We start from the raw sequence: 117,545 nt of genomic DNA, 5'->3' as shown, positions 1-117,545 counted from the left end.
TGGGAGAGGCGCGAAGTCGCCCCCCCCCGTCATCCCGAAACCGGGGGGAGAGCGGCTGCACCTCAGAAATCGGTACTCGGCCGCGAACGTGAGGTGTTTGTGCGGGCAGCAGGCTGCTGGGCGGCCTGCTCTGCCCAGCGGGGAGAAATAAAAGCGAGAGGAAGAGAAACGGTGGGGAGATGGCTGCTGGCTGCGGTGGACGAGGAGGCTGGGCCTCTCCCCCCACAAAAAAACCCCAAAACCAGCCCCACGCTGTTGTTTCCTGATCAGTATAAGCAAAGGAAACGGGCTGCATCTGTGTGGAACAGCATTATGGGCACAAGCATCGTCGGGTGATTCTGGCCGTGGTGGCAGCCATTACCGGACCCAGGGCAGAACCTGTGGTCTGGTGCCAGCTCCACCATCTCCTGTCCTCCCTGGGTCTTGCTGATTGAAACTAAAGTCCAGTGGCACATTTTTTACTTTTTTTTTTTTTTAAAAGGTTATGGTCAGGTAGATCATCTGACTGTTCTCAGTTGCTTCTAGCTGATAAAGTTGCACAAAAGCCAGAATTTTGTTTATCCTGTTAGCTAAACAGCTATATCCGTCAAATGAATTATTGCTGCTATTTTGCTCGTGCAGACCAAGAATTCCTAAACATTGTTTTTTTTCCTGTGAACTCTTCTCTCCCTCCCCCCACCGCCTAGACATATTCCCCACTCACATGGGGTAGGGAGGGTATGGTTCGTGCCATTTACTTGATGAGCAAACTTAAGGAATATGTCATGAGAGAAGCTCCTGCCAGAAGGTCAGGGCCGCAGCTGGAGCAGCAGCAGGTCCAGAGGACAGAACAGCACCGAGGATGTTGCAGCTGCAAAACAGCAGCAGCACAGTGAGACGGTGACTGCCAAGTCAGCCCCAGGAGCCCTGCACCGTGCCGTCTGCAGGTCCAGGCACCCAGGAGTGCTTGCTTTGATGGCTGTTTGCCATCTCTTGCAGTCTGAGCCTTTCCTTGCAGCTCCACTATATTGCCCTCTCTCCCCCAGTTATCTCGTCTCCTCCTCTCTGCAGCCTGTCCAAATCCTTTGCGTGGCCCCATTTTGATTCAGATGGCAAATCTATTCTGAAGACCAAGGATACAAACAGTATCTGGAAAATCAGAAAGTTCTGTAGACTTATCAGACTGCTAACCCTCTTACTCCAGTCATGTCTTGGTCGTTAGCCAGTATCTGCTGTGCTGACAAGGGGCACATAATTCTCAGCAAACCAAGAAAAGATTCAGTGGCATGCCCAAAGGTTAACTGAAGTGGCAGGATTAACCAGTTCTATTTTTGGCCATGCCCTGAGCCAACAAATTACCTTGGGCAAGCTGCTTTTTGTGCTCCCAGTGTCCTTGTCTATCAAACTGAGGTTGCATCGCTACCAAGGTAGATGCCATGGTGTTTGCAAAACTCTCATCAATTCTGCACCAAAGGGGACCACGTTACTGGTGAAGGACCAGATAAGAGCAAAGATAAGTGCAGATGGTCCTCAGGCAACTCTGCCAGAGCGAGGAGAGGAACCATTCTCACTGCCTGCAGGGGATCAGCTTATACCTTGGAGTAACTACAAGAACCGTTATTATTGACCGGTGGTAGCACAGCCCTGCCCTTTCTAAACAAACATGGAGTAGTTAAGCTTAAACTAGCAAATGCACTGGAGTAGCTGCACCCTTTGTCAAGTATCGCCTTTGCTGGCTCTATATTTACTAGCAATTAACTCGAGTGGAGTCCCAGGGTTCTCATTTTCCGAGGCACCAAGAACAGGGTGGCCTGAGCAGCTCCAGGAAATATTAGCACAGTACAAAATCACTCGCCTGGGCTGAATTTTAGCAATGGCTGGCTAGGCCAGGAAAGACTGGAAAGTCTTTGCAGGTATCAGTTGTTCCAATCAATGGCTCGTGATTAATCTTATTGAATTTTCATGCCATGAAAATTGCAACCAGCATAAGTTACATAGATTGGCACGTGGGAAAAGAAAAAAGGGAAAAAAAAAAAGCCATTAAATACATGTCTTAATACTGCATTTTTTGGCTACAGGGAGGAGAGACGCAAGTGAAGAAAAGTATAATAGTATCTACTGTCTGCAGAGATATTTTCGGTCTCTGGGACTTCAAAGGGAATAAAGGCCAGTTTCTCATCTGAGGCCAATCAACACAGCTCTGCAGACGAAGCCATGCCCTGTGGTGTGCTTCCTGCCAAGACCAACATCCAAAGCAAAGCTGTGTATTTTATAGTAAAGGAGCAGATAAGCAAGCATAGTGCCTCAGTGTTCGGCTCTGTAAAGCAGACCTAACAATTGAAATGCATTGTCTGAATGGTCAGCCAGCCCACACTGGAGTGTTAATATAGATTATCCAAATAAAATAAATTGTCAAATACTAGTATAAAGTTATCATTTTAGTTTGACACAGGTTTGAGGAACTGTCGCATCTGCTGCCCTTAGAAAAGGCAGGTTGTGAAGAGTTCTTGGTTACAGAGTCTCACTGCGGACCAAGCTTGCAGAAGATACCAGGCAAATACGGAGTATTCAAGAAATGCTAAAAAACCTTCCCCTTTGAAGATGCCTTTCCATTATAGGGTCACTCTTAACAATCAAAGTTTCACATTACCTTTAAGTTGTGCATGTAAGCAAGATTGTGAGGGAGAGGGCAATGGCTGCAAGTTAAGCAGCCTCGAGCTCTGTCGATAACACAGGCTCGACCTTGAAGGGAGGACCAAAAACTCCCTAGAATCCATTTTGTTCTTGTTAGTAAATTTTATGGCGAGGATAACGAGTTGAAAATGCAGATATATGCATGATTTCGATAAAACCTCCAGTTAACAGTCTGCTTGGATCACTTGCAGTAGGACAGCAGCATCTTGGTTGTCTATGCCTGGGAGGCTACAGCTTGCTGGCTACTCCGATATAAGTCACCTTTTCCTGAGTGTAGACACACTCCTGGAGGTTTTTAAAAGACGTGTAGACGTGGCACTTGGGGACATGGTTTAATGGTGGACTCAGTAGTGTTAGGTTAATGGTTGGACTTGATGATCTTGAGGGTCTTTTCCCATCTAAATGATTCTATGATACCTTCATGTTTCTGTCTTGCCTTGACATTTGAAAGTACTTAACATGCTGCAGCAGAAGACTAAGGTGAAAGAAGATGCCATCAAGGACAGAGGCATCCCACACAAGACAAGAGCGGTAGGATAAGAGCCTTGACAAGGCCCAGGATAAATGCAGATTGGGGCCGTGGTACTTTAGGCATGTGTATGTCAAATCACCCGACTGTGGTTAGAAACTTCTTCCTGACAGGGTTTAGTTTGTTGGTGCAGCACAAGCTGGCTGCTGCCGAGACCTGCGTTCTTCTTCATCTTGGTCACAAGTTTCCTGTGACCTACAGAACATCACCCCACTTTCTGGTGAAACAGAAGAAATTCCATCTGCAGGTTCTTTCTTACCTTAAGCAAAGAATCATCTCTGCATACAGCTGTGGACACAGAGAGAAAGTGGAAATAAGTTTCTTCTTCAGCTTAATCATTGCCCATATGGAACAAGTCATATCTGCCACCTAAATGACCCAAGACAGTTTACACAACTTTTCACTTTTATCACCCTTCCCATCCAGCCTTGGCATTAGATCTGTGAGCTATTCTGGGCTAGCATTCCTCTGATAATGCTCACAAATTTCCAACTCCAGAGTCAGTGGTAGCAAGTGACTCAACCCGAGATGTAGTTGCACCTCAGGACATTGACTTGAAAGATAACGGGGGTGGGGGGGGTGGGGGGCGCAATACACTATTTCAGCAATTTCCACATGAAGCTTAACAAGAGGAGAAAGAATATGTTGATAAAATATGCTGGTAAACACATGGTCACAGGGAAGGAAGGGAGACAGAAGAGTCTGTTTATAGCATAGCCATTTCTAAACTTAAACAAGTCAAGTTATCTTTCCCACCAAGGACTTGCAACATTTTTCTGGTCATGTGAAAGGGTCTACAGCAGATAGATGTAGGTCTCTCTGGAAAAAAACTAACAAACCAAAACCCAAACACGCCCCCCACACACACACAAAAAAAGAACACACACTCTAAAATCCCCCACCAGATTAAGTTCTAGATTCATATGCAACTCTCAGCTGTCACAAATCAACATAGCTTCAACAAAGCCAAGGAGTCTTCACCTCAACATACCAGCTGATAACTGACCTTTATCTGCCTCTGTCTATAATAACATGACTCTTCTGCAATTTTGTTCTCATAAATGATACTGGAGCAAAAAGTATTTGCCCTGTCTGTCATAGGCACAAACCTAGGCACAAACCTTTTTATTTTTTTAATACTTATTAAAACCTGTGGATTTTGAAACAACACAGTATAGGCAAAAGCTGTCTGTTGTTTTACGCAACATGCAAAGTATAGTATATGGCATACGCATTTATAAACCATGAAAGGCAGTGGAGAATTAGAATTTCTAGCCTATATAATAATTTAGTTCGATGCTAGATATCACCTCTCTTTGGAGGTCTTGCCTATAATCCTCTGAACATTAAAGCTAAAACCAAATTGCAATGCTATTTATGCCCACAGGTAATTCCACTTTTGAAGAAGAATTTGATGGAAAGCCATTTGCTCCAAAATGAGCTGCATACAGAAGTTACAGGTAGAAGAGTTGTTTCCAGCAGCTCAGAAAAAAACTGAGTTGCATTTCTGGAACTTCAATAAACAAAAGAATTATATCTTTTTTTCTCACTGCTGTAGGATGAGAACAGGGGGCTTGCTTCCCAATTCCCAGGCCAAGGGACCTTCTTGCAATGGTGTCACAATATTTACCAGGCAGGTCTAGCCCAAAGCAGAACAAGGCTGTGCCCTGTCTTTCCTCCCCATTTAAACTGTGTTGTAACCAGGAAAGGGATGAATGTGTAACCAGCGTAAGAGATAGCGACATGGAAACATGCTCTATCACTTATCGAGTCCAGATGCCGTTCTGTGTGCTGTGAGACAATACAAGCAGAGGAGCTGATGATGATGGTTGACTGTAGTTGGAGTGCTGTGCAAGACCTATGTACCTGTACTTCAGTCTGAAATGTTAATAATCCACAGGGCTACTTAATATTTTTCTGTGTTTTTTAAACACAAACTCACTGTAGTAAAAAAGTTACAGAACTTTAAAATGCTCACAGTCGTGAGCATGTTGAACTTCCCTGTATGAACAAGCTGAACCTTTCTGCTTAATATTCAGGTTCCAAAATTCCGTAAGACTTCAACTTTTTGTCCCAGTTCAGGGTGGAAGAAGTGACCTGAAACATTGAAAACATTCACAAGGTAGGCAGATAGAAAGTGGTTTTCTTTCCACAGTCTGGTTTTCAGAATAATTCCGTGCCAGCTTACCTGGTCAGCATACGAGTTACATTACATTCAGCTGTGTGGTCTTTGCCCTATTGCTTGTCGTCCTGCAGGATGGCCAGCTGTGCCCATACAGCCACTGCAGCACAATTCCCAATGGTGATTTTTTTGTAGAAGAAAATTGTCCCTCCTCCAGTTGTTGTAACGCAGGAACTACTATAGCAGGAACCACCGGACCCAGTGGAGAGCAAATCTTACAAGAAGCAGCACAAGCACAGCAGCAACCCAACCCAAGCTGGCTTTGGTGCCCAATAACTCCACACAACACACCACTTCTCCTGTCCTGAATGACCACTGTAAGACATGGAGCCCAAAGTCATGGACTAAATTAACTCCATGGACATTTTGTGGACATTTTACAGCTGTGGACCGTAGACCACATGGTCTGCCATGAATGGAATGGTATGTGTGTATTATATCAAAGGATGAGAAGGGGGGTGATGGTTAATAAGGCTATATTGGATAGTGTGGGACCTGAGCATGATGTAAATGGTATGGAATAACAGGTGGTGAATGTGCTGATTTTGGCTGGAATAGAGTTAATTTTCCTTATAGAGGCTGGTATGAGGCTGTGTTTTGGATTTGTGCTGAAAACAGTGTTGATAACACAGAGATGTTTTTGTTATCGCTGAGCAGTGCTTACACAGGGTCAAGGCCTTTTCTGCTCCTCACCCCACCAGCGAGTTGGCTGGAGGGGCACAAGAAGCTGAGAGGGGACACAGCTGGGACAGCTGACCTCAACTGCCCAAAGGGATATTCCAGACCATAGGACGTCATGCTCAGCATGTAAAGCTGGGGAAAGAAGAAGGAAGGGGAGGATGGTCAGAGTTACAGCGTTTGTCTTCCCAAGTCACCATTACACGTGATGGAGCCCTGCTTTCCTGGAGATAGCTGATCATCTGCCAGCCAATGGGAAGTAGGGAATGAATTCCTTGTTTTGCTTTGCTTGCGCGCACGGCTTTTGCTTTACTTATTAAACTGTCTTTATTTCAACCCACGAGTTTTCTCACTTTTTCACTTCCGATTTGCTCCCCCATCCCACCGGAGGCAGGGAGTGAGCGAGCAGCTGCGTGGTGCTTAGTTGCTGGCTGGCGTTAAACCACAACACAATGGCTCACGGAAATCATGCTATAGCAGTTGAGGTAGTTATTGCCACTCATTGCCCCCCCCCTTTACCTTAGCTGCTGCAGTTCACAGTGTCACAGCTCATTCACTTTGCTGCTGGTCGAGGCTACAAAGCCAGGCTGTGCACAGAGGTGGCCAAAGCAAAAGCACACGTACCTTTCTCTTGGCACTGCTGGGCAGATGATGGCTTTTGGCAGAGTTAAAATGGAAAAGTGTGGACAGACATGGCAGTTCACTACAGCCTGTTCATCAAAACCTTACAGACTCAGCTACACCTCCCTTAAATACAGCTGAAGCTGTTTGCTGCGACCCTTCTTCCAGCAGGTCGCTAGTACAGAAACGCAACAGCTCTTCCCACCTGCCTAAGAGCAGAGTCAGGCATCTTCAAGAGCAAATCACACCACTGTCAGATCCAGCAGATGAGAAGTGAAGTTCTTATGCCAAGCTACTACCCATACCTGTATATTTTTATTGCAGGCAAAAGCAACTGATACGGCTTAAATCACGTAAATAAGTTGGCTAAATTGTGGTAGCTGATTTTGCCTGATACAGCAATTTCAGTGTTCATTTCTCAACTTCACTGCTGGTAACATTCACCCCCAAAACACACGAGAAGGTGGTGCACATTTAGGGCAGTAATCTTTCCACCAGTGTATCTATATCTGGGAGGCAAACAACTTTAGTGTAAGCCACAGAAAGAGGTGGTTTGAGTTAGTGACTGATTTTGTCTGGCTGCAGGCTGGGCGGTGGTCGCACATACTGCTCTGCTGGGAGAGAGGTGGGGGAAATAACCCTGCCTATTAGGAGACAACAAACTGATAAAGGTGTTAACATTTTCAGCCTGAAGTTGTCTGTTGATAATATTAACTAGAAAAAAGAACCCCAAAACAGGACTTTTTTGCCAGCATAGCTGCAGTCATGTAGTGCATTTTTGGAAGCAGTGGTAGTAACAGCTCGGAGGTAAGGGGTTTGTGTTTGGGGTTTCTTTTTCTGCACTCCCAGAGAACATTGCCGCACCCATCCCCAGGTGAGCTCCTTCCTAAAGAGCCTGTATCCCCTTTAACCCCCCTTATGCCCCTGTTGCAGCACTCATGGTCATGGGATCCATCCCACCACATCTCCATGATCCCAAGCAGATGGTAGCCCTGCAGCTGCATGCAGGTCTCCCAGTTCCTCCAGTTTATTCCCTGTGCTGCTGGCATCACTGCACAGGCACCTCAGAGAGGCATCCCAGCACGCTGACTTCCTAGAAACGGTTTTGGGAATTTCTCCATGACCGTGCCTTGCAAGCACTTCTTTGCTCACATGCAGGCTCTGAAGGTGACACCGCTTAAGCCATTTTGTTGATTTTGTGACCCCTTCCCGTCACATCACCCGAGCCCTTTGCTTGTTGGTCCATCACTCCCTCCCAAGGCTGCTGGTTACTCTGTCCCTCCCCATTGTTCTTTGTGCCTGTGGTTATTTGGGAAACAGGGGGAGACTCATTTAAACTCACTGCCCTAGAAAAGAAGTTCCGCATTGTACAGATATTCCACTGAAACCTTACGCCAGGGCTGTTCAATCATTGAGAGTTTAATTATAGAGATGTTGCCTCCATACAAAAGTTGTGTTGACATAAGCTATATTGATTTAGTTATATCAACATGACTATCTTTGATTACGTCCAAGTCATGAACACATCCTCCTCTAGCTTCTGCAAGCTGAGAAGGCTACAGCTCCCCGCAGGGCGTGGCATGTATAAACCCACATATACTAGTTTTTCCATGACCATACTCAGTGTTTTTTCCAGAATTTCCAGACAGCTACAGCCAAACCAAACAGATAACACTCCAGATAAATGCTTCGTCCTTTAATTCTGCTGAAAGGAAATTTCCAGGGTGGGGGGAAGAAAGCATTTGGGTTTCTAGCTGTGCTAAAAACTTGTTAGGGGGAAGGCACGAGGTTGAGAAGAGTAACCTCTTCAAAGTCCATGTCCTCAAAACGGCGAGCCAGGGAAGCCTTTGCCAGGGACCGTTGCAATACTGGCTGCCACCCAAGGGAGATAGAAGAAAGAGAAGGGAAGGGGTGACTGCCCTTTCTTCTTTCTCCCATCTTCAGCACTCACCTGTTTGTTTTCAGGCTGGAAGGAAAGCAGAGCTCTGGTGGGCTGTCAGGACAGGACAGAGCATCCTGTAACACTGGAGCAGCGACAGCCTGGATTTCATTTTCCTGCCGAAGAGACGCATGGGCAGAGGAGGACGTGTGCCACGATGCCATTGGGAAATTCCAGCATGGCCTTGGCACAACCACACTCAACAGATTTATCCTCTTAAGCCCAGCCAAAAGCACTGAAGTGGGTTGTTGTCTGACCAGCAGAAAGTTCAGAAATGTATGATGCAGAAGACAACACCCCTGGGGCCATGGCTGGAGCAGGCTCTCACCCAGCATTATCGATACGCTGCAGTGCTCGAGGGACGTGGCAGCTCCGTGGAGGAAAAGCCATCGCTTCGGTTTGCTGTCCATCCCTGAAAAAGTTTCCTCAGGAGTACCTGGTACGGAGATTTACTCGGGTCTCAAGTGCTTCTCTTGAGCACCTACCTGTCTACAAAACCAGAACCTATTCCAACTGCATCACAACTTGAAATGATTGTGAAGTTAAATTTTATCACTGATACATTAAAAGAAAATCCATTAACGCAGTTTAAACAATTTTCTTAGCTTGCATGGGATGGTGCTGATTATATGGTAGAGTGGACACAGAAAGCCACCAGTTCAGGCTCCTTAGATTTTGCACCACGTGCACTGGCATCACTCAGGAGTCAGATAAATACAGCACGGACGGGGGGGAGCTTGACACAGAAAGCTTTTAGGTAGGGAAGTCCTGTGTGGGTTGGTACCTCTATAAAAATAGGGATTCTCCCCATTAAAACTGGCTGAACACAAGCAAATTTTTTTTTAAAACAAAGAATCCCAAAGGCAATTTTTTTTTCTGTTTTGGTTTTAATCCTCTGGGAATGTTTTCATTTTTTCAGTAAAGCAATTCAAGGGACTAGTTTCATTTAAGGTTTCATTACCAGCAACCAAAACAACAGTATTTTTCATGGATAAACATGAAATTTCAAAGGATCCCACTACCTTTGCAGGGCATTTGCTTCCAGCAAAAGACTAGTTTTTGTCAAAATCTCCCTTTAGTGAAATCAAGGAGCGGGATTGGATTTTAGCTGAATTCCAGTTTGCTTTGAGGAACGTGCCCTCCTGTGGGTATCTGTTACAGCTGCAGCAAGCGTGCTCCTTTGCAAGCAGGCTTCGTTTCTTCTTTCTTTACCAGCAGCTTTCTTAAATAAGGCTCCTTCCCCCCGACCCACCACAATACTGCACAGGCTGAGAGGGATGAGATCTGGCTTAGGCAACAGGTGACAAGAAACAAGGAAAAAATTCATTCCACTGATCACCTTGACACAAGACATGACAGATGGGTCCCTAATTAAAAATAACAGCCCTGTGATTACTCCCTATGTTCCCAGGAGGCAACTGGCTAACTTCCAAGGTTTGGAGGACTTTATCAAAGGTTGTGTGCTGGACATTATCAAGAATTTGGGGATATTGCTGGCAGGGTACAACAAGACAGGGAACATCTGCTTTGGGTTTAATACAGTAATAGACACTTTGGAAAGAATAAGAGTACATCCGAATGTGGCTTACATTTCTTTTGCAGAGGTACAGATGCCGTGCAGTGGAGGATCGTGCCCTAAAAACTAAAGTGATAACAGACCTGCAATAACACGTTGCAGGTGATATGAAACTGGGAAGGGCCGCAGGCACTTCTGAAGGCTTTCATTAAGCTCTTAGTAAATTTGAGTGATCACTCAAAACAAACAAACATGACGCAATTCAATACGGCTGAATGCAAAGGACGGTCCTTAAGCAGGAATAAGCGACCAAGGTATTGCAGGATCACAAATAACTATTTACATAGTGCTTCTGTAGGAAAGGCCTGGATTTTTCTTGCAGGAAAGCCAGAGTGTTGTTTAATTAGAAAACAAGAGATAGAGGGAAGGAATGAGAACAATCTTCAAACACATCAGAAGGAGCTATTAAGAAAAAGATACTAACCTGGTCTCCATTTCCCATGGTAAAGGTGGATGTTTATGTGCATTAGATGACTTTAAAAAAACTATTCCATCTCTATTTTCTATTTTACGGTTTATTAAGCAATGACACCCTCACCTAAAAGTTGACCTTTTTAAATATCCTTGGCTTAAGGGCCTACAACCCATTAAGAAGGTGACTTATTTTTCTTTGGAGCTTCTCAAAATCTCACCTGGCATGTCCTCAGTGCTCAGACACGCAACTCTGTGATTTTTTCCAGTATAACTCTCCTAGTAACCTATCGAAAGCAGGTACACCAACCCCAAATCTGCGGACAGAGCAAATGCTACCCAGCCAGTCCGGTTTCTCCAATTTATTTTGCCTCATGCAGTTACTTTCTCTCCGTCTCTCCCTTTTCCAGTAACTCCTTTCCTGATATGTTAGGTAAGAAAACTAATAATCCTGCGGCGTTTGGAGCTGGCTGTGTTATTGGAGTCTCCATGGGTACAAATTCCACACACTTCCTTGGCTTAGGCTGTGACATACTTTTCAGAAAACGTTACAGAAAAATACATCATAAAAGCTTTTTATTGCATGTCAATAAGGTGATCCTTGAAATCTCGAAATGTCTGACGGGGATTTTTCAAAGCAATTGGAAGGCATACATGGGGATTCTGCTGGGTTTAACTGGGGGAAAAAAAAACCCCAAAACCTGCAAACGAAAGTATTCTGTAAAGCTTTATAAAAAATGCTGCTTTCCTTGGCAGCACCTGCCTTCGAAAACCATAGAGAAGAACTGAGACCAACCTAGAGCATGTATTGGTTTTCATTATGCAGCCCTTACTGCCAGAATTAAAATAAACAGGAGAGGGCGTGGGGAGCGGAGCACCTCCCTCTCCTGTGGCTAAAGCAAGTGTCTTAGCCACCTCAGATCCATCAGTCATTTTACACTTCAGAGAAATGCCTGGGATATAGGGCTGGGTTAACTCGACATGGGTCAGGCCAGCTCCGAAGCAGCGAAGTTGATGTGTGTTGGTGGGAGATGAAATTACCCGCAGTAAGAGGAAGGACGCATCCCCGCTTGTTTTGAAAGCTATGCCTCCATTCATAATTTCTTCTTTAGGAGCAAAACCGCATTTAACCTTAACCACAAAGCCATGACCAGGCTCATCAGCATCATAGTACTATCAAGACCCTTTGGCTGCAAAGAGAAACCTCTTAGAATTTGAACAACGGAACAATCTTAACTTTCCAATATGTTTAAATTTGTCACCTCTTACCAATGCAAGGTAAAAAAGAGAAAAATCACATTAATAACAGTGTCAGTGTTTCCTTCACCAACTCTTTCTTAAGGACAGACACAAAACTCAGCCTGCATGAAATGCCAGAAAACAAGAGGATTTGGCCGTTCTTTGCAAAAAGACTGGGATGAGACGGCTCAGCATGAGCCAGGGTTCTTGCAACTACTTAATATTGATTTCCAAGGGATTTGCTTTAACTACCTGGACAGGTTTGTACATGCTGATTTGTTTTTATAGGAATCCGTATCCAGAGGAGCATCCCAACCCTGCAGGGGCAGAATTTGTAGTGATACCCACTACAGAAAGCCTGTTTTTCCCCCCCAGATGAAGGAATAAAGGCCATCCTTAGGGATAGATTTTAGGCTGGCTGCGTTCAGGACCCCTGGCGCTGCCTTGCTGGTGAGGCCAGGCAGTCATGTCCAGACTGGAAATGTAATCTTAAGGCTACAAATCCCCTTCTTCACAGAGCACAATGTTTCGAGTCTCTCCTGGTCACTCAGGGGAAGGGATTTCAAGGAAATCCCACCTGAAATCTGCTGAGTTTCCAGCCTGAACCGCTTCCAGGAGGGCAGAGGATGTCTGTGCCGGATAACACCGATTCTCACCGCAGATGTAGCGGGGATGTTCATTCAAGGGGACAAAGTGTAGAGCTGAGGTAGCTGCTGCTTTTGCAATTCTCTGCGTCCAGAGACCACAGTTTAGGCTTCATTTTCTCCCCGCCACCAACACAAAACCATCAGTTACCTCTTCCCACCCATCAGCCGGCGCTCTGGGGGTTTTCCCCTGCACAATATCCCAAAGCCTTGTTGTTCTGCACACGTGCAAATATATGTATCTGCAAGGCGACTGGATTCTGCACATTTTCCAGCTGAGCGTGGGCATCGGGAGCCGTTCTGGAGCTGCTGGCAGATGCCTCCTCCGGACTCGCTCCGGCTCCGCACGGAGCTCCCCAGAAAACACGTTTGCTGCTGCAGCCGTTCGGGGTTCGAGACTGGCATTTTGTGGACTTAACCCATTCCTTAAACCCCATGACGGATGCTGTTAGACGGATAATTTTGCATCACGATGCTGCTTCTCTCCGCATCCATCGCATCCCCCAAATGATGGGGCGTGGGAGGATGCTGCCCAGCAATTCACTTATCTTTCTAAAATTTGCGCTAAACCAGGACCTTTGGCCCCTGTTTCCCCATCAGCTCCCATCCGTCCCTGCCGCTGCCCTTTTGTTGGCTGTGACGTCACAGCCGGTCGCTACGGAAACGGTTTGACGTCATGGGGAACTGGGAGCTCAGGTAACGGCAACTGGGAGAAAACCCCGAGCCCGCCGGTGTGCCGACCGCCTTTGTGCCGTCGCCCGGGAGTCAACGGGAACTTTCTAATATTTAATAGAGGAAAAATGAACTTTTTTCTCCCCCCTCAAGATAAAAACGCGGAGCTCGCGGGATCGCGGCTTCCCGCCCCTCCGCGCCCCGCCCCCTCGCTCCCCGCCCCGCCCCCTCGCTCCCCGCCCCGCCCCTTCGCCTCCCGCCCCGCCCCCTCGCCCCGCCCCGCCCCGCCCCGCTCCGGAGCGCCAAAGCGCGCGCCAACTCTCCGCCCCGCCCCTTCCCCACCTCCATTGGCCTACCCCCGCCGCCTCCCGCCCCTCCAATGACTGACAGCCGGCCCTCCAACCGCCGGCGGCGAGCCCAGCGGGCCACGCCCCCGCTCCCACCCCCCTCCTAGCGGGAGTGGGCGTGGCCGGGCGGTGACGTGAGGGGGAGAGGGTAGCAACAGTTGCCTCGAGACCCGGCGCCAGGCGCCATAGTGACCGTAGCCCTGGAGACTGTTACTTGCCAACGGGAGCAACGCGCGGCCCCGGCGGCCGGAGCCCAGCGCGGCCCGCGGCGCCCGGCGGGGAGGGCAGGTGAGCGGGGGCCGCGGTGACCCGCCGGGCGGGACGGGGATGGTGGACCACGGGGCGGGGGGGGGGGGGAAGCCCGGCCGCGGGGGTCCCGCCCGCTGAGGGGACCTGTGGTGAGGTGGAGGGGGGGGGGTGGTGAGGAGCTTCGCGGCCTCCGCGGAGGGCGGTAAGGGACGGCGGGGACCCCCTCCACCACCACACACACACACACACACCTCCCACCACCCCCCCCCCCCCCGGCTGCGCTTCTCCGCCCCGTCCCGGCCGCAAGGTTTCGTTTCCCCGGGGTCCGCCGCCCCTCGGTGCCGCCCGGGGCTGAGGGCGCTCCCCGCGCCGCCCCCGGGAAGTTGGGAGCGGCACCGCACCCGGGCGGAGCGGGGGGGGGAGGCGACACCCCCCCCTCTCCTCCTTCCCTCCTCCTCCTCCTCCTCCCCCCCCGCCTTCCTCCCCCGCCCTCCGGTGCCGGTCCCCGCCCGGGGAACGGGGATCCAAACCGCGTGGCGACCCGGGGCGGGGTGGGGGGGGACACGGCCACGGCACCCCTCCCGCTGTAACGAACTTGTTCCCCGGTTCGTATTTTCCTTTAACTCCGTCTTCTGAGCATCAGGTTCGGAAGAAACCTCGGTTGCTACAAACCCCGGCGGGCTCCGGGGCCGTGTCCCAACCCCGCTCCCGCCCCGGTGGGAGCTTGGAAGTGCTGGGGGGGGGGTCGGGAAAGGGGGGAGACGGGCCGGCCGGCCCCTCTGCCCTCCCGTTAGGAAGCTTGCGTACCCCTGGTGGTGTCTCCGTTTTCCCCCGGGCGTTTCTCCTAGTCTTACTGGGGGGAGTGGGGGGGTTGGTTTCAACTCCAGCTCATCCCTATAGTTTGCCAGAGCTCTGAAATCCCAGCACTTGCTTTCTTGTTGGTCTTAGAAACGAGCGAAAAATTGCAATAAGACCTATTTTTAAGCATCTGCCGTCTATTCTTGACTTGGTTTCTCCTGTTTGTTTTGAATAAAGTGTGTTGTGAAACAAGACTTGTCTCCTGTTAAAGCAGATTTTGTGTATGTGCCTATTTCAAGTGTGAGTGCCTGCAGTCTGATTAAATCTTTCCATTCTTTTTACTTAGATACTACTCTAAAGTGGGGGGGGGGGGTTGGCTTTGCTATTGAAGGAAGCAAATCTTTCTAATTAAAGAGCAAAGTGGAATAAATAATAATTTTATTAAATCTACTTTATGTTTTTGCACTTGGAATATCCTTAAACCGACCGTGCTCAGCTTCAGATTCATTTGTTAGTCAAGGCTTTTTTTGTCTGCTTCTGCCCAAACTTTTCAACTCTCTATCTCGGTTACAAATCAGTTGAGAATAGAGAGTAAATTGCCGGCTTAAAAAAAGAAAAAAAAATCAGTCTCAAAATATAAACCTTAAGCTCCCAAAGGCTGGAGTTTCTTCTTTGCCTGTGCTGTTTGACTGTTTGGTGTGAGTTTGCTTCAGTCAGTTTAAGATGAATTCAGTCTTATCTCGGGTTTTGTTTTGAAGTTACACGTCTAGTGGAAGGCAGTCTGTGGAAGGGAAGGCATCTTGGATGGTCCTCTCATGGTTACCTAATTCAAGATGGGTTGAACCAGCCTCTGAAGGTATCTTTCTCTGTTGGGGGAGTCCAGGATGAGCAAAGTTTGACTTCTAGATGGCTGAAGTCAGGTGAGGAAAAAGCACACTGTAGGAACAAACTGTGGGTGTTGGATATCTGACATCAGGACTGGGACGTGGTGGCTCTGACAGTGATGCTCGTTGTTTCATTTTGAAAATCTTACTGTGTACTTTAAAAAAACCCAGCACATCAACTGGTTCTTTACCTCTCAATATTGCTGTCCCAAGGGACATGAAATTTATTTGAATTTTGTGAGATGTTTTGCATCTGCAGAAAGGTGTGGGCATGCTCTGGGTCGGTTTTTTTTTAAGCCTTTAGAGTTCATGTTCTCAAAGCTGTTCCTGTACCAGTGAGGTTTGGAAATACTCATCTTTTTAAATGGAATCTGGGTTCTCAGGTAGCTGCGGGATCTTGGCCTTAAGGGTGAAAGTGCACACAAAAGCAAGCGAGGGGTTGACAACTGGAATTTCTTTGTCCCCACTTGCTCTCTGCAAAATGGGGAATGATCCCAGCTTGCTTTCTGCAAAACAGGGAATGATCCCAATGCATTTGTGGGTGCTGGTAAGAGCATCTGCTGCCACAGAGGAACACAAGAGCCAGGTCCATCAGACTTCACATGGGACTCCCACAGACAGTCCCTGCTTTGCATTTCCCTGCTGTGCCATTTGCATCTCATGAATTCCTCTCATAGTACCGTGTCCCTGTCCTGGGGCCCTGCGTGCCAGCTCTGTTTGCTGTGGAAGGGTCCGAGTGAGCGCGAAATCCCAACGCTGTGCTACAGCAACCGGAGAGGGTGTGAGATGTGCAGGCAACGTGCTGGGTGCCATGGCCATGGCCCAGTGCAGCAAATTCTCCTTTAGCATCAGATCTGCCCTCTCAGAGAGAGCATTTTGTCAGTTTGGCATATAAGTTTGTAGGTTTGGCAGATAAATTTGTAGATTTGGCTTATAAATTTGTAGTTTGGCATATAAATGGAGGCTGATCTTCATCAAGGGACTTGGCACCATGTGTCCCATTGAGTCCCCCCCTGCAGCAGGGGTGGGAGGGAGGGAAGGGGTTGCCCATCTCAAGACTTAAGGCTGAGTGCAGTCTTGAGAGAGTAGCTGTTAAAACGTGTGTTAGGTATGTGGAGGTACACTAAAAACATGCTTTCTGTATATTTTTGCCTGTGTAAATCTGAAATTTAAGGCTATAATTGATGAAGACATGAGCAGCCGGTGCCACTGATGTCATGTGTCCTGGCTATCTCTTGGGGTAAATTCTCCAGTGGAGAGTATTCATTGCCACTAAGTCACCTCTGTACTTGTTACCCTCTCTGTGACAACTTCTTCAGGGCTGCCATAAATGTAAAGCCTCAGTCAGTGGTTAATAACTGCAGCTTTTCCTAGCTCGATCGCAGTAAAATAGATGGCGCCAGTCATTGTCTTTAAATAGTCTCACGCTTGTAACACCTCAGAGCATTGACAGCTGTTATGTTTAATCACAACATGTTTTTGCTTTTAATACAGGCCTGTAAACATAGCTGTTTTAACATATTCTAGCATATTTTCCTTGTTCAGTTTTAGTACTCAAGAGCTAAAAGCGTCCTGCGGCATGCAGAGTCACAGCACAAGGAGGGCAGTGCTGATTCAACAGGCGTATCTTACCGCTCAGCTTCGCAGCCAAAGTTTCTGCTGGAGGCTGCCGAGTTATATTTAAACCAAGTTTTCCCCTCTTTCCCTCCCTCGAAACAAATGCCAGCGCAGTTAATGTCTGGACGCCTGCCAGCTGGAGCAAAGCGCTGCCCTGACCAGCGTGCCAGGGCTTGCCGTGGGTGCTGCAGAGAGGAGCGCCTAACCTCCCCCTGTGTCAGTGCATGCAGCTCCGTGATCCGGGATTATGTTTCTGATATTTGAAACATATGCAAGGTTTCTTTCTGTAATCTGCGCTTTGAGACTCAGTATTTTGTCTTATTTGGACTGGCAGTTCTTTATTCCTGTGTTCACGCATTCACAAATCCACCTTATTGTCTAAGAATGTGCTGGCTTTCTCATGTTAGGCTGTTTCCATCTAAGTTGCATATGAACTAATTATGCCATAAGTACATAAATAGATGACAAAACATTTCTTCAGCGCAAGCCGTGTACCCCTTAATAGACTGAACAAAGAGGAATCCTTTCATATGGAGCACTACCTACAGACAATCACTTTTCTTAACACAGAAAGCATGGAGGAAATTATTTCAGGGCACATCAGTACACAAACTGTTTCCAGTTGGTGGGGAAAGGGAAAAAAACCAAACCCACCTTCTTTTTGGGTCATCTTTTTATGGAAGATGGCTATGTCTGCATTTCACCCAGCTAAAATACAAGGACTAGAAAAGTTTAAATTTCCTTGATTTAGCTGACTTGTTAAAACAATATATAGTTACGGATAGACATGATTTCATGTCAATGAATGCAAAAATCTTCCTCTTCCGATGCTGTTCCTGCTTACTTATGACACTGGGGAGTTAGGCAGTATCTATCCAGCAAGGATTTACAAGGAGTATTTTAAATTGCAAGAGAAGCAAGAGTCCTCCCAAACACAGGTTTATAAACTGTTTTGTTTTGTTGATCTGGTATTACACCCGAGTTGAGAGCTGTAGAAGTGCCAAATGGAGCCATTTGAAAAGTAATTTAAAGGCAATTGATAAGCTTGCTTTTTTTCCTAAATTAGATTTCTATTAAGAAATTAGGAATTTCTTTTTCTGAACTTAATAAATACTGAAGAAGTCTCAGCATAGTACAAACATAGAGATAAAGCTTTGAAAGAGATTAACACTTGAACATTGCAGTTGCTTTCAAAGAAACGGGGGTCACAGAATGCTGTGCCAATGATGACTTTATATAAAGCAAATGCAAAAAAAAAAATCAGATTCTTTGTTTTCTTGTCACAAATCAATACTCTGCTGAAGGAAATCCTCAGTGTCTCTAGCAAGAAGCCAACAGGAGAAATAATTGCATTGACTGCAGCGATATTCCTCATTGCTGCATCATGTAGTTCACTGATGCATACTATGACCGTCCAGTCTCCACAAATGATTTTTTTCTGTTTGAGGTAGTTCTTCTCTGGCTTTACATGTGGGAATATCTGAATGTGGATGAGGAGAAACAACAGCAGGTACCTGCATGTAGGCTAGGATGAAGACCAGCAGTTTGAGACACGTCCCTGTCTTCTGTGGCAGAGTGACTTCATGTTCAGACTTCTTCAGGGCAGCACTAGTTTTTACAAAGTCTCTAAGCCTTACAAAGAAAATGCAGGACACAACCAGAAACAAAGCACAAGCGGGAGGCAAGAAGGCTTCTGTGGATGCCACCGTGTCCAAGATGCATGTAGCAGCGTCTGTCCATGGCGATCAGCACCTGCTCTTCAGGAGTTGTCCTGCCTCTCGGGACAGCCCAAGCTGAGCTGATAAAAGCACTTTTCTGTTGCTTGCTGCATCTATGCCGTGACTTCTGCTACCGTACATAGTGCCGAAGGGTGTGTTTCCTTTCTGCGCCCTTGCCAGCTGACGCTGTTCTGCTGGGAGAAATTCAGTGTGGGTCAAGGTTTCCAATACGTTGCCTGCTCAGCTGTCCTCATAGGAAAGGATTTGTGTTGTACTGTGGTACGTGGCAGCAAGCTCTAGGGTCTGGGGCAGGAGACGTGCCTCCAATCCTGCTGCCTCCTCTCTTAGCCACCGAGTGGCTCTTGGTGTTGTACACAGATGGAGATGTTTGCATGCGAAATTATATTTTCCCCATCCCTTCTAGAGAAGAGGTTCATGGCTGGATTTACTTTTCTCCCAAGCAGCTTTGGAGCACGCATTTTGCCTTTCCCATCGGGAACTGAACCCATGCTCGCACGCACCAGCAGACGCGTGCTGCAAACCTGCGCGCATCTCCTTTGCAGGTGTGTTATGGATGAGTGAATCCTTGTAAAGTCCACATAGCATGAGTGAATCTGGGAGTGAAGAAAGATGGTTCTGTCTCCATAGCTGAGTTTTGTAAGTGCCCAACTCATTGGGAAGCGCTAGGATGAAATCAATACCGAATGTATGCGGTGATGCACCAGTTATCTAGAAGTTTGTCTGGGATTACGTGGTTGGTGGTTCTTTGAGGTTAATGCACGGCAAAGGCCCCACTGAACTGAGCCCATAATTAAGGATGTTGCTTCTTTTGGAGATGTCACTAGCTAAGACTGACAAGAAACAGGGAAGTAGAGAGAAAGGAAGAGGTGCGGGTGGAATGATTATAAGCAAACAACCTAAGCATAATAAGCAATTTCCTTAGCTGCCACCTAGTAAGTCATTGTGAGACTATTCTTTAGTATCAGCTTAAGATCCCGTTGCCACCATGACAACCATGGAACTATTCTGGATAATTTCTGGCTTAACACACAGCTGATCAAACATTCACCTTGTTTGGGGAATTATTAGTTATTCTGTTATTCTGTTTCTTCTAATCTCTGGTGGAGGGTATCTGGGATGCTGGGAGTTCAGCAGATTTTAGAAAAAGGAACCTCATGCTGACAGGTAAAACCCATAGACAGGCCTGCCTGTGTGTAGCTGAGCAGGTAGACAGTGGGACACTTTACAAGGGCTTCTTTTTTTTTTTTTTTTTTTTTTTCCCCTGAAACAGTGCTACAGTGATTAGAGAAAACAGGGCACTGAGCATTTAATTTTTATTGTTATCCTGTATAGACATCCAGCAGACCTACAATGTGGTGCAGTGATGGCCTGAATACAACACTGCTTGAAGTTATTCTACTCACTTGATTTGGAAAGGTTATTTATGGTGGATGCATACGTCTTCTGGAGTGGCACAGTCTAGACGATCTGAGCATGTTGCATCTGATGATAGCTTTTGCATGGAGGATTGCTTGGACTAGACGCTGATGTAGTGAAGCTCTAATCGCCTCATGTGAAAAGGCCTTTTTCTTTTGCCTGGTTGCCTTTCTCCAGGATCTGATCCTGAGCTGAACCAGTGCTTGATGATGTGTGGGTTGGATTAGTGCTTCTTGTGCCTAGGATGGGTTCAGAGGGCTTTCCTTGCTGGTAATGGACAATTTCACAACTAGACAATTTCTTAAGTATCCTTTACTTGGCATATAAATGAGGCTGTGGGACTGGCTAACAAGGCATAGGGACAGTAACTCCAAATGCAAATGCCATTCCTCTGCCTGTCGCCTCATGGCTGTGGTGGGAGAGGTTTCACCAGTGTCTGAGGACAGAACTGAGTCTCCACCTGGACAAAGCAGGGCTGGAGAAGGCAGCCTGTCCTTACCAAGCAGCGTATTGCTGCCTCCCACGGGAGAGCATGCCTGTTCTTCACGGCTCGGCCAAACCTTTTCAGTCTGCTGCAACCCACGCTACCGCTGGAGAAGGGAAGCAGAAGGCATCTGGAGATGTGTGTGATTAAGTGGACAAATGGCCCATCTCCATACAGCCGGGGGATGCTTATGGGAAGCAAGGTTGATGGCCGGATTCTGCACAGGGCTGGATATTCCAGTTGGTGCAGCCAGATCTGGGGCCTTTCTGGACAGCAGGCAGTAGTCTCCTATTTTCTCTTACGCAAACTGTGTTCTTGTTTGGGCGGTAAAGAGAATTTTTTGCATAGCCTCTGATAAGACGAAGCTTGCAGAAAGCGGGGAGGAAGCAAGTTCCAAGATAAGACCAACCTCTCAGTCTGGTGTAGGTACATTGTTTATCAGTGGTGTCGCCTCGCTGGTCTGTGCAAGGATATCTTTCTCCTTCTTTCTCCTCCCCTGAGCTGTCTTGGATGGTACAGTCAAAAAAACAACTTGAAATCCACCTCTGGGCTGTGAAATGAGGGGGTAGATGTGAATAAGTGCACATGGACTAGTTCTGTCTAATTTATCTTCAGTCTCTGCATTTAAAGAAAATATTTTATATGCTGTTTAAACCCCCACCCTCTTCCCCCCAAAAGAAGATGAAATGCAGATCTTTTCAAATATTCATGACCTTAAATGACCAATCATGGGAGGAAATTTTTCTTTAATAGGTACAGATAATAAGAGAAATAATGGCTTCTGGTCACCAAGCTAATCTTCAGTGCTTCCTTCTTCCTAGCAAATATTTATTCTTCCTAATACGATAGATGTGCACCATTGTTCAGAAGACTTGCACCCACCAGGAAAGTGAAATATCCCTCACCCAGGTCCTAAAACCCTTGAAGAAACTGGGGCTTACCTGCAGGCTACCCATCCTCCACAGTTGTTTGAACTCGTAATGCAGTTTTTTCTATATTAATTACCTTCCTGCAAACTGTAAATACAAAATTCACCCTTCATGTTTTGGACAACAGCTCTGTTACATTCACCTGCGGAGGCTGGAAACCTGCAGCACTCTCACTTGAGCTGGGCATTGCAAAAGCAAAGGTTGTTCCTACTCGTGGCTTAGCCTAGGGATCTGTTGGTGTCAATGTTTTCCTTTAGGAATAGCATTTACTATGGTAGTTTCCATAAGATTGCTCCCAACACCATGATCAGATAATATTCACCAGATAGGAGCCACTGGCAGGCAGGAGGCACTTAGATGGTTAGAAATGCTGCTTGCTGTGCTAATAAATGGACTTCTTTAAATTTCAGGGTATTGTCTTGTACGCTGCAACCATTAGAGATAATTGTGTAAGGTAAGGAGTTGTAAGCCAGATAATTCATGTTTCAAATTATACTGGAGCAGCAAAAGTGCTTTTTGATTCTTATCACTGCTATTTTCCACATTTTCATTCTTCCCAATCTGGATGCTGCTCAGAATTTTAAAATCTTTAAAAAAAAAAAAGAAAAAAAGAAAAAAAAAAAAAAGAAACAAACCAAAACCAAAGGAAAAACAACAGAAAACCCCAACTTGTCTTTAGATAAAAAGTGCAGTCAACATTTCTGTAACACTTAATAAACTGTGTATTCCCAGAGGTCTACCTGGCCACTGAAATTTTGAGTCAGTTCATTATTTAGTCTTTCTTGAGGTAGAGGCACTAAGTAGAAATAGCTTCTTTTAGATTCATTAGATAATGTCAGTTAAAAACCATGATTGTTTGAGCTGTTACAGTGCCAGGAAGCCCATGTACCCCGATGACCTGTTACCCTCTCTGCCCCAACATGCTCGCAGTGGTTTCATGGGAGAGGCAGAGCAAAGATCGTCTTACGCCAAAGATGGGGGTTAATTATTTTGTGCTGGCAGCGGTGTTTTATCCCTCACAGAAACCTCCTCTGCAGTCCCCATCCAAGGCATTCCAGTGTGATGCCTCATCAGCTGCTGCTGCTGCGTCATCTCCGTACTGTTGGGAAGAGCTGTCGCCACAGCCTTGCGTTACTAGGGAAGAGCCCGATGTGCCCTCACCTAAAGGATCTTTAGGCTATTTAAGATATGTAACCCTTTTAGAGATCAACTTCACTGAGAGCAAACACCCTCCTGTGCCTTCACAGAGGAAAAGCATGACGTGCGAGCTGTCATGTTGGTGCTTAATAAACAAACTACAAACGCCTAATTATTAGAGTTGATTTTTGGGAGTCGGTATTCTGATTCTTAGCAAGGCGTGCGGACAGAACATGCACAACTGTAGGCCAGGCATTGCCTTTCTGTTTATTCCACTGTATCTATTGTCATGGTGGATTACAACTGAGCAGGGTAGAGGATTGCAGGGTAAGTCTTTCCTAAGTACAAGCTGCTGACCAGCTACTTTTCTGCATCTTTTTCATGGATACGATCACTCATAAAAACATGATCTGCCTTATTGTAATGCTGAGGAATTTTTAAGTCCCCTACTACTGCCCTGTAGGGAAATGTACTTTGTCTTTAGCTCCACAGGTACTATGCAAGCTCTGTCTTTGTATCTCATTTGTAAAAAGGACTAATCATCAAATCTTTGATGGGGACTGAAAGGAGACATTTTAATGTCAAAACATGTGAGGGTTTGTCTGTCACAATAAAAGCTCTCTGTATGTTTATGCAGGCCCTGGGGCTATATCCGTATCTGTGTATGTGGAAATGCATGTGTATTTTATTTTTTTTATATATATACACACATACATATATAAATATACCTGTATATGTACATAGAGATACATTATGATAGAGTGTAGTTCCACGAGAACGCCATGCTGAAGGATGTTTATTCCACATTTCTGATACACCTCCTTGCCTCCGGACCCAGTCCTCGCTGGGGTGTCCGTGCCACCGTAGACTGTCCTGCGGGACTGTGCTCTGAGGCATAAATTAATCTCTGATATAGCAAGTCCCATCTTTTTCTGATCCAGAATCCAAGTCTATTGGTATCTGAGTCTGTTTGGGAAACCCTGCTTTATTTGCTCTGTGCTTTCATTTCCATTTTCCATTAGGGAAAAATTCAATACCTGCCTTTTTTCCAGGAGCCAGAAAGTTGAGATGGGTAGACTTGTAAGGATTAATATTTGTAAAGTGCTTTGAAATCCTCAAGTGATTGCTGCTTTACTCGCTGATCAAAATCACATATGCATTTTTTGGATGGTGTCATTATTAAAGGTCTTTTCCAACCTAAATGATTCTATGATCATCGCTCTGCTTCATGCCCTCTCAGAATGCTTTGTGCAGAGGCACTTGCCTTTTACCCTCTGGACACAGAGAACAGGGATGCATGCTGCACGGCTCTGGCTGCTCTGTGTCCTCTTATGAGAAGCATAAGATGCAACTTCGATGCAGTTGCTGGCTTCTGTTTGCTCCCCTGGATGTGCATGGGAATGGTCTTCCAGGAGAAGCACCTACCTGGTGGATTTTCCTCCCCCAGTTTGCTCTCCCTTCTGCAGGGCGCTGGCTGGTGGAGATGCAGAAACCATGCTGAGAGCCATGTTTTGGTCCTGATATACTGAGAGAGGGAAAACAACTAACCAACCCCTGGAAAAATTATTTAATTGAAGAAATGTTTTTTTGGGGGGAAAAGGGGGATTGGGGGGTTTCTTGCTGAAGTGACTCCACTATCATTCTTCAGTCTGTTTTACAATCCAAGTGAACACACATGTAGAGTGCTGTCAAAAAGTGAATTTTGGAACAAAATATTTGAGAAGATGAAGAGCTAAACTCTGTTGTTCCATGTTGCTCTGTTTGCAGTACCCAATGAGAAACACAGAATAGTTTCAGTGACACTCCCTCTCTTTGCACATTTCAAGAGACAATTTATGTCGTGGATTGAATTTTTCCAGCTGTATTCTAACCTCAGGTCCCTAAAACTCAAGCTTTTTTTCTTAAATGCCACCAAATAACTAAATTAATACATCATACATTGCAATCCTTATTCATGTTCCCTGAAGAATTACTTAATACTTTGGTGATGAGTCTCTTCTTAGTCTATCATTAAGGAATTTTTGTGATAGCTTTCATTTTGGCAGCTACTTGGTTGAATTTATATTGTGATGTTGGACAACAAAAAGTTCCACGGTGAACATTTTGAATGCATCTCCTGATTTCTAACTGCTTTCTTCATATATGAGGATTGAATTACATGATTAGCCACAACATTATGCAGTATTTCTGCTGGAGAAAAGTAAATTGTCTATGGATTAATTTCTACTTTACACTTCTGGCTTATAGCCATCCTAGACTAACAGTGAATTGAAAGTTGGTAAGAACTGATAGCCTGTAGCCTCTCTGCAATAATTTTTATACCTTCTTCTCTATCAGGTTTATAAAAATTTTACTAATTTTCTTGCATCAGAAAGGTAATGGTTGAGCTACTGCCTATTCCCTGGAAGCATAAATTTCCCCCAAATCAGCAGTAGCATATGCTGATCAGTTAAAGAAGGTATGCAATAATATGGTCCAATAATGTAATAACATAGGATTTTAATTTTAAAAGCCTGCCCCCCTCTTCGCCCCCCAGAAATCTTACTCAGCGGGGTACAGCGAGTTGAGTGTCTTATTCCTTTGAGACAATAGTGTGTTGAAAACCTATTTTGGAAGGTAATCTAATCTCTGTACTGATACTGTTGTACGAGTTTATAACAACAGTCAGTGTTTTCCCACTGCAGAAGCACAAACAACGTTCTTCCTTGGACACGTGTGCATACACTCGCAGAAGTTCAAGGCTGCAAACAATTTTGTTTTAATTTTTTTTTTCTCTTTGCAACTGGCTTCTGGCATTGTTGCTGTAACTGCCTCTTTCCTAGAGACAACAATGTCTCTTGTGAACTTAATATAAGCTGCTTGTAGTACTTCTTTGAGTCCGTTTCTTGACTTGTATCTTTGAAAGATCCCTCTGTAGTTTCATATCAGTGTTGGAGGGTGAGCTAGCTGACTTTTTTGGCATATAGCGATTGTGGGAGAAAAAAAAAAATCTGATGTGAATGCTCAGCTGAACAATGTGCATTATTTCTACTGGAGTGCTTTTTGCCTGAGCAACATAAGTGCAGATATAGAGAAGATGATGGTGTTTTCTTTTTCCCCTCCATCTGCAGAAAGTAGAACTTTACCACTAAGAAAATTGTCATACTTGATTTTTAAAAACTGGTGTTAATGTGTTGATTGTATGTACTACTCTGACCTATACCACTGAACTAAACCCATGCACTTCTGATTTACAACTTGCTGAACAAGAACAGAAGCTGACCATTCTGTCCTGGAAGATTGAACTGAAAATTCAGGATTAACAAAATCTACTTTTTGCCTTTGAAACAGGCAGATGGGATCATTTAACATATCACTTCCTAAAGTTTATTTTGACTTTGCTGAAGTTTATTTTGACTGAAATCTGATGTCAAGTAGCATCCCAAGCAAATATTTAAGAATAAAATACCATATTGCTGACTTACAACTCTGTTGCTGTTGGTTTAAACTAACTATGGTTATAAAATCACTGGTATTGGCAAAGATTCTGTTAGCAGAACAGTAATTGTTTGTATATAGTATTTTAAACCAGTTGTGTTTTGTGCTATTACGTTAATGGAAAGCATGTTTTGACATCTTCCCCTTAGCTCCCTGACTAAACTGTCTGGATTTGGAATTCCATCTGGCTGCACTGAAGAAACTCTTCCCTCTATTCCCCATCCGAATCTTTTCTCGGTAAATAAAGGAGCCCCTGAAAAGGTTAACTGTTTTTTAAGAGAACAAATCATTCTGCTTTTAAAATTGGCAGTGCAATGGTCTTTACTGGCTACCTGCTGATCTGAGGCTCTCCAGAGGTATTGGAAGCTTTTTCTAAAATGCTTTGAGTTGTTCGAAGCACGTTTGGCTCATAAATACCTACAGATCATAGCCCATGAGAGAGCTATGAGTCAGGGAGTAGGAAAGGGCCGAGTATGGATGTTTTAGAAACCCCAGTCCCAATACTTCAAGTAACAGAATAAACTGATGTTTCATTTGACAGTGCCAAAACTCATCCATAGTTAATGCTCCTTGATCTGTCCTCTCTCCGCTTCATAAATGTCTTTTTTTTCTTCTTTGTCTCTTTGGGGAAGCATGCTGCAAACAGTGGATTAGACCTATGGAATGGTGAGATTAGTGTTAGCTTGTATCTTAATAGAATCATCGAATGGTTTGGGTCCGTGGGCGGGGACACCTTCCACTAGACCAGGTTGCTCAAAGCCCCATCCAACCTGGCCTTGAACTCTTCCAGGGACGGGGCATCCACAACTTCTCTGGGCAACCTGTTCCAGTGTCTTACCACCCTCATAGTGAAGAATTTCTTCCTTATCACTAATCTAAATTTACCCTCTTTCAGTTTAAAGCCATTACCCCTTGTTCTGTCACTACATGCCCACATAAAAAGTCTCTCTCTGGCTTTCTTGTAGGCCCCTTTAGGTACTGGAAGGCTGCTAGAAGGTCTCCCTGGAGCCTTTTCTTCTCCAGGCTGAACAACCCCAATTCTCTCAGCCTGTCTTCACAGGAGAGGTACTCCAGCCTTCTGATCGTCTTGGTGGCCCTCTTCTGGACCCGCTCCAACAGGTCCATGTCCCTCTTATGTTGGGGACCCCAGAGCTGGACGCAGTACTGCAGGTGGGGTCTTAGGAGAGCGGAGTAGAGGGGGAGAATGCCCTCCCTTGACCTGCTGGCCACGCTGCTTTTGGTGCAGCCCAGGATACGGTTGGCTTTCTGGTCCGTGAGCGCATGTTGCTGGGTCATGTTGAGCTTCTCATCAACCAACACCCCCAAGTCCTTCTCCTCAGGGCTGCTCTCCATCCCTTCATCCCCCAGCCTGTATTTGTGCTTCAGATTGCCCCGACCCACGTGCAGGACCTCGCACTTGGCTTTGTTGAACTTCATGAGGTTTGCACGGGCCGACCTCTCCAGCCTGTCCAGGTCTCCCTGGATGGCATCCCTTCCCCCCAGCACATCGACCGCACCACGCAGCTTGGTGTCATCGGCAAACTTGCTGAGGGTGCACTCAATCCCATCTTCTGGCTTTCTTTTTAAAGACAGGTTTATGCAATTCAGTCAATGAAAGGAAAATTAAGAGAGAGCGGTAATGGGTCGATAGCTAAACAATTCATAATTTAAGAAGTGAATCCCCAATACCACTGGAAGGTATGAATGCTGACTGATTCCTCTGATGCTTTTGAAGCTGTGCAGCTCAGACAGGCGAATCAGTTTGAGGTGATTTAGTCAAGCCACCTGTGCAATCTCTCTTACAGAAAAATCCATTGAAAGCTTCACAGCCCACACAGAAGAGCAGGCTCTTGGCTCTTAGTGTCTCAGACTGATCTCCCTCTACTTCATGTAATGACAAATCTTCATTGTTCTTTGCAGCAGAATAAGGGAGAAAAGTTGCTGGTGATGGTTCAGAGCAATTCCATGTTTCTTGCACTGTGCTTTTTGCAAAAAAACAGAATGGGTTGATGCTTCAGGCGGTTCTGGAGGGTGCTCAAAACCGCAGTGTTCAACGGGTGCTCCTGGAGGCACAGGTGTCCAGGTGCTACAGCTCGGACACATCCTCTCACCTCCTTAGTTGTTCCAGAAGGAAAATAGCTGCTCCTGGCTTTTGCAGCTTTGATACAAAAGTCGGCTGTGGTGTCAATGTGAGGGAGGTTGACCTTGCTTATAACAATAACAAGTTTTGTTAATCCTTGCACTGTTAATTAGGCTCTTTGTGTGAATTTGCAAACATCTGGGCAGCCAAGAGAGTTCCACCGTCCTTCAGGAACCTGGCAGAAGAGCCCTGATTCGTCCTCTATAACTATCATCTCATTCATATGATTTAAGAATTAAAATCTGTGCAATTCTTACAGGCGAGGGACCGAGACCATGCAGGTTATCATGGTGAGATGAACACAAGAGCACAGCGTATGCTGTTTCGGTGATGGAGTGGCAGAGGGGAGACCCTCTGTCCTGTTTGGAGGGGACCTCTTGCCATTTAAACTCTGCCTGACTGAACGAGTGTGGCAGGCTGTTGCCATGTGAAAAATCTATGAAAAAAAGAATAAGCAGGTGTCCCAAGCGCTGAGCCTCACGGTCACTCACTTTGTCAGGTCGATTCACTGTCCCATGCAATCACTCAGGAGAAAATAAATGGTGATGCTTAGGATATTGCTTCTCACTCTGCCTTTTCTGCTCCTTTGTAAAATACTGTATCATGTAAAACTTGCTCTGTTACAGAACACTTTTTGACTGCAAGAGTGTTCCTAGAAAACTTTTCTCTTTGCTAATGGTGCTGCACTTTTCTACTAGTATTTGCTTTGCTGATTATTTGGCCTTAGGAGAATAGTTACTTTGTTCCCAGCAGCTGATGGCTTTCCTTTCTAGAGGACATGGATTTGTTTTTTCCAGCCCTGAATAATTTAGGTACTATTGATGGCTTAAAAATATTATTTTGCAGAGTAACTAGGTACTTGCGTTAGACTGCAAATGAGTACTTTTTTGTAATTCCACCTGCAAATTACAGAACTGTTACATGAAATTTACTGTTACAAAGCTTTAGGGACTCCAATTTAGTTTTCAATTAATCAATTGATTTTGCGGGGGGGAGATTATATCAAATCTGGCAGTCCTTTTAATAGGTGTGTTTCAGAAATGAAATTATGTCTGATTCTGGTTCCAAATGTGCTGTGATATCAGTGTTAAAAAAAAACAAAACAAACCCACCAAAAAACACAATTATTGCTTCTCTTAATTGTGAAATGGGCAGAGCCATTGTGTATGAAGAGATTCATTTTAATTTGAAAAGGTTTTGTCATCCTCAGCTGTAGCCCACTATCCTTACTTAGGAGTGCAGCCCCAACCCAGGAAATAGCTCCTAGTTTGAAAACGAAACATTTTCTGGCTGGCCTGTCTTGGAGGAAACATTTAGCCTGAAAACTTGAATTAAGATGGTGACATAAATCAGTAGGATACTCTCAGTTGAGGCAAATACTAATTTCTTTGTGTGCAACATGGCGATGCGAGGTGTGATACAGAGCGGTACCCTTCTAGTCCCTGATCCGATGCACGTGTAGAGGAGGAGTGTGTAACTTTGTAAAGCAAAGCATGCCTGACCTTCTCATTGCTTGCTAGCTGGTGGCTTGGCTGAACATTGTCATTGCTTGGCAGCTTGTGTTTTGACTGCAGTGGAGCCTTCTGCATCTGAAGAGGGGCTCTAATGCCAGGACCTTCTGATACCAGGACATGTTCTCTATCTGGACTCCTTCCCAGGCTCTAAAGGTGTGTGGATGGTCCTTTCTGTTCCAGCTCCTGGTCTTCCTGCTGTTGCTTAGTTTGCAAGCGGAGGCATTCTTAGCATTCCTTCCAGTCTGCATCGTAGCTACAAAACATCTAATTACACTTCTCCACAACAAGTAGCCAGCAAATTAACATTATAATGGATCTTAAGGTTTTGTAATTACTCAAAAATGTCACTGAGCTGGAAGAGTGCTGGGCTCTGCCTGTCAGCAGCCTTTCCTTCCAGGGCTTCCAGCGGTGTGCTGCCACTTCCTTCTCCTGCCTTTGGAGTCTTCCTGCAGGTGAAAAATATGTTGTTCTGAGGCCTTGGTGTCCTTAGCAGCACCTTCCTCCTCTAGTGTAAAGGGTCGTTCTGGTAACTACTTTCGATACAGGAGGGTCACCAAAGTTTGGGACCAGGCTCTCAAGGGGAGCCGAGTATGTCGCTGAATTTCTTTGCTGAACTGAAGTATCCCGGCCATTTCTAAACACTGGCAGCTGCTGCTTTCTTTTGTCCTGTCCCAGTTTTGATTTTTTGTTTCTTCAGGCAAAACGTCTACTGAAATTGCTGGAAGAGTTGCCTTTGGCAAAGATGGAGATGCTACTTGCAGAACTGGTTGACAGGAGGGAGGGGAGCAGAAAGCCGTGCACACTGTGTAGTTTCTCAAATTCCACCTTAGCTTCCCAGGCAGGGCAAGGGCATCCCTTGTGCTGTCCATCTCCCCTGCTTTACACCTTTGTGACTCCTCCTGCCAAAATCAGGGCTTTATTATGGCAGGGGATATCACAGATTACCACCTCCAGAGGGAACGCCTCTCACCATTTGAGGGCTGGATGCAGCAGGAGCAGTGGGGATGTTTGCGTTGCTTCACTCTGGGCACTAAGCTTAAATCAGGATTTTAGACTCTCAGTGCAGGGAGCGCAGAGGCAGTTACCTCCAGAGGTTGGCTCAGAGCAGCTGCATCTCCTGGTACACCAACAATGAGTTCTTTAGTCCCTAACGAGGGCACTTAGGGTAGGTGGCTAATGCTGGGTGCTGGAAATTCTATGCACCCCATAGCACCTACATCGAGAGCATCCTATAGCTAAAGTGGGTATATTCAACCCTTACATGGCTCTAACTCTGTTTCCAGCTTAGTTTAGCCAGCATTAGCTTTTGGGAAAAGAACAGTCTGCTATGAATTGAGGTTGCTGCCTTTTTGTAAATACGGGGGAAGGAATGAAATAATAGTTAATACCTAATGCATATGAGCAGCAATGCTCCTCAGGTTGCCTAGCAGCCGGTTAGACAAGCAAGAGAATAAAAAGGGCTGTCTGAGTGAATGTGGTTGGAGCTGGTTTCTTGGTTTGCGGGTGGAATCTGACCCATGCAGTCCGTTTTTCTGGGAGGGGGAGGAGATGGTGGAATTTACCACTAATGGATATTTTAGCTCTGTCGGATCATCTTTATCCACTCCCCCACCCCCATCTGTTTTTCCTTTTCAGTTTTTCAAATGTAACTTGGAAAGCTGTAGCCAAAGGGAGGTGTTAAAGTTTTGTATGGTTTCTGGAGATGGAATGGGCAAAAAATCTCTCAAAAGAGACTTTTTCCTTCTATTTAGGACTGTATCTCTAGCAGCCTGGAGATCATTAGCATTTCACGGCCTCTACAATATACTGCTCAGCACATACAGTAAATGCTGTATAGACTGGAAATAGCTCCTGCAGTCACACTTAACGCTTCTAACATTGCTCTCATGCTTGCAAGAAGTGGATGTACATTTCATTTTCTGGAAAGCAAAAGTAGAAAGATACTTGGGGAAAGAAAAGGGGGGGGTGAGCTGCTATATGATTGCAAATAGACTGCTCCCTCCCCCATGAGGCCAGAAATTCCCAAAAGTATAAGGTTGGATTAAAAACCACTAGGAGATAAAAATAAGGAAGACTGGCTGTTTAAATAGTGACTTTCTGAAATTGGGTGGTGGTTCTTACTTTGTCAGTAAAAGTTGGAAAGCTAGAAACCCTTTTTCTTGCCAGGCATAGCTCTGTGGGAGTAACAGGACTCTAGCAGCTGAAACCCTAAAACCCCCCACTAGCATCCTAACTTGAGATGAGAGGTGTCAGGTCTCAATTTCAATGTGTTTTCCTCATCCCAGCAGTAACTTTTTAGCATATTAAAGCAGGAACGAGAGCACTTAGCAGAAAGGAATGGAATGAGAAGAATCTTGGACTTAATTTGCCCATCTTAAGGAATAAGAATAGTGGCTCTTTCAAGGCAGTTAACCTCTTTTACACTCTGAAATGAGTTGATAGGTCTTGGATCGATGCCAGCAAAGATATCGCTTTAGTAATTTTGGTGGAAGGACCAAGGAGCAAGAGGGTCTAGAAAGTGAGTTTTGGCTTGCTTCACAGGCTGGCATTTGAGTGAGACCAGAGTTATCAAGAAGTTGGTCACATTCATCTATGCTGCTTCTGCTGTCATGGCAGAGATGTTCCTCTTAGCCAGAATTATCTATTAAAGTCCTTCACTTGGCCAAATGTTGCAATGTTAAAGCATCTTTTAACCATGTTTCACAGAGCTTGGAGACTTCAATGCTGAAGTCTACTGTAAGGCAGTAGGCAGGATGGGCAAGGATACCTTTAAGTAAAGGAGCTTGTTTTGAGTTTACTTTTTTGTGTAATGAGTGCAAATGCTACCAGATCACCTCAAATAGCTGCAAATGGTGCGTATTTTACCCCTTTGCTGGGCAGATTCTTCAAGTTATGACATTTCTTAATTTTCAGTTGTCATTTTTAAGTTACCAAGCTATGCCGAGCTCTTGGCTGTCTTGCACGAGTGTCTGCTCTCAGTTGAATGCTGCTCTGAACATCACAAGAAAAGCTGCCTCCCTCAAAGTGTTCCTGGGTCTACTGTTCTCATGCAAGAGGCATGCAAGTTCCCCTGAGAAGGAGATAAATGCAATCAAATGCTAGAAGACCAAGGAGTAGTTTGGGGGCTGAGAACAGAATTTTTGAAAGACCTTATTTTAAAAGTGGCCCAGTACTATGACTTTTTATTTTTTATCCGGCAGATGAGTGATTTCTGTTTTTCATGACATCTGCCTCAGAGAAGTGAATGCCTTGCTGCAATTCTGTGGCAGTGCCCACACTTGGAAATCAGCAGCTTCAGTGATAAGCTTTATTGTTAATCACTGTGAAGGTGAACTGATGTGATGCCAATGCCTAAGCTTAGATTTGAAAGTTAGAGGGACAATTTCTGCCCAAATTCTGCTCCTATTGAATCTGGGAACCTGTGACAGCAGCATGTGGCCTTAATGATGATTAGCAAGCACAGCAGAACTTTTATGTTTTAGATCATACCACTGCACCCAGGACAATGATCTGTTCCCAGCAGCCCAACAAAAGCCTATCTCTAGTCTTTATTTCCACAGAGAGCAAGGTCTCCCTTAAAATCCTCCGAGCGTTTATAAGTTTTTGCTTAGGATTAGTTGCCTCAAATTTTAATGTAAAAAAATTACAAATTCGAGAATTTAAATTAGTTCTTCTAGTTCCATTAACATGGGAAAAACATCTTTCTGGTGAGTTTCTCCTCTTCATCAAATTAGAGGACACTCAAAAACCACACAAGCCCTCTCCTGAAAACTGATTTCCCAGCCAGACCACCTTTCCCCGTGCTCAGAGATACCACCAAGAAAAACAAACCTGTTCTAAGTAAGCTAAATCCTGCTTTAGAGGGATCTAAATTCTGCTGGGAAACTTCTAGGAATCTACAAATAGGTGGGGAAAAAAAGAAAAAAGACGAAGTTGAAAGAGTACTTGCTCAGGGACTTGGGTTTTTGCGGGTAGCTCTGGCCGTGCGATGCTGGTGCCTGTGCGGTGCTTCCCAGGGCAGCAAACTGGGGACACGGGGCTTTGCATAATGACTAGTTCCTACCGTCTCCAAAAGAGGTTAACTCCTTAATAATAATTTTAAAAACAGAACAAGAAAAAAAAAAAAGGTTTTTTCCTGCACATCTGCTTTGAAGAACACCGTCCAGCCTGTTAATCCATTTATTCAAAAATCACAATTAAAAAAAAACCAACAAAACCAAACCCCGCAGTCCTCCCCCCTTCCTCCCCTCTCCCTCCCGGTTACTATAGCAAAGAAATTATTTGTCAGTCCTCCCGGGCTTCTGAAAATACCCGCTGACATATTTAGTGTGCCTCGGCGGCGGCGGCGGCGGGGGGGGGCGATGTTTGGTTTGGGCAGCGCTCCCCCCGTTGCTTAGCAACGCGCCCTGGACACGCCAGCGGACCGCGTTGCCCATGGCAACCGCTGTTGCTCCCCAAACAGCCCCGGCTCCGCATCCCCCCCCCCCCCCCCGCCGGCACCAGCATCCTCCTCTTCCTCCTCCCGCACCGCGCTTCTCATGGATCTGCGGGGTGCGGGGGGTCCCCCCTGCCCCCGGAACCCCCCCGAGGACTAAAGACAACTCCCCCCCCCTCCGAGTTACTTTATGATTCAAAAGAACTTAAATCTTCCCACTCGATAAGAGTTTAAGCCCGATCCTGGTCCGTCAGCCCAGCGCTGGAGGATGACGGGTTTTTAGAACGGCAGGTTTTGCCTTGCCCGCTTCAGCGGATGGATAAATGTAAGTGCGTTTTGGGGGGGTTCTCTGAACCCCGCTCCGGCCGGACTACGTACAGAAGGTTTAGTGGGCTGAGAGGGCTGTCGGAAAGCCACCCACTCGTGTCTCCAGGCCAAAAACACTGCCCACAGGAATTTATTGCCTGGATAACAAGATAGAACTCTGTTAATTCTAGTGCGCTAACAGTCAATTCTCTTTCTTTGGGAGAGTGTGAGCTGTTAGAGCCGTGTACAGCTGTTGCAAGACTCTTTTCCCCCATTCATCTAGAATATGGTCTGTCCTGTTACTGTCCTCACCAAAAATACAACAGTGCCTTTCTCCGAGTGCAGAATATTCAAATACATATTCCCAAACTGCGTTTCTAGGGCATCTAAAACAGGCTTCTCATTTCTTTGCCTTTCCAGGAAGAATTACATGTCTCTAGGTAGTTTGTGTCTTCTCTTTGGGGTCTTGTTTAGTCCTGGAGTCTGCAGTACTGCTCACCAATACGTGTATGAACCTTAAATTTCCACAGGAAAAAAAAACAAGCTCATTCCCCTTCTTCACTGGTAGCAGTACACTGGTCTGGAAAGCAATTGCTTCTGTCCCATTACTTGCTGAAACAAGCACTGAAGACTGTGATGGAACAGTTGAATAACAACTGTGAGTTTAGTTTTGAGGACCCCCCCCCCCCATGCCAGCCTGTGGCTCCGTTGAGCACACTTGCAAATGCACATAGGCAATGCAGATTTTGAACTTGGGGAGCAGAAGCAGAATCATCAACAAGCAAATCCCAAACTCAGGTGAGAAAAGTTTGCATGTCCCCATGAGGGTGTTTTGGTGTGGCACTGATTTACTTAAGAAATGATGTACTTAAGAAATGATGTACTTCAGCCACCTTAAAAAGGCCACAAAGGTCTTGTGAAACAAGATTCCCTCTGTATAACCAATGCATGCCCTGCTAGCCACTGTGCCCCTGAAGAAGAACTAAAAGACTGATAAGAAGGGAACATTCTGCCTCAGGAGGCGCCGAAAACTTGAGTAATTGCTAATAGGCAGGAAGTCAGCCAAAATCTTCAATAACTGGAGGAAAGGTAAAGGTGGCAGGAGGAGATCATGATCACCGACTCAACTCCAGACCAAAAAGACTTACCCCCCCCTCCTTGAGCGTGTGCTGTAGAATAAAAGAACACCAGACCTTTAATTCGAAGCAGGGAAAACTTCAGCCCAGTAGAAACTGTGCTAGATAAGTAACTACCAATAATAGTTTGGGGGAAGAACTTTGGAAATTAAATATGTATAACTGAGCAGTATAAATTGCTTGCCCATTTAGGCATGAGGGGTGCTAGCTTTGTAGATTACCACCAAGCCCCTATATTTGTGCAAACATGAATTGGGATAAAATACATCCGCTCTGTGTGTATTGGCGTTTTGCACACCGGATAAACGGCCCCACTTGTGGGACGACAGCACCATCACACAAAGGGTGAGACTCCATTTTCTGTGGTGTGCAGGAGCAGAGCCCAGACCTGTGTGGTGGTTCTTTCCCCAGTAACACCAGTCCCTGCTCAGGACAATGCTCCCTGGGAGCGTGCAGAGTTAGCACAGCCTGGAAGAGCATCTCGTGTGCAGGCAGAAGGACAGTGGGGTCGGAGCTCACACAGATGTTTGAGAGAGACAAAGAAACTTGCCCTTAGTATCAGGAGAAGGCAAAGCCTTCTTCTTCCTCCTCCTCCTCCTCCTGCCTGCCCAGGCACTATCTGCCTTTCAGAGGGGAAAAGGGACAACTTCTTGTTTCTCTTCTTGCTCCAGCTCTCCTTTCTAGCTTCTCAAACTCTCCAGTACAAACCCACAGCAACAGTAACACTCGTGCCCACTTGTTTATCCCCTCATGCCATGTTTCAGTCCACCCCATGGTGGAATCTCTTCCGGAGACCTCCGGAGCACGGACTCAGCTGATGCTGTAAAATCTGGGACAAAGTCGTCTCTTCTCTGAACAGCCACCATTTATGTTTGTGGCTTGTTCTGCTTAACTTTGTTAAGCACCACAATGCTTGTGAATGGTGCTATGTAAATAAATAACAATATACTGGGCTGTGTTGGCAGTGGTTGTTTCTGCTGTTCACTGGATAGACGTGATGGAAACGGCTGCTGCTGCTGCCCCACATCAAAATGAAATACTGCAGCAAATCTCCTGCTTCACACTTACATTGTCAAAAGGCTGGCTAACCTTAAGACCATTTAAAGGATTGTCTAGTCTAAAAAGTAAAAAGTGAGGGTTGATGAACGTACATGTTTAAATTAAGATGATCTCTTGGAATTAATTTAAAATAAGTGACATATTCCATAGTTTTCTGCCATAGGACAAGCTATAAAAGTGGGTCTTGCAGAAATGTGGTTGAGTACCAAGGTTTGCAGTTCCTTGTTCCAAAATGAGCCCAATTCAGTTGGGGAAGGATTAGCTGTACCCGGTACCTGGGATCATCCTGGGAGCATGCAGATAGCAGAGCTACGGACCACAGGGGTCGAGTAACCAGATGTTCTGGTTTGGCTGACAATTGAAACTTTAAGATTTGTCCTGGAAAGGAACCTTTGAAATGCTTTTGTGCCAGATTTTTGCTTGACATGTTGTATTTCCCCTGTTGAATCACAGCCCTGGGAAACCTGTACAGTGCACATACTAAAAATATGGGAAAATTATTAATTTGAGCCTGGAACTTGTATTTGCTTTCACCAGCTAGCACCAATGCATATGTTGCAGCCGGTATCTGAAGGGCCTGGACATGGACTACAGTGTAGTGTATGACTTTTAATTCTTCTTTCCAGATGTGAAAGCTTCCTTACTGTTCAGCAAATACCAAGATGTCGTTTCTTGGGTAGCATTATTTGCCATCATTGTAGCAAAACTTTTCTGAAGTCAAGATTTAGCTAGTATAGAAACAAGGAGTTTCAAGCACTTGTTGACAGGGTTGTGCTAAGCTAAAAATCTGGAACTTTTTCTTAAGAACAAACAGCTGGGACTTGTGCAGGTAAGTCTGTTGGGAGACTGAGGGTGAAATGCAGCACGGCAGTAAATGGGCTGTATGTTGGCCCCTGCATTTCTGAGCACCAGAAGGGATGCATTCGGATCTGAAGGAATCCTGTCCTGGCTTTTGACACATGAAGAGTATTTGTATTATTAACCCAGAAAGAAAATAGCACAGGTTTTTGTATGGGAGGGACGGTCGCAACATTACTTTGCCCGTGTTCAGGTCTGAGATCCATGCACGTGGGATTTGTGCACAGGCTCCTGCCAGCAACATTAAACCATCACGGCTTCTGCTATTCAGTCTCAGCTGACTCTTAAGGAAACTCCAAATTATACAGCCAGCACAGATACATTCCTCCCTCTCTTCTGCCTGTCTGAAAGTTACTTTTAAAGGAACAGCAAAGATCAGTGAACTGCTGTTACGCAACAATTACGTGTGTGTGCGTGTGTGTGTGTGTGTGTGTATTACTTGACTTGATTCCATGAAATCTAATTAAAGACTGAGTGTATATTTGTATTTCGGTATATTATTAACTTGCTAATAAAAGCCATTTCCAAATTTGTATTTTTCCATGAGGACCAGGTTTCTGAAAAAAACCCCAGCTATACTGCCTGCTGCCCTTGAAACGCATGTTTTGGGTTTATCTGTGTTTCCAGGTAACTAGAGCTCTTAGACAAGCCGTGTTTGCTTCTGTTTTAAATTAATTTAACCTAATCAGTGGAAGGCTCTGGTGCCTTCTTTGTTTATAACATTTTGAAGCAATGTAATAAGCAGCCTCTCCAGAATCAGCTTATTATCAAGTTCCTTGTCATGTTTGCTTCCCCCTTCCATCCCCTCCACTTGCCACTGCTTATTAAAAGGCTAAAGGTTACGACATGCAGTTCAGGACACTCTTTAGTGCCAGCTCCTGTTTGTCTGCAAGAGCTCGCTTTCAGCTGCGATGGGGATGAGGGCATGTTCGCACTGCTCCGAGTATAGAGATGGCCCAAACCTCTCCCCCATCCTCTGCTGGAAGGGGATGCTGGTTTAGGAGGGGCTGGTGGTGAAAGGCAAATGCTGCTCCAGCCCTCGGGATGCGAATGGGACACAAGTGCTTATTGCTGCTAGTGGGGATGCTGGGCACCATCCCACAGTATCCCAGGCTCTGTGTCGCGTGGCTGCAGGCGTTACGGACTGTCCTCGGCGTGGAATGAGGGGTTTTGGTGCGGACGCCAAGGTTTTGATGAGCCAAGACTCCGTCCAGTCCTAACCTGCTCCTGTGATTTCTGGCTCCCTCTGAAAGCCAGAATAGCAGGCTCTTCTTCCAAGGCTTTTAGAGCAGTTAAAAACCCAGGAAATAATGTAGCTCTCCTCAGTCAAGCTGGTATCATGATTGCCGGTTGTACAACATTTTAGACAGGGATTAAGTTCAGGTGCTAAGCAGCCAGACTTCCAGATGCTTTGAGCTGCACCCATTGCTAACAGCCATGTTAGGAGCTTTGTTCTCCGAGCATCCCTTGTACAGTCTGAAGGAAAAGAGAACTCCTAAATGGGGATGCTGGTAGAGCAGGTTCTCTTTGGCTCAGAGCAGGTTCTCTTTGGCTCAGCCATCCAAAAGCAAAGAGTTTCTTTTGGTTTCACAGATGGGTGAGCTGGAATCATGTTTTTCCAAAGAGGGTGCAAAGATGGGTGCATACTTGGCCCTTGGTCTCAGTTCAGAGCCATGTGCTGGCAGGCTGCAAGTGCCTGCTCATGTGCTCCTCTGGCTTCTGAGTTTTTTGGGCAATAGAAAAAAAAATATTAATATTTTCCTGATTGGAATTTCAGGGGAACGCCTGTTATTTCTTGCAGAGATCATGCTTTGGAGAATGCACAGCGGGGATAAAGGATGCATGTGGAGGCAGGAGGCAAGCTGGGTTTGATACAAGTATTTCCCTTAGTCCTGCTCTAAGGTGGTGTAATTCACTCAGTCGCATTTTCATTCACATCAGATAAAAAAGTTTCTTCTTCCAAAGAACCAAACACTTCCTTTCTGTGCTCTGGTTAAAACACAGCTAATGCCTTTTCAGGGCAAATTATTAAATACAGATGAAGCCAAAAATGTTGAATGAAATGGAAAATATTTAGAGAAGGTTTTCTTTAGTAAAATAAATGTGGCATAGAGTGTGGTGGATAAAGTTGATGGATAGTGTGCATCTGCTAGAAAAGAAAGTCAAAAGCTGCTATTCCCTGTATTCCTTTTATTATTTTCAGTCACTTTTGAGAGCATTGAGGATTCTCAGTACTGAATCTATTAAATGTAAAAACCATAGTTCCTTCTTCTGTAGTCAGGGGAGAAAATGCCACTTAGAGCCCATATGGAATGTGATGCTTATATGGCATTTTTATTTCTTCTGAATTCAGTTATTGCTGTTCTGGTTTTCCTATTTATCTAAGCTCCAAGCCAACTAAACCTGAATAAAAGTTCCAGAAACCAAATAACTATTTTTATATGTAAGCCTTCCTTTCAAAGTATGCAAAAAATGCACAAAGCCAAACAAAAAACGGCAAAAACTTGGGTTTGAATTTTGATCCTAGCAGGTCAATGTTATGGATGAGAAATAGTTCATTTTCTTAATTAAACTACAACCTTCCCATTATTCTCAGTAAAATACCAGGTATCAGGAGATTTGTATAAAAAATTCATAGTTGTATCATGAACTTGTATATGGAAATGTGACCGTATGTGATTCCCTGGTTATTTTACCCCCTGGTCAGCCCAAGATCCGTTGAACAGAAAGAAAACTTGGACCACGAACTGTGCACAGCTGAGCATCCTGGCTGTTGGATATACTAAATCTCATTAATAAAAAAGGCAAGCATAATTATAGCAGGTTCACCTGGAAGAATAAACTTTTTCTGCCTTTATATCTTAATTTGAAATGAAAGTAATGAAGTACATCCTTCAGTCATCAAAAATCTGATTTACCATTGATTGCTGTACTTCAAGGCAGTCATTTTCCTGGTGGATTTTTATGCCCCACATTTAAATCCTCTTTGAGAAGAAGTTTTTACAAATGGCAAACAGAGGGAATTACTTACTCAATAGCGGTAATAACACCCACCAAGGTTTACTGGGAAGCTTAGATATAAGTAGCTCTGAGAAACTTTGTCGCAAAGGTAAAATAATTGACTGTTCACCATAAAAAACAGCAACCAAAAACTCATCAAAGACATTTTCCTTTCCCTCATTTTTGTCCCAGTATTATATTCTATTTCAAAAGGTCTGCCAGAAAAAAAAAAGATGTAATAAAGGAATTTAGAAAGTTTAAATAAGATTAAAGGATGACGAGGTAATCTTTGAAAAGCAAATTAAATAAAATAGTTAATGATATGTTTTGTCTTCAAATGAGCAAGTGATTCACTGAAACAGTAACAATTTTAGTATTTTGTAAGCAACACTAGTATGATTGTATGATTATTCTGGATTTAAAAAAGGCATTCACTGCTTGTTGGTGTAGTGTAGCTAATCTCTTTTACATTTTCACCTTCAAAAAATAAAGAAATGGAAATACATGACCTAAATACCCCACGAGAGCCAAGGCTGTGCCAGTCCTACCCCAGATTTATGTAAGGCGGCTCTTAAAAAATAAAAATGGGGAGGGGGCGAAGTTACATTCACTTCAAATGGTAGCATTTTCTTCTAGTATAAAAACACCCACAATTACAACCAAAGCGACCACGGGCCTGAGGAAGGCAGGGACTTAAATCCTCTTTTATTCGAAGTCTTGGAGCCCTTGGGATGGCTGCTGGTGCTCAGCTAGCTCTGTGCCTCCATGTCCTGCTAAGTGAGGACCAGAGCACCAAAGAAAAATAAACCAAATATTTCCCTGGGGCGGACTCCCTGCTCTGGCTCTGATCAGCGCAGTTATTAGACGTTTGAGGTCTCGGCATTTAGCTCTGAAACGTTTTTGTTTGAGTGTTCAGGAGCTGATCGTTTATATTAAAACATTCTGTGGAAAAATACTTGCTGTTCCTCCTTATCTCCTGGATGGCAGAGCTCGTGGGCTGCAGCACAGACCGAGCACCCAGGAGCACCCTTCTCATTACAGGGGGCTCTTGCATCAGCCCCCCTCCTTTCCCAAGCTCTTTTTGGGAGCTTGGGGACTGGTGCAGAGGATGCTGCTGCTTTCCCTTCTTGGCACTCGAAGGCGACTCGCAGGAGAAAGCTGTGTGATATTCTTCTCCTGCCCCCTCCTTTTCTCGCCCGTCTCGCTGCAAATTTGAATGTGGAAAATATTTTGAAATGCTTCTCTTATCTCTGTTTTCCCAGCATTTTGGAGCGGGTTTACGCAGGAGAGATTAACAAAGGCAAGGCTATTTACACGAAGGTAACGTGGCTTATGAATGAAACGGTGACAACTGGAGTTTTTATCAGCCCTCAAGGCTTGCAATATTACTACTTGTCTTTCTCAAATGCATTCAGACTTTGACAGCCCTCTGAGACCAGTGCTCAAAAAATACCTTACCTAGGGGAGTATTGTGGCTTTTTTAGGAGTGGGAAAATTGAAGCGCGGGGAAGGGGAAGCATCCTGTTCAAGGTCACAGAGCAAGCTGGTGGCAGAACCAGAAATAGCACCCAGAAGTTATTAGTTTTTTCTGTATTTCCTTTCCTGTCACCGCTGTTTGCTTGGATACCGAGATAGCTGTGTGTAAACAGACGGTTTCCAGAGGCAGCAGCCTTGTTATCTGCCTGATTCATTCAGTGATGATGCAACCTGGAATCCAGATTTCTGCAATGCTTTCCACAATCCTGATGCTGCATGTGACATCACCGGCCACGTTGAGCAACCAGACTTTTAAACTTGCCTCTACCTGAAATGCCAATGTCTTAAGTAAGGACCTTCTCATGGCGATTTTATTCCTTATGCAAGGTCAGGTCCCATCTGCTCATTCCCCTGGCATAATAACTGACTTGTCTTTTTGCTCTTAACCCGGTAAGGAGCCCTGGAGCTGAGAAAGTCAACTGTGGCTGCTCATCCTTTCTGTGACCCACCAGCAGCTTTGTTGACTACTAATTAGCTTCTCAGTGTGTGCAAACTCCCCGGTACCAGGGGGTCTGCCAAGCTGTCAGGCTGTCAGAAGCCACGAGACACCTTTTAATAGCTTCTGTGGGTCACTTCTGCTGTGAGAGAGCTACAGCGTTCTCCCCCAGCCAGGAGTGGGAAGCAAGCACGGCTGGGATGAACCTCTCTTTCTTAGACCAGATCTAACCAGATCTTAGATCTTTAGGAAACAGGAGGGTTCGCTTTTGAGCCACTGAGTCTCTGTTAGGAGAGGATGATCAAGAACACTGTAAAACCTCCGTCCCCTGTGGGAGGTGAAAAATGAGATCGAAGGAGAGCAGCGAGTCCTTTCATGGGCATTTGCTTTGGGGACGTGGCATAACTGCCCAAGAGCTGTGCAAGTGGATGGCCGAGCTCCAGCAGCTGATGTTCATTGAGGAGCTACAAGGGTGTTCCTTACTTTGCACACACAACTCCCAAGAAGAGGGAAGAGGAAGACTTTGGCTGCCACGTTTCCTTTCCTCCTTGAAAGCTGATGCTTTATCCATCCTCTGGAGCCCTGGCTCGGATGCCGGATCACTTGGTAGCTGTGCTCCCAGGTCGTCACCAAAGCTTTGTAGCACCTTGCAATGGTTTCTCAGAGTGTAGGAATTCTGTTTACGTTGTCAGCTTTTCTTCAGCGCAAATTGATATTAGCAGATGGTGCACATGTCTCTGTCTCTCCAATTCTCAGGAAGCACAGGATGGCTTTAATGGGAAATTCTTCTTTATCCAGGATGTTTCACTGATAAACAAAACAATAAGAAGTCTTGTATGTGTGCCTTGGCCGTCCAGTACTTCTGTGTCTGTCTACCTTGTCTGGAAGTACCAGCTGCAGATTTCATCGGAGTCTTTGTGTCTGGCTTGGTTGTCATCATTAACAGAGCCTGCATTTTGTAACAAATCGGAAAATAATGTTGATAATTTATTTTGGCAGCAGACAATTCATCTTCTACCCTGCCTGCCTCTCTCTGCTCTGTTTTGGTCACTGAGGGAAACCAAAAGACAAAATTTATCAGCAGAGATGAGTAGGTGGTAATTTTTCTGAGTGTCCTTTTCTGATTGTAACTACACTTGAAAAGAGACCTGAAATGCCAAGATCTGACCCTGCCAGAATCATTCTGATATAGATCATTAAAATATATTTGGCAACTTAGCTGCCTTTCTTCTGCAACCTCACCATGCTATATTTTTCCACTCACAAAACCCTAGAAAGCCAGGAACTGGAGCCCTGGGCACAAACGATAGACAATAAAACACTCTTGCAAAAGTTAGGAGAATATGTATGCTAAAAGTGACCCCTCTCTTCTGCCTGAGCATCTTCACGTGAGCTTTATAAACCTGCCTCCTTTGCCAACAGTGCTGGCCAAATGTTTAGTTGCAAATAATTTGGGGCTGAAACAGGCGGGAGGCTATTTCATTAATTTACTGCAAGAATTATTCTTTTCATGATTGCACAGCGCTATTGCAACTGGTATCTTCTCACAAAGAGGTTTTGGCTAAAAACTATGCAGAGGCAGTGATGGGGAGAAGCAGGTGCTGCCTTTATATAGTGGAGCTGCAGGGAATGGGGTTGTGCACGTCTGCTGCAGGCAGACTTAAGGGCTACGAAGGGCTACGGATGGTGATAAATAGTGACTAAATTTCTTTGCCTTGTTTCTGGCCTGTTAAATTAAGCTGGTAGCTGTATTTGGAGCAGTGACTATATGGGTTCTGTATCTACTTTTTCTCCTGGGTGCGAGAAAGATGATGTGAAAGAGAAAATTGCATGCAAGCTGTGGGATTTCGGGGAAGTCAGGAGAGTAATTGTTATAATTTGCTAATGGGTAGCATGGGACTATGGCGTCAGCACTGACTGGAAAAAAGTCTTAAAAACCTGTTTTGTGAAGAATCTAAATATTTGGGGTTTTTTTTCGGTGGCTGAAGGCGAATAAACAGGTAACTTTTGTAACTTCACCTCCCCCTTGTGTTTCTTTTTACCACAAAGAGCTATCAAATGAGCAGGGTGCAGTGTCGCTCGGTTTCTCATTTTTCCTTTTGCCTCTTAAATTGCACAAAGTTGAGGAAAAAGTTTAAATATTGGATGGAGAAGGGGAATAAAACAGAAAAGATTTTATGCCGTTATTTGGAGGCTACGTTACGCTCAGCAGCAAGGCTGAGAAAGGAGAAATGACACTGCTCAAAATCTGGATGTTTCTGAATCTTTTGAAGTGACAGCAGAAAACCTCCTAAAATAGTTTTTTAAACAGGAACTTTCACAAGAAACCGAGAAGAAAAGGCTCCTCCACCCCTCCATATTACATCAAAACCCCCCAAATGATATTATTTGCTCTCAGGAAGCACCACCGCAGCAACCCTTGGTGTCCCTCAGGGAGCTGGGCTTTAACATGTCCCGTGTCCCGTGGAGGATGGACATGGGGTGCTGGGGCAGTGCCATAAGGGAACCAGGGGATCCAGGGGATGGAGAACCTGTGCTGCAGGGCAGGCGCTCAGCCCTGCTGTCGTCCCATCTCTCCATCCCCAGGACATTCCCGCGTGGCCCTTGGGATGCTTCCCAAGGTGGCTGAGCAATGCTGGGTGAGTGCCGGGACGGGGGCACCCGGGTGACTTGAAGATGCTGAGGGCATCAACTCCGTAGGGTTGCAGCGTGGGAGCAGGACCGGAGGGTGATGGCGTGTCTGTGTTTGGGGACCTTGGTGAGGCTGATGGGATTTTGGGGCAAGGGCATGGGTGGGAGGACGGAGGTGTTCTTTGTGGGGGTGGTTTGGGAGTTTTAAAATGATGGTGAATCACTGTTCTGCTATTCATGTTTGATTATCGGTTGTGATTATAAACCCGAATTGACCACCCCACTTTCCAAATGAAAGCATTACCTAAGCTCCAGGCGTGTACTTAGATTTGATTAAAATTTTTTTTTGCAGTAGTTAAACATGATAAGGCAGAGGGGGAGAAAAAATTATTTTTAAAATATGTTCTTACTCTTCCAGATCTGAAGTTATCCTCACTATGACACAATAATTTTCCAATGCTACTTTTTGGTTATATTTAGAAGTGCATTTTCTGTTCCTTCCCTCTCCTTTCTGTGGAACAATTGTGCAACTTTCTTTTTTCTTAATATAATACTGTATTAAAATTAGCTCCAAGACTAAAAAGAGTCCTCTGTGTAGGAAGGTAGCCACCTTCCTTCCTAGCACTTCCCCTGGATCTTCCACTGGGATTTTGTTCCTTTTAGGCACGGGTTCCTCAGGCGTTTGCTGCGGTGTACAGCTGTGCTTTCCCTGGCTGATCTCCTCTCTGCTCTCCCCAGCAGTGAGCATGCAGAGTTCAGAGGGTGGATCAGACTCAGCAGCTTCTGTGGCACTTCACACTTCTGCATCAGCCCAAGCTCCGGTAGTGCAGCCAGTGCCAGCGTCTCAGCAGGTAACGTATGCACAGCTGGGAATGCCGTTTCCATGGAGAAGAGAGCTGCTTTGCTGGTAGATGTATTTTAAGCCAGGGTTTTTATATGAGGGAGAGGATTATTAATCAGCTCGTTGAGCTAGTGGGGAGAACCTGTTGCTGGACTTTGTGTTGATAAAGGCCATAGATATTTCATGTGTTAGCCCTACAAATAAGCAAGCTTTAAAACATGGGATTTGGATTTTAACTTAGCTACCCAAGAAAGTCATTTCATGCCAGTTTGGTGTTTGCTTCAGTATAATATCCTGTTGTCATTATTTGGTGTGTCAATAAAAGCAAGAGAAAATGAAACAGTCCTTAAAGGCATCTCTGCAAATGAGCTACTGAGCTCAACAGAGAAGAGGTGGAGGGAGTGCTAATGCAGGGAGAGGGTGGAGGAGCCACGTGCTGGTCTCTTCCTTTGGTAGGTGGATCCTGACATTTTAAATTGGGGAAGGGGGACTCATGATTCATATACATGAATATGATGCACATGGGAGGTCTCCTGATAGGAGAAAAATAATAGCTTCAACTGATGAATGAAAACTACCTACTGCAAAACGGGAAGGGTTAAGTAAAACTGGTTCCTTTTTATGCCTTTTGGGGAACTATCAAAAGAAGTTTTTGTCGCAGGAAGCTGGAGGGAGAAGAGGATGGGTGGGTATAACTTGGCTACACCCTTCTCCAACTCCCAAGTGAGCAGAAGTAGCTGCCATTGGATGCTGATGAAAAGGAACAATTAAAAATTGTGAATTAGTAGGAGCATTCGATTCACCAGGAGACAGGGAAATTCACGTCGTGTGATTCGGTGCATGGTTGGCCAGCTCGCTGTCATCTCTCAGCCTTCCCATCTTTGATTTCTCTGGGTGACGTTTCTTGTTCGTATTGTGATGATGGGGATACCGCTGATCAATAGTGTCAAGTATCTTAGGGATTGTTGGTCATTAGTGTGAATTTGACTGTGACAACGTCTTAAAGAAGTTTAGAAAACCCATCGACTTTGGATTATGAAATTACCTGTCCAGCCTTTGCCAGTGCTTTTGTCATGACATGGAATATCGAGTGGAACTCCATGGATTAAGGAAGACCCAGAGGATGGTGAAAGATTGCTGAAGAGGAGAAGCGTCCAGAGCCTTCCTTTCTCACCAGCAAGACAAAGAAAATACTAGGAATGAACTACTGGCAGCATGACTGGTGTGAGGCTGAAGCCTTTGGTGTTGTTGATCACTGGTCTACCTTTCAGTGTGAGCGAAGGCTGTATGAACAGGATGGCCTCATCTTACAGGTTGGGGATGATTAATTTTTTTGATTGTAGGTAGGAAGGTAGAAGGAGCAACCAGACGGTGGCAAATTACAGAAGTAGCTGAGCTGGGCAGCTGCGCCAAAGGAGGAGATGTGTCGTTTGGTAGAAGCAATGACAGAGAATGGGTAAAAAGTAGGAGAAAGGAAAGGATCTTGCTGAGACTTTGGCGTAGGTGGCACTGCCAAGACATGACTTGAAAAACGGCTTATAATGTTTCCATTGTGCACTGGTTACAACCTCTTTTGGAGAGAGAATGGACAAAGTGATGGTTGGCATAAGTGTACTGGCTCAGCTGCAGGATCTCCAATGTGTCCAGACTTGCTGAAGGTCAGCCTGGGGACTGGTGATGTAGAGGCTGCCTAGAAATCTGGGCAATTATCATATTCCTATAATTCTGCTAGAATAGAATTTCTGGCTGGTTACAAAGGGCATGTTGGGAGGGTGTCAGAAGGCTAAAACCCATAAATATATACATACAAGGTAGCCAGTAATTGTCAAGGTCTCTTCTAGGATTCATGTGGGATTGTTTTGCAGCTTTTTTTTCTGTTGGCCCAATCTGCTGGGTATTTTTAAAGCCTCAAGCCACAGAGGATGACTGTCTCCTTGGAGGAGGTCCTCATCAGTTTAAAAGGCCATACTGATATTTGGCTCTGTTCCCATGGGCCTCACTGAATCATTTCTTTCCATCCACCACATTCCCATGCTTGTTTTGCTGGATCTGCAAGGTGCTGAGCACTCTACAAGATGTGTGTCCAACCTCAAACGGAATGCTGAGCATTACACAAAGAGCAGGGGGGCAGTGGAAATAACAGTGCAGAGGCAGAGGACAGAGTGACCACCATAAGGCAACACAAAGCGTTTCTGTGCCCTTGGCAGCATTGAAAGGAGATGCAGAACCATCAGAGCTTTGGTGCTGGTAGAAACCGTAAGGGCTGTGGTGCCTTGGAGAGTGTGATTTCTTGTTGCAGGAGGCAGAGTGTGGTTTGGTATAGCAGCTGTAAGAGAAGAAACTTTGCAACCGTAGGAGGAAAATGTGAATGTGTGAGGAGTGGTTCTTGTTTAGCTGCGACTGAACCTCACGTTGAGCTCCTCCCATCAGTCAACTGTTAGCTGTTATTTCCTTGTGTAGAGACTTAAAGATGATGCATGTCAGAAAATGTGAATCCAGCTTTTCCCAAGATCTGGGTACTGAGTTCAGGCTGGTGTCTGGTGCAGATTACATTGGAAGGATGGGGACCACAGGGACACTAAGTAAGGGGTACTGCTGCTGCTGGAGTAGGAGACAAGCTTTCCATGAAAGTTTGAAAGAGAATACCTAACTCATCTGTGTTACAGACTGAAATTAAGTGTATGTTACTATATCTTCTTCTTTCAGAGGGTTTTGGTCCAAGCAGCAGGCTCCACTCCCAAAGGAGCGCAGATGCAGCAAATCTCTGTTCCCAGAGTTCAGCAGGTTCCACAACAGGTAATACCTCTGGGGTGAGACACCACCCAGGGACTCCATGTCAACAGGACCCCACGTCCCACACAACATTTGAGATTGTGCCAGAGACCTGCTTAGAAAAATCCATGCTCTTAATTAAAGAGTTGTGTGCAATTAGAGAATGGGAGATCACTGTGAGAGCAGCTTTCTCCATGTGTCTCTTCTTTTCTTAGACTGATGGCAAAAGAGACTCTCAAGATATGTAAAGTTTAGAAAGAACCTTTACGGTAACAGTTGTCTTTCATATGTTTGAAGATTTGATGGATGCTTTTAATTGCCATTTAAAAACAGTCCTCCTCTGTAAAGACTTTTTTAGAGGCAAAGTGTTTGGGATTTTTTTTAATTACACAAATAAATGTACTGACTGCATGTGGCTTCATAGAAAGGTTAGGTGACAGAGCCATGCAAGCGTTTTTGTTTATCTGAACTTTGCCTTTTGCAGTCCTTGTTTCCTAAGAAACCAGGCATATGTGGTGCTGCTTCATGTGTACAGTGAGTCTGACTCTCTTGACTTTTTCCTCTAGCAATTTTTTATTTGGTTGCTCAGTTTCAGAAAAAAAACTTAACAGAGGGCAACTATGTTCCTCCCAGACCATTAAAAAAGGGGCTGGGGTGCAGATGGACACTGCCAACCTCCTCTCTGAAGGAAAGGCTGCAGCATGATCTCACCCTTATTAGTCAGCGGAGAACCAGCCCTGAGACATGTGTGCAGAGGAAACCCAGCTCCATTGTTTCCACTGCTCATGGAGCAACTAATTTATGTATTTTAATTTGACCTTTTAAAATAAATACGTCCTTTGAGATTCCTAAGCATGTCAGTTTTTTGTTTGTTTTGTTTTTCTTTTCTCTTTTAAAAAGAAAGCCTAAATGCCAAGGTGAGGTTGAAAGTTGTTTAAGGATGTAATATGCAATTTCTCCTGCTGTTCCTAGGCAATAACATATCTGTAACTCAAGTTTATCATATTTGTTTCAGGTGCAATCCGTGCAGCATGTATATCCATCCCAGGTCCAGTATGTGGAAGGAGAAGCTGTTTATACCAATGGAACCATGTAAGAGTCTGTTGTTGGCCGTAGCAGAGCCCTGTTCCCCTCCCAGTTGGGTTGAGCCCTTTGGTCCTCCCAGGCTCCTTCCACCCCAGCTCTGCTGCTGGCACTGCCCACCATTAAAAGGAGGAAGAGAAGGAACAACTGTTTCACATGTTACGTTGTGTGTGGGGACTAGTTTCAGCCAGACTCCAGCCTTGGAGGAGGTGGTGTCCTCGTGGAGGGACTGTTCTCCAGAGAATCCAGTATTTTCCTCTGCCCAGCCCGTTGTGTGGTGAGGTGGGGCAGCTTTAGAAACCAGAGCATAACTGATAGAGGAAGAAGGGGGTTTTGTAAGGTTTCTTCTTCCTCCTGTCTGCTGTGCCCCCTGCTTTGGGGCTGCTGCCCTCCGGGGTGCTCTCAGCCTTCTGCACCGAGGTTGCCTACAATGGCTGCAGAGCAACTCCTGGGCTCTGTGCTCACACTGTGGCTGTGGGCCTTTGCTCCAGGGCTGTCACAGGACTGCTTAACATTGTCAGGACTGACTTTTACAGCACAGGGTTCAATTTCAATGGAGCAAATCCCACCAAAAATAGAGTTTTTTTCAAAAGGTGGTCCAGATTTCAGAAACTGTTGTCCATGACTTTAGATCTGCAAGCCACTCTCCCCCTCCTGACCCTCTTGTTCCTTTGACAGACGAGCCGCTTACTCCTACAACACCGAAGCTCAGATTTACGCCCCCAGCAGCGCAGCATCCTATTTCGAATCGCAGGGAGGTGGAGCTCAGGTGACTACAGCGGCATCCTCTCCTACAGCCATTCCCTCTCACAACATGGTGGGCATCACCATGGACATTGGGGGAAGTCCGATCCTCTCCGGCTCGGGAGCCTATCTCATTCATGGGGGGATGGAAAACACTAGACATTCTCTGTCACATACTTCACGCTCCTCTCCAGCAACGGTATGTAGCCCTGCAGATGTTGCAGCTCGGGGGCCAGGAATTTTTCCAAGGGAACTGAAAAGCCTTCAGAAAATAAGAATTCCTATCATTATCACTGTGTATATGTCTGTATAACATGCCATGCAAATGCAAGGGAGAGAATAGACACTGGTGTACTACAGATATTTTTCAACGGGAGTTTGGAATGTCTCTTTTGCTGGTGGGCAGAGGCTTGTCAAACTTTCTAGTGCATCACTGAAATTATGCAGCATGGACATAAAAGAAATTTCTCGGGGATTTTGGTTTTTTTCCCAGAGCAAAATGTTTTGTCTTTCCAATTCAAAAGAATTGTCTGTATTTACATTTTCTAATAAGTATAATATCTGAACACAGGGTTTGGCTTACCCAAAATAAAGAAATATATAAATATATTTTTAATTATGAAGAGACCTGAAAAATCCATTACTAACACAGTGGATAATTAGCACATAAGGTATGTCAAACCGATCATACCAAATGTACAGTGATCGAAAAGTCTTTGTATGTATCTCCTACACCATTGTGTATTCTGTCCGTGCCATATGTTACAGAAAATGTATTTTAGGGACAATACTGATCAAACAGAAATGGTTTAAATCTCTAATATTTTTTTAATCATGTCCCTCCAACTGTCAATTGAGGTGCCACGTTGCTAGAAGCACAGCTGTACAGCTGTGTGGGACTCAGGGGGATACAACTATTAACCCAAAACAGCTTTTCCGCAGCTCGAAGCTACCAGGACTTTTATCTGAGAATCTACCAGCCCTTAGTAGCAGCTGCTGCCAGGAGTGGGTTGGAACTCATTTTCTGGGACACTGCTCACCTTCCTTTCCAGACTGACTTGTGTGTGTTTATACATTTGTATATGTTATGTAAACATAATTACAAATGTAGGTGTAATTCAGTATATGGGGCCAGATTTTAAGATGTGAACAGTACCACCCAGGGAAAAAAACAGGAGCTGTTTGCTACTGAGTACTCTTGAAAATCTGGCTGGTTAGGTTGTACTTTCTTTTCCCACAGAGTTTTAGAATATGGACTTAATGGTTTTTGAATCTTTGGGCCTTGAAAGGTTGTCTTTGATCCTGGAGTAAATGTGCTCTGCCTTAGGTCAAAACAGGGGAGAAGTCCTTAGATTTGGGTGGAAAAGAAAATGACAGATACATCTGGATGAGCTGGGGTTCATTTCTTGTGTGTGTTTGTATGTATTTTAACTGTTCATAGTTAAAAACTAGCATTGGACCATCTTCTGATTTTTGCTGAGGCGTATTTTGAAGGAAGTAGCTGCTGATCTTGTCACCTGCGTGGGACTGCATCTTGCAAAGCTGCACAAAATTACTCTTGGTTTTTGGTTTGGGTTTTTTTTTTTTTATTTCCATGATGATGGGCACAATATAAAAAGCCCGAGTAGAATATGTGTCAATAGAAATGTCCCATGAACAGATTTAGTTTGTAGCTGTCTATCACATGAGATAAAGCTGTTCAGCAAAAAAAGAGTTTAAAAGTGACCTTTATGAAAATGCATCTGAAATAAATTCAGTTGCATGTAGGAATGAACTTTCTGAAGATATTTTAAAACAAAATGTGTGTGGATCTTGTGGAGGGGCTCAAGAGGGTGAAATAGTGCATGGAAGACAGTATAGGGATGTGTCTGTGTGTGGCTTTCAGTTCTTTCAGCACAGACCAGAGTCAGAGGGGGATAGAGCAGAACCATGATAACTGCTTTGAATTTCACATAATAGTGGGTGGACAGATAGTGGAAGGCTTAAGGAGAGCAATGACTAAGTCACATAAATGGGTAGGAACATTATTTTTTCTTGCAATGTCTTGCTTAAACAGAGAATAGGAAAGGCTGGTGTTAAAGAGGCCAGAGAGGCTGTAGTCCTGGCAAAATGTATTTAGGGCAGGATTAAGAGCTTTGTGGAGAGAAAAAAAAAGTACAGTTCATGCTGATGTACCCAAGGAAGACGTAGTGTTTGCGTGTGGCCTTGGGGATATAGTGCAAAGAGGATGGATGTCAAAGTGGACAGCAATGTAAGGGCTTGGCAACGTGAGAGGCAGCTGCAAGGAATGGGGAAGCGAAAGGGCTTGGAGGGTGTTGAATGCTTGAGCAGAGCCGGCACCGAGACCTCGAAAGCAAGGAGAGTATCTTCAGAGGAGACTGGGAACAAGGTAGCGCTTCAGAATTAGCAATGGTGTAAGAGCTGCCTCAGGAGTTTGAGGGACGTTTGGTAAAGACTGTATGTACACTAAAATAAAATCTTCAAATATTTAAAGAAACCCATCTTCCATATCTGCTGGAATAATGACGTTCTGCTCCGTCGAATGGGCTGAACAGGACATGAAGCAGTCCCATTCAATGCCTGTGCCAATAGAGCACTATTAATCTTCATTTAAATTAGGCTATACCAAGAGAGGAGATCCTTGAGACCTCCCATAAGTGGATCCTCAGAGCTCCTCACCTTTGTGCAGAGGTGTTTAAGAGCTTTTAGCCTTTCCCCTGTAATATTTTTTTCTGCAGATGCAAGGTGTCCATTTGTATGGGATGCTTACCAAGATGCCAAAAGGACAGGCAGTGTTTCTGTGCTTGCGTAAGAGGTGTTGCTCAACTGGCACTGCGCTGCTCCTCGAACAGAGGAAGGAAATGGTGTCTCCCTCTAACATTGACTCATTTCCTGAAGGCTGCATCAGCAATCAGTCTTTGGTTCCTCATGATACATCACAGTGTGTTAGACAGTTTTCTCAAAAAAAACCACCCCACTGACTATGTGTGACTGACCTGTTTCTGAATTCAGTGATAACTTCTCAAGAAGTGCCACGGTGATGGCATTTTTGGATGGAAACCAAGGGACGTGTGCTGGAGGTGCTTGGACAGAATATCATGTTCAGACATGGATATGGCACAGACTGCGTCTTTGGTTGTTGAATGTTACTTCAGAAGTTAGATCTGATTTGTTCTGTTCTCCCACCTTCCTGACAGAGCTTGGTTTTGTAAATGGCTGTTTTCACCTCGACCTTTATCTTCACCGTGCTATGAGTCAGTGCAAATTGGAGTGCAGGAGCTAGCTAGCGTGTGAAGGAGGCCATTGGCAGATCTTCCTGCAGATACTTTGTGCTTGTGCCTACTGATGAGTGCACGACCCTGCATGTTAAATGAGGACAGATGCTAGAGACAGCTGCTGACTGGGAGTTTTACTGGCTGATATGTGCTGCCTTGTCCTGCCTGCACTAACAGGTCACAGATAACAGGGTTTTGAGAACATCTACTGGAGAGAAACAGCAGGTTCTGCTCCTGCCAGTCCCTTAATGTGGTTGGTTTGGTTGGTTTTCTTTTGTTTTGGCGTTCTTTTTTCCTTCCTCACTTGCAAAAAACTTGTGCTCAGGTGCACTAGAGCTCTGGGACCAGCAGTCATCTGCTAAGTAGTTTGCCAGAGATTGCCAAGGTAGCCCCAGCAGCAGAAAGGAGAAGACAAAGGTCCAGGAGAGGGTCCGAGCACAAGGCAGCAGCCATAGCTGGGCTGAGAGTAGAACAGGAGCTACACAGAGGGAAGCAAGGAGGCTCTTCAGGGGCCGGAATGCCTCACTGTGACTCCGCTTGCAGAAGCTCTGAAATCAATGGAAATGAGCACAAGTAGCATCAAGATGTGCCAGGCTGTCTTCGCAGGAAGAAGCTCACTTAATTGAAACCTGTCTTCTTCCTTCAGAGTCCCTTGCAGTTCTCTTCAGTAGCAAAGAGCTCTTACCCTTTCCAGCTTATTCATTCTCTGTGTCAACCGTCCTTGTGCCCCTGTTTTATTTAGTTGCCGTTAGATTTTTATCAAAATGTTAAGAAGTAATAATAACTGAAGTCATTACTTCCAGTTTTCCTTGAAAGGTCTGGGTAAAATGCACCTTCTCTGGAGCAAATCTCCTTTGACCTACTGCAGCTTATCTGTCTGGTGGTGGTTTGGTCTAGGCATGGAGGGGAAAGGAGAGGGAAAACTGCTTCTCTTTTATAAAAGGGCAATGCATCTAGTGGAACATCAAAAGCCCTCCCCCAGCCTCACTCTTTCACCCTAACAGGGATTCTTGCTGTGTTGTTAGTTTGCATGCCATACAATAACGTCTCTGCAGCTTCATCCCATAAGGACTGTGCCTCATCTGTTTGCCTCTTTTTCACAAGCCTGTTGATACAAAGCATTAATCATTCAAATATTAATAAAGAAATAATAATCCTGGCTGTTGCTAACTATCTGATTTCCTTTCTTTTTCTTTTTTCCTTTTTTTTCCCTGTGCACATTTTCTTTAGCTTGAAATGGCGATTGAAAACCTACAAAAAAATGAAGGGATTACATCACACAAAAGCAGTTTGCTCAACAGCCATGTAAGTTACAATCGGAATTTACAACCTTTTTCCTGCTTTGGTAGGAGCATTATTTGTAGCCCTTTGGTGTATTCAACAGCATGAGCCACTCAAAGCAGCCTGTGATTCAGCTGTGCTGCCCAAAGCAGCCCATTCCCAAGGAACAAGAATCTGCAAAAAGTGCCATGATGTTAATGTTTGTTTATGAGATGCTCTGGATTCTGTTAACTGCCTTTAGCCTGTGTTTATTTATCTCATCTGCCTTGCAATGGAAATTGCTGGCAATTAGATAAACACATTTGAAGAAGTTCTTTTCTTTCACTGGAATTGAAAGATGGCTGGAAAATAACTTGCAATTCTACAGCAATAACTTGGCGTGAATCATGACAGATATCCCTTAGATAGCACATACCAAAAGCCTGTGAATGCCTTTATTGCCTCTTTCTGTGCCTCAGGAAGACCATTACTGTTACAATGCTATGCTAAATCCATTTGCTAGACCTCTCTCTTCTCACTATGCCAACAATTTCCCTGCTTTGTGTGAAGTTCCCACTATTCTACTGGGCCTTCTGCATCATGGTTTATGACTCCCATGCAGTAATGCTTAACAGTGAGCACATGCTTGTGTGAGGTTTGAAGGGTCTAATTCAAGTCCTGTTGAAGTCATTGGACTTGCCTTCACTTCATTGTGTTTTGGATTAGGCTGAAGCATGTTCTGCACTGATAAATCACAGTGCACAAAGTGGCACTTCTTTATTCTAACAGATTTCCTTTTGCTTTGTATTTGGGGCCAGATCTGTTGTCATTCTTTGGTTCTGCAAAAAAATCTTTGCCCTCTTCACCCTAGAGAAATAGCCTGAGAAAATGAAAGGAACATTAAACCTAACAGTCTGATGCTCTTAAGTTGATGTCGAACTCCAAGCCAGGGCTCCCGGATGAGTTCGATCCTTATTTCAGCTTCTAGAAATTGAAGGTCCCTTGTTGTAGTTGGTGAAACACAAACCTGCAGAATCAGGCTGGTAGTTTGTGTTCTGAGCGTCTCTGTGTATCCTTCTGTCCCAGGCTGTTGCCGTGCTCACGTGCCCGTGCTGTGCCCTGAGTGCCACGCAGATTTGTCTAAGGATAATGTTGCTCTGCAGAATTTTTCTTGTCCGTCCCAGTGCAGAGCAGGATGGGGTGGGTCGTGGTGTGATATTGAAAAAAACACAGGAAAAGGGCAGAGGAAAGTAAGCGAAGGTAGAAAAGAGATTTCATCTGATTGCAGGCTGCACAGGATGGAGTTGGGGCCCAATCCAGCCTCTGATCAGATCTTCCCCACCCTTGTCTTGCAGGGTAGAAGTAAAGAACTTAATGTCTCTCTTCTCAGGTCACAGTTCATAGTTTGGCAGAAGGCTTAAGTTCTCTTACAAATTCTAAAGGAAATAAACTATTTCCTGAGCATGTGTGTACACATCAGCTCTCCGTTCCTCCCTGCTGAAGATGCGGATCCAGGCACAAGCAACATGCTGACCTGGCCAGCTCCCGGGCTGGGGTGGGTGATTGCCTGAGCCGAGGAAACATGTGGGGCCCTTGCTGCCCCGTGAACCTCCAGTGTCCTTGCTCTGCCTTTCTGGAGCACCGAGCGATGTCTGCAGACATGTGGGAATAGCAAGGAGGCGATGGTACGAGCAGTGCCTGTAGGAAACGCAGCACATTGCAGAACCGGATCAGGCGATTTCTTTCCAGAGCTAGAGGAAGGTTGGTTCTGTTGCCTGGGGAGGTTGTGCAGCCTCTGCCTGGGTTGGTTCTCAGGACTCAACTGAATAAGCCTTTCAACTGGACTGAGGGACCTGACCTCCCTTGGAATTGAGCCCTCAATTGAGTAGGAGGCTGGACTGGAATAACAGAATCATCATCAAATGGTTTGGGAAGGTGCCTTTCAAGGTCACCTAGTCCAACCCCCTGCCATGAGCAGGGACACCTTCAACTAGAGCAGGTTGCTCAGAGCCCCATCCAACCTGACCTTGAATATTTCCAGGGATGGGGCATCGATCACCTGGGGACTGGAGGCTGCCAGAGGTTGCTCCCAACCACAGTGTATGGGACAGCCTGATGAGGGTGCAGCACTGAGCCTCTCTGCACGTCTTCCCTGGCACATGCTGTGTTACAAGGGTTTCTGCTGTCCGGGATGTTTCAGGTCCCAGTCCCACCTCTTTATGTTAAAAAAACAAAACAAAAAAACAGACAGAGGATTACCTATCCCAAACGCTTGTGTGACTGACACACGATATTGTCAGGCTTGCACATGAGAACCAGAAGGTGAAGCAGCAGGTGACTGTGATTTTTCAAGGCTGAAAGCAAAATACGAGCTTGACAAAAGCTAGTAGCTGAGGAAGTTGTGAGGTAATGCTAATTGCGCTCTTAGTTGTAACTTAATTGCTTTTAGTCTTAAGGTTGCAGATTTTTTCATTAAGTGTTCTGTCCCTCATTTTAAATTTCCCATTTTGCAGATCTGTAAATTCTTAGGGTAATGGTTTATCTTGTGCCGTCAGCAGAGTTTACATGCCAGGAATCTTTGGGGTTTTTTTTTTTAAAAAAAAAAGAAAATGAAAGGTATCTCAGTCAAGAGAGTTTTTTTTTTTCATAATGCTGTTTAAACAAAGTCAATGTGAAATGGAGCCACACTTGATAACATAATTGTGCTTCAAAAACTCTCTAAGAGGTTATTTAAGTGCACTTGAAATATCAAATCTGGAAGCCTAAGCTAATGTTAATACCCCAGTGACACATGATGTTTCTAATGAAATCATGTCAATCTATTACTGTTACTGAAAAACCTCTGCTCACAAGTGTACTCCAGAGTCACTGGGTCAGAGGATTACTTCTTTGCCAATTATGAGCTGGCAGATGATGCAAAGAAATTGAGAAAAATGACTACAATTTTTGTACATGAGTGCCTAAAGCTGGCACCTAAGGAAGCAGTTGGATGCTCTAACCTGCCTGAGGCCCTGCGGCTCCTAGATATCCATAGCACTCATAGGAACAGGAGGAAAATGCATTTTTTCCTCACTGCCTGTAAAACAAAAAAACCAAAAAAAACCCCACCCCAAAATAAACACCCCCAAAAACATTGGACTTCTTCCCTGTGGGTGAATGGCTCTTAGGTTGGTGCTGATGGACTTTCTCCCCTGAGGAAAAGATCTTATGCCCAAATGGTGATTAGGTGGAAACACCTAAAATGAGACTGAACAGAGAAGTAGGAAAACTGTTAAAGGGAATAACTCTCCCTTGCCCGGGGGCAGAATGTAATGACCTAATGAAGGATTAATCTCCTGCTCGGGGGATGCTGGAGCTTGTGCTCCTGTATGTGGATAGCTGGGGGCTTAACTATGCAAGGGACCAGAGCTGACAGGCACTTGTTCTGGAAAAGAGGCTTTCCAAGACAATATACAGGTTTTGATGAAACTTTAATTGCAAAAGATTGGTGGGGTTGAGCAGGGAACTCCTGGTGCGGGGGAAGCGTTTCTCCCCATCGCTGAGCTCGGGATGCTCGGCAGGCACGCGTGGTCCATGGTCTGTCCTAACTCCGAGCTGGACTGAGCGGGGACCTAGGAACCTGCTCCTCTTAGTCTCAGATGAAACCACCTTAAATACGAACCATAAATGTGTGTCCTCAGTGGTTTCTTTTTCATAGAAGTGCCCATAAAAAAACCTTTCCAAACCTGGACCTTCAGAAAAAAAAGGTTTTTTCTTTTCTCAGACAGCCCCATGTATCACTTTTTCCATCCTTAAAGAGCCATCCTTGAATCGAACAAGGACAAGGTTTTTGCTGAAGATTATTTTTTTTTAAACCAAAACAAACAGTCAATAGAAATAAAGTTAAAGTAGAAATGAAATCGCAATGTTCCCCTGTAGTGCCTATAACAAACAAAGCAGCAGCATATGGCTGCATAGTGATTTTATTGGTACCTGATTGTAGTATAAACAGAAATGAAACTGTAGAATATCTTGTCATTGTCACAACTGAGCAAAATTCAAAAAGTAAACAGAGTAAGGGACACAAATGGAAAGAATCTTTAATGTTCTCATTTTAAGTGCCCAGTCTGTTACTACTAATGCAGGAAGAGCAAAAATCATGTTTTGAAAATTACTTACATTCTGACGTTTCTTTTTTTAAGCTCTTTTGTGCGTTTCATAATAGGTTTCTAATTCAATCGTGGGAGTTCATATTGTGAAACTCTGTAATGTGTAAAGGAGTATAAAAAGACACTCGCAGAAAAAGAAAGCTGGAAGATGAAGGGAATATTCTAGAAATATCGAGGATTAGACTAAAAATGTCTAGGATCAAATTTAAATGAGAGGGTTTTACCTATATCTGAATTTTCCATAGTAACATGCAACTTTTTTTTTTTTTTTTAAGGCTTGGAATTAGAACATGTTTAAAAAATAAATAGCTGATCCACATTCAGTATCTTCCATAGGATAAATAAAATAAATGGTAAAAAAAAAAAAAGAACCTTCTTAATCATTAATCATTTAAATACAGGGAATGGGCCAAAATTAGAATAGATGTGGACTAATTAAAAATTGAGCTCCAGCTGGTCTTTTATGTCATAAACTCTGGGGTCCACTTTTGTTAGAGATGGATTAATGGGTGGGGAAGGCTCAGGGCTACGGAACAGCTTTTTGGGGCTTCCCAGGGATGTCTCTTCTGCAGACGAGAGCATGAAGGGACGCGGATCATTAGCAAACACCACCTCTTAGGACTGTAGGGTTTGGAGGTCAGAAAGATCTTTGTCTGTGGAAGAACACATCAAAGAGTGTCTTGGGTGATGTCTAAGTGGAGGAAGGTGGGAAGGTGACAAGCAGCTCTGTGAAAAGCAGGACAGAAGGGAAAATGGCCAAGAGGTTTTTCTTCTTCCCGCTGTGGCAGCCCCTGGTCTGCTCCAAAGGCCACCAAAACTGATGGGTCAAACCCAACTAATGAATAAAATAGTTTCAACTGTACAGCTTTGGATTCAGCTTATTTGATGCAGCAGAAGTTTAAATTTGGGTATGTGAATGATAACCACCAAACATACATTCATAGGTGCTGAAAAACCTTTGTGTGAGAGCAAAGTGGGGTATGAAATACATAAACTGAAAATAACTCAATGGATTGAGGTGTCAGAGATGTCATTGCACATTTCAGGTTGTATTTTCACAGTTATGAATATAAAACTCAAGAATAGTGGTGAATTGGAACCCCAAGGTTTCAGCAAGAGAAAATGGTAGAAAAGAGCCAGATATGGGAGTATGAGTGGAGAGGACTTAAGCATGGGCCGACTTGTACATCCATGTGCATGGTTAAATCCCATTGACTTCTAGACTAAGTTTGTGCTTAATTACAATATGTGCTTGAAATATTTGTTGTAAGGAGATGACGTGGCTAATATTTTGGCATCCGTAACCTGAGTCTGTTTTGACACTGATCTGGTGCGAATGCAGCTGCTGGTGGTGGAGCTGTGCCTCCTGTGCCCGCAGGGATGGAGGTCTGGAAGGAGAGGGAAGTCTTGAAAATGTTAATCCCAAACATCCCTAACGACAATAAAAAGGCTTTTACCAAAGCTATTGATTTTAGTCCATTTGTATATCTAGTTCCTTCAAAAATTCACTTAATCTAGCACTTTCTTTTATTGAAGTTGAAGTCATTTAGCCAATTAAAGGAGATTGGGGTTTTGGGGTTTTTGCATTTTAACTCCTGTGTTGACATTGTGCTCCGGGCCTGCCCTTTCAGACCAGCTGGGTATGAATGATTTATATAAATTGCAAACTTTAATCAACAAATGTCAGAAGAAGTTCAGACAGTAAATTTTGAAAAATAGATGGACCACCTCAGATTTTTAAGGTTGCTTTGGTAGCTGTTAATTTTATTGTTAAGGGAACAGTTGCAGACATGCCAATCTTCAAATTAATAAAGACTGCAGGATATTTGGTTCCCCTAAAATTTATTCCTCTTAGGCAATATCTTAACGTTTTTATTCTTGGAAAACATGAGTTCTTACAGCTTTATTTTGGTTCTGCAGGAATTCATCCAAATCCAAGGCGGACACTGAGATGGCAGGCGGATTATGTTTTAATGTTCTTGCAAAATCTGACAGCATTTTTGTTTGGGTTATTAGCTTTGGGCTGGGGGTCCTTTTACTTTCATAAAAATGCAACTAGCATAAGTTATAAAACTTACATAAATTAACTACCCAGCATTAAGTTCTCTTGAACTCTTAATGTCAGATGGGATCTCCTGACATTTAAGCCTTGACACTGTTTGATGCAGACCATTCCAGCTCTCTTTAGACTTTCATGTCTTCTTTATTTATTTATGTTTTCCATACATAAAGCTCCAGTGGTTGTTGGACAACTACGAGACAGCGGAAGGTGTCAGCCTTCCCAGGAGCTCTCTCTATAACCATTACCTGCGGCACTGCCAGGAGCACAAACTGGATCCAGTGAACGCCGCTTCCTTTGGAAAACTGATCCGTTCGGTGTTCATGGGGCTGAGGACTCGCCGCCTGGGAACCAGGTTGGTATGAATCTACATTTAAATAAAAAACCCCAAACTCCTACAGCTTCTCGCACGCATACTGAGAACCTACTGAGCATCATTTAGCAGGCACAGGTCTTTCTTCTGAGATCTACAGAAACAACCAACCATGGTCATGTGGGAAAAAGAATTGCTATTCTGAGGCACAGAAGTAATTTCTGTGTGTTACGAGGCAAATCTGCTTTCTCACCATGAATCAGTGGTGTGAGAGGCTTGACAATATAGTTAATTTCAGACATGCTCCAGGTCGCTGGTGGCAGTGCCTTGTCCAGCCACACAGTGGAATTTGGTCTAAGTCCATTTCCTAACGAGTCTAAGAATATTTTATTTGAACTTAGGCTGCTTCTCATTCCATTACTGTCTCAAAAAGATGAAATAAGTAATTTTCACAATTGCCACTGTCAGCTGCAGACCCCAAAATTCTGGTGCAGTGAAACGGTTTCTCCCTTTGGGTCCAGTAAAGGTCCTCCATCACGGATGAGAACACAACCTGTGACCATGTCTTTGATGCAGACAAGCTGTACAGATGTGAATGGCTTATTTCTTAAATTTCCAAAGTGGCAGGCTGAATCTTGTGACAGATTTTTTTGTTTTAAAACATCAAAGATCCATAGGATGTTACAACAAAAGCATAACATAAGAAATTATACTTGCTGTAATTACATATGTGTCCTTCAAGGGAGCATCCAGAGTATCTGCACCGCTTACACAGCTGAGTTTGCATTTTATCCCAGCTTCTAATTTTAAAAAAGTAGCTAATGCACTAGAGAAACAGTGATTGTTCTGATTGTGTAAGATTTTGTAATAAAATTCAAGCTTAGATATTTAGGCTTCTAAACAAGAACAAAACCAGATGTGTCCAGGGCATTCCACAGCTGGAATGTGGAGGCAACAGTCATAGGAAGAGCTGGGGAGAGTTTGGATTTTTGTAGATTGGTCCAAGTGCAAGAGCTCTGAAATAATTTCTGTAGAGGAGAGAAATTCTTTAATCCCATCAAGGATTAAAGAAAGAACAAACAAGCAAAAAACCCACTTAAAATTGCAAATGTGCAGGCCGGGGAGGACACAGTAAACCTCAATAAATATGGAAAAAGCTGTCCACCATTATTTTCTTATTCATTCATTTAGATTATAAATGGAGCTGTTATTTAATTTGCAGGCACTTAAAATCACTTAAGACATGGCCGAAGCGTACTTCGTACCTGAGCACTCAGTGCATGTAAAACACTTTAGTACAGTGACAAAGACTGAACGATTCAAGCGTGTCCTTGAAAAAAACAAAATTTCCCCAACAAGGAAGAAAGGGTTAATTCTTTGCCAAATATTCCTCTCTCAAATTTCTCTATGTAATTTTCCAATAGGAAGCATCATTGGATTTAGGGTGCCTCCAGACACAGCAAATGAATTTTAAGCATCCCCAGTAAGGGCTCTGGAGGCTCTGCTGCTGCTCCCCTGGCTCGGTCTCCTCTCCCACTGAGGCCTCAGCTCAACCGTTGTTAGTGACAAATTGGCTAAAGCCAAGTTGGACACACTGTTGTCATGTATCCATGGCTGCGTAATTGTCCTTCTCGTTCCCAAAAGTAGACACGTGGGGACTGAAAAATTCCAGTTTGGTGGAAAAACTTTAACTGACACATCTGTCTAATGTGATGGAAAGACATTCTCCTAAGGAGCATCACAGCAGCTTTACTGACCAGCAAAGGAAAAAGAGTTACAGCCTCTTTGCTTGAAAAAAGCTTTCAGTTTTTACAAAAACTACAAAAATTAGCAACTCCAAGAACAAAACCACATCAAAGCCCGTTGCCGTTGCTGTGAAAGTGCTGGCAACAGAAAGATGTTTTCTTATCATAGTTAACTATTCAGTCAGGCTTGTTTTATCCAAGTCTAGATAAAGATGGAAGTTTGTTTTTATGGAAAAAACAAATCCTTAAACACTAATCAAATAGCAAAGCGTCCCCTGAGGTCTTTCTGTCATTCTGTTTAATAACACTTTGTATTGTAACACTTGTCTCTTCTTCTCCAGTTACCATGGGTTACTTGGAACAAACCTTGCCGGGTTTTAAATGTGGATGTCACTGAACTTTGCGACATGTGGTTTTAAATTTTATAGGGGATGATGGCATTCATTAGTTCAGCCATTCAAATAGTGCTTGGCAGCAAACCGACATGTGCTGTAAGAAGTAGGGTGTATTGTCAAAACAAGCCTAAGAATAAATCGCAGGGCTACGATGTCCCTTCCATTGACTAGCTTACACTGAGCAATTTCAACGCTGATACTTCCAGGGGAAACTCCAAATATCATTATTACGGGATCCGTCTAAAACCAGAGTCTCCGCTGAACCGCTTGCAGGAGGACACCCAGTACATGGCAATGAGACAGCAGCCCATCCACCAGAAGCAAAGGTAGGTGCTCCCAGTGTCTTGGAGCTTGCTAGCGGTGCCCCGACGCTGCCGCGGGCAAGGGTCCTTTGCCAAAGAAAGCTGCAGACCCCATCTTGGGACTCGGCTTGGCGTGCGAGCAAAGGGAGCATGTCGGGACAGTTCAAACACAAGTGTTGCTGAACTGCCAGAGCTGAGCTGTGGAAGAGGGGTCTGCAAGTCACTGGCTGCTCCGAGTAGTGGAAGGGTCCCAAACCCATTCTGGTCGATGCTCCATCCCTGGAAACATTCAAGGTCAGGTTGGACGGGGCTCAGAGCAACCTGCTCTAGTTGACGGTGTCCCTGCTTGTTGCAGGGGGGGTTGGACTAGATGACCTTGAAAGGTCCCTTCCAACCCAAACTGTTCTATGATTCTATGAAATGACGTTTATCTGCCTATTCCATTTGCCAGCGGCAGCCCGCTGCTACAGAGAATGCCACCGTATGTGCCACTTTTCACTGCCTCCCTCTGACCGAACTGTTCTAGGACCTCGGCTATGGCGTTATTTGTGCCAAATCAGTGTAAAGGACTTGGGGGCTTGTGTTGTGCTTGGGTGGGTTTGGGGTTTTGGGTTTTGTTTGAGTTTTTTTGTTGTGCAACAGTGCAAGCTAAATAGTGCTGTGGTTAGTCTTGTGTCTGAGTAATTTTGAATCTAAAAAACAATGTGCAAAGGAATCTGGAATTGTCTCCAGGAAGCATGGACACTTCTGGTTCTTGCTGGAGTGAAGAAGGAGCAGAAGAATTTATTTCTTCAGCTCCGAAACAAAAAGTAAATGCCAAAGTCAGCTCCTGAGACTGAGAGTCTGCACTCTGGCACCCACTCCAGCTCTGCTTCTCATTTTCTACTTTTTTTGGTGTCACCTTGGGCAAACATCTTAACCCCTTTAATTCTGTCTTGGGGAGTGCTTTTCAAAAGGGAGTTCCTCATTTTCACCCTCCAGTTAAGTAGGTGATATAAATGGTCAGCCCTCACAAGGCTGGCCTTGAATGTATTACATGATGAACGCAAAAGTCTGCATGACTATGTTGCAAATACCATGTACATGTTTGCTCATGCCTGTGTAAATCCCAAGCCACGTTCTAAATTTAGGTATAGACCAGCGCAGAAGATGGATGGCATGGCAGAGAGCGGGTCCAATAGTAACCCGCACACTACGCCGGAGCAATCGGTTGCTGCTCAAAGTCAACATCATCTGCAATTCATAGGTGAGGAGACTGCTTTAATGTGTTAGATATCTCATGTCTAGGCTTATAACTTTAAGAGGAAGGAAGGTCTTGTCCAGCAAGCCCTGGCTGTTCTGCATTTGTTTGCATTATACATATAAGATATATGTATTTTATATATAGTATATATTCTAATAAACTCTTGTTACATCACACTTGCTAAGTTTATTTGCTAACTCCTATACCCACAGGAAGGCTTTTTCCTTGTACCACCAGGTCTGTTGGTTCCCTCTTAGTATGTATTTAATCCATCTGGTTTCATCCAAATTGGATGGAAGGAGTGGAGGTCGCGAAGAGCCTTGCCAAGACAGGCAGCCGGAGGGAGAAGAGCAATTCTCTTCATTGCAAAGGCTGCAATATGTGTCTGACTGCAGACAATACGTACGGACCTTCTCCTTGTGAGAGAAGCTCTCTGGCTTTGCTGGTCATGGATCTATGTGTCTCCATCATTTAAGCAGATACCAAATCCCGGCCAGCTCTGAGCCTTCTTGAAATACAATTTACAATTGCTCCTGATATGTCTGCTGTTGAATTATATTTTCCATTTCTCAAAATAACAGAGAGACATTTTTCAGGCTTCAGAGAAAATCTAATGGGAAGCACAGTAGATGAGGACAATGTATTCATGTTTCTTTTATTACAGAGAGAAAGAAAACATTTTCCTTTCCACACTGAATAAAATGGGCTGCGGTTGTTCACTTTTTGCACAGTATAGCAGCATGAATTAGGAAAGAACTAGATTATTGGTCTAATTTCTCCTGTTTCATCCCAATTGAAACATGAAAGATAGCCACCAGCGACAGCAGCACCTTGCACTCATCTGTAGTCCTGTGTAATTGAGTGCTCCTAACTCTTACCATCTTTCCCAATCTTTTTTTTCCCTAGATGTAACCCATGTCTTTCCCGAGTTCCCAGACCCTCGTCTAGGTAACGTCCTCTTACAAGAAGGGGTCACCATGAATGATGTGAAAACTCTACAGCTTCTTTACAGGCGACACTGCGAGGTGATTATTTGGAATATTTTTAATTTAGTTATTAACTGATGTGGGACATAACCCATGTGCTCATCTCATATCCTGCTCTTAGGAAAAGCTAGAATATAATAGGAAATGCTTGATTTGCTGGGTATTATAACTCAAATATTGCGCTTTATGTTATTTTTTCATTGTGTGACCTGTTTTATGTTTTGTTGATTATTAAAACAATGTCCTTTCCGTTATTTTTCTTGTAAATAATTTAAATGGGAGCACATGAAATTATGCTTACACTGTGCGACAAGATGCTAGCAGAGCAGCTAATGAGTTGTGTTCTTTGTTGTTAGGCAACTTTGGATGTTGTAATGAATCTTCAATTTCATTATATTGAGAAACTGTGGCAATCCTTCTGGAGTCCTAAAACACCATCTAGTGATGGCTCTACTGCCCTGCCATCCAGGTATGCACTGCTGTGCTTTGATTATTTCTGAATGCTCCATTGTTTGGTGGTATTTTTAGTTTTAAAAATGCATGAAGTATTTTCAGCTTCACTAGGCATTTTGAGTGCTTTGTAGGACTTGAAAGTATTTACTTCCCTGCAGAATCATTACAAAGAGTGTCAGAAGTGTTTAATATCATAATGACCACACAAAGTTCAGACCTCCAAGGAAAGCATCTGCTTTGATTATGTACATCTATGCACCCTATACCTCCTGCAACCAGTGCTAATCCAGAATGCAGAGAGGAGCGAGAACGGGATGCTGCTTTCGTCATCAGGAGCAGACAGTAATGATTTTGTGCCATTAGGTATCAGTCTCCGGTGACATCTCAGACTCTGAGGTTTTGGTGACATCTAGACTGACTCACTTCTTTGGCTGGCTATCCAGATCTTTAAGTGCCTCGTGTTTTGAGGCAGATATGGCAAATGAAGCTACTCTGATCTTTGTACTCCTGCCTGGCTTGTCATTATTGCCTTTTCTTCATCCTTTATGCGTTGGGAGGCTGCTGCCAAGAGACAGGGGAATGGAAATAAGTCAAAATAGAGAAAATAGAAAAGGTGAAGGTTTCTCTTAAAATTTGCATTAAAAGTCTGTATTGTCCACTCTACTGATAATATAAGGACTTCCGATATGGATGTTTTACATTCAGAATAAAAATGGTAAAAGTTTGAGTAATAAGCAAATAGCCTGTAATAACCTGTAGAATAGCCCTGTTGTCCTCAGTAGATGTTACCCAATGGATATTTTCCTGCAAAGAATCACTGTAGCTGCGTTTGATAGTTTCAAAATCTCTTTTACTTAAGGGTATATCTCCAAGGCATATTGTAAAACCACAGAGCGAGCTGTGCTAGGTACAAACAGGCTTACTTGGATACTTGGAGGCAGTGTTTCTGCAGGGCTCTGTCTAATCTAGCGTATCTTGCTAAGGCTATGTGCTCTAGTACCTCTCCATACCAGTGTTAATAGTCAAGAGAAGTAAATAAAGCACTCCCTCCCCCTGCTTTATATATATATATACAAATATAAATCCAAAATATTATCGAAGTGGCAAACTGTTTGAAAGCATGATAAAATGCAGAATATGGTTCCACTTAACTGAAAGTTTAGGTACTTGATGGCCAGTTTTTCTATGTGAGTGTTCTAGGAGTATGCCTGTGGAGTTCATTTACTAAAACTGCTCAGGCAGAGGCTATAAGTACCTCTTTATAGTATGTCCAAGGCTTGGCTTTAATGATTTTGATGTAACGCATGGGGCAATTCCCTTCCAAATTCCCAATTCCCAGCACAGTGTCTGAGCAGCTCTGCTTTGATGCTCTGGCAGTGCATTAAGGCTTTGGTTTTCTCTGCTTGCTGTTAAACCAGATATCTTATGCCTTAATCATGCAGAAGAAGTTTCCATATATCTATAAAGCGAAAATAATGCAAGCTTGATCTCACTCAGTTAGAGACAATATGCTTTGTTCTCATCAAAACACCAAATCTTTTTCCTTCTGAAAACATTCAGCATTTGAAGGTGTTAAACACCTTGAAACCATTTGTAGTATCTATCGATACCGGCTTATCTGCTCCAACAACATTTGCTGCAAACTTTTTGTCTCCACTGCTACAGTTGAGGAGGTTTAGAGCACAGGAGAGAGGTGTGGAGGTTTTGGAAATAGCTGGGTCTGTAAGGAGGAACCAGCTAAGCCTTTGCTTGCTGAAATGGCTGTACTGAAGTACAACTCCTAGGTACACGTGAACATGAATGTGTGAAAGGAACTGAGGCTAAAGACAGAAGAAGCGAAGGCCAAGCACAGGGAGATGTGGATTTGAGGGAAAACTGTGGTCAGAGCTCTGACCCACGGACGGAGAGGAGCCTGCAGAGTCAAAGACAACTTGTACAAACGATCAGACATTTCCTTTTAAAAGAAACATAAATGGCTTTTTTCTGCTGAAAACTGGGCTTAGAAATCGAGAGGAAGGGTGAATGCACTGAATGCAAACCTGCTGCTAACGCTGCCTCCCTTCTTCATCTCCTGCAGCGAAGAAGAACACGAAGGGACCCTCCCGAAAGATAAGCTAATCACTCTGTGCAAATACGAACCCATCCTCAAATGGATGAGAAGCTGCGATCACATCTTGTACCAGGCCCTGGTGGAGATTCTCATCCCAGACGTGCTCAGACCAGTGCCCAGTGAGTATCCTGCAGCGTGGTCAGGAGGGCACGGGTGGTCCCCGCTCCTGCTCAGCTCCTGCTCCTCGCTCGGCTGAGTCATGGGATGTTGGGTCTGACAAAGAGCGATCCATGACTCACTCGGTCTGGCTACCACTAGCCCTGAAGATTTCCATTGTAGAAGCTGATTTAGAGGTTTTTGTTTTGCATACAAGCTAAAATATTATGGCAACAGCAATATTGCTCCTGCAGCATTGCTCTGCGTCGACGGTACTTTGTGGCCCCTGGAAATTCCCATGCCTTTTAAAATTTGGTTTATTGCATATCACATATCCTGACTTTGGCTAGGAGTCGGCGTAAAAGCATAGGCTTAATGCACAAGTAAGCGTGGCTAATCCTTGTGAGATGTTTCCTTGGAGATAGTATCTTTGTTTACGTAGGACCGTCATGCCCACTACTGCATCTCCTGGAAATTTGGGGTCAGCTTTCATTTGGGAGATGAGATGATGGGATATTGAGGGTTTTCTCTCTGATTTGGCTCCTCAGTGAAGTGCATGTGTCGGTCTCCCCAAGGCCTCAACTCAGCCCTAGACTGGGCTGAGCAGTACTGGAAAGCCATGTCCCTTTGAGCTCCTGTTTTCAGTCTACATGCTGTGGCACGTGTGTGTTTTTAAAGAGTTTATTTCAACATTTGGAAAATGCTCAGAAGCACCATGAATAAGAAAAGGATAAGAAAGAGTAAGAATACAAATACAAATAGGAATAGGAAGAAGAAGAAGAAGAAAAGTTTGAGTAACAACATTAGAGAATAAGAAAAATTTGAGTGCATCTCAGGACCCAGTTGATTTCCTTTATGCTAAATCGAGATCACACCTAACCAGCTCAGAAGCTGTGCTTTCCACAGCAGTCCTAAGCTAGCAAGTGGTGTCCAAAGATGATACAGAACTGCCTTTCTAACTGCAGACTTCTTTGCAGGCACGCTTACACAGGCGATTCGTAATTTTGCCAAGAGTTTGGAAGGGTGGCTGATGAACGCAATGAGTGAATTTCCCCTGCAGGTTATCCAGACCAAGGTAAGCAGAAGGAGCACGGTGCAGGTCAGGGATATGAACAGAGTGTATGTGTGCATGTTGCAGTTTTCCACAGTGACTGGAAATCACTGCTGGGGTTTGGCCACGTGTACTCCAGACTGGTGTAATGAATAATTGTGAACCAAAATCAGCAAGGAGTGGGAGGACAGGTAGGGCAATTCCTTTGTACCAGAAGCTGATGATGCTCTGTCCTATGTCCCAAAATTGCAGATATAGCTTTGTGGAAGAAAATCTCTGCACTGGAATGAGGCTGTCCTGCTAGAAAGCACAGGACACCTTATGGACTGAATGGCATTGCAGAGACCAAACCTAAGGCTCCTACTTCCCCTCTCCTAAAGCCATGGATTCTTGCAGCCTGTTATCACCTTGCTGGTCTCTGCTGGAGGCAGAATGTGAAAACCTGCTAGTTTAAAGAACAGAAATGCAGAGGCTGGTTTGCAAGATGCAATAGATGCTGCGAAAGTGCTGCTCTGGAGTGTTCGTGTATGCTTTGGACAGCAGCGTGGGTGGGACTGTGCAGGTTTCCCCAGCTGATGTGTGCTGTGTGCTTGAGCTCAGCATTGAGAAGAATTTGGCTTCCAGCTCCGTGGCTTCAGCTCCATGCTCGCAGTGCCCTGTGTGCTGTCTTGCAGGTCGGGGTAGTGAGTGCCTTTGCGCAGACGTTACGGAGGTACACGTCCCTGAACCACCTGGCTCAGGCCGCCCGTGCGGTGCTGCAGAACACTTCCCAGATAAACCAGATGCTCAGTGATCTCAATCGGGTCGACTTTGCCAATGTGCAGGTAACTTAGGGTATCTTTTTGTAGGTCATGTTGTCTAGAACTGGGACTCTATAATGAGGTTGTCTGCTGGTAACCAGCATCTTATTTCCAATACTAAAAAGCAATTAAGTAAACAGTTTAACGGTTTTGGTGTTACTTTTCCAGGTAAGTTTGCCTTCTCACTGTGAATAGTGGAGAAGGTACTAAGGAACTTCTGTAAGAAGTAGTGCTACCAACAATAATGTAGTTCTAGTAATAATATTGTACTGTGGTCTGGATGGATCGGAGAAGACGTGATTCAGAGCTGGTTCGGAGTCCTTGTCTACTAGAAACGAAGTTTAATTCCTGGGCTGGGATGCAACAACCATGCAGGCTTGGCATGAGTAACTGTCAACCCTTCTTCCCGAGCAGGAGCAAGCCTCGTGGGTGTGCCAGTGCGAGGAAGGCATGGTACAGAAGCTGGAGCAGGATTTCAAGCTCACTCTGCAGCAGCAGAGTTCTCTGGACCAGTGGGCTAGTTGGCTGGATAATGTTGTTACTCAAGTCCTGAAGCATCACGAGGGCAGTCCCAGCTTCCCCAAGGCAGCCAGGCAGTTCCTGTTAAAATGGTCTTTCTATAGGTACATTTTCTTTCTCGTTTTGGAGATGTTTCTGCATCGGGCTTAGGGCATGTAAATAGCCACTTGAAAAGCCAATGCTAAGTTCTTTACCCCCATGCAACTCTGGTTAACTGTTGCTCTGCCCTGGTACAGAAGGGAGCGTTGTGTCTCCTGTATCCTTTCAGGATGGGGATAGGATGCTCCATCAACTAATTTCTTAAAGTGCTTTGATAGTCTTGGGTTAGAGGTAGAAACAGAGCACTGTGTCCCACAGTACCTTCAGGGTCAAGAATTCACATCAGCCATGATGCAAGTGTAAAACACAACCCAAATATTTTGTTTCCCGGCCATTTTCCAGCTCCATGGTGATCCGTGACCTCACCTTGCGCAGTGCTGCCAGCTTTGGTTCCTTCCACCTGATTCGCCTGCTCTATGATGAATACATGTTTTATCTGGTAGAGCATCGTGTTGCCCAGGCAACAGGGGAGACACCAATTGCTGTAATGGGAGAGGTGAGAATTGTTTATTCCCTAGAAACAAACCCAAACTAAGCAGCGCATAAAGAGCACAAACCGTGCTGTGTCCTGAACATGCTTTCATAACCATCTTTGCCGAAGGATTTACTGAATTGTTTTGGATGCCTGGCACAAGGATCCAGCTCCTTGAGCATCTTCCATCCTGGCTCGTTAATACCTGAGCTGGTGCGTTTTGGGGCTGTTGAGCATCAGCGGGGCTTTGGAGGCCTGGAGAAGGGAGGAAAATGATCTCTCCATAACCTGTGGGTACCAACCTGACTTTGAGGTTCCTGCCAGAGCAAAGTCCCATCAAACACAAAAACTAAACCAAGAAAAAAAGGTCCAAAAGCTACTTTCCCTGCAACTTTCAGCGGTACTGTTCACTGAACTTCTTCAGGCCTCTGCAGGCTCTAGAGTTACATGCGCAGTCAGCCACTCTCTCCATTTTTGACTTGAAGAAGAGAAATGATGGGTTGTTTGCTTTGTTTGGGGGTGGGGGGGTTGACAAATCAGACAGTAAATCTGGTGCCTGGCTTGCAGGCAGGTCCTGTCTTGCCTAGCTGAAGCCACTGCATCTGATTTTTCACTCTGAAATGCACATATTTAAAAGCCCCTGACCAATCTGTGACAGCAATATAGAAACTACTCTTAGATTAAAACTGATTCTCATTTGCTCCTTGAAGCTCATGCTGGTTTTTTTCTTCCACAAAGCTCATGTAGGGGAGCCAGACAAATCAACTGCATGCCTTTTGCTTTTGCTTTCCCTTCCCATCCAGTTAGACCCATGCTGTTGCACATAGCAGTGCTGTGACTTCCCACTATTCCCTGCAAAACCTCTGTCTTTGTTGATATTAAAGGAACACGAAAGGCAGAGAGTGGCTTCCAGCAAAACTTAGCTGTGGGAGGCTTTCAACCTTCAGGTTTTGCCTTTCCTTCATTAAACTCTTGCAATATTTCTGTTCTCCAGGAGGAGGCTGATTCTTCCCAGCAAAAGAGGATGAATCGTGTCCTTCCACTTCTATTGCTCACTTTGTAACTCCTGCTCTCCTCAGTTCCTCCTGCTGCCTAACTTTGCATGACTTTCCAGCATTATTTTTATAGCAATTTAGTGTTTCAGACCTCATCACAGAGGGAGACAACACATCTCCAGAAGCAAATATATCCCCAGCTCTCTGGTTACACTTGGCACCATGGCCTTGCAAGCCAAAGCATTCTCCTGATGTGAATGCAAAGGCTTTGCAGAGAGTTGCAGAGAGGTGGAGTGACGGTAGAGTCCCAGTAGAGGTGAATAGCTGGCATGTCTGAGCAGTTGCTGGACAGATGGAGAGGGCTGGAGAAAAGGTACCACCCTTTGGTCTGTGGCAGCACTTGGTTGTGACTTGGGAGATGGAAAAATTTCTCCCTTTGTTCCAGAGCTCAATCCTGCCCTAGATTGTTGCGTGTGGTGTTTGCCCAGAGGTTTGAATGGCAAAGACAGACTTTTCCCCAAAACATGTGGTTGGTTTTGCTTTCTGCTCTTCACCACCAGCACTGCTGATGCTTGTGGTTTCTCCTGAGCACTTAAGCTGCTCGTTAGAATTGCTTGGAAATAGATGCCAACTTGCAGGTCTGGCACCTTGGGTCTCCAATAAGCCTCACTTACCTTGTAACTCCTTTTTCTTTCAGTTTGGTGACCTCACATCCCTGTCCCCAACACTGCTGGACAAAGGTACCTCCTCTCCCTCAAGGGAAGTCCTGCTGGGTCAGGGTTGAATCGCTGTGGGAGGGGGAACCTCGTGCTTGGCTCTTCCACCCTGCTCTGTTGGGAAAAAAGAACCTCTTCCCCTCCAGTCGCCACGCTCATGCTGAGACCTGTCCTTTGCAGATGACATTAGTGACCTGGGCAGCAAGGTGGACACCAGCTCCCAGTGCGTGGGGGAGCCACTGGTGAAACGGGAACGCAGTGACCCCGGCCACTCGCTGCAGGAGATCTGAAATGGGGATTCGGCTTTTCGCCAGCTGGACGAAGACATCCGGAGCCAGGTTTGACGGTCGCAAGCCTGAGTCTCCCCATATCTGCATTATTAGTGCCTCTTAGTTTCTCTTTATGTTTACTTGTGTTTGAGGATGGGCTCCGGGGTTGAGCCCGGGTGGGTGGTGGGACGGGGCTGGTTTGGCCGCCTGCTTTTCCTCCAGCATGACTGCTGGCCGGAGGGCGAAGGTCCAAAGTCTGCTACCGAGCAATGGAAGCCTCCGCTGTCAGCAGCGGATCGGATGTGCCTAGCTAGGAGAGGCTCTCCTCTCCAACCTGAGCGAGGTGGGCAAACAAGGCTTTCTCTTTCAGGGAAGGTGGTTTGGGTTTCTTCCCCACTTCTCAGACTTCACTGTGATACAAACTTGAACCAATCAGTGCCCAAGAAGAAGGAAAAATACCTGACCCTTCTCCTCCAGCCTTTCAAGACAAGCTGTCCTGGCTCTGACTTTGCCAAATCATTCGTTCGGGGAGCACAGGACAGTACGTCTCTCTTGTACCCGCCTGGGGAGAGGGCTCCAGGCTGCACATCCATATCGTCCCGGCAGAGCAATGCACATGCATGCTCTGGGACTGACACGTATGTGCTCTGGGACTGACACATACATGTTCTGGGACTATGGGACAAGCATTCCCACCTGCTCCCGTGTCTCCCCAGCTTGGCGTTCCATCGCTGATCCGCAAATGCTCCTGGGACACTGTCAGGCCAACTCAAGATACCAAAGGACTCTGAGGAAGTGGCAGCTGGTCGCAAAGTGTGTTCATTGCCCCCTACGCTCTGAAGCCCACGGGCAATCCCCATCCTCGCCAGGGTACCTGGGCAGAGGGGAACTCCTCCCACGTCCCGGGTTTTGTAAAATTCTCTCTTGATGTCCTGCTAAAACGTTGAAAGTAGGGTGCAGCTGCCTGCGGGGCTGCATCCAGAGCATGGGAGAGGGTGTGTGATTGCAGTGCCTTAGGGTGGGCCAGCGTGCCTGCTTCCCCCTCCCCGCTCTGGGCGAGCCGGCGCAGCTCAGACCCTGATAAAAACAACCCATCCCATGTAGCAGCGAGGGGCTGTCACGGGCCCCGGGTTTGCTCAACTCTACGGTGGCATTTTCCCTTGCTGTATCGCTTTGCCTTTTCCTGCGGCATCCTTGTGGCTGTGGCTCCCCTGGGGCTGAGCTGGGAGAGTTTCTGCCCCAGTGGGGTTTTATTCTCTCTTTCCGTGTCCTGTGGGGTCTGGGCTGACATGGACTGCAGGGCAGAGGAGGGAGGGTGGAATCTGTCATCAAGCCAAACTGCAAAAACAAAGCCCCGGGGCAAATCTTTGTGTGAATAAAGGCCGTGTCATAAATAGCTTTTACTATTATTATTTCTAATGATACAGTATTTGATGTGAGCTTTTCCAGGGGTCTCGTGTACATTTACATATCAGAGTATATTCTATCCAAATATATCATTTACTCATTCCAAATGGTACTAAGGTAGCTGTGACACTTTAAAAAATATTGCTAATGGAAAGTAAAAAGAAAGTGTGTATAGTGGCACATCTTTCCCTCTTACTGTCCCGTACTGTTGTCTGTCAGGATGATGTTTGTCTGTAAATGTCTCATATCGAAGTAGCAGGAGACAAGTGAGAAAGCTGGATTTATGTGTAAATAACAACAATGAATACTCCCTGAGCCAGAGTCTGCACTTCAGATCCTGCTGATGAGATAAGATGGTCTAAAAAAACAACTGAGCAACCAAGTCTTAAACTCCCCTACTCCCATTGAGTGTGATATTAACTTCAGCTGGTACATTGGCTCTTCTTTGCAGCCGCTACCGACCGAACCCAGCCACCTTCTGCTTACCACGGACGTGCAAACGAGATGCTCTGGAGCTCTGCAGCACTGTGCAAGGAGTCTGGATAACCACCTAAACCCGATATGCACAAAATTCCCAGCTAAACCTGAATAGCAATAAATATATATCAAATGCTCAGGCCTGTACAATAATTGTTGTGGTCCCATTTCTTCTTTAATCACTGAAAGGAGATGTCAGGCAGATGCTGCAGCCTTGCAGTGTCAGGGGGAGATGCAGGATCTGCCCACTGCAGTCTAATTAAAGCGATTTTGGCCAGGGATCCGGTGTCTGTGGGAAGGCACATTCACCACACAACAGCGGCCAGTTTTTTGGGGTAATACTCCCATTACACCAGAGTTCACAGAGGGGAGAAGAGGCTGAAAGATCAGGCTGCTGCTAAGCACAGAGCCATAAGAAGCATTTTCTAATTACACTTCCAGACCAATTGTGGAGGATGGAAGCAGTGAGACAGGGATGTGACGAGTGACAGATCATTCCTGCTCTGACCCCTCGGGAAGGGGAAGTTTTAGCCTCAGCCTCTCTCTCTCTGCGTCCTTGCTTCCTTCACTCTCCCTCTGGATTATGCCCTGTCTTGTGGGGATGGCTGGACCAGCCTGAGCCTCTCTCTTCGGATACTGAGTCTGAGGGCTGGAACAAGGGAGTTATTTCCCCCTGAGGAGGTGAGCAGCTCCTCCTGACCCTGAGCTTACCCAGCTGCAAGTGGAAAGCAAAGCACAGCTCACGTTAAAACACACGCTCCCAGCTTCGGTTTGCCTCTGGCTCCATCGCCTCTCCTAGATGGGCAAATCCCTGCAGAGATTTTGGCGCGGGGCTGGCCTGGCAGGCTGGGGAGCTGCCGGGCTCAGGCGATGGGAGCCCAGTGAACGACGCCCCGTGGTGTCCTGACTGGCAGTGGATCTGCCTCCCACCACAAATTCAGGTGAAGTGTGTCCTCGTTGTCACCTGCCACCAAGTGCCACCACCCTTCAGGGATCCCGGCTGTTCCCAGTTCCCCTGCTGGGTGACTCCTGGCCACTTCTCTCATCCCAGGATTTTCTCTTGCCCCCACCATCTGACCATCCCGCAGCCCCCAACCGGCAGAGAAAGCGGGGAGGTGGCAGGGGAGGTGGAGGTGGGGGGGGTGACCACCAACTGCACCAACCCCAGGGAAACCGAAGCGGTTTGGCATCGCTAGTCCCTGTGACTCGTCCCAGAAGGATGAGCTTTCAGCCGGACGCTGCGGCACAGCCCAGGGATTCATCGGCAGCGGCCCTGCGTGGCTGGGACAAGGTGGTGGGGCAGGGGAGACTGCAGTGCCGCAGCCGGGGACCGGCCTGCCCGTGTGGGAGATGCTGCCAGTCTGGTGAGAGGTTTCGAGACCCCAAGGTGGACGCGTGACGAGCCCTTGGCCGGTCCTTGTGGCCACAGGGCGCAGAGAAACATCAGCTAAACCCCATGCCTGGTCAGACAGGCTGAGGATCAGCTGGGTCAGGCTCCCAGGATCGATCCTTTTAGACAGCACCTCTGGATCACAGCACCCTCCGCGCCCCTTCCCGTGCCCTGGCATCGCCCCTCGCCCGCCAGAGCCGCCCCTGCCTGCCCTAGCCCCCCGCTGCTGCCAACACGGGGCTCGAGCAACGGGGATGAGTTTCATCCCGAATCTCCTTCCCCATCTTGTACTGAAGGTACGGGCTGACCTGCCCCGCAGCGTCACCCCCTCCTGTGCCCGTCCCTGGGCTTCACCCCCTTCTTGGGGCTCTTCTGCTGCCTCTCGTTGGGGTGGGGGGTATTTCTGCAGGAAGAAGGACCTTTGCCTGTCACTCTGGCAGCACCAGGAGCCCAAACAGTGCCCCGGACTGAAGCCTCCCTCCACCTCCACGTGAGCGTTACTGTCCCTGTGCAAGACACAGAGAAACTGAGGCACAGACCGAGATGCCTCATGGCAGAAGTTCACTGGCCCACTGGGTACCCCAGGGTACGGGTACGGGTACGGGTACGGGTACGGGTACGGGTACGGGTACGGGTACCAGTACTGCTGGCTCTGCTCCTCCTCTGCCCACCTGAGCAGTCGGGGCAGGAGGAGCCCGGCTGCTCCCAGGGCTCAGCTGGGACCATTTAACCTGCAGACAGGTTTCACCTGGAGCCTGCTGGGTCTTGGAGGGGGCAGGTCCATAACCACCCACTGGGGCTCATTTTAGGTGCCTGCTCTTATAAACCAGCAGCCTACTCACGTTAAGGGCTTTTTCTTCCTTTCTTTTCTTTTCTTTTTTTTTTTTTTAAATTTTTCTTTGCCTTTTAGGAGCCCTAGTTTGGAGGCTGGGGAGGGTTGGGACCTGCTGCCTGCAGGTCTCCAGGAGGTAGTGCTGGGATTTTCTACCTTTTCCAACACTGCCAAGCAGGTAAGGGCACAGCAATGAGTTGCCTCCGCTCCCCCATCCCTGGGCTGGGCTTGGGGGCTACAGCCCAGAGCCGGGCTCTGCCCTGGGGCTGGCTGCAATCAGGAGGTGTCCCAGCGCTGTCCTTTTCCTATGTAACGTCCCAGATGAAGGACCATGTCATCACGTAGCTCTGGGGTGGCCCTGGGGCTCGGTTCCCAGCCTGGCTGCAGCACACCTCTGCCTGTGCAAAAAAATTCCTTCCCGGCACTGCAACTCCTTTCACCACCAAGCCGCTCGTTTGCCCTGCTCAGCCAGGAGGACTTCAAGAGCTTCAGTGGGTACGTGGCTGCTGGGATGTGTGGGGGGGGGGGTGAGCCCTGGCCTTCCCTCATGTTTGTCCCCAAGGGAATACATCTTTTAGGATGGGTTTAGCTTCATGGTCTAGCACACCTGTGTCCCCACTGCTTTGCCAGGACCTTCTGCGCCACGAACGATGTTTTGGGGGCCGGTCTCTTGGACCGCGACTACTCCATCCCCGACCCGCAGCTGGTCAGGAGGATTGTGTCCCAGGTGGAATACTACCTCTCCGATGAGAATCTGGCCAAGGATGCTTTCCTCCTGAAACACGTCCAGAAGAACAAGATGGGTTTCGTCAGCATCAAACTGCTGACGTCCTTCAAGAAGGTAGGAACCTCGTTGTGTTGGCCAACTGGGGTGGGAAGTGGCCTTCACGTGGAGGGTGCCTGGGTGTCTGGGTGTGCTCTGGCTGTCTGCGGTGACGTGGACGGGGAGGTCCAGGCTCTGCTCAGGCTGTCTGTGTCCCTGCAAAGCAAAGTGCTGGTGCTGCAGAGCTGGGCCCTGCTCTCTGCCTTCCACGGGCTGCAGTGGTTCTCCAACCAGGGAGGGTGGCTGGGGAAGCGGTGATCAGTCCTCAAAGCCAGCCCAGGGCTGGGTTCACCTCTTCTGCTTGCGGTTCCCCCAGGCTGCTTTGGCAGAGATCATCCCTTAACCAAAAAACTGCAGGGAAGCACTGGTGCTGCGATGTACAGGGAAGCTGTGGCTTGTTGCCGCGGTCCAGGGGCACCTTCTCCCGCAAATCCTGGAGATGCTCATGTGAAAGAGGGATATTGCCTTGCCATGACCTCATGGGATGGGGTTGCAGGCTGCCTGGATGATGGGTTTAGGGTGGTCCCTGCCTGGGGGAGACTCTCAGTGACGTGGGTTCACCCCTCTTTCCCGCAGGTGAAATACCTGACGCGTGACTGGCGGCTGACGCTCTACGCCCTGCAGTTCTCGGAGTTGCTGGAGGTGAACGAGGAGGGCACCAAAGTGAGGCGGCGGGTCCCCGTCCCCGAATCCCTGCTGAGCATCCCCCCCAGCAAACTGCTGCTGGCCTGGGAGCTGCTGCCCCCGGAGCAGGACGTGCTGCTGCCGCTCCAGAAGAATTTCCTGGAGACCATCACGAGGATGTTCAGCCCCTTCGGAGCCATCGCCTCCATCCGCATCCTGCGGCCGGGCCGCAAGCTGCCTTCGGATGTGCGGAAATACGCGTCGCGCTTCCCGGAGCTGCTGAGCAAGTGCTGCGCGCTGGTGGAGTACGAGAGCCTGGAGAGCGCCCGCAGCGCCTTTGAGGACCTCGGCCGCCAGAGCCGCCTGGGTGGCGAGAGCATCAGGGTGGTCCGGCTCTGCGGGAAGGGCTCCAAGAAGAAACCCGGGGTCGAGAGGAAGGAGGCAGAGAAGCCGGTGGACCAGCCGGGTTGGAAAACGCAGGCGGTGGCCGCGACCCTCCCCTACGGCCTCGGGGACTCCCTGCTCTGCAGCTCCCCGGAGTCGAAAGGCGCCCGGGCGTTGTCACCCCTCCTCCTGTGCAAGGACCCCTCGGCACCCTCCTGGCCCGGCAGCGACTTCAAGCCCGGCGATTTCGGCAACGCCTTCACCGGATCGCTCCTCACCAGGAAAGTCTTCCCTCCGCTCGGGACAGGCTTGGGCACGGCCGACCGCTACGGCCTCTGCTCCAGCCCCGAGAGCACCCGGGGCTGCTGCTGGGGGAGCGGGGCGGGTGCCTGGGCGCCCTGGCCCAGCAGCCCCTCTCCAGATGCCAAACCTTTTGCCGGCAACGTCCCGGCAGCGAAACGGGTGCCTGAGCCCCTCGACCTGCGGGATGCGCTGCTTCGCCTGCCCCACGGCCCCGATGGCACCAAGGGCTTTTGCAGCAGCTTTGGGAGAGGAGAGCTCGTCCTCCGGCGCTGAGGCTCCTTGACGTTTGGGTTTGGGGCTTTTCCTTTTCTTTTCTTTCCTTTTTCCTCCTCTTCTCGAGCAGAAGGACTCTCGGTGGCCCCCGAGAGCTGCGGGCGGTGGCGGTGCAGCGGCTCCAGGGGCCAGTTTTGGGGCAAGGCCAGTGCTTGGGGCGAGTCGGCGTGCGGGGCGAGACGCTGAGCAGTGGCGGCACCGGGAGCTGCGCCGTGCTGATGCCGACGGGACTGCGCCTGCCCGGGGTCCGGAGCGGCTCACGGCACCTCTGGGACTGCCCGAAGGAAGGGGCTCAGCCCCCCCAACCCCCCGGTGCTGGGGGACCTCACCCTGCACCTTCTGCAAGGCAGACCTGGCAAGGTGAGGCTGCTTCTCGAAGGTGCCGTGAGCTGCCTTGTTCCTGGGTTGTGGAGCTGGGATGGGAAATGGGCAATAAAGAGAGATGAACTTTCCAGGCACTTGCTGGCTGGTGCTGAGATTTTAGAGATTCATTTTTTCCCCCCTTCCCCGTCTTGCGGCTGCCCAAGGTGCAGCCAGAGAAGGGGAGGAGGGCCCCTGCCTGGCCCCCAGCTCCCTCCCTCGCCATTCTTGGGGTGACTTGGGGTTATTTTGCTGTGTCGGTGAGGCAAAGCTGGGCTGCGGGGCTGAGCGTGGTGGGACCCGAGGAAGGGTGTGATTGTCTTGAGGCTTTGAAGGGCTTTGCAGCGAGCCCTGTCCCCGCTGGAGGGGATGCTGGTGGGGTTCAGGACGAAGGCCTTGCAGCCCTTGTTGTCGTGTGTGTCCGTGTCCCCCCCGGCCCCCAAGGTCTGTCCTTGTCCCAGGGACTGCGTGCTGTGTCCGTGAGTCCTGCAGGGATCTGTCTGTCCTGGCTTCCCCACCAAAGGGCTGCTTCCCCTGTGGAAGGGGACAGGGGAGTTGTTCCCGTTCCCTTTTCCCCCCACCATCGCCTGCCCTGCTGGTGGTGACTCGGGCCTGGGGGTGGCTGGGTTCCCCTCGGGGCTCGCCGGCTCGGATCTGGGGCTCGGCGGGGCTTTTGCAGCTCTTGGAGGCTGTTTCCCGGTGCCCCCCGCGCTCCCTCCCTGTCCCACATAGGCACGGAGCGGTTCTGGAGAAAAAGCTTTTAATCGAAAAAACAACAGAAAAGGTCCCAACAAAGCTGCTCTAAACCCACCCTACGCCCCACCCGCCTCCCACCCACCCCCTCAACCGCCCCCAACCAATCCACCCCCCACTCCCCCCATCTCCATCTCACCCCTGTCTGATCCCCCTCCCACCCCCCACTCCCCCCATCTCCATCTCACCCCTGTCTGATCCCCCTCCCACCCCCCACTCCCCCCATCTCCATCTCACCCCCATCTGATCCCCCCTCACACCCCCATGTCGTCTGCCAGAGCCCTGCGCTTGCTGGGTGGCATTGGCAAGGAGCTCTGCGCCTGCCTCTTCCTCGGCTGCTCTGCAGACGGGGATGGTGGCAGGTCCATCCCCGCATCCCCCCGCGGCTCCTGGGGCTCCATCCCGACGCTGTTCAATATGTCGAGGCTCAGCGCGGTGTCGCTGAGCTCGGGGATGTGGGAGTCGAGGGCGAGCAGCTCGTCCGGCAGCGACCAGGGGCTGAAGTCCCAGTCGGGGGTGGCTGCGCCGGTGCCCTCGGTGTCCCCAGGCACGGGGCTGCTGCTGGGACCGTCCCGGCTGGCCCCCACCGTGTCCAGGGAGCGCCCAAGGAGCCCGAGGGCCTCTTCAAGACGCTCCCCGTCAGGCACCGCAAGGTCACCTGCGATGTCCCCCAGGGCTTGGGTGCGAGGGGCAGCGCAGGGGCTGGGGGGGACGTCGCTGCCCAGGGGGACGTCGCTGCCCAGGGGTGCCCCCGCAGGGGTGGCCGTGCCGGAGGTGTCAATCTCTTCCAACTGCCCGTTGATGTACCGGTAGCCGGGGATGGAAGTCGGCATCACTGGGCTGTCCGGGGCCACCCCTGTCCCCTCTCTGCTGGTGCCCCCAGGGTGGCCAGGCACGGGGCTGCTGCTGGGACCATCCTGGCTGTCCCCCACCGCGTCTGTGGAGCACCCAAAGAGTCTGAGGGCCTCTTCAAGAGGCACCTCCTCGGACACGGTGAGGTCACCTGCAGTGTCCCCCAGGGCTTGACTGTGGGGGGCAGCGGAGGGGCTGGGGGGGACATCGCCGCCCGGGGGGATGTCGTCGCCGCCTGGTGGGATGTCGCTGCCCAGGGGTGCCCCCACAGGGGTGGCCGTGCTGGAGGTATTTATCTTCTCCGACTGCCCCTCGATGTGCTGGTAGCTGGGGCTGCGTGTCGGCAGCACGGGGCAGGCTGGGGCCACCCCTGTCCCCTCTCCGCTGGTGTCAGCAGGGTTCCCAGGTACGGGGCTGCTGCTGGGACCACCCTGGCTGGCCCCCACCGCGTCTGTGGAGTAGCCGAAGAGTCTGAGGGCCTCCTGCAGAAGCATCTCCTCAGTGACTTCGACGTCGCCTGCGGTGTCCCCAAGGTCTTGGTGGTGGGGGGCAGCAGAGGGGCTGGGGGGGACGTCGCTGCCTGTGGGGACGTTGCTGCCTGGGGGTGCCCCTGCAGGGGTGGCCGTGCCGGGGGTGTTGATCATCAGCAACTGCCCCTGGATGTGCTGGTAGGTGGGCACGGACATTGGCAGCGCCGTAGGGGCCGGGGCCACCGCTCTTGCCTGGTATCGGTAGGGGGCAAGGTACTGTGGCTGGCCCTGGGGGGTTCCCGGGGCTGCCCAGGCCAGCGGGGCCCCGCAGCCCCAGGGGCCCCCCAGGGCAGCCCCTGGCAGAAAAGCGGCGCCTTGGCCGAGCGTGGCGCTGGCCGGTGGAGGCAGGTTGGTGGCCGTCCACTGGATGTGGTAGAGCCGGGGGTCGAAGGGGCAGCCCCATGGAGCCATCTGCAGACCTGTGTGGGTGAGAGGGAGCCGTGCTGGGCCGGGGGAACTCTCCGGGGGCACCCGTCGAGCCATCCCCCATGGCCAACATCCCCCAGCTCTGCGCCAGGCGTGTGGGGAGCTGGTGTGCGGGGGGATCCTGACAGGGGGAGCTGCTGTGCCGGTGGGATGGGGTCGGGCGTCGGGGAGGAGACTCCCTTCTAGGAGGTGAAACGGGAGAGAAATTCCCAGAGATATTTGGGAAGTTCTCCGCAGATTGGCTTGAGTGGGCACGCGTCACCCAGGCGAGGGCAAGGGTGCTCCCGCGGGCTTGCTGAACGCCCGTGCGAAAACCGCGGGGGGGACGGGTGTGACGGGGATGGCGAAGGTGCCAGAGCAGACTGGGGTGCCATACCTGCGGGTGGTGCCTGGGGGGCCTGGGGTGCCACCGCTGGCAGGGGTGCCCGGGCTGCAGGGAAGAGCTGCTCCTGCCCGGGTAGATGATACAGGTTGGGTGAGCCTAAGAGAGAGAGAGGAGCCATGGCCGGCGGTGAGCTCCGCTCTTGCCCCCAAGAGCGTCCCCGGGCTCAGGGCCGGTCCCTACCTCGAGGGCAGAAGTTTTCGGGGAGCACAAAAGTCTGAAAAGGCTGGGGCGCCGGAGCGCCCCAGGGCCCACGCGGTGGGAGCTGCCGTGGTGGCCGCGCCATGGTCCCTTCTGGCTGTTGGCTACTAAGGACTCTTTGGCGTCTCCCAGGAAGGAATGCGGGGGCTCCCCGTGTTCCGTGCCCCCCCCCCTCCCCCCAAGAGCCTCCCCAGGTCCTCCTGGGGAGGGAAAGGGTTAAGGGAGGCTGGGGTGCCCCCAGGGCCTACAGACAGCTCTCAGGGGCTGTGAGTGCAAATACTCTTGGCTTTCAATAGTTTTTCCAGTGGGGGATAAAGAACAAGTTGATTTGGCCTAGCCGAGAGGGGACCAAGCCGTGGCCACAGCCTCCTTGTGGCAGGTGGCAAACGCCTTTGTGCGTATTGGCCGTGCTTCTGTTGGCTGCATTGGCTGGAGTGACGCAGAAATAGGAGAAAGGACTTTGAGGGCGCGAAGGAAGGTCAGGCGGTGTCGCTCGGTGGCGTGCTTTCCCCCAGCCCTGGCTCCAGCAGTGCTGCCAGGGCTTTTAGTCGCCCGGTGGGAGAAGCAGCAGCTCTGGATCCCCCTCGGAGGGGGCCGCGCTTGCCCTGGGTGCGTGACACCCAGGAGGAGACAGTACCCGCTGCCGCGTGCTCCCAGAAAAGGCCTGGATTCTGCACAACGTCCGATGAGGAGAGGCTGGGGCTGTTTGTGCTCCGCAGGGATGGATGGGGTTAGTCCATCCCCTCCTGGTACTTGGAGGATTTGGCGCTCCCAAGGACACCCTCGGCAGGAACGCAGGCCTCTCGCTCCCGCTGTGGGAACGGTGTGTGGCCTGGGGGAGTCGGGACAACCGCCGTGAACCGGAGGCCCAAGATCTCTCCCGGCCTGTATCCTGTTAATTAAAGAGATTGCTCTTTGTTCGCGAGGCACCTCTGGCTGCAAGATTGTGCAAGGCCATCTGCTGCATAACTTGTGGTAGGGACCGATGCCGGGGGCGCAAAGGCAACCGCGCTTCTAAAAACATAAAACTTTTATTTAATTTCAGAGCGCAGCTGAGCAATCCCGCTCCTCAACACACACCATCCTAATGCCTCCTCTTGACTTGATGCCATGGGAAAGGGCCTCATCAGCCCTATCTGTAGGAATTTGCCTTGTGTTTAGGCAGGAAGGTGAAGCTGGTAGGTACAGGTCCCAGAAGCAGCTCACTGGAAGAAAGAATAGAACAAAACAAAGAACAAAACCACAAAAAAAGAGGTTTGTGTTCAGTACAACAGAGCCACTGGTATCCAGCTGTTGCATGGTCCTGTGGCTCTATAGCGATTGTGACTGCAGTCAGCTGTGTCAAATAAGCCTTCACCCTCCTGAAAATTTAGGGCTGCTGCACAAAACCACCTCTGGTGCTGAGCTTTAACCGTGAACCACAGTAGTGGAGGGATGCAGCCTCCAGCTAAGGGCAATGCCCTTCTTGCTGGGGAGTCACCAAGAGTTGATGCCAAAATGGGTTCCTAAGTTTGGTGACCTGAATACCAGCTTCACTGCTGGCAATGACGTGCCTATAATCAACACGAGCATCTGAAAAGCTCCTCCCCACCTCTCGCTGTGCTGGTGCAGAGCCAAAACCGTGTTAGTGCCAAAAAATATTAAGGTCAGATCCTAAAATGATGTAAGCCAGTTCTATTGCAATCAGATTTATCCTAGCTTAAGACTTCAACTATTTCACACTTTGGAACACACGTTGTATTTTCAGTGCAGAGTAATTTTCTTTAGAGTCAAGGCGGCTTAACTTATTTCCTGGATGCTGGTTCAATACAGCATCGCTAAAACTTTCCATAAGACATGTCAGAGAGAGTATCCCAGCAGGGCATAGAATTGCATAGCAAGAGCCTGAATCTACAGCACAAAAGCAGAAATAGAGTTGTGCTCAGAGAACCCTGCTTCTGGTTAGCATCTCCTTAAAATGAGCTTTAATGAATAAACCTAAATTGCTTTAAAATTTTGAGTTCTTATGGCTATAAATGTCTATTACATAGCACTGTAAAGACCACAGGTTACAAAGCTTTGTGCAGCCTAATGGAGGCAAGTTCCACTTGAAAAACGGCATTTAAAAATTCTGATCAAAACTTGATGTACTTTTAACGTGGTTTTAGGCAGCTGTTCACAGTACTAACAAAATGGTTGAGGATTAGCAAAACCAGAGAAGGCTGTAGCCATGCTCTATTTTTGCTAATCTCTGTTTCCATGAGATGGGAAATAGCAGCTGGCTGCTCTAGCTCTCATTTTAGTTGTCTTTGAGCTTGCAAAGTCATTTCAAGCCAGTGCCTCAGGACTCATAGGTGTGGGGAAAAACAGTTTCCTGGACTTTGTTGCATGAACTCAGAACTCAGGTCATGAAAAATGGGGAAAATGCTCAGCTCTTCTAACTTGGGGATGGGGACGGCCTTCCTGCTTGGCATCTGTATGGGCCTGGCAGGGCGGGACTGTCGGGGCAGAGCACGGAGGGGTCCGATGCTGAAAGCCTCAGACGTCCCATCGTTGCACTCTCCTCTGTTGGTTCCTACAACTCTCCTGGGATGAACAGCGTGTCATGAGAGAGATCAGCTATTCTAGATTTGCAGTGGGTACTGGATGACCTGCTGAAGCAGATACAGGGATTGAGAGAGCTTTTTATGGCAACTCCAAACTCAGTTAAAACCTCAAAGTAAAGAGCTGGTTAACCCTCGCTGCTTTCTTACGACCTCTTAAACTTAGGGGAAAGAGTCACCACCACCTCTTTGGAGGATACATGCAGGCACAGTGGTTTTGTGGGGCTCTGCAACATCCCTTCCTAGCAATTTAAATGAAATTCAGTGCTTTAGTACCTTATTTTAATCCAATCGTCCACGTTTTGACTTGCCATCAGCGTCTCCAGATAGTCTCTCCCCATGTAGTAAGGCGGCCGCTCGTTAATTTTCTGAGGTAGATGTTCTAATAAGCCAACTGGAATATACCTGCAATGAAATGCAATGGCATTGTGTGCTGTTGTTCAACTGGTACAGGCTTGGTGCGTTAAAGATTCTCTCAGCTGGGGAGAATTACCTGCACAGGAATGAGAGCCATTCCAGCAGGAACTTCCTGGTCTTCTCCACTCCCTGAGTATCTGACCCCCAGTGCTCAAGGCCATAGTTGGTGAAGTCTTTGAGGATATCAAACCTCTCGCTGGAGGAGATATCCCAGTGTCTCTGTTCCTTGATTTCAGTGAAAAGCCACGGTTTGATGAGTGCCCCTCTGTAGCCAAAAAAAAATGTGCATTGTTATTCCCATGACTGATGCTTCTGAAGATGCCACCTAATCTAAGAGACTTATTTGGAGTCCTTCCAGCACTTACTTGCCAGCTAATGCTGCTTTCATTTTTTTTTTTTTTCAGTTTCAACAGGAAGCTGCTGTAAGTTCCCAGATGCAAACTGATTTTACCAATTTTTAAAGAGTAGTTTCACCAAGAGGAAAATTCTCATGTTTTGGGTTTGTTTAGGTATTTTTTAATTCATTTTTTTACTCTTGCACCAACAGAGCTCAGAAACGAAGAGGAAACACAGGCACTTGCCTTGCAATCATAATTCCCGAAACGCCCATCTGCATGGCTCGATTAGCATCTTCGTAAGACAAAATATCACCATTTCCTGTCCAGAAGGAAGGGAGAAGCCAGAGGTCAAAGTGATACATGAGGGCAAGTCAAAATGAGATAATCCAGGCATGGGATAAAATTCAAAATGGACACAGGGTCTGAGAGCCAGATTGTCCAAAGAGGCTCTGGGACTCATGTTTAGAGACTCCCAGGGAGGGATGCTTTTGATTAATATTCCCCTTAAAAGGAAAAGGAGAGCCTTCTCCTCTCTTATTCTCCACTCCCAACTCCTACCCTGAAGGTTTAGCTGGGACTGTCTGTCATGGTACCCAAGAGAGAAAGCACCTGCTAAAAACAAAGTGTTTTGTGTCCTGCCTGTTCCTTCCCCTCCTACTCTGTTCTGTGCTCATCACACCTGGCCCCAAGTGCACAGGCAGATCTTGTCTGTGCAAGAGCTGCTGGTAACTCACTCCATCGTATCAGTAGCAGCAGTAGGGATACTCCAACCTTTCCCCCCAGCTAAATGTCCTTGGGAGCCTGCTTTTTTTTCTTTTTAAAAAATATTTCAAATCAAACATGTGGCACTTTCAGTCCATGTGACAAAACAACAGAAACACCTACCAAAAAGAGGCATGGGGCTTGCTATTTTAGCACATTCTGCTATGTAGTCCCAGTCAGCACCCCTCGTGTACCGCTGTTCCCTGGATCGGCCATGAAGCTGGGGAAGAAAGTCACAGTGAGACCTCACTGAATGCCCCAGAAGAGGCAGGGCAGAACATGAGCGCTGGAGAAAGGTGCTTCAGCAAAGGCAATGATACCGGGCTGGGGTAAAGGATTCCTCTGGATCTACAGCACAGCCAGTTGCTAACAGACTGGGCTGTGGAAGTGGTTAACAGAACTGAGAAAGGGCTGGATGCTTTCTGAGTAATGTTTTGGCTATTTGCAAGCCAGAGCAAGAAGTGACCATTCACAATGAAAGGGAATATTCACTGTGGGCAGGAACTACTCATCCTCACGCAAATGAGATGGTCCTATCCTCTCCCCCGCCCTGCTGTAATGAGGTTTATTTGGCTGAAACTTCTGTTCCAGAGCACTGCAGGAACCATCTCCCTTCGTAATGAATACAAGGCTCAGGAGCACCTAGAAAAAAATGCTCTCTGCTCTGAAAAACGCTCTGAATTTTTCTGTTGTTACCAGAAAACACTAAAAGGTAGTACACAGCTGGTCAAAGGCATCTGAAAGAGCTACTCAGCTGTGGGGAAGGATAAGGTCACCCCTGCATTGTGCTCTAGGCTGACATGCAAGCAGAGTTCCCCAGACACCAGCCAAGAATCTCACGCCACAGCAAGTATCCCTGTACCGTGACCATGGATGCTCCCCACTCCCGGATCTTGGGGATTATTTTATGAGCCACATTAATCTTTTCTTGCACCCCCGTCCGTATCTTCACAGTCAGTGGGACATCCAGCACCTGCAGAAATGGGAGAGTGAGGCCAGGCTGAGGCAGAGTCGGCTCCATCAGCTCATCTCTGGCTGCCAGCAGGTGCTCTGACTCACCGAGTTCATCCCTCGGACAATCTGTTCAAACTTGTTGGATCGAGTCATCAGAGCACAGCCTCCTCCCTGGTGGACAGAAAGTGGCACAGTCAAGACTTTCTGCTTCCCTGAATAGTGAAGAGCCTCCTTGGAGCTGCTCAACAGCAGCCTTCTACTCAGGGAATGCAGGTAAGGCTTGGGGCATCTCAAGACTTGGAGAAAGGGGACTCTTCAACAAAAAAAAACCCACAGCCCTTTTCCCTCCCAACTTCTGCTTGCTGCCAGGCAGAAACAGCTAACCATTCCCTGCTCTTTGAACAGCTCATTCGCCTTCTGCCTAAAGTCTAGTGCCCATAAATGAATTGGGAGCTCTGGATCAGACTGGCAGGAGCAGATCAGGTAGCAGAGGATGAGGCAAAAGACAAGCATCTATTGAAGAAAGCAAAACATGCTGCAGAACATCTTCTTACCTTCTTGTAGACCAGGTCAATGGGACACCCGACATTGATGTCTACAAAGTCCACTTCAATTGTCTGGTTCAGGAGCTCGGCACATTTGGTCATTGTGTCTGGAAATGCTCCTTCCAGCTACCAAAGGGGGGCAGTTTGCATGAGTTCAAAAGCAGCTTTTCTCTTCAGAAGTGAGTTATCGTTTGCCTGGTTATCAAGATGATAGCACTCACCTGCACCCCAAAAATATCTTCAGTATGATGCCGTTTAAGGAGAGCCCACTCGGAGGACTGGCCCTGAAGCAGGTTTGTACACACAGCCATCTCCCCACAGGTGACATCTGCCCCGAAGCGTTTGCATATCCTTCGGAAAGGGAGGTTACCACACTGAAAGAGACAGCAGAGAGATGGTGTGTCAGGAGATCGCACTCTGTTCCAAATGTGGCAATGGCAAATTTTGACAAAAGGACAGAATTATCTACCTACCGTGGTCAGTGGAGCCAAGTAGAGCTTGCCTTGGATTTCCAGCTGGAAAACAACAAGGATGGAGAAGCATGTTAGCAGAGCTAAACCAGCAGTGGTTAAACAGGAAGATATTCCAGTTAGCAATTTTATCACTTGCTTTGGGAAAAACTCAGTGGGAAACCCAGGAAATGACCAGTTTTGTTCGAGAACCTCAACTATTCCCTGAGAATGTATTGCTTGGATAAAAGAACCAGAAACTTGAACCGCTCAATTTGTTTTCACTGCTCAGCTTGGAGAAAACTCAAAGCAGTTACAGATATAGAGGGTAGGTAGATTGGCTAATGGATGTAAGGATGGAGGTGATGAGGAAGGATGGAAGTGACGAGGAGGAAAGGAAGGAGGCAATGTTCTCACCCCAGGAGAGCCAACCAGCCCCAGCCTTGGCTTTCTTTACAGATCATTCCCACCCTCCCTGAGAGCTCAGCCCCTACCCTCCTTCACGTGCAAGGGACTGCAGCTTTTCTTGGTTCTCACCCCTCTAAGGACAACACCACAGCCCCAAGAGCTCACCTTCCTGCATCCTTCCCCTCATGACAGTAACACGGTCCCCAGGCAGCTCTGTTCTCTGCCTGCCTCTCACCCAGCTCAGAGGTCTCTTCTGTCTTCCCAAGCACAATCTTAATCACTTGACAGGTACACAAGAGACGGCAGCCCTCGACCAAACTCTCACCTTCTTCTTCTCACATGACCGCAGCTTTATAATGTCTTCATCTGTCACTGGGCCCACTGTTTTGATGGAGGAAGCCTCCTCACCACCTGTGAGGCCGGGACTCTGCAAGGCATCTGTTTTGGGATCTTCTTCCTGCTCAGGTAGGACAGGACATTCGGGGCTGTCTCCCAGACCCTCCTGGGGTGTTGTGCAGTTGGACACCTCTTGCTCCTCTTTAGAGCACCCCGTGGCTTTGCCTCCCTTCCCACCATCGCCGTGGGGCTTGGCCAGAGCACGGAGGTACTCGTCAGCCTTCTTGAAGCTAAACTTCCTCTTGCGCAGCTGGTGCTGGAGGTCCTTGGAAAGGTTGTTTCTCACCAGCGACTTCCCCTCCCACTGCTTGGCCAGGTCCGTGTTGACGATGTTCTGGTAGCCGTCCCCAAGGTGGGCCTGGGCAAAGCGGCAGGTGACGCCGTAAATGCACTTGCCGAAGGTTTCGAAGAGCACGCAGCTGCGGCCCAGGTCAGCTGGCTTTGCAGCCATGTACTCGCCGATATCGTGAAGGAAGCGGCACCGCGGGCCGAAGTAGCACTTCTCTGCACACCCCTTAAAACAATAAAGACAAGGTTAAAACCTCTGGCCTCTGCTTGCTGGCCTGGGCATGCCTGTACCTTCCAGCACAAGCAAGGGGAGCCTGGATCTGTCCCAGCCCAGAGAGGGGCCAGAACTGCTCTGAGCACCCATCGCTCCCTGGTTGACATCAGGCACCCCATGAAACGCTCCCAGGAAGCTGACTGCTGGAACGTGCCACAGAAGGGCAGTGACATACCCACTTGAGGGGACATTTTAGCACTACTGCTTCAGGGAAGCTGACACGTTACTTGTCCCACTCAGCTCATCCCACTTCACCCTCTCCCAGCCAGCCAACGGAGGCAGTTTTGCCAGCACAGCCCCCGGCTATGCCCACCCTGCTGGGAATTCGCCCTGGTGCAGCTCCACCTTCAATATGCTTTCCCAGACTTAAAAATAAATGCAGCCCTTGAGCAGGAAGGGCCCACCAGGGTCCCAAATTTCCCCTTCCAGAGCAGCGCAGAGCAGGGCCCCCACACCCTACCTGCGATACCGACGGGCACAGCCTGCTCTGCTCATAGTGGTTGGGTTTCATACACGGCCTGTTCTTGTTCTGCCCCCGGGCCCGCTTCCGCTCCGCAGGCTCCTTCTCTGCTCCAGCATCCTCTTGGCTTTCCCCATCCTGACCGAGGTCCTCCAACCTCACCCGTTTGGCGGGGGGCTCGCTCTGGCAGCTGCCGACCTCCTCCTTCTTCTCCTTGACCTCCTCCTCCTCACCCCTGCTGCCTGCCTGGCCGCCGCTGGGCTGGCCCCCAGCCCGCAGGTAGGCATGGAACTGCTCCTTGGAGGCGAGAAACCTGCGGAAACACAGCACCCGTGTGAACACAGCCCGGGGGGACGGGGGAGAGGGGGGTCTGCCTGCCTGGAAGTCGGGGGGCTGCCGGGGCCGGGCATGTACCGGGAGGTACGGAGGGTCCGAGCCCGCACCGAGGGGGCTATGGAGGGTCCGGACAATCAGCGAGGGGAGGTTATGGAGGGTCCGGGCACGCACCGGGGGGGATGCCGGGGCCGGGCACGTAGCTGGGGGGACAGCAGGCCCCGGCACATACCAGGGAGGGAGTACGGAGGGGCCGGGCACGTACCGGGGGGGGCGTTATGGAGGGACTGGGCACGAAGCGGTGGGGATGGCGTGGCCGGGCACGTCCCGGGGGTTATGGAGGGGCGGCTCGGCCTCGGGCCCGCACTCACCGGGCGCGGACCGGCGCCACCCCTGCGGCCGCGGCCGCCATGCTGCCGCACGCGGCGATGACGCGAGGGGCGGGGGCCACGTGACGCGGAGCGCGAGTCGGGCGGGGCGGCTATAAAAGGCCCGGCTGAGGGCCGGCCGCCTCACAGCGGCGGGTGGGGTGGGCTGAGGAGGGGGGGTCGTTGTCTGGGCTGGAGCCGGGTGCTCGGTTGGGCTCTGCGAGGGGTCGTAGCGCTACCGAGGGCCGCGTCTGTCCGGCTGCGGGAGGCCCTGAGTCCTCTAGGCTTGCTCGGGGTGGGGGAGACCCTGAGGAAGGGGCTGGCTGTGGGGGCAGGTAGTCCCACTGCCCTGGGGGGGTCCTTGAGGTCAGGGTCGGTTGGGGGGGCTGCCCACAGCTCCCCCCCCCCGTGTCAGGGTTGCCTGAGTGGGAAGAGGAGGCTGGTGTGTGGCCCTCACACCCGGGAGAGGTGTCATTCCTTGTTGTGGCTCTTCAGGGCTTCTCTCTGTTTTGGGGCACCTCCTGGGTGGCATCTTGTGAGGGATCTGGGATTAACAGGGATTAACACCAGCTGCTGTGCCAGGCCGTGCTCTTGAGCAGGAGCAGGGCTAGTCATGGCTTGAGGGAGAGGAGAAAAACACCGATGGGCTTTCGTCTCGTGGCTTCTGAGGGGTTCCCTGATTTTGGGGAGAGGGTCTGGCTCGTCTGCTTCTTCATAGATGTCACCTGGAGAAGATGGAGAGATTGTCATCTTTCTGCAGAGATGCAGGGTGCTTGGTGTGGGTTTTTGTATGTTTGGGGTTTTTTTTGAAGCAGTAAATGCAAGGCTGGGTTGCTAGGTGCTCAGCCTGAACTGGGGGGGATGAGCCATCTCCTGTTGCACAGAGCTGTAAATCTGCCTTAGAGCTGTCCCACGGGCAGAATTTTGTTGCGGCTGCTCCGGCAACAGGATTTTCCATGTTACCCTTTGGAAACGTTTTCAAGCTTAACCCAGCTGAGGTGTGGGAGGGCTTCGTCTTCCCACTGATGGCCCATGGGAAGAACTGGTGTCTGTGCTCCTTGCAGTGGGCTGTGTGCCATCGTGCCTTCCTCCTGCTGTGGCCGGGCTGAAGGATGGATGGTGAGGCCATCAGACAAGACCACCTTGTCTCTGGGGACTGGGGTTGTCCTCTGACATGGGCTGTAGCCGACACAAAACTGACTCCGGATCTGAGGTGCTGACATACATTCCTGATGGATGCATTAATGAGGCTGTCATGCTAATGCAGTGAGCGAGGGCTGGTGCTCATGAGACTGGCTGGAGTGTAAAGTCTGCCTTTGCATTTGGTCTGTGGGTGGAAGTTCAGGCTGAAAAACAAACTGACATGTCAAATGTGGGGTGTTTGGCGTGAGATGGCACATGCTGGCTTCTGGTCCCTCCTCTGTAGCTGCCACGTCTTCCCAATGTGTTTAGGACACTTATTACAGGCTCTCGTGGTCCATAGTCCCTGCACGCCAGAAACAGCCAAGAGCTGTGATACTCTGAGCCCATGCCTGATGTGCATGGGCCTCGAGCAAGAAAGATCTTGTAGCGAGGGGGCCTGAGGTCTCGTGGGGTGATGTGTTCAGAGCTCTCCTGGATGAGGCTTCTTTTCCAGCTTAGGCTTGCATCCCTTCCTTTGCAGTTATGCTCCGTCATCTGCACAACCTTGTTTGACTCACGCTTGGCCTGGGCTACCAAGAGGGTGAAAAATAGCTTGGGAAGTCCAAATGAAGAAAGATCCATGCTCCATCGTTTTTCCTGTCCCCTGCACTGAATCTGAGGGCCTTGCCAGGCCCTTTTAGCTGAATAAAGAAATTACCTCTTTCTTTCCATGAGCCCAGGAAAGCAGGCTGGAGTGCAGTTTCAACCCTGCATTGTAGTGCAGGTAGGTACCAACAAGAGGAGGCAGAAGGTAGCTTGTGTTTTTTGCCTTTAGGGACTGCTACAAGCTGGTGAAGAGCAGCTGTGCTTGTGATGCCGGGGAATTACCATAGTGTTGAGTTTGTTTATAGGCACCCAAGAGTTGTGTGTGCACGTGGCACAGAGGTAAGATTGCACGTGGGGCTTTAATTTTGGTGTTTTCCTGTTTTCTGTTGCCTTAACGCAGTCTTCTCCAGATGCTCCATCAGAAATGTCTTTTGGGAGGAGCTGGGAGCCTGGCAGGGTGCTTTTGCCATTGCCAAGGGTGGGCAGGTTGCATGATCAAGCCAGGCTGCTGTGAGAAGAGTTTTTTGGCTGATTGGGTGTTAATTAGTTTGGGAGTGAAATATGAGGAATGCAAAATACTATTTTAAGCTTCAGCTTGGCTGAGGGAAGGAAGGAAGGAAATGAGGCCCTGGGGATTAATGAAATGATTTCACTGATGTTTTTGTGGGGCAATAAGCCTGAAGTCAGAGTGCTTTTGACTTGCCGTACTCGGCTGAGGTCACAGACTTTCGCATCTAATCCCTTCTCAGGGCACTGGCTTGGCAGTTTTATGAGGCTGAGCCTCAGGCAAGCTTCCCAGCAGACCCTGGCGAAGGGTCTGAGAGTGGAGCATGAAGCCCCTGGGATTGCCAGCTCTGCTGCAGCCCCTTGGGCACCGAATCAGAGCCAGCTGCAGTCTGTGTGTCGTGCATCAGCACAGCTGCTCTTGCCCGATGTGACAGGGGCTTAGTTGCATGCAGCTGAGCAGCTTGGTGTTCACCCATGGTTGCTAAAGGATATATACAAAGTAAGTCAGGGGAATCTCTGATGGTTATGGAGAGGTGCTGATCTTGTTGGCTGCTTTAGCTTTTTCACCCCTTGCTGTAATCAGGTCATACTTAGGTTGGAAGCGGGGCCAGGGGAGCGAGGAGCTGTGAAGCCTGCATTGTGGCTGCCTGAGCTGGACAGCTTTTGTGGGTGAGTATAGCGCCTGGATCGCCAGAGCTGTCACTTCAACATCCTTCAGCAGCACTAAAGCAGCTTTGAAGAAAACCAATATCCAAGAACTCGCTGGGAAAGGCCAAGTCAGGAAAAAAGGAAAGGTTGATTACAGGAAAGTGTGATATATATATACAGGGAGAACTAAGTCAGAAAAAGTTCAGCTACTTCAATGTCCAAGTTAAACAAGACACATGTATTAATGAAACTACCCCTTCCATGGGCTGCTGCACAAAAGTCGGATGTGTCAAGCCCCTGGTTCTGGCTACTACACCCAGGTGTTAGCTGAAAAATGAGGTTCTGTGGCAGCCCCAAGAGGTCACCTCCACAGCTGCAGCAGGATGAGAGTGGGGATAGAAATTTGGGCTGGTCACATTTGTTTGGATGCCGTTCATAGCAATGCAGTACTGTTCCGACAACCTTAGCTGGTTAATTGTGTAAATGGGCAAATGCCACAGAAGGCAGGTGTGAGATTTGCTGCTGATGTATGGGCAGGGTAGCTAGAGCTGGAAGTGAACCATTGGGTCCTATCCATCTTCTGGTCAAAGCAAAATCCATTCCTCATGTCCATTGTCTACTCTTTATCCAGTCTTGTTTTTAAAGCCCCATGCAACAGAGCTTCCAGCCTTCTGCAAAGGAGGCTATTCCCATTGCTCATAAATCTACTATCAGGAAGCTGTTTCCAAGATTAAAGCTTAAACGTTTCCCCTCTCTAGTTTCATGCCCCAGCTCCCAATTCCCTCCCTGCCGTAATCACCAGGTCTCAGTTTCCTCCCAGCAGCGGACGGTTCATGTGGATACACGCTGGGGTTTCTATACCCCACACTAAGACCCCAAAAACCACCGTGCCATGTCTGCCCCAAGAAGACCTGTGGTGGGACACTTTGGAAATGGGGTGTGCTCCTTAAATTCTTGTAAATAGCTGAGCCAGGCTTTGGGCAGGCAATTGTGTAATGGCGTTTAGAAAAATATCTCTTGCCGTAGTTCCCTCTTGGCTAGTTTAAGAGCTGTTCAGAGCGCTGACTTAGCGTTTGGCCCATGGATGGAGCAGTTAAAGGTCATTATCTGGGCAAGGTCTGTGTGGTTTTGGGACAAGCTGTCGGTGCACTGGAAGTGGACTGGAGTTCAGGGTCTGTTGTGGATATCGTACCACCTATGGCAGGAATGATTGTTCCTTAAGCTGCGATAATAAACCATGGTGGCGAGCCCTTGGATTGCAAAATCCACATGGTGTGTGGGCAGGGGTTTCTAACGGAGGCGGGACTGAGGGAAGGAAACATACTGGACATCTGGGCTCACGTGGGAGCGAGGGAGCAGTGTGGGATCCTGAGTCTCTTGGCTGTGGCATTCAGCCCTTCATTAGTAAAGCTTGGAGAAGACCCCAAGTCTTTTCATCAGACCCTAAAATAAGATGAAGCCAAGGCACCAGTCATGGGAGAGGCTGATTTCTTGGCAGAGGCTGCTCTGCGTGACGGAAGAGGCAGGATGTAGCTTTCCCCAGCGCCCCTGGGCACAGCAGTAGGGGAAGGCCCCAGTTCTCCCATTCTGGGAGCTCTGGGGGGCTTTTCACACCAGCCTTTGGCCCTCCTAGCCTTCATCGCCCTCGACCCTGCCATTCCCAGGGCCGTTTTGGGGCAGCTCCTTGGGTTGGTAGGGGGAGAGGCTCCTGAGAGGGACCCTTCTCTTCTGACCTCCCCTGTCACCTGAGGTCACCCCATCACTTTTCCATGCAGGTTGGCTAATTGTCTGTTGGGACTTCAGAGGAGTTGAGGATCTGGACAGGAAAGGTGGTTACCTTCAGCTCTTTAGCTGGCGTCTTCTAATGCCCTGTACCACCAGATAAAATCTCTTGTACATTTTTTATTTTTACATGAAAAAGCAACACTGAGATTTCCTCCTGACATTTAACTCAGTCAGTAAGTGACAAACCGAATAAACATTCCTGTTTCACTGGGACAAAGGCTCCAAGATCCTGCTGTGACTAAAATGTTTCATCATTTCCGAAGTGAAATGTTTCAGTTAGAAAAAATAAGAAAAGAACAACTAAAAATGACACGTTTCAATGTTTTTCTAATTATTTTCTCCATTTTGGCTGAAGCTATTAGTCAAATTTGGCCCCACTTCACAAATAGTTTTGGAACCTTCCAAAACTTCTATTTTGGTGACTTTTCCCGTCATTGATGAATAATAGTTTGATCTCTGCCCTGCTCGCCAGCACAGTGTGCGTTCCCATTCACCCCTAGGCGCTTTCCTTTCAGGTTTGCTGCTGGGACCTGCTTTGGCACCCCAGCCCTGTGACTCCTACAGCTGCCTGGCTGTACAGCCGCCTGCCTTCCCCCAGGCAGACTGGGGCTGCCTCTATCCATTCCCACGCTGGATGTATGTCGAAATGCACGTGTGTGCGTGTTGGGTGTTCTTGCGTGCTCGGGCCGTAAGGCTCTTGCTCATCTGTGCGTCTCTCTCACATGTGGATGGAGCCTCGGTGCCACATGGTGATGGAGTAGGATCTTTTTTGCAAGACCAATCCTGTGCTAGCCTAGCAGTTGCACCGCATGACATACCTGGGCTGATCCTCCGTGCCAAATTCCTCCCAGTCACTGGCACAAGGTATTTTTTGGATTCCAGGTGAGCAATGTTTTTCTCCCCCAAACCTGGCTGCAACGAGCGTGTTACCTCTGCAGCTCAGCAGCAGTTCTGGAAATGAGCTAGGGAGCTTGCAAACAGAGGAATGGCGAGCAAGCTGGGATCTTTGCTGTTGCCTCTGTTTGTCCTCATGCTTGCTCTGCCTGCATGAGTCAGAGGGGAACAACATCTGTTGATTTTTAGGGTCACAGATGGTTTTGTTTAGCTTGTTAATCGTGATAGCATGGCCTGTGACTGATACAGGGCTGCTTTCAGTGGTGGGTCCTGAGGCTCAGAAACAAAAGGCTAAAGCATGTTCTTCTGTTGGTCAGTTTTGGACCTTACCTCGCCTCAACCGTGGTTCACTCCATGCAGTGGCCCAGGGAGCTGCCCTTGCTCAAGGGTGGGTGTTGCTCCAGGGCTAGCGGAGAGGTGGCAGAGCCTTGTCCCTATCCTTGCACTTGTGCACTGCTCAGCCTCAGGAGGAGGCTCTGCAGCACTGTTTAAAAGCACTGTGCTTTTCAGAGCTCCCTTGTGTTGAATTTTGGAGCCAGTTGTTTCTTAGCATCCTTTTGTACCCTTTTGTTTACCTTTCTTCCTGAGGCACCTGAATGAAGGGGCTGCTTTGAGTCGCCTGTCTCATGATGCCTTCTACATGTGAGTTTGTTGTTGAGCCTGTAACTGCAGGACAAGCAGATGATGCTAAAGGTAAGCTGGGTGGGTCACTCACGCCATTTCCTTCACTCAGTCCTCTTCAGCACCCTGCTGGAAATATGGATTTACAAGAAACCCCTGCAATTTCATTTAGTTTTGGAAAAATAAAATCTCAGTGCTAGTTTTATCAAAAGCCCTTCCTAGCATCTGATTTTTTGCAGACTAAGATAGAAGTTTTGGGTTTTTTCCTCCTCCTGACTAGAAGGTAGAGAGGACTGATGCAATGTCATCTAAGCTTGGAGCAGCCTATGCTGCAGCAGCTGATGAGGTTTTGCAAAATTAGGACCATCCCTGGTTTTCCCCTGTCTCTTGGTATGATGGTGTGCCAGTTTTTCATCCTGCCTTTGTTCTGGAAGACTCACCATATGCCTTAAAAAACGAGTGTTGGAGGCAGTTGCCTGTGCCTGCCTTGAGTGAGAGATACTCCTGTGTGTGTCAAGGACCTTGCCCAGCTTATAGGGGGGGTCCCTTTGTCTTAAGGGATTTGTAGCCAGGCAGTTTCATTTCTGTGCCCTGCATAGATGTGCCACTCCAGGTTGCTCAGAGGTGCCTCGATGGGATTACACTAGCACAGTGACTGCAGCGTTCCTGTGCCAGTTGCTTGCGTTCAGCTCAACTGCAGAGCATGCACTTGGCCAGTATCACTGTAACTTAAAGGCTAGCTCAGCTCTTTCCTGAAAGAGGCAGCTGTCCTTATGCTGCGGACATGGTCTCATGCAAATGAGTGGGAAAATAAGTAGGGGAACAGGCAGTATTTTCCCCAGAAAATGTTATTGCTTTTGAGATGAAAAGATGTCACTTCACTCTTTCTTCCTACAGCACAAGGGACAGAGTGAACCAGCTTTGTTTTAGCAGTCCTAATAAATATCATATGTGAGCTTTAGGGTGCTTATACAGGACAAACCATCGTTTTTGGCTTTTTGCTGCACTCGAACAGCTGCTGGCAGCTCTGCTCTTGCTGTTGGAGGGTAAAGGAATAGCAGCACTGAGAGCAACCATTAGCTTTTTCCAAGTAGACCTTGGCAATGCCTGGGATGTGAAAAGTCCAGAAGAAAGCAAATGGGCTTTGGCTGGGGTCTTGGAGCCTGAACGTGAGCTGCACTACCAGAACTCCCTGTACTGGTAGGGAAGTGAGGAGATCGCAATGTATGCAATGAGCCTTGACACTCCCCTTCCTGAACTGGAAAACTTCCTTCCCATTTGTTTCTCCCACTCTACCCCCATATGCCTTCTCAGCAGGGACTAATACACTTGCTTTCTAGGCTGGCTTAATACTGACATGAGATTGCATCTCTATGTTTTGGTATGTGTGCTCCTTCCCTCTACAGCCTTCCCCTTGCTAACAACAGTTGAATCCCTTGGCTAATTTCAGCAGCATTTGGCAGAGAGGAAATGTCTCAAAAGCATTAAATTCCTGCAAGTTTCGTGGGGGTGGATGTTTTGGTTTAGTACCCAAATTTGTGCCCCCCCCAGGGCGATCTCAGGCAGTTGGCCAGCTGGCAGAGTGGGAGCTCAGTGGTCAGTCGGCACATACAGCTCCAAAGCCAGCTGTGGTGTACTCCAGTGGGAGTGGGAAGCAGATATAGGGTGATGGGGGGGCACTGGAGGGAAGAGTAGGGGGTACCTGGGAGGAGTATATATGTTGGAAGAATGTATGCATGTGTGAGATCTGGCATTACTGCAGTGCAGGGGCTACAACAGGTATGGGAAGGAGCTGTGATTACTGACGTGTGAGGAGAGATTAGGAGCTACAGGACATCAGTCCGTAAGGACATCTCCCTCTTGGAGTATAGCTCCTGCTCAGCAAAGCAGTAGAGGACAGATTCCATGTTAAAATGTGCAAATGGCTCTGTGGAAACCCTAAGAATATAACCTTGCTTTAAATAAATCCCTGAAAGCCACTCTGAAGTGAGTCAGGGATAGGTAGCCAGAGCCTGTTTGTGCTAGTTTTGACCTACAAGGCAGGACTGCTAACGCAAGCACTCAAGCTGATGCCGTGAAAAGCCGAGATCGGAACTCAAAGCAATGCAAGTCTGTCCCGCTGTAAAATTGCTATTCCACAGAGTCATTCAGTTTTAAGAACAGGTGAAGATTTTTCCAAAGCTTTAAGGAATGCGGTGCCCTTTCCTGGTTAAAGGTAGGATCACGGTCCCTTAAGTCCTATTGAAAAGCCTAATCCGTTTCTCCCCACAAAAGCTCCGTGTTTTCCTGTCCTTTCTCCCACCCCAGGAGGTGGTCTGCACCAGGCAGCATTTGCTGAACTTGGCTCCGGAGAGTCTGTCTCCCTGCAGCTGCTTTTTTCTCTGCTGCATCTCTGCAAATCATCAATATTCATGTGTTTCATCGGCAGAGCCTCTAAAGGGCTCTGGAAATCCGGAGTGGGATCCAGTGCTGGAAAAGTCTTTCCTGTGTGGGGTCAGGGAACTGTGTGTTTGCCACGAGAGGGGGTTATGAGCCTGCGAGAGCCCGGGAGGAGTGGGTGCTGAGGGTGCTGTGGCTCAGGGTAGGGTGCCCTTCCAGGTCCTGGCTGGAATGAGCATCACCCTCCGGCTGCACCAAGGAGCTTGTTGTGTGCTCCAGCCTGCTGGGGCCACCCTGGTGTGCGGTTTTGCCGCGGGGATGGGTTGCAGAAGGCAACTTTATCTCACTCTGCGGGCTTCGCTGCAGCTTCGTCTTCCCTGTGAAGGATGGGCTGACAGTGGATTAAGATGTGATAAGGCCCTATAAGTGCTGATGGATGGTTGAGTGGGATGGTGTTTAGCAGGAGTTGTGGCACCTGCCGCAAGGCAAATAGTGAGACAGAAGCACGTGTGGCAGGGAAGAGCTCAGTCCTCCTTGCTTCCTGCAGGTTCTTGCTCCCAGATGACCTGTGTGCTAAAGCAGAGGGTGATTTTCCTGACTGCAATCTGGGTAAGGAATGCTTTGCACGCCCTCCCTCCTCTCTAGTCTGGTTAAAAGCATCCTTTTCCTCAAACGTATTTTCCTGTGAGCTGCCTCCGCTGCCCTGTGCCATACTCTCCTTTGCACTGATGCAGCTCTGTGTGTGATTGCGGAAAACCAGTTTGAGGAACTGATCTGGCTGATCCTATTTATCTTTTCTCCCCTTTCCCAGCACAGGAGTATTTCCTTCGCAGGTGTTGCTTGAGCATGTTGTGTTCTGGGGTCTGAGCTAATCTGCTTGCAGCCAACAGAACTGAAACTAAATCAGCCTAGCATATTCTTTTGTACCTTTCTCTGCTGTAATATTAAAAAGCCCTAATTTCTCCTGCTAGGTGATCTCCAAACCATTGAGGCGGATACAGGTACAAAGAGCTTAGAGAAGTTGTTTAGTTTCAGCTTGAATACTGACTGGGAATTGAGAGGCCTGGGGTTTATTCTGTTTTCTGCGTTTTCTCTGTTGCCGCCTTCCACTATTTTGCAGTCTTCATGCCCACATGCAAAGACTAAAATGTTAGAGTAAGGGGTTGGATGTTTGAATATCTTCCTGCTTTGGATATTGTCTCCCACCATCAGAGAAGGTGGGACAGAGAATGTAGAAAAGGATGGTAATTAGGAAACCCTCTTCTTTTTTCGAGGGAGAAAATACTTAACCTATGGTAGACTCAAAATTTTGGACTCAGTTTTGCAATTTCCTTTGATCTACACCTGTTATGTGCCTTTGTGAGCCCAAAGGTTTTTCAGCCAACAAATCACCTTAAAGCAAGGGCTAGTTCAGGGAGGATTATCAATGGGATCAAAAATCAGCCTAGCCCATGAACTTCTCATTCTGCAACAATTCCCATTTAAAGCCCCTATTTCTGCCCTGAGGCCACTGCCAATGGCCCCAATACAGCATTAAGTGTTTGGAGGCTACATGGTGAACTGGACTGGTTCAGAAGAAAAAGAAACCTGCTGCCAGACAGGGATCATTAGCCCCAACAGTGCTCAGCCTTGGTCATGAGGCAGCATTGCAGGCAGTTGTCCTGAGTGGGGAGCACAGGTGTGAGATGCTCCATCAGGTGTGAAGAACCCATAGAGGCTTTTTATGTATTCATAGTGGAACAGGAATTGGGTGGCCCTGGTTTTATTCAAAGACCTGTTTTTCCCTCCTCTGTGCTGCAGCCTCTGTGTTCTTTTGGCTCCTGTGTTTGTTTAATTTGCTCCTGCTCCAGAGCCTAGGTTGCCTCCAGCAATGTCTTACTCTGTGGCTGCGCGGTTCCTGCCACAGCACGGTCCTGGTCTTATTTTGGATGTCGGGGCACTAATTTGGTATTTGCCCTCCCCACTCTATGGCCTTTTGCTCAGGATTTGAAGCCTTGGGAACAGTAGAGGTTCTGGGTCTGCGGAGTCAGGCCGGGTACATGCTGTGCGGTTGCAGCATTTGCAGTTGAATTCTTCTGTGAAGTATCCTTTATCGTCTGTCTGCTGCACAGAGATAAGTAATAGTCCCCAGTCCCCATCCATCAAACGTAATTAGGTCCATTTCCTAACAACGCTTTGGACTGCTCAAGTGGGAGCTGAGAGGAAGATGGAGCACTTTGTCAACGGGCATCGCTTCCAAGAAAGAGAAGAACCACAGCCTCTTCCACGGCGCTGTGGCTGGCTCCAGGGCAGGTGGCAAAATCCCAGTTGCTGGACCAACAAACACCAGAGGCCCCAATATCTGCTTAAAAAGGAGAAAAGTCCCGAGTGATGAAAACCTTAGGGGTCAGGATAAAATCAGGTACTCACACTTCGTGCTCTTCTGTGCCAGCACGCTCAGTGTTGTGGTCCTGACTAGTGACCTGGATTCTTGCCTCTGCCTCCCATAAACTGGGGGATCCTGTGCAAATCTTATAATGTTTTTCCCCTGAAGTGGCTATGGTTTATTTTTCCTGAGAAAGGATTTGTTTTTCAGAAGATATCAATTAAAATAGAATCTGAATCTGTTCCAGAGAGGGTGTTGGTTGGATGAGTGTCTCGATTTATTTATTTTATTAGTTTTTGTTGTTTTTTACATTGTTGACACATCCATTAGGCTACATACCAAGGAAAATGTGGAGGGGAGGGGTTAGACTAAAGCAACTGTGTCGTTTGAAATGTCTGTTAATCTCCATTTATACAAGGAAATTTTTTTCCGAAGCTTACAATTAAAACATGTCCCAGTTGACAACTTACCAAGTTGTCCTCCGCTCTCTGATTTAGTACCTTGACAAAATGTCCTGAATTTCATTTTTCTTGTGATTTCGGGTTTGGTGAGCTGGTTTGGTTTTTTACATTAGAGATCTTGAAACATCTTGCAGGGTGACAATGGAGTCCCCTCATGAGTGGACATCTGGTAGCTTGGTATTGTTACGGTCTCTGTGCGTTCTCCACTTTTGCTTCAGATCCTATGTCTTTCGGTGCTTGTTCATCACCATCACCTCCTGGCCGGGGCTTGTACCCTGATGCACATACCGTGTCATCATTGAGCAGGTCCGTACGAGCTCTGCAGAATATACCCTTTTTGGAATAAAGTTTGTGCTGAACTGCATGGAAGCCAACACGAATTGTTTTGCCGGTTTAGCTTGCTGAAATGGTTCGGCACAGGGTGTGATGAGTGCGTGGGCCAGGGCGGCTGTCCAGCCAAGAGGGCAGGGCTGGGGCAGCCAGCAGTTGCACTGGTTTAGGCTTCTGTGGAATTGATGCTGCAGCTGCTCAGGTTTGAGCATGCAGCTTTGACCCACCTCTGTGCCCAAACAACAAATCAATGCCACATGTGGCATAAGAACCAAAGAGTCCTGGTCCTCCAGGTGTTGCTTTTTTCTCAGGACAAGTTGTTAGTGAGCCTGACTTTCTTCTTTGGCTTTGCTGTCCTGGGACTCTGGCTGGCAAGCATAATTAACAAGGGCCGGGGTTTGTAATTCCTGGCACAGAAACAGCATTAATGGATTTGTTCAGTTCCCTTTTATCAGCCTTTCCAGCCTGCCTCTTATCTCATTACTTTGGGGAGGGCTGAGATGGGATTAAAAGAACACGAAGGCCTGATAAATGGAGAGGGAAACTTAAGAGCTGGGGCAGATCAATACAGGTCCATCATGAAGGTTTGCGGGGCTGACTAATTGAATGGACCCAAGCCCCGGGGAAATGAGGCTGCCATGGGTTGGAGCTGGAGCTCAGAGACCCCAGAGGAATGTGTCACAGAAGTCATGAAACCTGTTGGGCTGGGTGAAAGTGGAGCACATATGAAGGCATCTGGCACCTCGCTTCCTGCAAATCAATCCTCTGCTTCTGTTTTCCTGACTCAGCAGTTTGCTGTAGCACTGATTAGCATCTTGGCTGGATGAAAGTTTCCCAGGCTTCACAGCACTGCAAAGAGTTGCTAGTGCCTCCTGCATGTAAAGAAGCCACTTATGTTATTTGTGCTCTTCTCCCTGCAGAGGTGAACTGTGATATGTGGAACATATTAGTCACTGTCTGTAGAGAGCTCTAGATGGAGGTGGGATCTGGAGGAAAGAGAGGCAAATGGACTGCTGCTGTTTAGTATGGAAATAAGGATGGAAAGTTTAGAAACTTCTGCAAGCTGTCTAACACACATGAGGTTGCAAGGGAGTGCAAAACAGGTTTTGTGGGAGCAGTTTTCTCTGCACCTGGAGCAATACCATGAGTGACCTTTATCCTGAATGCTGGGCAAGCTGCTGCCTCCTTATGCATCCTTCTTTTTTTCTTATCCTCATAGGCTGAAGGGGAGTATGTCCTTATGGTGGGGTTTGTAGGCAGCCTTGTTGCCTTCATGGAAGCAAGGAACAAGTCTCCCTGTTCAGCACAGAGCCATGCATCAGCACATGTTGTCATTTTGGGAATTTTGCTTCAGCAGCTTGGTTCTAGCATGGCCACTGACACAAAAACTGGCTTGTCGTCTACAAGCAGGAGAGCACTGTAGGGTCCTTTCCCTGCAGGGCTGCTCTCTGTCTTGCTTTGCCTGGGTTTGTGAGGCTCCTAGCCTGTAGGAGGGTGGGGAGGGGGGAGTCCTCTCCTTCCTCCATGCCCGCTGGGATCAGCGTGGTGAGGACTTTGCGGTGGATGTGGACACTGACTAATTTCATGTGACAGTGCTGCGTTCCAGCTGAGCTTTGGCACGAACCCAGCCAGGAGTCAAGACCCAGCTTCTCAAATTGGCTCCTGGGGCATAGCCCTTGTCCCTGTCTTCCTTTAAGCCATTTTTTTCATTTCTGCTTGGAAAGTCTGAAAAGCATCCCAGGACTCTCCTGGGGACACCTCTTTTTGACACCAGCTCTGCCGTCCTTCACTCATTTCTCCACACAGTTTCTCAGGCTTCTGCTTCCCATGTGTCTCCAGCAAGAACCTGGGAAGATCTTTCCCTTCACCTGGCATTGGCTGCAGACCTCTGCTCAGTCTCTTTCTCCTCCCTGCTGTCTTTCCCTTCCCCTGATTCCCTCCTTTAATTTGCCTTTGCTTATTTTGAATACAAAGCTCCTCCATCACAGTGTTTATAGTTTGTAAAGCCTTGGGCCCATTGCTTATTCTCCTTCTTATATCCCTACTTAACCGCCTTGGCTCCCTGTGCCCTTTCTCTGCTTCCATAGTATCCAGGATGAATCACAGTCCCTGTCCCCAGCTGTCTGCCGCATAGTTCCCATATCCCAGGAACCCAGTTCCCAGACACGACAGCAGTTCAGTCACAAAGTCCTCCTCTTTCTCATCCCTTAAAAATTGCTTTCTCTGGAGTCAGCAGCAGACATCTTTGCCTCTCTTGTGAGCCTCGCAAGCGAGGAGCAGCCTTTAGCGAGATCTCTCTCATCTGCACGATGCCCAGGACGTACCCAGTGTGGGCTGGATGAATGGCACGGGCATCCCTTTGCTCAGCTGGTGCTCAGAGCATCCCCACCTGCTTTGGAAGCTGCTGAATCAGTGCTGGCTGGCACGTGCTGGCACTGGGCTTATCTCCCTGGCACCAAGTAAATGTCATCAGCTTGCTCTGTATGCACTTTTCCATATCGGCTTTTGTCATGGTTTCTCTTCGTCTCTTCCCAAAATAGGCCAGTCTGCTCTAAAGCACAAATGCCCGGTTCCCATCTTTGCAAGGGTGTGGTGAGGAATGAGTGCTGGCTGCATCCCAGCAATGTTCCCCTCCAAGAGCTCCTGGACCATTTTTTTTGGGGGGGGGGGGGGTGTGGGCAGGGTTAGTGAACTGAATCTTCAAGCCACGTTTTGTGTCCAAGTGAAGTGAAGCCGATGTCCATGTGCCACTGGGGACTGAAGCAATCAGAGATCAAGCAGCAGACAAGTGGGATGAGGACGTGGGATGCTTTGGTCTGAGACTGAGTCAGAGCAAATCGCGGAGCCCGGCATCGGGGAGACAGACCCATGTCCTCGAGTTGGGGCTTGCGGAGGGGAGGGACAGGAGAGTCATGCAGTTATAGCCTGACAGAGCCGTACCGGAGCAGGGCTGGAGCTGTAAGGAGCCAGGGATGCAGCGTGTGCCGAGCCTACGCTGTGGAGCAGGAGTGAGGCCAGCCAAAGGGCAGGGAGCACCGAGCGTGCAAACAGCGAGGCGGGGGCCGGGGTGGGAAGCCGATGGGGTGGCTCGCTGCAGCGAAGCCCTCCGTGGTCGTGGCACTGCGGTGGGACCCAAGCAGGTCCAGGTTGGTGAGAATGGCTCTGCTTTTGCTCTGGGTGGCCTCTGGATGAGAGCATCTCTGTCACCAAGGTAGAGTGTGGGCAGAGCGAGCTCAGGCTGGTTTGCTCCTCTCCGGAGAAGTACACCCAGAGTTTAAATTTCCTGACTGCTGCGCTTTTCCTGCTTGTGACTTGGTCCTCCTCCCCTTTGCCAGGCAAAAGCATCTGAACTGAAGTAATTCTGCAGATGGAGACCAGGACACTGCATCACTTGAAGTCCTTCCCATCAGGCCAGGGTCACTCCGGTGAGAACCTGGGACTCAAAGCAGCCTGCCGTGCAGGTGAAGGCTGCAAAGCCAGTGGTGCATGCCTGCTCACCGGCTCTGGATGCTTTTCCTTGGTGGAAATGTTCCCACGCACGTCAGAGCCTATTTCTGCTGCCTTCGCCCTCCTCCTGTTGAAGGAGATGGCTTGCTCCCCTGTCCTGTCCTCCAGAGATGCAAGGTCTGGCTCATCCCATGCCTGTGCATGAGGAGTGAGGACAGCGGCCGGCAGGAAAAGCGAGCCAGGCCAGCTCAAAATAGACTGCTTGTCGGAGTTTTCCACGAGACCTTTGAGACTCCTTATCTCCCCGCTGTCGTTCTGGCGCAGGACGAGTTGCAGATGGAGCAGCCTCCATGAGCAACGTTACCTTGGTCACCCCAAGGCTTCCTGCCGCTCAGGCAGGACACGAGGCCATCGTCCCGTGGGATAATGGCTGCTGCAGGGTACACAGCGGCCTCTCGTTTAGCAGGACTAATTGCGTGGAAGTGGAACCTGCCTAGGATCATGGGGACGGGGGATACTGAGAAGGCCGGCTTTGGTGACAGCAGCTTTAGCAGAGATTGGGCACACAGGCTTGGTAAGCCGTTGAAAAGATGCCAGCAGTCAGAGGGTGGTCTTGTACATCTCCTGCTGTTATATCTGCCTTGCTTTCAGCAATGCAGAAGGCAGCAGGGGCAGCCTAAGCCACCCCAAGGTCTGTGATCTTCCTTCTCTGTAAAAATAAATATATTCCTGCTAGGAAGCAGGCAGAGTTCTTCTTTGCTTGTCCTGCTTGCCAGGCTCCTCCTGCATGAACCATGGGTTCGTGGTTCTGTGCTCAGGTATCACCAAGCTGTAGGCTTGTTTGTAGCCCCAGGGAAGGTTTGGCAGTGTGACCTCCTGGTGCTTTCCACAAGTGCTTTCCTGACCCTATAACGATTTTCTTGTGGCCTTAATGAGCCATCTGGGGGCAATTAGTTTTCTGTTTTATGACATGCCTGGCTTTTCTCATTGAATGTGGCATGGTGGGGCTATGCTGGTTCTCCAGCCACATCTGGGAAGAAGGGAAGGAAGGCAGGAGGTGCTGAGTCAAGCTTTGCGTTCATCCTTCTCCTTCCTGCTGCTCGTTGCTGCTCTGTGCCTTGTGTGCCTGTACGGAGTCCAGGTCCAGGCGTAATCCCGCATGAGCTCTGATGCACAGCGATGGAGGATCAGTCCTGCCGTGACCTGTTGCTCTCATGCAAGTCCTGAGATTAAGGTTGAGCCTGCTTCCCACCCGCAGTATCCTGAAGTTTCCTAGAGTAAGAGATTACAGAGAGGATTAGATATAAACCTTTACTGCAGCAGTAAATCATGTTTTTCACTGCTGCCAACTATGCAGAGAGGAGAGACAGTGTAGACTGGTGTTTCTCGTGGCAGTATTGCTGACCCCAATTATTTCAAAGTGATAAACCACCACCTGTCCCTGATCTATCATAAACTACTACATTGTATTGAAAACCAAGCAGGTTAAAGAAATAGTGTGCATCCTTTTTCATTGCTTTTTAGTTCTAGGGCTTTTGGGGTGTTGTTGCTGAGGTTTTTCCTCTATTACCCCAAGAGTGTATAAACTTCACCTAGAGGTGTGTGATCACCCTAGGAACTGAGGCTTTGAGATTGGCACTAAAACTCATGAGACCTACGGCATGCTTGTAAGGGCTTCCATCACCAGCAGGGACCAGCTAAAGGGGACCCTCTATCGTGGGGCTTGAATGATTACTTTGGACAGAGTTGCCATGATTTTTATTTTACAGAGGGGAAACCGAGGCACAGAAGAGTGACGTTCCTTACTGCTAGAAGAGAGGATTTCTGGGGCTTCTTGTGATGTTTGGCCCATAAGGTCTCCCTACCCTGACTAGTACCTATACCGGAGAGGATGCTGACAGTTCCTGATGCAGGATTTGCAGCAAAGGTGAGCCCATACTTGGTGCTAGGAAGAACCAAAAAGGAGAAGCTGATGCTGGGCAGCTACTTAATTGTGATTTCTGAGAATGAAGCTCATTTTAGAGAAGTTCTGATGATCCATCCCTTTAATAGACCAACACGTGTGCAGACCTGCAGAAAACACTCCAGGAAATCTATTGGAAATCCTGCATGGAGGAAAAGGCCATTGAGCTGTTCCACTGGGAATGACAGGGCTTTTTTGTCTTTTATTTTCCCCTTGTAGTTCACTTAATCAGCTAATGGTTTTTGCTGACAGATATTTATCAGCCAGAACATGCTTTCCCTGGTCTTGGAAAAATAGAAATCTTTACTCCTGGCTCCAATAAAAAAATCAGCCCAATATCCCTGAATGAGCAAGTCTGAATATCAATCCTTCTCTTGGCATCTCAGCTCTGGGAGTCATTAAAAAGAGAATGGCAAAAGCAGAAGGCAAAGCCACCCAAGGTTAGAAACAAGCCTGACTAGTATTATTATTAATTTTTTTTCAGCCAGAAATTTCATATGTTTAATGAGCTGAGGGGCATAGCGTGCTAGCAGCTATCCCCAGGGCTGGAAGCAAAGCTGCCCCAGCACAGCTCACTGCAACGTGTGAAACAGCCCCGTTCTGGCGTGGGAGAGGATTTGTGGAGCACGGACCCTGGAGTGCAACGTGGCACTGGCCCTGCCGTGTCCCCGCAAGCTGTTACCAGGACCTGGCTCCAGCATCCCTCGCTCTGTTGCCCAACAAATTATTTCACTGAAGAAAAGGGGGCTCAGCACCCTGTTAATGACTAATTGCTCTTGCTCTGTGCATGTCCCTCCCTGCCTACAGAGGTAATCCTCCTCTCCTTTACACCCTGTTTGCCACCCTGTATTGATTTACTCCTTTCTTACACCAGTTTAGAATGCTGAAATCTGATTTCAGCCCTTTCTGCAGCAAGTGAAAATCGACGGAGGCATCTCTATTTGGATTAACCAAGTCTGGCCTTGCAAAAATATCTGTTAAGCATGGCTCAGCAAAGCAAAACATCCAAGATACGCTAGACTGTGATGTTAGATTTATTATCAAGGAAACAACCCATAACTTGTGAGATGCTGCTCTCCATCATAAATGCAGTTAGACATTCCTTCCACTGCTAATGAGAAGGAAGATTGATGTCCTCGCCCATCCTCTCTGGTGGTACCAGCAAATGCTAGGGTCTTCCCTTTTTTTCTTCTTGTAGCACTTCACAGTTCTGAAAATTACTGAAGTGAAATTTTACAATGAGTGCCTGCTGGTTTGTCACTTTTGTACATCTAGGGAGTCCAAACAGGTTTGGAAAAGCTCTCTTGCTCTCTGTATATATGAATGTATGTATTAACATATATATTTATATTTTATATATATGTGCATATGCATGTGTATAGACTAAAAGGAAATCAGCTCCTATTCTGTTGCTCAGGGCTGGGATCTGCACATTCTCTTTTGAGTATTTCATGCCAGATATTAGCTGTGACTTATATTTTGAATAAAAATTTTAATTAAATCGGTGTTTGTGAGCTGCTGGGGGGCTTTGGCCACTATCTTGCTCAGGAAATAAAATGACCTCATTTGTAAGAGTTGCAGGGTGAAGGAAACCAGCTTCCATCTCTGTGGATTGTGAGAGATACGTGGAAGAAGGCAGCATTCCTGATGGAGAGGGAGGTTCAGCCAGTTTAACCAGGAAGACGTAGCTCCAAAGCTCCTGGGTGCCACTTATCAGCAGGGATCAGAGGGATGCCCTGGACCACCTACCAACCAGCACAAGGCTTTGCAGACACCTCCAGTACTCTGAGGGACTTTGACCTTGGTCTGGTGGTTCAGTTTGTGGGAGAAAAACATTTCATACACAGCCCCAGCACAGCAGTAGGACCTTTTGCATGGCTAATGTAATCCAAACCATAACGAAGCCAACAGAGATGTGTTTTCAGGCAGCTCAGAGGTGTTTGCCTGGGTGCTGGGCTGAGTACGGCCATTGCAGAATCTCGTGAGCTGTGCAGTGCTTGCCAACTGTCTGCCTGTTTGCAGAACTGCCTGCTTTCTTTCGTGCATTCTCATTGCCCGTTGCCTAAAATGTAACACACTTCATTTGTTTCTGTCCAGGCACAAGGTTTCAGGATGCGAGAAGATTTGAGGAAAGATTTATCCCCGCTGATTGGAAGTGGGAGAAAGTTTTCCAGTCCCAGATTTCCCTACCGCCGTCAGATGCTGGCTGAGAGGTACATCACCCACCATGCTGCTGAAGATTGTCTCTTGTGCTGTGCATAAATGGGAAAAAAATTGACCTCAGGTGACAGCCCCATGACCCTGGTCTGGGAACAGGTAGGAGTGACTGGAACAAAGAAGGATCTCCCTGGAGATTTTTAGTCCTCCACTAACACCCAGGTCATCATTGCAACGTGTTTGCTGTTAAGAACGGGCAGTTCTAGCTGGACAGATAGCTCTAAGGCAGACAATTCTGTCCCAGCAATGAAACTGAGTCCTCAGTGTCGGGTAAATCAGAGAATCTCTCCCAGAACTAAGCTCTGGCAATTTACACCTGCTGAGGATCTCTGCTTTTGTCCTGGGAGGTGATAGGAATGATGTAGACCCTTCCAGCCCTGCTCTGCAGTGATTGCAGTCTGGCTATAAATAAGAAACAGTCCCAGCAGCACTTCCACTTACCCAGCATTTCTCTCTCATGGATCCCTGTGCATTTTGCACTGTCTTGGGAGTGTTATGAACTGGGAAACCTTTAGCGATGCGTTATTCAAAACACACTGGCTTTCACTGCGAAGCTTCAATTGTGGTTTGTAGGGTTGGGCTGAGATTATTGCATTTAAATTCAAGGCAGATTTCATTCACTCTTGGGGAATGAATGCTAGATCCTTGCCTCCCTGCTCGGAAATAAGCCCTGGATGCAGAGATCTGCACAGAGGCCCTGGCCCCAGGTCACCTGGCTGCTCTTGCGCTGCTCAGATAACAGCTCTGCCCCTCGGCCGGGCAGCCGTGTGCTCCAGGAACCTGCTGAGATGTTGACATGTTGCATTCATAGTAGCTTCTGGATATGGGAGAAGGGCAGAAGACTGGTGAGGGAATGCAGGGCTAAGGAGAGGGTTGTCCCTCGTGCAAGTAGCCTCTGATTTTTTGGCAGGGTGACAGAGGTCCAGCCCTCAACAGAGGGAACCACCACAAAGTCTGCTCCCTGTCCCCGTGGTCTACATGACCAATGTGAGGCTCTCGTGGATAAAAGCTTGGACTCAGGGCTCACCATGTGATCTAATCCTGACCTTGGTTTATCGTTTAAACTGTTCCAGCCTCGATGTATGGTAGAGGCTGAGCAAACCTCAGATCTTGTTTCAACTGAAAGAGGAACCTCCGCACAGCCATTGACACCAGATGGTCTCAGCTGCATTGAAGGCCAAGTGGATGAGGAAAAGCAGTATAAAATCCGTCATGTAGACGTGGCCTTAAAATGTCCTAAAGGGAGTAAGGGAACCTCAGTGTTTGTGCTGCTTAAAATCAGACTGGACTAACTTTTGGGGAACTCATGGAGAAAAACCCTGCTACCATGGCCCTGGGTTTTGCTCTTTGACAGTGACTGAGGAGGGCTTCTCCCAGTTGCTCCGCAATCACTCCAGTGTAAAGTCCAGGAGAGCTGATGTTTGCTCCTGACTTTGCCAAACGCATCGGTAGGTCTGTGCCATTCTCGATCTTTATCTTTTCTGATGAGGTGAGAAGGTGGACCCTTGGAAGGGGGCATGTTCAGCACCTTGCACGCTTTGGCTTTGAGCTCAGTTGGGACCATCGTGCCGTGAAATGAAAGCAGAGTATGAGAGAATCCCTGGGCAGGACTGGACACGGGCGAGCAGGTCTCCGGGTGCCGTGCTGGCTGCAATCCAATTGCCACAGGGCTGCAAGGCAGGAGCGGACAAGTGGCCACGGGGCTGGAGGTGACAGAGCACTGAGACCCTGCCACCCTGGCCTGATCCCTCTGAGCAGCAGCCCCAGGCAGCGGCAGGTCCGGAAACCCCGGCAGATGCCGTTCGTGACACCGATTAGCAAGGCTCGGAGCTGTCGTAATAGGACAGGCCCCTTGCCTGCAAGCCTTGGTGGTGATTTCTGCTTTGGTTTCTATTAACAAATCTCTGCGGTTATGTGCTCATGCTGCGCAGTGAGGGGCAGAGGGTTCAAAGCCAAGATAAATAGTCTTGGGGTCTGGCCGGGGCTCTAGGAAAACACAGAGCGCAGCGAGTAATTTGGTTAATACATTCAGGCACAACCATTAGTCCGTCAGTGCTTCCTGCGAGGGAGGCTCAGCCAGAGAAAGCTGGACCGCAGCGCGTTAGGCACAACCAGCGTGGCTCTGCAAAGCCGCCGTGCTGCAGGGCAAGGGCTGGCCTGGCACCGGGATGGCCACGCGTCCCTGTGCTCTGTCCTGGTGCCAGCTGGGGTGGGGATGGGAATGCAAAATCCCTGCCTTGTCTTTGCTCACAGGGACACGGGTGACTTGGAGCGGCCTGGCGTATCTTGGAGGACAGAAGCTGTGCCTGTCCTTTTTCCCAGCTTCCCGCTCACCTGTGCAGGAGAGCAGCCCCGGCCGCTGGAAACCCGTGAGTGGGATGGGAGAGGTTTGTCCCCTGCAGGGCTGCAGCTGGGTCCCCCTCACCTGCAGCGATTCATCTTTGGCTGTGAGGGGTCTGGATCAGGCTCGTTCGGTGCATTGGTATTTGCGAGATGGGACGGGGAAGTGGTGAGCCCAGACCTCCAGCAGACGTTCAAACCCTCTGCTGGGTTCTGCTTGGTGATGGGTGGTGTTTTTCCCATTGTGGCATTAATATTCCTCTGTCGTGGTTTAACCCCAGCCAGCAACGAAGCACCACACAGCCGCTCACACCCAGTGGGATGGGGGAGAAAATCGGGAAGAGAAGTAGAACTCGTGGGTTGAGATAAGAACGGTTTAATAGAACAGAAAAGAAGAAACTACTAATGATAATGACATCACTAATAAAATGACAACAGTAATGATAAAAGGATTGGAATGTACAAATGACATGCAGTGCAATTGCTCACCACCCGCCAATCGACACCCAGTTAGTCCCCGAGTGGCGATCCCCCCACCCCCACTCCCCCCATTTTATACACTAGATGGGATGTCACACGGTATGGAATACCCCACTGGCCAGTTTGGGTCAGCTGCCCTGGCTGTGTCCTATGCCAACTTCTTGTGCCTCTCCAGCTTTCTCGCTGGCTGGGCTTGAGAAGCTGAAAAATCCTTGACTTTAGACTAAACACTACTGAGCAACAACTGAAAACATCAGTGTTATCAACATTCTTCACATGCTGAATTCAAAACATAGCACCATACCAGCTACTAGGAAGACAATTAACTCTATCCCAGCTGAAACCAGGACATCCTCCCTCCTGCTTCATTCCCAGGTGTGCCAAGATGCATTTACACTGCCCTGCCTACATATGTAGGTACCAGAGTGGGTGTGAGCAGAGTCTACAGCTAAGAGTATTCATAGCCCTTGGCCAAAAAAGACCTGGGGCGGTTCTGGAGGTCTGGCGTTGTGGGGCTCCGCTCTGTGCACAAGTCCTGCCTTAAAGGTCCCAGGAAAGAGGCTGGTTTCTCTGTCCTTGTGCCCAGGCATTCTGCAAGGCTGTGTCTTTCAGTGTGGGTCTGAGAGAGCAACAGCTCTGTCAATCCTTGGAGCGAGAGCTTGTGATGAGCAAGAAAGCCGGATAATCTGCCATCACCTTGAGAAGCAGCGCTGAAGTGTTCAGCTCCTTTGATTGTCTCCTTTTGGCAGAGGAGAGGGAATAATCCCAGCAGCAATCTGAGAATCTAAATTAGAGTCCATCCATTACAGCACCTTTTCAATACTTATTTATGCTTTTTCTTCTCTTAGCAAATATCTTCAGCCGTCTTGGTCTGTCCTGTTGAAACCACAAGAATGAGAGGGAGGGAAACCTCGCAGGCAGAAGACCCTCCTGCCTGCTGGCTCCCTTGCTCACCCTTTACTGGCTTCGGGAAGCAAGAGCGTCTGGGTGCCAGCCAGCAGCCAGCATGGTAAGATTAGGTTGTTGGGAGTCTTCTGCAAAGGCAACTGATATTGTGGATGCCAAGACTAGCCCCTTCGACTCTAATTCAATGAAAACAGCCAGTTTCAGCAATGAAACATCTGCAGCTAACGGGAAGAGCAACTTACCCTGCAGGCACCTGAATGGTTCAGCTCTGAACCTCATGGCCCTGAGCATATTATCATCTCTCCGTCCATCGGCAGCTCCAAAATCTGTATGCCGTGCTGCATCGCTACCTCACGTAAGGTTTATCGCATGCCAAAGGATGCCTTTTGCTTGTAGAGCAATGTGCCAGCTACAGCCCTAGGCAATGCAGCCTCGTTGGGTCTCTTTCTATAAGGTCCAATGCACAGGTGCATTTTTGCAGCCTCACAGGCTACCGGCGCTTGGAGGACCACACATTAGGGAGCTCGGTTGTGTTTGCTGGAGGCCTGCTGGGCTATAGAAAGCATGGAGACCAGCTTCAAAACATGCAGAGGGAAGTGTCCAGCTGGGAAAAGTCAAACTCACTCTGTTGAATGTTTTCGGTCCAATAACCCAGCTAGTGCGAGCAAACAAGCATCTGCTCGCTTTAATCCCCGTCTGCACTACGCAGGGATGTTGCTGTGCATTGTCCGACAGGGTTTTTGCAAAGGAAGGGAAGTAAAACCCAAGATAAATCTATCACTAATGGCGAATCCTTTGAGGAAGCCAAACGCCACTCCAGGAGCTGCAGTGAGATTCGGGGAGCGTCTCCCAGCTGCAGGCTCGGGAGCACCCTCAGCTCCAGCGTTACCGCATCTCGCCCGTACACAGCATCTCTGAGCTGGCCAAATACTGACCGCTGCGGGTGTGTGAGCAGCCAGGTCCTACCCCTGCTGCACCCGAGGCTCTGCTTCTGCCCTTCTCGTCTGCACAGGCTGGAGGCTCTGAGAGCACTCGCAGTCCCCGAGCCCTGTCCCGGCATCCAGACTGCCACACTCCGGGGTGGCTGCCAAGAGGGATGGAGAACAGAAGTAAAAAGGTAGTCTGGCTCGTCACAAACTGTAAGTAGCCAAGCCACCACCTGCAGCGGATCACGGGCTTGTATTAGATCCATCTCCATGGAGATTAAACCCCACTGCCACTCCGGAGGATCAGCAGGAGAGCTCTGCCGACGACAGGGCACGTGAGGATAAAAGGAAGTTTCAGTCGCTCGTGCTGCCTGCCAAGTGTAATCAGGATCTTTCCACACCAGCTCCTATCTGTTGACGTCTCTCTGGGAGCGGGACAGACCTGTTCTTCCTTTTGCGCCCCAGGGAGCAAGAAACATTTCGCGAGGCTCCTACACTGATTTTAGAGAGTAAAGCAAACCTGGGACAGTGAGTTCCAGTTCCCTGGAGAGGCGGAGACGTTGAGAGCAGCTCGGTGCCCACCTGGAGCTCACGGAAAGGCTGTCGCACTGCTCGACTCGGTTGTCTGCACCCGAAGCGACGGGATGCAGCCACCCTCACATCTCTAGTCCAGCCCCATGGTCCCTCCCCTGTGTTTCTACCTTGCATGGTTTTCTCTGCCTTTCCCTAGCTGCAAGGGCAGAGGGTTTCCCCTTATATTTTGCCCACCGAGCTCGCCTGGGGCTGCAGCAGGTTTTCCAGCTGCAAAGCACAGTAAATCACAGGCCAAGCGAGGCTGCCTCCCAGCTGCGCGGCGAGGGCTCTAAGTCCGGGGTCACTTAGCCGCTGCACGGTAGCTCCAGAGAAGTGATCTGTGGAT

At 47.9% G+C, this 117,545-nt stretch overlaps 3 protein-coding genes across 12 annotated transcripts; 2 read left to right on the top strand and 1 right to left on the bottom strand.

Moving 5' to 3' along the window:
- The first annotated feature begins 13,658 nt into the window (after nucleotides 1-13,658).
- Nucleotides 13,659-76,062, top strand: RFX2 (regulatory factor X2). 9 transcript variants are annotated; one of them, XM_075038119.1, is made up of 19 exons: nucleotides 13,659-13,799; nucleotides 46,034-46,143; nucleotides 48,840-48,929; nucleotides 49,921-49,997; nucleotides 50,667-50,931; nucleotides 55,238-55,312; nucleotides 61,648-61,829; nucleotides 64,134-64,253; nucleotides 65,360-65,475; nucleotides 66,379-66,497; nucleotides 66,815-66,927; nucleotides 68,989-69,140; nucleotides 70,095-70,192; nucleotides 70,843-70,992; nucleotides 71,383-71,591; nucleotides 71,929-72,082; nucleotides 73,751-73,793; nucleotides 73,950-74,107; nucleotides 74,409-76,062. In XM_075038119.1, exons 2-18 carry the CDS (start codon nucleotides 46,039-46,041, stop codon nucleotides 74,057-74,059), a joined length of 2,178 nt encoding a protein of 725 aa, XP_074894220.1. In that variant the 5' UTR covers nucleotides 13,659-13,799; nucleotides 46,034-46,038; the 3' UTR covers nucleotides 74,060-74,107; nucleotides 74,409-76,062. The 9 variants fall into 9 exon arrangements, with proteins under 9 accessions (XP_074894220.1, XP_074894219.1, XP_074894221.1 ...); XM_075038118.1 differs by having other exon boundaries at nucleotides 46,031-46,143; XM_075038120.1 differs by lacking the exon at nucleotides 13,659-13,799 and adding an exon at nucleotides 15,458-15,478.
- A 2,413-nt stretch (nucleotides 76,063-78,475) lies between these two features.
- LOC142035400 (la-related protein 6-like) lies at nucleotides 78,476-80,551 on the top strand. The gene is made up of 3 exons (XM_075037482.1): nucleotides 78,476-78,639; nucleotides 78,775-78,985; nucleotides 79,544-80,551. Exons 1-3 carry the CDS (start codon nucleotides 78,476-78,478, stop codon nucleotides 80,549-80,551), a joined length of 1,383 nt encoding a protein of 460 aa, XP_074893583.1.
- Nucleotides 80,552-85,073: 4,522 nt separating this feature from the next.
- DUS3L (dihydrouridine synthase 3 like) lies at nucleotides 85,074-92,689 on the bottom strand. Of its 2 annotated transcripts, none has more exons than XM_075038112.1 (13): nucleotides 92,633-92,689; nucleotides 91,929-92,241; nucleotides 90,836-91,420; nucleotides 90,127-90,168; nucleotides 89,875-90,027; nucleotides 89,663-89,779; nucleotides 89,214-89,279; nucleotides 89,017-89,127; nucleotides 88,278-88,374; nucleotides 87,636-87,711; nucleotides 87,131-87,319; nucleotides 86,914-87,042; nucleotides 85,074-85,260 (listed from the first exon to the last, which is right to left on the bottom strand). In XM_075038112.1, exons 1-13 carry the CDS (start codon nucleotides 92,671-92,673, stop codon nucleotides 85,188-85,190), a joined length of 1,992 nt encoding a protein of 663 aa, XP_074894213.1. In that variant the 5' UTR covers nucleotides 92,674-92,689; the 3' UTR covers nucleotides 85,074-85,187. The 2 variants fall into 2 exon arrangements, with proteins under 2 accessions (XP_074894213.1, XP_074894214.1); XM_075038113.1 differs by having other exon boundaries at nucleotides 92,527-92,670.
- Between the last annotated feature and the right edge of the window lie 24,856 nt (nucleotides 92,690-117,545).

This window comes from Buteo buteo, chromosome 10 (genome assembly GCF_964188355.1).
Source record: "Buteo buteo chromosome 10, bButBut1.hap1.1, whole genome shotgun sequence".
In the NCBI taxonomy this organism is placed as follows: Eukaryota; Metazoa; Chordata; class Aves; order Accipitriformes; family Accipitridae; genus Buteo; species Buteo buteo.
This window is presented reverse-complemented; position numbering and strand designations above follow the sequence as displayed.

Coding starts and splice junctions, on each gene's coding strand:
- DUS3L (XM_075038112.1), bottom strand. CDS start 92,673: ATGGCGGCCGCGGCCGCAGGGGTGGCGCCGGTCCGCGCCCG. Junction 90,169..90,835: donor GGTCATGTGAGAAGAAGAAG/GTGAGAGTTTGG, acceptor GTTGTTTTCCAG/CTGGAAATCCAAGGCAAGCT. Junction 85,261..86,913: donor GACGATTGGATTAAAATAAG/GTACTAAAGCAC, acceptor TCTTTCTTCCAG/TGAGCTGCTTCTGGGACCTG.
- LOC142035400 (XM_075037482.1), top strand. CDS start 78,476: ATGTCATCACGTAGCTCTGGGGTGGCCCTGGGGCTCGGTTCCCAGCCT. Junction 78,640..78,774: donor GACTTCAAGAGCTTCAGTGG/GTACGTGGCTGC, acceptor CTGCTTTGCCAG/GACCTTCTGCGCCACGAACG. Junction 78,986..79,543: donor TGCTGACGTCCTTCAAGAAG/GTAGGAACCTCG, acceptor TCTTTCCCGCAG/GTGAAATACCTGACGCGTGA.
- RFX2 (XM_075038115.1), top strand. Junction 48,930..49,920: donor TTCAGCAGGTTCCACAACAG/GTAATACCTCTG, acceptor TATTTGTTTCAG/GTGCAATCCGTGCAGCATGT. Junction 65,476..66,378: donor ACATCATCTGCAATTCATAG/GTGAGGAGACTG, acceptor TTTTTTCCCTAG/ATGTAACCCATGTCTTTCCC.